At 51.2% G+C, this 138,343-nt stretch overlaps 6 protein-coding genes across 11 annotated transcripts; 5 read left to right on the forward strand and 1 right to left on the reverse strand.

The window, feature by feature from the left end:
- The first annotated feature begins 4,125 nt into the window (after positions 1-4,125).
- Positions 4,126-35,968, forward strand: LOC129346617 (semaphorin-3F-like). 2 transcript variants are annotated; one of them, XM_055003965.1, is made up of 17 exons: positions 4,126-4,358; positions 12,247-12,407; positions 13,449-13,511; positions 13,734-13,853; positions 13,988-14,081; positions 18,195-18,314; positions 19,932-20,071; positions 22,157-22,271; positions 22,602-22,671; positions 22,776-22,920; positions 23,110-23,332; positions 24,953-25,041; positions 25,127-25,168; positions 28,094-28,251; positions 29,627-29,694; positions 33,942-34,075; positions 35,094-35,968. In XM_055003965.1, exons 1-17 carry the CDS (start codon positions 4,256-4,258, stop codon positions 35,544-35,546), a joined length of 2,298 nt encoding a protein of 765 aa, XP_054859940.1. In that variant the 5' UTR covers positions 4,126-4,255; the 3' UTR covers positions 35,547-35,968. The 2 variants fall into 2 exon arrangements, with proteins under 2 accessions (XP_054859940.1, XP_054859939.1); XM_055003964.1 differs by having other exon boundaries at positions 4,165-4,358; positions 33,945-34,075.
- A 2,949-nt stretch (positions 35,969-38,917) lies between these two features.
- Positions 38,918-63,749, reverse strand: KDM5C (lysine demethylase 5C). Of its 3 annotated transcripts, none has more exons than XM_055003208.1 (28): positions 63,247-63,749; positions 60,803-60,880; positions 59,489-59,611; positions 57,966-58,136; positions 57,533-57,667; positions 55,866-55,934; positions 55,316-55,439; positions 55,047-55,228; positions 52,800-52,958; positions 52,505-52,624; positions 52,167-52,325; positions 51,841-52,022; positions 48,723-48,885; positions 48,517-48,636; positions 47,840-48,034; positions 47,274-47,455; positions 45,772-45,896; positions 45,171-45,318; positions 44,782-44,878; positions 44,286-44,644; positions 44,004-44,142; positions 43,745-43,924; positions 43,523-43,663; positions 42,585-43,121; positions 41,509-41,566; positions 41,086-41,285; positions 39,893-40,096; positions 38,918-39,764 (listed from the first exon to the last, which is right to left on the reverse strand). In XM_055003208.1, the coding sequence occupies exons 1-28, from the start codon at positions 63,643-63,645 to the stop codon at positions 39,759-39,761; spliced, it is 4,755 nt and encodes a 1,584-aa protein (XP_054859183.1). In that variant the 5' UTR covers positions 63,646-63,749; the 3' UTR covers positions 38,918-39,758. The 3 variants fall into 3 exon arrangements, with proteins under 3 accessions (XP_054859183.1, XP_054859182.1, XP_054859184.1); XM_055003207.1 differs by having other exon boundaries at positions 44,773-44,878; XM_055003209.1 differs by lacking the exon at positions 55,866-55,934.
- Positions 63,750-77,469: 13,720 nt separating this feature from the next.
- Positions 77,470-87,630, forward strand: FAM3A (FAM3 metabolism regulating signaling molecule A). 3 transcript variants are annotated; one of them, XM_055003344.1, is made up of 9 exons: positions 77,470-77,591; positions 78,129-78,239; positions 79,315-79,338; positions 82,462-82,585; positions 82,771-82,829; positions 82,913-82,963; positions 84,321-84,405; positions 86,578-86,704; positions 86,881-87,630. In XM_055003344.1, exons 1-9 carry the CDS (start codon positions 77,579-77,581, stop codon positions 86,977-86,979), a joined length of 693 nt encoding a protein of 230 aa, XP_054859319.1. In that variant the 5' UTR covers positions 77,470-77,578; the 3' UTR covers positions 86,980-87,630. The 3 variants fall into 3 exon arrangements, with proteins under 3 accessions (XP_054859319.1, XP_054859320.1, XP_054859318.1); XM_055003343.1 differs by lacking the exon at positions 77,470-77,591 and adding an exon at positions 77,639-77,789; XM_055003345.1 differs by lacking the exons at positions 77,470-77,591; positions 86,881-87,630 and adding an exon at positions 77,630-77,789 and having other exon boundaries at positions 84,321-84,409; positions 86,578-86,670.
- A 6,050-nt stretch (positions 87,631-93,680) lies between these two features.
- Positions 93,681-95,893, forward strand: SLC10A3 (solute carrier family 10 member 3). The gene is given in 3 exon segments (XM_055003589.1): positions 93,681-94,042; positions 94,128-94,901; positions 94,903-95,893. Coding segments are annotated over 2 exon segments (1,278 nt in total). The 5' UTR covers positions 93,681-94,042; positions 94,128-94,262; the 3' UTR covers positions 95,542-95,893.
- Positions 95,894-115,977: 20,084 nt separating this feature from the next.
- UBL4A (ubiquitin like 4A) lies at positions 115,978-120,952 on the forward strand. The gene is made up of 4 exons (XM_055003127.1): positions 115,978-116,140; positions 117,141-117,246; positions 118,563-118,768; positions 120,249-120,952. Exons 1-4 carry the CDS (start codon positions 115,988-115,990, stop codon positions 120,357-120,359), a joined length of 576 nt encoding a protein of 191 aa, XP_054859102.1. The 5' UTR covers positions 115,978-115,987; the 3' UTR covers positions 120,360-120,952.
- Positions 120,953-122,885: 1,933 nt separating this feature from the next.
- Positions 122,886-124,734, forward strand: LAGE3 (L antigen family member 3). Its single transcript, XM_055003592.1, has 3 exons — positions 122,886-122,957; positions 123,571-123,699; positions 124,256-124,734. The coding sequence occupies exons 1-3, from the start codon at positions 122,920-122,922 to the stop codon at positions 124,362-124,364; spliced, it is 276 nt and encodes a 91-aa protein (XP_054859567.1). The 5' UTR covers positions 122,886-122,919; the 3' UTR covers positions 124,365-124,734.
- The last annotated feature ends 13,609 nt before the right edge of the window (positions 124,735-138,343 follow it).

Below are 138,343 nucleotides of genomic sequence, written 5' to 3' on the forward strand. Positions count from 1 at the left end.
GAATCTCAGCATCCTGGGCCAGTCGTAGTCACAGAGCCAGCCAAGAGTGGTTGGTGAGCAGAGGGACGGGAGAGTCAGAAGAGAAAGGGGCGGGGGGGGGGTTAATGGTCTGTGGATCAGTTGGTGGAAGTTTAGATCTGTCCGTTTACTGCCCTATAACCATCGGTGGGGGCATGTTCCTGCATGTTCTACAAAGATGGGGCGGCAGCAGGGTCCCTGACTGAGGGGAGGGTGATGGCAGAGAGGGGGGGCTCAGAAGGAAAGCACAAGTAGGTTTGGAGCAGGCAAATCCCGTGGATGTGCTGGGGAGGGGGAAGGAATACCTAGCATTCCACAGCCAGCCCCCCGCCGCCCCCAGGCTGAAATCCACAGCGTGTGATTTACCTTTTCTCCCTTCTGAGCTGCCACGTAATCTGAAGGTCCCTCCACTCCTTACCTTCTTCCAGCCTTTTTGTCCCATTTTTCAAGCGGAGACCATTCTAGTCACACAAGCACCTCCGTCCCTTGTTCTAAGGGCCCAAGCAGAGGCAGCTAAAGGGGTCTGCACATCAGAGTCTGGTACGCAGGTGTCCTGTTTGAGTGATGGTATGCAGGTGTCCGCATTCCAAACTTGGCCCCGGGGGGGGGGGATGTCTCCACAACACACAGCTCCAGCTGATCCAGCCACACATGACATCTAGAAGAGAGGGGAGGCCAGGGCCAGTCCTCTGGCCAAGCCACCGAAGCACGAGGAGGAGGTGCCGAGGCAGAGCGGGGGCTCTCAGCAGCACGGGAGAGGGCTGATCTCCCCCATGTGACTGCTGGGGGGCCTGACTGGCAGCAGTGCAGGCTTAAGAGGGGACGGGTGTGCCTTGCTTGGGGTGACAAAAAGCCTTGAACTGGCCCTGGGAAAGGAACTCTCCCACAGGCTAGAGGTAACCCAACCAGGAGTCTCTTCTCCATTCTCAAGACACCTGCAGAGGGGGGCTGGGAGTGCCAAAGTGCTCAGGCTAGACTGAGGTGAAGAGCAGGTCTGGAATTCTCAGCCCAGCTTTACTGGGATCTAGGCGCCAAACCACAACTGACAGCAGCCCCGTTTCAGAAGCATTTGTGGTTTTTTAAAAAATAGTGCTGTGAGGCCCTGATCCAGAGCACACATGAAGAGCAACAATCCCAGGAGCTCTGTCCCCCCGCCCCCGCATCCTTTCAGGTGTCAAAAAACATCATTCACCCTGCAGAGCTACCTGCCAGATGGCAGCGGAAAGGTGGGCACTGCAAGGCCTACGCTCACATGTCTTCGGAAGCAGAGAGTGGTGGCAGCCAGGATTATTCCGTTGTGTTTTGGGCAAGATCTCCTGGCTCAGGCAATGTGATCCAGGGCCTATACAGCTGTAGGGGGTGTGGGTTCCCCCATTCCTCAACTAGTTTTTCTTGTCCCTTCTGTTTCTGCCCTGTTTGCGCTCCAGAGAATGTTGCTAGGCGCCTCGGTCCCCATGGAACGCCTTCCACAGGCACCTGCTGGCAATGAGAAGAATCACACAGACCCCTCCCCTAATCAGGCTCATTTCTCTCTTGTCTCTATCAACATATCCTCCCCCCTGCAATGCACCCTACACCCCCCTTCCCGGAGCCTGCAGGACCGGGAGCCGTGGGAACCTTCCCTGCTGCGTGTGGCAGACACAGAAGACGAGGGGAGAGGCAGGACTGGCTCCCGCTTGGGCAGCTCAACAATGGGCTGCAGCATGAAAAGAGGCACTTGCAGGCCTCTGAGGAATCTGGGCATGAAATGGGGGAGGGGGACACTGGAGCAGGCATCGAGGAACGAGATTTTCCCACTGGGCAGTACTGCTTTTTCATTTATTTTTAAACTGGAATATTTCAAATAATTTCTCAGCATTCTCTGGTATGTTTTTTAAAAATCTGATTCTCATTCTAGCAGGCTGGGGGTGCCAAACAAAGGACAAAGAAAACACCCCCAAGAGCACATCAAGAATACACATGAGCGCTGTAGGGGGGCCGCCTTCCTGTGCCTCTGAACAGAGGGTCTTCTGGCAATTGAGTCCCTTTGGACAAAACTCCCAGGTAGCCTTTAGGTGTTTTTGCACACCTTTTAATTTGCACAATAAGGGAACCCTGCTGACAGTATTCTGCAACCTGAAACAGAAGGGAACCAACAAGAGCCTCCCTCCGCCTGTCAGTGGACTCTCCGGGGCAGGATCCCATAGATCCGAAATCTGAACCCCTGGTGACCACGATCCTGACGTTCCTTTGAGCCACGAGGCCAATCTCGAAGTCCTTGCCTCGCATCCAGGTCTGATATTTTCAAAAGCTTTGTAATGGTCTGAATAAAAGTGTTTGCTACGCTTGCTTTCGGAGTTTTTCTAACAGACCCCACCCCCACCCCCACCCCCACCCCCGCTACCTGCCCAGCCGCCCTCCTCATAAACAGGCTCCTCTGTCCCTTGGGAATCCACATCCGTTGCCAGGCAGGGCTAGGGAGGGATTGGAGCGAGGTGACCTTCCGTTCCGTTTCGATGAACCAAACCCTCTGGTGCGAATGATATTTCTCTCTCTCCAAACCAGTTCCTGGATTCGCTCCAACGGGCTGTATTTTTACAGGCCTTCCTTACAGGCTTGTATTGCCGGCAACTAAATATTGCAACAGGAGACTTGAGGGGCTTAGAGAAGCAACAGGTTTTTATTTAAGCATCAGTTTATGCCAGAATAAAAACACCTGGTAGCTTTCAGGGAGGGATGAGCCATTTCTGGCTCAAGCGGCTCAGTTCGGAAGCAAACGTGGCTCTTTAACAAAAGAAGGCGAATCCTTTTCAGTGAAGGTGCTTTCGCGGGGCAGGCGGGACCCGAACAGCCAGCACGCGACGCGAGGGGCAGCCAGAGGTTTTTATGGGCACCAAAGGGCTCCGTAAAGAGGCTTTGCCCGACGGGAGGAGAGAGCGCTGAAGGGTCGCGGGCGAGCCAGGGGCGAAAGCGCTCCGGCCGGGCCGCTCCCGGGTCCCGGGCCGCTCGACGGCCTGCCGCGGGAGCTGGCGCGCGAGCAGCCCCGGGCCCTTTGCGCTGGGGCGCGCCTCCGAGGCTCGGGCGCCGCCGCCGCCGCCGCCCCCAGTCCCGCTAACGCGAGCGCAGGAGCAGCGGCCGCCCTTCTCGGGTCCGGCCCCGTCGGCGGACGCCTGACATCCCGCGCAGGGCGGCCCGAGCCGCCAGCCCCGAAGGCGGGCTGCGCCCCCAAGGCAGGGCGGGCGCCGGGCGCGTTTCTCGGCCGCCCCGGCGCAGCGAAGGGGTTCCGCCGTCCCGCGCAGGAGGCCGACGGGCTGGGCGCTGGGGACGGGGCTCCCCTGGCCCGCCCCGCCTGCGGCCGCTCGCCGCCCGCGAAGCGAGCCCGGCCCTGAGCTCCGCGCCGCCCCCTCGGCCGCCCCGAAGTTCGGCGGCGTCGGTCGGCCCCGCCGCGCGCGCCTGGCTTGCTCCCGAGGTAAAGCGCGCGCGGGAAGCGGCGGGAAGGGAAGGGGCTTCGGCGGGGCCGTCGCCTGAGCCGCGGCCCGGGCCCGGGAGGCCGCGCGGAGTCTGCCGGGGCGGGGCGGGCGGGGCGGCCTGGGCCGGCCTTCCCCTCTGCGGCGCCCGCACCTGGCTCAGGTAGAGCGGCGGCAGGTCGCGGCACGTCGCGGCGGGAGGGACGGAGGAAAGCGGCGGGCGGGCGGGGGCTTCTGGCCTCGTCCCCCGGCAGGCAGCACCTGTTCCGCGCGGGGCCGCGGGCGAGATTCCGGCGTTCCGGCCCCGCGCCGAGAGTGATGGCGTCAGGAGGCTCCGGCCGGGCCGGGCCGGGCCGGGCCTGTGCCCAGAGTGGCCGGAGCGCCTCCGCAGAAGGGACGGGCTGCCCGCGACGAAGTGCCTGCCCGGTGCCCGGAGCGCCTGGAGCCCGCGGCGGGGGCGGGGGCGGGCTGCTGGGAACTCCTTCAAAGCGCCGCCTGCCGGGGGAGGGGGGAGCGGCTGGGCGGCTGAGCCTTTGAAGTGGCCGCGCCGCGCCCGCTCGGGTTTCAGCTGCCGGGCCGGGCGCCCAGGGGGCGGGGGAGAGGGGGGAGGGAGGCGCTTTGATCTCTGGGAGCCCCCCCCCGCGTCCCGCGGCACGGCGGCCGGCAGGCTGCACCCCCTGCGCCCGCCATGGCATAAAGGGCGGCCCGCCCGGCCCCGCCAGGCCCGGCCCGGCGCCCCCAGCCCAGAGCTGCCTCTTCTCGCAGGTGCCTCGCTTCGGACCGGCCCCGCCATGGAGCCGCGGCCAGCCCCCCTGGCGCTGTGGCTGCTCGTCCTCGGCTGCCTGGGCCACCGCGGCCCCCCCGGCGCCCCCCGGGTCTACCTGGCCTACAAAGGTAAGGCGGCGCGTCGGCGCGGGGGGCGGGGGGCGGCGCTGCTGTGTGCCCGGAGAGGCTCTGGGCGCCGGGGCAGGAGGCGCGCTTGGGCTGAAATGGAGCCCGCGGAGGCTGCCGGATTGGGCCGCGGCGGAGCAGCCGGGCGGCGACCCCCTGACGCCGGAGCGCCGGGTAGGTGCAGGCGCGGCGCGGCCGAGGGAGCGGCTTGGGTGGTGCTCGTATCTGTGTGCGTGACACCCGCCCGCTGGTCGCAGTAGAAGGTTTTATGCCGGCAAACACTCATAGGCAAATAAAAGTGCACCCCGTCACCTAAAGTGTCACTCAGTTGAAGACATTTTAGTCGATTGTGTTTTTCTTGAATTAATGTGTTAAATAAAGCAATGCTTCTGAATTGTGTCTTTGTTTTTAGAGTATGCGTGTTAGCACATGCCGCTACACCACCTCTGGAAAGGCTTTCTGTATGAAAGAGGAGGAATGCCTCTTTTAATATTGCACATATTTTCCTATAACTAAGTATAAGCTTTATTAATTGTTTTGCAAAACATTAAGGGAAAGTATTGTCGAAGGCTTTCACGGCCGGAGAACGATGGTTGTTGTGGGTTTTCCGGGCTGTATTGCCGTGGTCTTGGCATTGTAGTTCCTGACGTTTCGCCAGCAGCTGTGGCTGGCATCTTCAGAGGTGTAGCACCAAAAGATACTGTGACACTGAGAGATCTCTGTCTTTTGGTGCTACACCTCTGAAGATGCCAGCCACAGCTGCTGGCGAAACGTCAGGAACTACAATGCCAAGACCACGGCAATACAGCCCGGAAAACCCACAACAACCATTAAGGGAAAGGTTTCCCAATTAATTGCGCAGAAGATTTTTGAGGGTTGTTGGTTTTTTATAATTTATTAATGCATTTCCTAACCATTGCAAGCTAATTTAAGTAGTTATTTTGTGGATGAGAGAGAGGTTCATATTTGCACTTGGGATTGTCTAGATTATTTGTACAGTAGCCCAGCTGTTTATTCTGTAACATTCATGTGAGCCAAACACAATTCTTTGAAATAAGATGTAGTTATAACCATTGAGGGACCATTGATGTTTTAACTACATAGTTAATATAGTTACACTGGAAACTTTACCCTGGGGACGGTGGGGCAGATCATGCTGTGGGCAGGGTTATGTTGTGAAGTGGCAACATGAAAAGAGGGTCACCCCTCTTGGTCTTCATGGCAACTTGGCACATGAGGCAAGAGCGTCCAGAGCACAGACAAAAATGTGCCCCTGGGTGTGGTGTGCTGGCTTAAGTGCTTGGCTTGGCCTGGAGAGACTGGGATTAAAGAATGATAATGAAGGATAGGCCTCAGAGGAGGGTCTTGTGCAAGTTGCTCTCCTTCGGCCTCACCCCACTTGACTGGGTGTTTTTGAGGATAAATGTACCCCGTGTATACCAATCTTTGAGGAGGTGCAGGATAGATATTTGCTACCTATATATGGAGGAAGGGATTTAGGGGCCAGTCTGTACAAAGCTCAGAAACCATGAAGGTAGGCTCAAGACTGCTTGCTAAGCATTTCTGTACAAGTATATCAATGAAGTTTGTATTGAATGTGAATCTTCAGGGCAACATGCCCCAGCATCAAGAGGCAGGTGTTCTCGTCTGCACGCATACCTGTCCGATGGGGTTACCCCTTTCAGGACACGCTGGGGGAAGGGCAAGCGAAAGGGTGTGGGGGAGCTGGGTTTGGGCGTGTGCTTTCTGGGGACTGGCAGTTGGAACACAGACGTTTCCGTGTTGGGACCGACCAGGTCAAAGTCTGCTGTGGCTGAGCATGTGTCTCTCAAGAACAAGCGGCCAAAGGCCTTCCGGAGCCTCTAGAGCAGCAGGGGACGGGGCACCCTCTCGTCTCTCCTCACAGAGCAGTTGGAGAGATGCAGTCACAAAATGCAGGGGGGGGGGCATTGGCCTATTTATTTCAGTTAGACTCGACCTTTTTTCCCCAGTGGGGAACCAAAGCAGCCTAGATCATTCTCTCTTCCATGATGTCCTCACAACAACCCTGCAAAGAAGGTTGTCACCCAGAAAACTTGGCAGAACAGGGATTTGAATGGGGCTTTCTCAGGCCCTAGGCTCAGGCATGGTCTATTACACTCCACTTGCTCACTCTGGCTGCTCGTGGCTGCTAGAAGATCCATCTCCCATCTGTTCATTTAATCTTTTGCCCCCCAAGCCAGCGTGTGTCAAGTGGAATGCATCAGGAAGGCACTTTTGACAAGGGAAGGGGGCGGGCAGGGTAGTGAAAAGGGAAATGTTCCATAAAATAACAGTTCCTTTTATAAGAGAAATAAGATGGTGGTTTCAGTGTCTGAGAAATGCAGACAGTCGGGTCTCCCTGTCCGTATATTATTTATTTGAGATATTGTGCAGTTTTTTAGACCTGCAAGATGGGGGTGCAGCCTCCTTTGACCCAGTGCTAATGTGGGGATGCGTTCACGAGCTGCAGCGTGCTAATAAACATAGGAGCCGTTAATTATGAGCGTGTATAAATAGGTCTCCCTCGCCCAGGCAGCGCCCCTAGAGCCAGGCTGCAGCGACTGCTGGGTAAGCCTACACCTTTTGCCACCGTTGCCGTGCCCCCTATAGGAGCTGTGTGGATCTGCTGGCACTGCCAGGGCCGCAGGGGCCACTTGGCTCAGCTGCTCCTGCCCACCGGCAGCCTTCCCAGTAAGTTTGAGGGCGCCTTTGCCACTGAGCACCCATGTCCACCCGACGGTGAAAGCAGTGTTAGATGACGTGGAGGGACGTGTGCTTGAGTGCGTGGTCCTGGCTGTGTATGCAGTCAGTGTGCACAGTGCCAAGTCAATATGTCTGTGGGGGTTTTCTTTCTTTCCTAATTAAGGTCTGTGCAGCCAGTCGTGACCAATTCACAAGCTAATGATATATTTACACTGGGAATGTATATAATCTTTACCATTTTGTGCTGTGGTTCTGGTAAAGGACAGGAAGGCTGTCTAGATTTTGCATTGGCTGTAGGTAGGTAGCTGGCTTCTGTCCAGGTGTGGTGTGTGTGTGTGTTAATTTCAGCAACATGGACTCGTGCCATCCTGCACGTGGGCTCCTGTGCCTCTTCTTTTTCTCTCCCCCACCCCATCTCTTGGTGACCTTGCTGGGTTCCCCCAACGCTTTCTGTTCTCGGGGATTCCAGGATCTGGTTACTTGCCAGCCACAAGGGGAAAGGATTTCCCAGAAGGGCTTAAAATACCCGGGATGCCAGCAGTGAGGGGCAGGAGCACGCTTGGATGGATTCCCCCTTTTGGAGCACATTGAAGGGAAGGGGAAGTGAGAGCATGGTGGGGGGAAGAGAGGAGTCCCTTTAATGGCTGGGGCAACACATGCCACCCCCGGATTATGGACCTGCTCCTGTCATTGTAGCTGCCTCCCCCTCCTTTCCTTGAACTGAGGCTGCTGGGGCTAGCACAGCCCTCAAAGTGTGTGTGTGCGGGGGGTGGGGTGGGGAGTGTGTGTGTTCCTTGGCCAAAGGACAATTCGTTCCTCTTGGCAGCAGCAATCTGGCTATAAAAGGCAAAGCCCTAAACACCACTCTGGCCCCCTCTGTGCATGTTTGTGCGTGCATGCGTGCACATGTGTGCGTTTGCTTATGCTTGCATGAACTTTGCACAAGCATAAGCGACCACATGTAAGGCTCTGCGTAAGATGCAGCCATTGAGGACGTAGCTCCTGACAATTCATGGGGTGGAGGAGCGATTGCGGTCTTGTGTGGAGCAGGGCCAGTGAATGTTTCATACAGGGAGGCGAGTGGGTCGTGTGAGCTCAGTGAGACGGGGCACTAGCATGGCAAGACACAGGTCTTCCCATCGCTGGGTGCGCACTGAAGTCTGGGGCAGGTTTGACTGCATTGTGGGTTTTGTTGGGATGGGCCAGGTATGTGCCTTCCCTGTGGCTTGTCTGCCTGGCTGCCACGTGCCAAGTGAACTGAACGTGTGTGTTTTCTTGGGGCTGGCAATTCTGCTGTTGCCCAGGGGGGGCAAGGGCAGGTGGGGATATTGAAGGAACCCTGGAGCAAGCTGAGCGGAGGGGCCCTGACTCCTGCTGTGGGCATCTCCACTGTGGGCCCCTGGTTCTGTTTCTCCTGGAGACGAGTAGACCTCCAGGGCAGCGGCCCACTGGGAACATTCCCAGTTGTTCCAGGGCCAGTCTGCTCATGAAGGGGGGGGGGAGTTGGTAGTTGGAAGGGGATACATAAGGTGGATAACCCATCCTGTTTCATGGCCTCAGAGCACAAAACTGTCATGTTTAAATAAAATACTCATTGCTACTGGCGTCAATAAAAAGAACTCATGGTGTCCTGGATGTGTGCAAAATTGTATTTGATTGGATGCTTTGTGCTGACAGGAAGCATTTTACCATGAAACAGACGGGAAAAAATTCATAGTATTCATAACAACACTTTGCAGTGTTCCAAACACTTGCTCTTGTCTCCTTGACCCTGAAGGGTTGTAGCATTGTTCCCAAATATATGAGAGTGTGTGTGTGCGCATGCGCGCTGAGGTTGTGACACAGTGACCTGCCAGGAGTCACCACCTGGTTAGTTTGTGGCCAAAGGGAGTTTTGGAGCAGGGCTATTTCCACACAGCTGTCTGGCTCCATCTTTCAGCAGTGCTGTGTTTGGGGGCATCCGCTTGATGTCCCGCTTCTCTGTTTTCCTCCGCTTCTCTGCAACCTGTCCTAGACGTGGTTTGGTACCATCATTTGGAAAGATCTCAGTAAAGGAGCTTTTCGATGCCAAGTAGATGGGAAGGTGGGCATTTTTGCAGGTCTTACCCGTATCAGCACTATTTTCCTTGCTAGAGCACTCTAGTGTTGTAAAATCATAAGAGTCTGTTGCTACAGTCTGCGAGTTTTCATTTTCATTTTTTCAAAAATGAGACTGTAGTGCATTTTGCTGTGGAGATATAATGGCACAGGCTGCATCTTTCCTCTTGTAATTTTGGGGTGAAAAGGACTGTTTTAAGTGAAGCCTAGGAATCCATAGATCACGGCAATAGATTGTCATGTTATTATAACACTACAGTTATCCAGCAATTCCTGGTTTATTTTCTGAAAGCCCTTCAGTGGAGTGGCAGGAGACGGTGGCAGGAATGAGCAGCTGAGGCAAGAAAAGTGCATGGGGAACTTGTGCAAGAAAAGTGCATGGGGAACTTGTGCAAGAAAAGTGCATGGGGAACTTGTGCAAGAAAAATGCATGGGGAACTTGTGCGTGATGCTCTCTTGCCACTGTGAATTCTTCTGTGTGGGCAGCAGCAGCAGCAGCAGCAAGAGCTATCCAGAGAGTCACCTGTTTATGAAAGCAGCCCAGGGATGTCCTCCTGGCTCACAGCTTAGTTCCTCATCTGTTCATTAAAACAGACAGTTCAAATAAGGAAAGGGGGTAGGAAGGGAAAGTAATATTATACTGAGAGGAGGAAAGTGATGGAATCCGTCACAAACACAAGAGCGTTCTCCAGGAACCTTTTCCAAGGCACAGCGGAAGTCACGAGGCCAGCCGATTTTGCAGTGAGGGGTGGCCACGGCAAAGGTTCGCTTGGTTCCCAGGGATTCCCGAATGAGGGACCGTGTCTGGGCACAGAGGGCATTCCAAGGGTACTTCTTGCCGAGGCTTGATCAACCCCTTTAATGTGTTTTGTGACGTTTTGGTGCTTCCCCCTGTGATACGCTGGAGGCATACCAGGAAGTCCCTCTGCGCACCTGAGACACCATGGTGCAAGCGTGCATCTCATGAACGCACCCCTGAGTATTGTTGATGATTGTGGTCTTGTGCATGTTGAGAATCAGTGTGCTGTCATGAGACATGGGGCAGGGTTTCCTAGCATTCCTTGCACAGTTGTGGTGACATACAAAACACAGCCATCTTTAGAGGTGACGGGGGCCACAGAGCCAGGATGCAAGAGATTTGCAGAGGGAGCCTGAGGGCATTTGGGTTCTGGATCTATATCCCTTACTTGGGAAGAGAATCACCATTTTCTGCCCAGGTGGATTCCAGTTTCATATTTCACAGATCCTTCCAAGCCAGCGGTCTCTGGAGATCCAGATAAATGGCCTGAAGGTCGCTGCTGAGATGGTGGTAGCACCTGTGGTGCTCCGCGCCCCCCCCCCCGGGAGTTGTACCTTCACCTGATGCTTAGTAATAAGACTATCTATAAAGGGATACCATTGGCAATACCCAGGAGCATGCGTGGGGCATATTGCCGCTTCTGCAGCACTGACCCTTCCTTCCCCCGTTGTACTGCTCTCAGCAAAAGGCAGAGAAAAACGGCTCTAGAACTTTTCCCTCTTAGGACCGGGTTACCTGTAGAGTAGTAAAGAATGTCTTCAAAGTACAGCCGCTTACAGCTTCCTTTCTGTAATCCCTCCCAGCCCACACACCGAAATTCATGCATTTTGCCATTGGGATAGTGTTTTAACCCCTGCATATGCCATGCACTGTGGTAGGGGACCCCCCCCCCCCGAGTTCCCCCCCCCCCTTTAAAACACTGCTCCAGGAAAGGCTGCGAAGTCGTTCTGGACAGACTCGGCCCTTCCTGATAACAGTTCCTGATGACCGTTTCTCTTCCACAGAGAAAGAAGTTCTTGAGATAGAAAAATACCCAAATGTATAAAAACGTAACAAATGATTAGGGTTTGGATATTTTCAGTTAAAATTCATGAACATTTATGTTAGTTTTCTGACACCTTAGGTTCAAAACGTTGTTGTTGTTTCAAATAACTGGATTTGGCTAGGGATAGAAATGCACTTCAAATGCAATATATGTCACTTCCCGCCTCAGAGGTTAGTTTAAAGTTAATTTGGATATATGTTATCTTCCATTTTGATGGCCAGTTACATGTGAGGTGTGTCCAAATGTGCAAAACCTCTACCATGAATCCTGTGTAGTTGTTTATAACTGCGGATACTCCAGTGTTGCACAGTTGTGTATACATTGCTGAAGGGGATTTAGCAATGTGGGGGCTATGCCTGCCTTCAGTGTTATATAATGACCTAGAGATGCAGGATACGTCCCAACACCGGGCACCCTGCCACAGGCCTGCTCGCCCTGCAGGGCGGGGGCACCCCCCCAGCTGCCATGTGTTACGTCTTGTGGACGTTGCTCAGGTTTCCTTGGTTCAGGACTCTGTTTGGGGGAGGGAGCGCGGAGGGAGTCTGAGGGGAGCCAGCAGAGGAGACACACGCACGGTGCTGCTGAAGGGGCGGTCCGGGGGATGCCTTCCCTCTCTCTTTTTTTTAAAATGGACCTTAATTCCCTGTTCATCCGGACTCATTCCCTTCCCCTGCCTGTCCTCGCTGAGCTCCTCGGAACTCTGCTCTTCTCCGAGGCTTTAGCCCGGTTATCCGGAGGAACGAGGCCAGCTTCTGCCCCTGGTCTCTGAACTCTTGCCCAGGGTTGGCTGCAGAGGTTTGCAGGGATTGCTGCCTCCACCGTGGCGGGCGGCCATCCGCCCTCTGGCTCTGTCCCCAAGGTCGCCGCAGGTGGGGAGGGCACCAGGCCGCTCTCTGATCTGTGCCTGTGGAATGCGGCCAGGGGGATTGCTCGGGATTTAGGCTCTTTGCTGTACCAGCCGTGGAGTGCCCCCCCACCTGCACTGGCTCCGCCTTAGTCGCTTCATGGGACTAAAATACCCCCTGAGCTCAGCTCAGGCCGGCCCAACCCAGACATGAGACATCCCACGGATCAGCTTGCTCCAACTGCTGCCCTTTCGGCCCAGATGGGGCTTTATCCTCCATTCGGGAAAAGGGCAGGAGGTCAGAGGGTCAGTGGCCGTAGGCAGGCCCCTCGGGCAAGCGTTGGGGGCTTCTGGCCTTGACTCCAGGGCGTTCTCTCCTCAGAGCTGCTGGAGACCCGCACCGCACGTCCCTTCAGCTTTGCCTTCAACACAAGCGACTATCGGATCCTGCTGATGGACCAGGACCAAGAGCGACTCTACCTGGGAGCGCGGGACTTCTTGGTGGCCTTGGATCTTCACAACATCAACAAGGAGCCCCTCATTGTAAGCCCGTGGCTGCAGGAATGTGGAGAAGAATCCGGCGGGATGGGGCCAAAGATGAGCGCGTCGCCTGTGGCCAGCTGCAGGTGGCCGGGAGCCCTTGGGTCTGGTTGGGGGACGAGCATCGTAGGGCAAGGCAAAGAGGGCCGTGAGACACAGCGGGCCAGTGTGGGAAGTTGTTGCCTGGGCCTCCTGGCTCTTCGGAAGGGCCAAGGAAAGTGACTGAAATTCTGGGCACTGCCAAAAGGTGCCAAGGGAAACAGCTGGTACATAAATCCCACCATTAAAACCATATACATATCTAAAAACCATAAAACAATACAAAACAACTGGTGCCATGATCAACTCAGGCTATAATAAATACCTAAAAAAAATGTACATAGCCCAGGGCGGCTGCCAGCAGAGCACAACATGTGGCAAACAGGAAGGGGACAATTCGCTGGCTCTCAACCAAAGGCCCAGCAGAACATCTTCGTTTTGCAAGCCCTGTGGAATTGTAACAGGTCCCACAGGGCCTGTCTCTCAATTAAGAGTGTGTTCCACCAGGCCGGAGCCAGCACCGAAAAGGCCCTGGCCCTGGCTGAGGTCGAGGCCAGACGAATGGCCCATGGTCTGAGGACCACTAGAAGCTGCTTATCTGCAGAGTGCAAGGCCCTGCGCGGGACATAGTGGGTGAGGCGGTCCCACAGGTATGCAAGTCCCAGTCTGTAAAGGGCTTTGAACACTAAAACCAACACCTAGAACTGGATCTGGAACTGAACTGGAAGCCAGTGCAGCTGGCACAGCGCAGGGTGGATGTGTGCCCCGAATGGCATCCCCGTAAGAATGCATGCTGCTGTGTTCTGAACCAGTTGTGTAACTTCCAGGTCAAGCCCAAAGGCAGACCAGTGTCAAGCGAGTTACAGTAAGCCAGCCTGGCGGTGGTTTGCTGAGGCCAGGTCCTGGAGCAAGAGAGGGGCCACCAATTGCCAGACCTGCCGAAGATGGGGAAAGGCAGCTCTGGCAACGGATGTGACCGAAGACCCCCCCCCTCTTTCTCCTCAGATCCATTGGCCTGCGCTACCCATACATCAGAATGAATGCCGCTTGGCTGGGAAGGGCCAGCAGGTGAGTGGTGGTTGCTTGAACCTTGCTTGCAAGTGGATTTTCCATGTCCCAGAACTCAGAACTCTTGTGATGGCGAAGTTGATACAAAAGGCTCTTGCCTGTCAAAGTTGGCTTACACATCTGTATTCTTGGGGGTAAAGGGTAGGGTGAGAAAATGGGGTTCTTGGCTGGGAATTTGATGTGCTGAATCTCTTCCTGGGTTCCCCCCTCCCTGCTTTCTAGGCGGAATGTTTCAATTACATACGACTTATGGAACCACTGAACCGCACGCATATCTACGCCTGTGGAACGGGTGCCTACCACCCAGTCTGTGCTCTTGTCAACCGTGGCTGGCGCTCTGAAGTAAGCAGAACCCCTGAAGATGAGGCTGGGACAAGAGGCGGAGCGGGTGGGGCCTGCCCTGGTTGACGGAGCAAGTTGGGGTCTAGATGGCTTGAGCTCTGAGTAGTCTCCAAACTCGTTCCTCATCCCTGCAGGAATACCTCTTCCGAATGGTGCCTCGTTCACTGGAGCCTGGAAAGGGCAAATGCCCGTATGACCCCTGGCAGCGCAGCGTGGCTGTCCTTGTCAGTAAGTGCTCTCGAATGCCCATGTCCCTGTAGGAGAGTCTTCCACTGTGTATAACACTTGAGTATTTTGCACACACCGGGCAGGCCACATTAGTATTTTTATTTAATTATTTACATTATTTGTAGTTGCAGAGGAGTTAGCCGTGTTAGTCTGTGGTAGCAAAATCAAAAAGAGTCCAGTAGCACCTTTAAGACTAACCAATTTTATTGTAGCATAAGCTTTCGAGAATCACAGTTCTCTTCGTCAGATGCATGGAACAGAAACTGGTCAAATATAGAATAGAATATCTTCTTTATTTGACCAGTTTCTGTACCATGCATCTGACAAAGAGAACTTGATTCTCGAAAGCTTATGCTACAATAAAATTGGTTAGTCTTAAAGGTGCTACTGGACTCTTTTTGATTATTTGTAGTCTATCTCTCTCACAGAGACTCAGGGTGGATTACATAGTGTGAGTCAGTACAGTCCGTTTCAAAGACACTTCAATCAACAATGTATTATTATTATTATTATTATTATTATTATTATTATTAACAATAATAATAACAATAATAGATTTATATACCACCCTTCAGGACAACTTAATGCCCACTCAGAGTGGTTTACAAAGTATGCCATTATTATCCCCACAACAAAACACCCTGTGAGGGGGGGGGGGACTGAGAGAGCTCTGAGAGAGCTGTGACTGACCCAAGGTCACCCAGCTGGCTTCAAGCGGAGGAGTGGAGAATCAAACCCGGCTCTCCAGATTAGAGGCCCGCACTCTGTCTTAACCACAACACCAAACTGGCTCTCAAATGCAAATTTGCGAAACTTTAAAACTATCAGCAATCTAGTGATAGAGTTTAAGAAATGCTAAACAGAGCCTAAGCAGTTGACATATTAAACAACATATAAGCTGCCCAGTAAGATCATACGTAGAAGTAAAGCCTGTGGTCCCCGTCCCTTTACTGAGACCACTTCCTTACGGTTCAGCCCTCCTATCTCAGTAAAAAGCCCTCCTGAATAACTCAGCCTTGCATCATTTGCAGAAAGCCAGGAAGGGGGGGGGGGCTCTCCTGACCTCTTCAGATAGGCTCTTCAAGTAGGGTGGGGGGGGCACCTCAGAGAATGGACGTGCAAGACGATTTTGCCCACGTGCAAAGTGGCACCTGTAGGAGGCTGTTCTGTGGTGGCAGAAGAGAGAGAAAGGAGTCCCTTAGATATGCCAGATCAAAACAACACAGAGCTTTATATGTGATAGCCAATACCTTGAACTGAGCCCGGTAACGGATAGGAAGCCAATGGAGTGATTGCAGAATGAGGGTAATATTCATGCGCCTCCTAAGAGTTCTACTACCTTACCAGGGGATTTGGATAGTGGGATATAGAGCTGGGTGTCATCTGCATATTGATGGCATTCCGTTCCGTAGCTACAAGTGAGTTTTCCTAAAGCCTTTACATAGAGAGGTTGAATAACATGGGGGATAAGACTGCGCCCCGTGGAACCCTGCAAGAGAGCTCCCACTTTGGAGACCGCTGGTCTCCAGCAGCAATCCTTTGAACCCGTTTTGTGAGAAATGACTTAAACCAGTCCAGGGCACATCTCTCGATACCCACTTTGGCCTCCAAATGGCTCAGCGAGATGGCCTGGTCTACTTTATCCAAGGCTGCAGATAGATCCAGGAGGAGCAACCAAGAGGCCTGGCCTATGTCTGCATTCTGGTGCACATCATCAGCTAAAGCCACCAGAGCTGTCACTGTCCCATAGCCTGGTCTGAATCCAAACCAAAATGGGACAAAAGCACCAAATTTAACCCAAAAGCCCTGGAATTGGTCAGCTGCTGCTCTCTCAATCACTTTGCCCAGAAAGGGCAGGTTGCAGACCTGGGCAAAAACTGGCCACGTCATTTTTGTCTAGGAATGGTTTTTTAATTAACAGCCTGTTTAAGCAGCCATGGAAAGGAGCCCCGAGTTTGTGATAGATCTCAAGTGTTCCTTTACGTGGTCCTTGCATCATTTTAACAGCTAAGACGGCCGAGGATCCAGCAGGCAAGCGGAGGCCTTCACAGCTGTCAGGATCCTGGCAACATCCATCACTGTAACTGGGTTAAAATGGTCCACCTGTGAGCTGGATAGTGTATAAAGCGGATAGTGTATATTTTGCCTTGCATATATTATAGCTGGCACCTAGAGCAGGACGTGCTATTTTATTGGCAAAGAACTCTGCCAAGGCCTCACAGCTAATTGTCTGTTCTGGAGACTAAACAGGTTCAGATTTAGGAGTTAAAAGATGTCAAGATACCTTGAACAATGGGGTGTTGTGAACTAGCTGGTGCAATGGTTGCAGAGAAATAAAATTTGCTGTTCTCATCGCCACTTTGTAAGCTTTCCAATGGGCTCTGAAGCACGTTCTGTCAATTTTGGTGCAAGTTTTCTGCCAGTGTCTGTCTAGGGGTCTTCCAGCCTTCTTTTGGTCACCCAACTCCATGGTAAACCACGGGGCTGGCTTGCGTCCCAAAGGTCGGAGAGGATGCCAGGCAGCAACATTGTCAATTGCTTCAAGAAGCTTCACATTTCATGCTCCTACAGAGCATCCTCAGTAGAACTTGAGTTTGGAATCCTGAGATTCCTCCGGGGCATTTTGGAACCTAGAAGGATTCATGATGACCCTTTGTGGGCGAACCATTTTAACAGGTGCCCCCTTTTTGCTGGGTGTCAGGGACGTATTCGCTGTTGCCTTCGGTAGATAAATGTTCAGGCTGTATCTCCAACCCTGAAACACGACCTTCCTTCAAAGGCTCAGTGCAAAATATGAAGTCCCAGGTGTGGCCTCTTTCATGTGTCGGGCCTGTCACCATTTGGGTGAGGCCCAGGGGTTGCTAGGGAGGCTTATAAATTCCTGGGCCAGGCCTGATGTGGAGGATTCAAGTCCCCCAGAACAGTCAGTCTAGGTGGTCTCCAATACCACACCTGTGATCACCCCCCTGCCAGTTCCGAAAGGGTGCTGCTTACTGGGTAACTGAGTAGTCAGTAAAGAAGAGGAATCCCTCATCTAGCTCTAGTCCTCAGTGAAAGGGGCATACAGTCAATGCCAGCTATAATTTGTACTGGCAATCTGCGAAAGTTGAAGCATTCACAAAGGATAGGAGCAACCCCTCCTCCTTGGCCATACGTAACAAAAGATACCGTGTAAGCTTTTGAGCTCATCTGAACTCTTCATCAGGCTGGCTGTTACAGGTTTTCCAGGTCAAGGTCTTAAGTCACTGCCTTGTCAACCGTTGGGGTTAGGTGCTTGCCACTGTTTGGTTGCTGTGGTGGTTACATTGCAGCCTTTGCATTCTGGGAAGTAGCAGCACACAGTGAAGGAGCACCCCAGCTTGGTTTCTTTGTGAGGGAACCGTAGCAGAGTGTGAACCCCCCCCCCCTCCCTTGCCGGTGTGTAAATGGTGTCAAACAGGCATGGTGCTGGTGCCGCGGTCGGTGTGAATCTGTAGCCTCTCTTGTCTGTCTTCCCACATCGCTTACATTCAGTGTGTCAGCTGCAAGGCACGTGCATCAGTCACCCTGTATGCTTGTTTTATTTATTTTCTTCTGTGCCCCGCCTTTCCCCCCAATGGGGACTCAAAGCAGCTTACATCATTCTCCTCTCCTCGAGTTTTATCCCCACAACACCCCTGTGAGGCAGGTGTGTGTTAATGGCCCAAGATCGCCCAGCAAGTGTACGTGGCAGAGTGGGGATTTGAACCTGGGGCTGGTTGGGAACAAGGAGCTGCTGAGGGTGCTGCACAACCAGCAGATATTTGACCCGGAGGGCCATGGCAGACGGGCGGAACCCCCCTGCTTGGCCCACGTAAAAACCCGTTTTCAAAACCTGCCCGTAAGGGGCCCTGGAGTACTAGGGTAGGGAGAGCGTCTTGCCTGGAAACGAGAGCGCTGCTGCCCTTCTGAGCCGCCTCAGCCCGGGGTGGGGGGTGGGGGTGGGGGGTCGCTGGCCTGGGGCCCAGAAATGCAAGGCCACTTCCTTTGCGAGAGAACGGTGCCACTCCACTTTGAAAGCCCGCCCGTTCCTGCTGCCCCAGGTCCTTTTCATGCCCGCGTGCGCTTGACTCTCTGTCCCCCTTTCCCCCTCAGATAACACCCTTTACGCTGGAGTGCACGTGGATTTCATGGGCACAGACGCTGCCTTGTTCCGTACCATGGGGCCCCGCCCAGCCGTACGCACCGAGCAGCATGATTCCCGTTGGCTCTATGGTATGACTGCTGACCGCCGGCTCCTCTACCCGGGGCTGAATGGCAGAGATGTTAACGGATGCAGAAGTTCATTAATGTCAGAGTAATAATGGAGGGTTCTGGATTTGTCTGTTTTAAGGTGGGTCTCGGTCTGTAGTAGGAGAGCAGGATCCAGGTCTGGTAGCATCTTAAACACCAACTAGATTTCCAGGGTATGAGCTCTGCCTCTCAAAAGCTCATACCCTGGAAATTTAGTTGGTCTTTAAGGTGCTACCGGACCCCCATCTGTCTATTTTAAGTAATGTTTAACCTTTAAACACTAATAGGTTTATTGTGGTATAAGCATTTGTAGGCTAAAGCCATCAGAAGTGGGCTGCAGTCTTCAAAAGTCAGCACCACAGTAAATGTGATAGTCCTTCACGTGCTACAGGACTCTGTTTCTCTCTCTCTCTTTCTCTCTCTCGCTGCATCCCTCTTGCCAGGGCTACCATTCTGGATTTTCCTTTCTGTAAGTTGACAGCTTTCTTAAAGATGAAGAACAAAAAATAAGTCTATGCCGTAAATAAATGTGAGAGTGGCTAGGGAACACCAAAAGGGGAAGCACACGGTAGACAGGAACTCGAACGGGGCGGGTGGAGGATATCAGTCCGTGGATACCTGTTCAGTGAACATGCGCATGGCCAACCTGCAACACGAGTACCGCAAATGGCACACTGCAGCACACACTTGAATCTGTGCCTAGTCAGGCCCACAGGTCTGGGTGGGAGGCATAAGGTTGCCAATTCTGTTTAGGAAAATTCCTGGATATTTGGGCAGTGGAGCCTGAGGACAGCAGGGTTGGTGAGGGTAGGAACCTCAGGGGAGAATAATGCCATGGAATTCACCCTCCAAAGCAGCCATTTTCTCCAGGGGACCCAATCTCTGTCACCGGGAGATCAGTTGTAATTTCAGGAGATCAACAGTCCTTGCCTGGGGACTGATAACCCTATGACAGCATCTGGGGACTGAGTTAGGGATGCCAACTTTCACGTGCGGCCTGGAGATCTCCCAAATTTACAACTGATCTCCAGACAACAGACCAGTTCCCTTAGAGGAAATGGCTTCTTTGGAGGAGGGACTCTCTGGCATTATCCCCTCCGTCCCCCAAGATTCATCCTCCTCAGGCTGCCTGCACCCACATCTCCAGGTTAGTTCCCAACTTGCCTAGGTAAAACCATCCCAAGACAAAATGGAGGGTGGTGGCTTTGAGCCGCTTGGGATTTCTGCAGGTGGAAGGGGATTTCTGTTCACAGGGCGCAGAGCCTTCCTTGCTTCCCACTGTAAACCCCCAAATACTCCCTCTGATTACTGCTTTGGGGGGCTGGTGGGGGGGGGGGCGGGCAGAGTGCTTACAGGAACTGTGGGGGAGAGGAGTCAGGCAACGGCTGTGGAAAGTGACCCCCCCTTGTCCATGGAAATCTTCCAGTGGATCAGATCCATTGTTGTTAGTAGACGCTCAAGTGGCCACTTGCTGGGCGGGGCGGGGCGGGGCAGGGGGTCCCTGCCACGAAGGATGGCCTGCGGTGCTGGCCTAACATTTTTCTCTATTGCCCGCAAGTGGTGAACCAAGGTAACAACTCCCCCCCCATTTCCTCTCAGATCCTGTTTTCCTCCACGCTCACGTCATTCCTGATAGTTCTGACCACAACGATGACAAGCTGTATTTCTTTTTCCGTGAGAAAGCGCTGGAGGGTGCCGTGGGGCCCGCTGTGCTCGCTCGGGTGGGACGGGTCTGCCTGGTGAGTGACACTGGGAGGGGGGCTGCACGCGTCCTTTCCTGGGGGCTTGCATGGATCTCCAGGCTGAGAGAGATGGCTGCTGGCTGGGGCAACGCCTGTGCGCATTTGGCTGCTGTGTCTACATCTGCTATCTGTGGGAGAGCTGAGACTATGCCAGGAATTCTTACAGACGGCCCAGTGACAATGAGGCCCGCCCAGGGCACCCACACCCATGTGCCAGAGCCCCCCCCCCCCACCTACTTCAAGCACACCAAAGTGCAAGCCAGTGTACTTGCAGGCAGATAGCATGCTCACATGCGTTTGGTATCACATTCATTTCATTTCACTGTCAAAAACTCTCATCCTGTATAGCAGACACAAATGAGATCCTTGGATTGGATTGAATGGAGTGTCTCTACAGATGGCTGCCAGCTTCCAGGTGGTTGCTGGAGATCTCCTGGAATTACAACTAATTTCCAGGCCACAGAGACCAGATCCCCTGGAGAAAATGGCTGCTTTGGTGGGTGGACTCTATGGCATTATACCTCACTGTTGTCCCGTCCCTTCCTAAACATCTCCCTCTCCAGGCTCCATCCCCCAAATCTCCAGGAATGTCCCAACCAGGAGCTGGCAACCCTATTCTGCCTGCTCAGCACAACTCCCCCCCCCATTGCAGCCTCATTGCCCCATAAGAGCCTGAACTCCCATTTGTTTCATTGGGGCCTGGTGGATTGTGCCCTATGGCTACTAGTTCCCTGACAACTAGAAGCATGGCCTTTGCAACCTGTTGCATGCATGGTAAATATTTGTATTTGTGCTTAATTTATTTCATTTATATCCTGCCTATCTCTTCATTGGGAACCCCAAGCAGTTTACACTGTTCTCTTCTCTACATTCTGCCCTCACAACAGCCCTGGGAGGTAGATTAGGCTGTGTGTGTGTGTGTGTGTGTGTGTGACTGGCCTAAAGTCACTGTGGTGGAGGGGCAAAAGTTCTGCCCCTTCTGCAAAACACCCGCCCCCGCGGTCCCCTTGGTGTCTGATCAGAGCAGCCGGCAGCTGGAAGGGCTGGATGGGAGAGGGGAGGAGGAGAGAGCGGTGACCCTGCCTGCCCCCTCAGAGGGGGCTCACGCTCCGAAGTGTTAGTTGGGAGAGAACCTGTCTCAGGAGACTTTGGAAGCCCCAGAGCCTGTTTTTTGTGAACAAGCGGCCCAGCCCTGGGGCTGTGTTGAAGCCCTAATTCCTGAGGGAAAGTAGGGGGAGATTTGTGGCTCCTGGGAGAAGCTCGCATTTACACTGTGAAACCCCCAAGGTTGAGGGAAGGCCCAAGAATACAGACTGGGCTGCTCACTGCTCTCTACGCTCCTGACTTATCATCTGTATAATCTCATACAGGAACATGCCCCGTAAGACTGTAGTATACCTGTAAATAGTTTCTATCATCTGTTCTATCCTCAAGTGTAAATAAAAGTTACTGTTCTTCTTCTGTTTCCCTCATTGGTGCTGAACTTGTTTCACTCAGAAGCCACTCTGGTGAACTCTGTCATGTCGAGGGTTGGGGAAGAGACGGCACGGATCAAGCTTTCCGTAATGCTGCCTTTGCTTCAACACCCTCTTACGACCTGGACTGTCACAGTCATCCAGAAAACTTTTGTAGCAGAGGAATTTGAACCCGAGTCTCCCAGATCTGAGTCTGGCACTCTAACTAATATACCACACTCCCGAACTGTAGGATATACCCTATGGCAGGGAAAGTCCCAGATAACCGTGCTGTGCAGAGGGGACCCTATTTGACTGGTGAAGGCAGGGGAAAGCGAGTGCCGCTTCAGGCAGAGGCTTGGCTGGGATGCTGTAGCTTGGGATCTCCTGCATGGAGCCAGGGGCTGGACTAGATGGCTTCCAAGACACCCTTCTGGCTCTAGAAATCTGTGCCTCTACTTCCCCTGCAATTTAATTTCCATGCTCACAGGAAACGTATCTTTACTGCTCCCCACTCCTGGGCTGGTCTGAAGCCAGAGAACTCAGTTCAGAATAGCGCTTTGCCCCAGAGGCTGCTCTCCTCTCTGCAGGAGAGCTTTTGATCATGAAGTTCTTTGCTTCTTTTCAGAATGATGATGGGGGACAACGTTCCTTGGTGAATAAGTGGACCACGTTCCTGAAAGCGCGGCTGGTCTGCTCGGTGGTTGGAGAAGATGGTGTAGAGACTTTCTTTGATGACCTGCGTGAGGCCCTGTTTGCAGAGGGGGAGGGAGAAGAAATGTTGGCTTGGAGGGCAGGGTGGGGTGGTACGCAGTGGCCTAAGGATGTATTCATGGCCAGAGCAGGGAGACTGAGAAGCCAGGCTAAATTTTGGACTCTGGCTTTGTGGATGTGTTTGTTAAGTGCGGGCGGAAGGGGAGGAATGGAAATCAGGATTTCCATCCCCAGGGCTGGGTAAAGATTTAGGCCAAATGGCTTAAAGCAGGCCGGAGAGGCCTGGGCCTAGGCTGAGTGGGTCATCTCTGTCAACACACTGCAAGATGCTCAGTCTCTGTTTCCCTGCATGCTCCCAGGCGACGTTTTCCTGCTGCCAACTCAGGATGAGAAGCACCCACTGCTCTATGGCGTGTTCTCCATGTTGGGGTGAGTACCTGTAACACTGATGGGATTTTAGCGGCGAGGCACGGCCTGTGCGATCAGCCGCAGACTAAGTCCTCTTCTCCGTGTCTTGGCCTTTCTTCCCCAAGGTCCGTCTTCCGTGGTTCTGCTGTCTGTGTTTATTCCATGGCCGACATACGCACAGTCTTCAATGGGCCTTTTGCCCATAAGGAAGGGCACAACTACCAGTGGGGACCGTACACAGGACGCGTCCCCTACCCTCGTCCTGGAGCTGTGAGTCACTTCTCTTATATTCCAGTCCTGATGCTTTATTTCCTGCTCAGCCCATTTAATTCCCCCCAAATTCTTCAGAAGTGTCCTTAAATGAGCCAGTTCTTTGTTGACTTGGAAGCATTTCCTTTCTTTTGTGGGCATCTCCCAAGTTTTCTAGGCTCTGACCTTCTCCCTGCCTCTGTTTCTCAGTGCCCAGGAGGAACCTTCACCCCAGGGCTTCGCACCACGCGAGAGTTCTCTGATGAGCTGGTGACCTTTGTGCGGAATCATCCTCTTATGTACAACGCTGTTTACCCACTGCAGCGCCGCCCCCTGTTGGTGAGAACCAACGTGCCCTACAGCTTCACGACGTTGGCGGTTGACCTGGTGGACGCAGTGGACGGGCGTTATGAGGTGCTCTTCCTTGGCACAGGTATGCCCAGACTTTTTGCCCCAGGAGGACGCTGTCTGAGAATATAGTGCTGGGGTGCACAAGGCTATTGGGAGAGGCTACTGGGGTGTTCTCCAAAGTGTCAGTCTTCAACTTTTAATCCCACCAGGCATAACTTTATAAGGCATGTCCATGAACAGCTGTCACTCTGAGTGGCCTTCACTGGGGTGTCGTTGAGATCACGTCACTAAAAATGCTACTCACGGAATCTCCGCCTGTGGCTCAGTCCCATTCATCTCTGTCAAAGGGCACCAGTGGCAGAGAATGGAACGAGACCACTACTCACTAAACATGTCCCCCATTTTGCAGATGATCAGGGACAGGGCGGTCAGGTAACTTGAATTTAATTGCAATGGAAAATCAGATGACACGACGTGGCTAGGTGATGTCAGTGAAGTGCGTTGAATTCTTGCAAATTTTATATAAGGTATTCAAATAGCAATGGGAAAAGGCACATCCCGGAGCTGGTGAAGTCCTGCGAAGTTGCCTCCCAGTATCAAGCCCTCCTGTTTTTCCTAAGCTTATTTCTACCACTTTTTAAGGCATCATTTATTTATGAGCAACATTTATGGCTAATTAAAAAGTGAAAGATGCACTTCTCATAAGACTTGAGCAAGAGCCAGTCGAATATATTGGTCACTGCCTGGTGAAGCAAAGAATGGCGCACGCATGCACGCACACCATTCTCCTGCTGCTAATTCACGTGGGGAAGATAATCTGTGTCAGCCTCATTGAAAAAAACAGCAGCTGCACAAGAGCTACGTGGTTTGTGCAGGAGAACTTCCTTGTCAGTTTTGCCCCAGTTCTGCATCTCTCTCTCACTTGGGAGTCCCTTAATGGCATCTTGAGTAGCTGCCTCATAGTAAAGCTGGCCAAAGCTGGCAGATTCTTTGGTTGGCATGTTGAGGTTGTGGGTGCATGAAATATGCACCACCTTCACCATCTCTGGTTGGTGGCTGTCTACCCTCCAGTGGCTTTGTTAGGCTTCTGCACTGAGTGGAGCATCTATAACTTTCACTAGATACACTCATGTACCAGCACTAGGCTTTAAGCCAAGAGGAAAGGCGGAGTTCAGATATTTAAATCAATAAAATGGCTTATGCTTCAAGGCCCCTGTAAGAACATTAGAGGTGCCCCACTGTATCAGACCAGTGGCCCATCTAGTCCTGCATCCTGTTCCACCCCGCAGCCAGCCAGCTGCCCTAGATGGTCAGCAGGCAGCGCTCAGAAGCCACGGCCTGCGCCCGACGTCACCTCCTGGCCCTGGGATTCCCAGAGTGTCCCCCGCCTCTGAATGCAGAGCTTCCATTTATCGCTACGGTTACTAGCCACTGATAGACTTGTTCTCCACGAAGCTGTCTAATCTCCTTTTCAAGCCGTCTCTGCTTTTGGCCATCTCTTCGTCCACAGGTCGACAATCTCGCACTGAAATTAAGCTTTGAGTGAAAAGGGGCTCCCTTTTTTGTGGTTTTATCGTCCATCAATTTAATTCTAGTATTACAGGCTGACTGTGATATCCTAACAAGAAGAGAGGAGGAACGTTTTATTTCCCAGGGCGGAAGGTGCTTTCTGGCTGACGCCGGGTCTCCTCCTCCCTTCCAGACAAAGGCACAGTGCAGAAGGTGGTGGTGCTGCCCAAGGAGCACGGGACCTCGGAAGAGCTGACCTTAGAGGAGGTTGAGGTTTTCAGGGTGAGTGGGAACTCAGGACCCAGACCAGCCTCCCTGTTACTACGGCCCACTTTCTAAAGTGTTGGTTTCTCTTCTTACCCGGCAGACACGTGCGCCGGTGAAAACACTGTGGATCTCGTCTAAACGGGTAGGTTGGTGGTACGTGTTGCCAAGCAGGGAAGAAGAGCTTCCGCTTTCTGGGTTGCTATGAGAGCAGGAGATGTCCTCAGTGGTCTCTTTCCCCATGGTGAAGCAGGAAAACATGTAAAACCTGGCTCTGGCTCTGGCTCCCATAGTAACTGCGCTTACGTACCGCTCTTCTAGACGGATGAGTGCCTCACCCAGAGCAGTGAACAAGTGAGTGTTATTATCACCTCCACAATACAGCTGGGAGGGAGTGGCTTACCCAAGGCCACCTACTGAGCTCATGGCAGTAGTGGGATTTGAACCAGTAGAGTGCTGATTCGCAGCCCAACCACTTAACCACTGGCTACAGCAGCACCATGAGGACACGAGTAAATTATTTACTTACTTATATACTTCATTTAATTGAAAACCCTTTCTTTCTCCCAAATGGGAACCCCAACGTGGCTTACATTATTCTCCTCTCCTCCATTTTATACTTACAATAACCCTGTGAGCCAAGGGAGGCTGACACCGGCCCAAGGCCACCCGGCAGGCTTCCGGGGCAGAGTGGGCATCTGAGCCCGCAACGGACCCCTACCCCATGCTGGCTCCGTAGAGGAACTGTAAAAGAGCAAGTGCTTGCCAGAAATGAATCACCACCATTACTGCAGAAACACTGACTGTAGCTAAACCTTCCAAATCAGAAATGTCCTTGATATTGACTGTACTAATCTCACACGGTGTTGTCCACCTTGAGTCTCAGTGAGAAAGGCGGATTATAAATGACATGTCTGTGTGCTATGTGCCGTCAAGTCACCTCCGACCTATGGCGACCCAATGAATGAAAGGCCTCCAGAGTGTCCTATCATTAACATATGTGCTCAGATCCTGCAAACTGGCTTCCTTTATTGAGTCAAGCCATCTCGTTTTAGGTCTTCCTCTTTTCTTACTGCCTTCCACTTTTCCTAGCATTATTGACTTTTCCACAGAATCTTGTCTTCTCATGATGTGACCAAAGTACGATAGCTTTAGTCTTGTCATTTTAGCTTCTAAGAATTCAGGCTTGATCTGATCCAGTACCCACTTATTTGTCTTTTTGGCTACCCATGGTATTCGCAAAACTCTCCTCCAGCACCACATTTCAAATGAATCAATTTTTTTCCTGTCATCTTTCTTCACTGTCCAACTTTCACATCCATACATAGTAATGGGGAATACCATAGTTTGGATTATTTTATAAAGACATCTTTATCTTTAAGGATCTTATCTAGCTCCCTCAAAGCTGCTCTTCCAAGTCTCAATCTTCTTCTGATTTCTTCATTGCAGTCTCCCTGTTGGTTGATGATTGAGCCAAGGAATAGAAAATCTTGAACAACTTCAATTTCCTCATTGTCAACTTTAAAATTGTGTAGTTCCTCGGTAGTCATTACTTTTGTCTTCTTGATGTTCTGTTGTAATCCTGCTTTGGTGCTTTCCCCTTTAACCTTCATCAGTAGTTGTTTCAAGTCTTCCCTATTTTCTGCTAGTAATGTGGTGTCATCTGCATATCTCAAATGGTTAATGTTCCTCCCACAAATTTTCACTCCACCTTCTTCTAGATTGAATCCAGCTTTCCTTATGATATACTCTGCATAGTGTTTGAACAGGCAGGGAGATAATATGCATCCTTGTCCGACACCCTTGCCAACTGGAAACCATTCTGTTTCCCCATATTCTGTCCTGACAGTAGCCTCAGATGTTGTGGCACCCCCATTTCTTTTAAGACTCTCCATAGCTTTTCATGATCCACACAGTCAAAAGCTTTGCTGTAATCTATAAAACACAGGCTGATTTTCTTCTGAAATTCCCTGGTATGTTCCATTAGCCATCGTAAATGTGCAGTGTCATCTCTGGTGCGCCTCTTCCTTTTCTGAATCCAGCTTGAATATCTGGCATTTCTCGTTCCATATAGGGTAAGAGTCTTTGTTGTAGAATTTTGAGCGTCACTTTGCTTGCATGGGAAATTAGTCCTGGCATCCCCCTTTTTTGGAATTGGAATGTAGACTGAGCGTTTCCAGTCGGTGGGCCATTGTTTTGTTTTCCATATTCGTTGACAGATTCTTGTTAAGATTCTGATGGACTCAATTTCTGTAACTTGAAATAGCTCTATTTTGGTATCCCATCTGCTGCAGGTGCTGTGTTTCTCCCAATTGCTGTGAGTGCAGCTTTTACTTCACTTTCTAGGATTTCTGGTTCTTCATCAAAAGATTCTTCGCTGACAGTATCTGTCATCCTTTCATCTCTTTTTGTATAGTTCTTCATTGTATTGTTTCCATTTTTCCCTTATTTTGTCCTGATCAGGTAACTGTATTTCCATGTTGATCTTTTAGCATCTGAAGCCGTGGTTTGAATTTCCCTTTGATTTCTCGGATCTTTTGGAACAAATCTGTTATTCTTCCTTTTTTGTTGTTCTCGTCTATTTCTTTGCACTGGTTATTATAATAGATTTCTTTGTCTCTGCGTGCAAGTCACTGCAAAGCTGCATTTAGAGTTTTGACCCTATTTCTGTTGCCTTTTGCTTCTGCTTCTCATCTAGTTTTAACAATGTTAATAATAAGTATTTTGAAAAGCACATTTGCTGAATTTTAGAAAAGCAATGCAGGTGGCTGAAGAGCCAGTACCCAGGTATATGAAGGAAAGAGTCATTACCCTCTTGCAATTTGATCCTTCTGTTCTTCCAAAGAACCCTAGGTGGCATACCCTGTTCGCTCCTCTCCTATTTTCCTCACAACAACCCTGCGAAGTAGGTTAGGCTGAATTTGTAAGAATCATGGTCTCCCAGTGAGTTTCACGACACAGCAGGGATTTCTTAATATACAAGCCACCATACCTCACTGGTTCTCCAGCTCGGAATTTGGATTTCTTGGGTTCCCCTTCCGTTCCTCATTTGGCCTGCTCTCTTTTGCAGCAACAGCTGTACGTGTCCTCGGATGTGGGTGTTTCCCAGCTGAGCCTGCATCGGTGCCGTGAATATGGAGAGGCGTGTGCTGACTGCTGTCTGGCTCGAGACCCGTATTGTGCTTGGGATGGGCAACGTTGCGCTCGCTACAGCCACACAGCCAAAAGGTCAGTCTCAGAGACAGCGCTGGCGGACCTTGCTCAGTGGCGAAGGCAAACCTGACTGGGTCTCGCCTAAAGAACCAGCAGGCTGGTTGGCCAACTTCTCTTGCTCGCTGGATGCTTAGAGCCTCAGCACCATCTTACATATTTATACTAATCTATGGATCTGGTCATTTTCATGGAGTTGAAGGTATTTGTGTAAATATGTTCCAAGCTGTGATTAAAAAACACACACCTGTGGTTGAAATATCCACAGATCTCCGCTTGTCTTTCTGGGTGCGATGAGCGGGATCCATGGGATCCATATGGTTTTCCAAACAAATGGTTTTTACTTTACCTTCCAGGGTTTCTGTGTGGGAAGTGTGGGAAGATGGCTTCCCTCTATTCCCTGTCTTTTAATTTGGTACAGTCCTCAGATCAGATTGGGGAAGAAAGGAGACCATGTGAATCCAAAGAAGGGTTAAAACTTAAGAGAAACACTGAAAGAGGAAACGGGAACAGATCATGACTGAAGGGAAGAGGAGGGAACAGAGCAACACAGTCCACAGTGAAAGAGCAGGAACATCTAAGTCCGGGGTCTGCAACTTTTTACAATTAAAATGCCAAACTATGTCAAAATTCAGCAAGCTAGTATAAGAATGCCCGTTTGCATAGCTGAAAATATACTATTTAATATTTCTGATAACTGACATGTTGGTTAATGATCCATAAAGCTTCCACAGGCCAAACACTGGTTGCGGCAAGTCCTTTATTAGGGAAGATCTCACAATAAGTAAAGAAGTAGAACAGGAGCACCCTGCTCGATTGTTTTAGCGGACTGAAATAAATCTCTGCATGGTTTGTACTAGGATATGCGGCAACTGTTCACCTTTCACGTTTTCCTTTCTGTGAAGTATCTCTAGTCTCCATAAAAACCATTACCATCACATCCCGCTTACCCCTCTGATATACCTTAAAATAATTGGTTTTCTTTTTTAACAAGCCACATACGGCTCTAGAGCAGCGAGTAGCAGACACATCTAAATGAACAATCATGTCAAAGAGGAGCCACGGAGAACCGGCTCTGGTGAGACACTCACCAAGGTGAAAGTGAACACATGAAGTGGCTGAAGGTGTACAGAAGTTGATCCGCATCTTTGTGAAAGAGCTAGTCCTTTTGATTCCCCCCAAATAACTCGATGGCTCATTACTGTTTCATGGAGCTCTCAGGGTCTTTGTGTGTTCCTGTTCTTATGTGCATTGCGCTGACTCACACTCACACAGTAAAAATGGGATGATGACCACCAGCACCGACTGGTGCTATTCAAAAAACAACACTTTAAGACTCGGGGAGGGCCCTGTGATGAGAAAGGACTAAGCTTGGTTTCTTGTTCCTGTGCAGGAGGAGTCGGCGGCAGGACATCAAACATGGCGACCCCCTGAGGCAGTGCCGGGGCTTTAATGCCAAGGGTGAGTCTGTCCTGAGAAGAGGTCCCCTGGTTTGCTTGCTTGCCTGTTAATGTTTAATTGCCTCATCGTGCCCAGTCACAGGAAGACGGCCTGGACTGGGAAGTCAGCCTCCTCTAGGGATCAAAAGGTAGAGACAAGCTTTGTTCACGCCCTCCCCAAGTCAGCTCTCTTGAAGGACAAGAACCAAGGCACTGCTTCTGCGAGGAGGGCCAAGTTACAAGAGTTGACACAAAACACAGCGAGATTGGCTGCCAAGAACTGTAATGGTGCCATGGTGCTCAAGCCTATTAAAAGGGGCTTACTCCCAGGAAATTGGAAGAACCTGCAACTCCACTGCTGAAGGTGACTGTCCCAAACTAGATGGGATGGAGGTTGAGTTGCTTTTTCAAATACTAGAGGAATTTGCAAGATAACTTGCAATACTATATACTACATGGAACAAGAATTTCAAAGACAAGACGGTTGGAGCCAGTTTGGTGTAGTGGTTAAGTGCTACAGGACTCTAATCTGCTGAACTGGGTTTGAGTCCCCACTCCTCCACTTGAAGCCAGCTGGGTGACCTTGGGTCAGGCTCTCGGAGCTCTTGTCGTGGGGTGATTGTCGTGGGGGGCAGTAACAGCACACTTTGTAAACCACTCTGAGTGGGCATTCCGTTGTCCTGAAGGGTGGTATATAAGTTGAATGCTGTTGTTGCTATTGTTGTTATTATTGTGTTCAGTGCTCAAGGGCAATAGAGAATGAGCACCAGTCTTGGGCCGGGAGGGGCGGGGGGGAGGCTGAGTTGAATCTATAGTTTAAGGGCTGGGAGGGAGCAGCGTACAGTGAATGAGACAGAAGAGCAGAACAGGGAGAAAGGTGGGAGACAGAAGCCAGGATTCCAGGGGCCCCCAGAGAAAGACGGCAGCCAGCAAAATGGGGAATATATTTCTGTTAAAAAAACCCAGCAGTCCGAAGTGTTTGTGCAGCCAAGCAGTATCATTCAGCGTCTTCCCTCTGGATTCATACCATTATCAACAGGAGGTCTATCATTAGTATTATCAGTTCCTGTAGAACTGTAGAATAGTTCCTGTCCATAGATAACTTATCCTGGCTGCATACAATGGACCTAAAAGATTTCAACTTCCAGATGATTTTGGACTCCATTTGATCTACAGAATAGTTGCATGCAGCTCATCAGGATACTCACGTTATCCTAGTGACCTAGTTACTTCTGTGCTGTCTTCATGCTTCCAGCGCACATCTTAAGGGCCTAGTGGATCCTCAAACTTTGCTCATTTGAAATGATCTGCAATGTCTGAGGAAGACGGCTAACGTGGTCAGTGTTAGAACCTGGACTTTCAGCATGTGCAGCTGAGTTCCAGAGCTGTAGAGGTTTGCAAATTCACGCTTGCTACAATTCCCTCTTTGACTGGACTGGTGAAAGTATAGGTGCCCTTCTACTGACAGGTCGGTGGTGGAAAGTGCCCTCAAGTCCCAGCTGACTTATGACTCCGTGGGGTTTTCAAATTAAGAGATGTCCAGAGATAGTTTGCCGTTTCCTGCTTCTATGTAGTGACCCTGGCCTCCCATTGGTGGTCTCCCATCCAAGTACCAAGCCAGGTGGACCCTGCTTAGCATCTGAGGTCTGATGAGATCAGGCTAGCCAGGGCCATCCAGGTCAGGGAGTTCAAAGGTTACCCATCCCCTGTACAGGGAGACTGTGTGTGGGGGGGGCATTAAGTGCCACTACTGGACCTTTACCTTGTAGCAGGTACAAAGGAAGCTTGGAAATTATTTTCCCTTCACCATCTTTAATAGTCTGCTAGATTTAAATCTGTTCTTTGCATTCTGGATGGGGGTCTCATTTTTCAAAGAAACAAAAGCTTCCACCTACAGAACTCTCAGGATGAACTGCCTGTCGAGAGATCCGCTGGACCTGGCTGAAGGGGGGCACAGTGTGGCGCATCCAGGCATTACCACCCTAAACCACTCAAGCGGCAGCTTGGGGCAGGGCTACGAAGAGGCTGACAGATCAGTGCTCCATCAAGGCTCGGCCTGCTGCGGCCATTAAGCAGCAGTACTGACAGGCATCCCCGCCCCATGCTGGGGAAGCTTTTTGTCAGTTGTGTGGCGAATCTTGCATCTGAAAATGAGACTTGCTTTAAAAGACGTCTGTGTGATGATGATGATTTGATGGGCGACACAAGGCCCAGTTAGTATTTATCTAGATGCTAGTATTTATGTCCTGTATTCCACTTATGTTACAATGCTCTTTGGATTTTCTTTAACTGAGAAATCAAGTATTTGCAGTTACCTAGATAAGTATCCTGAATAAATTAACACATTTTATAGATCTGCATGAAAAAAGGCAAGCAATTAGTGACTGTGCTGAGCAAGGTACTAGAGAGGTGCAGACACACAACAGCCCAGCAGGCTCAAGAACAATGAGCAACTAAACACATTATGTGTGGCACGCACAACTGTGGGAAGCCTGGGAACTGTGGAAACGGCTCATCTTTAACAATCGTCCTAACATTCCAATGGATAGATGGGTTTGGAGAATGCAAAAATATCTGCAAGGAAAGTTTTTCCCTTCTCTAGTCATGCCGTTGCTGGGATAAGGGTGATTTTCTACAGCCTTGTGCAAACGGGGCCAATCCTGTAATCCAGTACCCGTGACTGTGTGGGCTTGTCATGCCTGTGCATCTCACATGTGGCATCTACCATCGCTTCTGTTCACAAGAGTGATCTATGACACATTGTTTTCCAAGAGGGCAGCTATCTGGATGTCGGCCCTTGAGATGACTGAGATCAAAAGAGTTGCATTAATTGCATAAAGGAACATAGTTGGCTTCTCTTTAGAGTCCTCGGACAGCTGCTGGAAATGCCGCTGAGCGTTCCGTAAGGCTTCTTCCTGGGCAGAGGTAGGAGCAGCCTGTAACGAGTTAGGGACCATAGACTTCACCGTAATGTTGCCTTACATATTATCTGTTGCTTTGAATATGCACTCCTCTATACTACCTGTGCTTCATGTCAGCCCTAGAATTTATTATGGTCTGTTTCAGCAATTCTTCAACTCTGTATTGGATCCTTGCTAATGCTCTTTGTAAAATCCTATGACACTGTTTATGGATGTGTCCTTGACGTTGTGCGGAAATGTCCTTAATACTGATTGTACTAATCTCACACTATGTAATCCGCCTTGAGTCTCAGCAAGAAAGGCGGACTATAAATAAATGAGTAAACAAACGAGCAACACAGCATGAGGCCCCAAGGTGAATAGCCCGAGTGCATCGGAGGCTGCAGCGCGGCTGAATCTAAGCCGGTGGAGACAGAGACGTGCCAGACCAGGGAGCAGGACACCAAGGTCCAAATCCCTCCTGCCATAGAAGCTCACTGGATAACCCGGGCCGTTACAGTCTCTCAGCCTAACCCTACCCACTGTAAGGTGGTTGTGAGGGAAAATTCCTCTGAATAACGCGCGCCTAGCGCTCTTGGAAGAGGCAACGCAGCCGGAAGAGGGCTCCTGTGCTGGTAATGGAGAGACGGACGGCTCAAAGATCTGATTAAGGTGCAAATGGCCTCCATCTGTCAGGGAAGAGTCTTGCGTAACGTCTTGGGCTGGAGCCAGTAGGGCTGCCCTGGGAGTCTGTACAGCCAGAGCGCTCGGGCTGTTCCTACAAGACTTGGGTCATGAGTATCCTCCAGAAAGGCAGGGAAATCCTTTTCTCAAGCAGGTGAAGCTACCTGTCCCTAAGGTGGTCAAAAAGCAAGTTCAGCGTGATTGTTTAGACCCCAGGTCAATAAAGGTTCAGTTGTTTCAAGCTGCACTATAAATACTAAATAATTTTTGTAAAAAGGAAAAATATTGTAACATGAATTTCCCACCCAAAGAATCAATGCATTTATTTACTGAGTTCTTTTTTCACTTGTTTTTCCCACACTGAATGGATATCAGGATTTACCGAATTGTACTGTGCTGTAAAGACGCTTAGGAGAAAACTTTGGGGTAGGAATGAGACTGTCCGTATAAGCTGTTGCTCCTGCTACACTAAAGATTGGGTAGCTGGATTTCTTCAGTTATAACTGTGGCTTGCATTGCATCAAGAGATTTGGTGGCCAGATTTCCTGGGCTAAGCAGCAGCTCTGGAAAAAACAAATCCCTGTGGCGTCCAAACTGACAAATGTGTAGTTATATAATTATTCAGAGGGACACTGGACTCAAAAGTATTCTCTCCCCCCCCCGCCCCCAATTTTTTGGATCATAGTAGAACAGCAGTTACCCGAGCAGGTTCAGTATGGCCTAGAAGGTGGGAGCGTGTTTCTGGAGTGTGAACCACGATCTCCTCATGCATCCATCAAGTGGCTTATGCAAACAGATGCTCCTGACAAGCGCAAGGTGGTAAGTCCCTCTTCGTCACTCTGCTCAAAATAAAAGTTTTGTCCGCTGACGCAGAGCTGCCTCCATCTCAAGACCCCTCGCTTAGCTCTCTTAGCTTAGCAAGGGATGTTGAAAGTCAGATGGCAGTGGTGTCAGAGGGAAGACCCAGGAAAAAATAGTTTTTCTGAGGACTTTTCCAACACTTTTCAGTAGAAAAATTGGGACATTTGGGGGAACACTGATGTATGAATGCTCTTTAAGACAAGTTGTTATGGACTCTAAATGTGTACCATAAGCATTTTTATGTAAGACAATCTAGAGCAATAGATAACGGCAATTCCTATATTTACAGCAGATATACAACGTATTTTCAAGGGTGTGCTTATTATTTAAATGTGAATATTTTGGCAACTTACTGTTATAACATGCTTGAAAGTAAGAGTTAAGCGCTTTCACTGTTATAATGCTTAACTTGATATCCAAATATATTGGCAGTCCTACCTATTGTGACTTTGAGAATGTTTGTCACAAAAAAATCATGTTCTTTTCTTTACTACAAAATCTGTTTTCTAAACTGCAGTTTTTATTCTTTCCTATCTGTCAGATAAAAAATTAAGGTAACAGAGTGCATCAGTTTAGAGCACAATCTCAAGTACTGGATAGATGTGCAACTTTGCTTATAAAAAACAAAGACATTTATATTTTGAAAAAATCCTATAAACATGCCAAATAGCACAATTTTATGTAAGTTATAAGTTGTGTTTTGTTTAAGCAGAAAAATAAATTTGGATTTGACAGGAAAGTGACTACTTGCTTATATTTTGATTTCCCCAAAATTTCCAGAAATTTTGCATCTGTATGGCATATTTATAAAAACATGTTTGAGGGAGGCAGTGCTGTAAAGTGGATGGTGGAGCGTCCTGAAGCATTTGGCTTACAAAAGCTGCAGCCACAGTAAAATTCTGCAAGACACCACCGCTTCAGAGGATACCCAAAAGTCAAAAACTGAACTTCTAACGGGGCTCTTTTTCCTCCCCAGCTGCCACGGGACCGCGTGCTCCTGCAAACGCCGCAGGGTGTGCTTTTGGGGCCACTGACGCCCAGTGACGGCGGACTCTACCAATGCACGGGCACCGAGAACCGTTTCCGCCACACACTGAGACGCCTGCGTTTGCATATTTTGCCCCGTGCATTGCTTGAGGGGGCCCTCGCCCAACAGACGCCATCTGCCCTTGGCATTTGTGAGAGCTACCAGCACCAGCTCAACAGAGGCCGGGATCCACACCGTGGGCGCAGTGGCCGTCAATCTCATGCCAGACCAGGTCCTTGGGATGGAGAGCAGCTGGCCAACTGGTATAGAGCTAACCAACACTTGCTAAACTGGACCAGAAGTAGCTCCCAGCACTCCCAAAGCAGCAGCAGCAGCAGCAGCCACCGCCACCACCACCGCTCCAAGCCATGGACACACCACCATTCCCCTCCTCGGAGCTGAGGAGGGGGAGCTTTTAGCCCACCCTCTTGGGTGTTAGAAAATGACATTCCAATGGACTCCTCGCAAGAGATGGGGACGATCTCTCCCCTCCCGCTCCCAGGCCGAAGGATCAATGCTGTTGCTAACAGGGTGTGTTGTGTTGTGTGTACAGGCTAATTCCAGTGGTTTGCAGGACCAGGGCTCACTGGCTTTTTCCATGGATGTAAAGTGACCAGTGCTGATTTCAGGGGCTTTGGCTTAAAGTTGTTTTTTTACAGTGGTAATTTCCGCCCCCCCCCCCCCCTAACATGGCTGAGTTGTTTTTTCCTACCATGGTATGAAAACAGTGGGGCTTTTTTGACATTAATCCTATGATTTAATTAACCTGTGTTGCAGGAACAGATTGCAGAGAATAAAAGTGCCTGTTTATTTTCTAAACAAAATGCAAACAGGAGGGCCATTCTGAACTTTGTGAAATGAAGAAGAAATTAGCAAGCATCAAGAACTTGCATAATGCTTCACAACTAGAGCTACGGTTGTCTGGGCACATCAACTGTCCTCACACTGACCACTGTCCTACCCCCCCCCCTCCCCAAATCCCTGGCTGCTCAGACCAAGAGTTACTGATGCTATTCTAGCGTCCTTTACTGTGGTGACTGCTTTGGATCACGCTGTGTCAGGCTAACTTCTAGCTTGCTCTGTGTGTGTGTGCTCCTGGTGGGGAGAGAGAGTGGCCTTGCTGGTGATGGGCCTGACATTCCTGACCCTGTTCGTTTTTGGAAATCAGTTAAGCAGAACGCTGAAGGTGTGGGGAAGAGCACGTTCCCTACGCCTGCCAGCTGCGATCTGTACTGCTGTTCAGGCACTGCCAGAAGTTAGAATACACCAGCACTCTTTGCAGCAGCACGTGAAAAGCAAGGGGCACGTGTTTGTCCCCATTAATCTGGTTTTCAAAAAAACCAGGCGCTTCTGTGAAGATTTAAGCTTATGCAACTGACAGCCTTGCTTTCCCAGAGTTTGTGTAAACCTTTTAAAAAGCCAATTACATCACACACCCCTCGCCTAGCAGAAAACGTTGTAAGTTAGTTGTGTTATGTAAAGAAGCCCGTTTTACAGCATGAGCTCACTGCCTTGCTTGTCTTCAGTGAGTTTTCTCCCCGAAGGCCCAGATCTCCTACCTTCCTCAGTGCATTCCTTCCAAGTCCCATCAGTGTACAGATGTGAAACCAGAAGCCAGTCTGGCCCACTAAGCAGCAGTTCCCCAACATGAAGGCCTTAGAAGTATCTGCAAAACTTGGTCATTCGTTATTCACTCTTCAAATAACTTTTGAGGAAGTTATCCACAGTCCCAACACAGCTGCTTGAGTAGCTGCCAATATAATTCTTAACCTCCCTTGCTGTTTAAAAACTGGTCACTCTTTATGCCATGATCATATTCTCTTAGGAGGCTGTTTAAAAAGCCTAAAAAATAGCCACATTCAGAATCCAAGGAGACCGCAGCAGAAAGACTCTCCTTCACGGAAGCCATGCTGACTCTTCCTGACCCAGGGTCGGTTTATGTATTGGTATATTAGCATGAATAATGCTTCCACCACTCTTAAGACAGATACTAGACAAGCAGGTCTGTAATTGCCTGCAACCCGCCACCACTCGCATTGCCACGGATCCTTTAAATCCTCCGCTACCGAAGGGTAGGAGTCCTTGTGAGTCACAGAGTGAAACGTCGTATCGACTACTGCACACCTGAGTTAAGAACTCTTGGGTAAATCCAACCTTGCTGCCATGCAGGGAAGTTCTGAAATTTCTTCCTTTGTCATCTTTTTGAATTAGGTTTTAGAGAAATTTATGTCTAGGACCATAAGGTTAACAATTAACCATTTTTCTCCCGGTCTCCCTTTTATGTTTGTCACCTAACAGACCTACCACCACTCTGGAAAGCTTCCTACTTCTGAATTATTCAAAGAAATTTTAAGGAGGTTTGCGTGTGTGGTATGTGCTGTCAAGTTGTCCAGACTTTTGACAGCCCTATTAATTAATGACTTCCAAAATGTCCTATTACTGATAGCCTTAGACAGCTCTGGCAAATGGAAGGCCTTGGCTTCCTTTATTGAACCAATCCACCTCATATTAGGCCTTCCTCTTTTCCTACTACCTCCGACTTTTCCTAGCATTATGGTCTTTTCCAGTGACTCTTGTCTTCTCATGATGTGGCCAAAGTACGATAATCTCAGTATAGTCATTTTAGCTTCTAAGGAGAATTCAGGTTTGGTTTGATCTAGAACCCACTTATGTGTCTTTTTGGTAGTCCATGGTATCCGTACATTCTCCTCCGACACCACATTTCAAATGAATCTTCCTGTCAGCTCTCTGCACTGCTCAATTTCCATATCCACATAAAGTAAAGGGGAATACCAAAGTATTCATTATCTTGATCTTGGTCTCCAGTGACACTTCCTCGTCCTTAAGGATCTTTTCTAGATCCCTCATGGCTGCCCTTCCAAGTTTCAATCTCCCTCTGATTTCTTGGTTGCAGTCTCCCTTTTGATTGATGAGTGAGCCTAGGAACAGAAAATCTTTAAACAATTTCAGTTTCTTCATTGTCAACCTTAAAATTGTATTAGTTCCTCAGTAGTCATTACTTTGGTCTTCTTGATGCCGAGTTTTAATCCTGCTTTGGCACTTTCTCCCTTAACCTTTATCAGTAGTCATTTCACGTCTTCGCTATTTTCTGCCAGTAATGTGGCGACATCTGCATCTCTCAAAATTGTTAATGTTCCTTCCCCCAATTTTCACTCCACCTTCATCTAAATGTAATCAGGCTTTCCTTATATATGATATGATCTGCATATAAATTGAACAGATAAGGAGATAGTATACATCCTTGTCTGAAACCTTTGCCCACTGGAAACCATTCTCGTTCCCCTATTCTGTCCTAGCCGTAGCCTCTTGTCCAGAGCGCAGCTTGTGCATCAGAACCATCCGATGTTGGTGTTTTTGTACCCTTAACAATCGTGCCCCTTAAACTTCTTCCTTGCTATCTTGTCTACAGTTACCCACTGTTTGCTTAGCCAGTATTTTCGTTTAAGCAATCTCTTTTGTTCAAATGGCATGAACTTTGCTGTGGGGAGGAGGGAGTTTGAAAATTCTCCCCAAACAATGGGTGCAGATATGTCTGTTTCAGGCATTTCATTGAAAGCTGTAGAAAACACTTAGAAACTGTGCTAACAGAACTCAAAAGGGTGAAAGCATCACTTTGGATTTCATGCTGCTCCACCGTTACAAGACACGCACACGCAATCCATACATTCTGGTTTCTAACCTCACCTCTGACCGATACGGTTACCTGAACAGTAATCACTCCTTCCCCTCTCCCAAAATCAGAGCAAGTTCCATAACCTCCAAAGTTTAATAATAATAAAAAATCATAATACAATAAAATAACACACCCCACCCTACCCCCAACAGCCCACCCACCCTCTGCTGGAGAAAATAATGGAAAAAAAACACTAAAAAGAGAGACAAAAGACTTTAGTGTCAGAGCCTGAGGCAGCCTGGGGGCCCTGGTTCAGGGGTGGGAAGGTGAGGGTGGAGAAGAGGCTGGAGTGGAACTAGAAGATTCCTTGCCCTTTCCACCAGCCCAAAAAGAACAAAGTGGTTACCCAATTCCTATAAAACCCAACAGGTACCACAGGGATTTGGGGTGTTCGGGGGAGCAGCCCCTCTGTCCAACAGGGGGTGCTGTCCCCATTGCGCCCAGGGAATGCTGGTACAAGAAGCAGGATGCTGCCCTCCCTGAAGAGGGCGCTCAACTCCCTTTATTGCCTGAAGCAAGGAGTTGGGGCTAGTCCCCGCACACACTGCTGGCCACCCATTTCTCGGTCTCTCTCTGCAACGCCATCGTCCTCACAGCAGCAGACCTGGGTACTTTCTACTGTTTCCGCTGACGGAACTGGCAGGCCCTGCATGTTGGTGACCCCTGCAAATGCCTCCCCCTGCTGAGGCATCAACAATACAAAAGGAGGAAAAATAAAATAAAATATTACATTGTCTGAAAAGAGTCTGGTGCAGGGCCAGTGCTGAGTCCCAGGGGGCGACGTTCAGCCCCCAGCTTCTGGGGCTGGGTGCCCCCCCCATGCAGAGTGCTAGTCAAACCGACAGGGTGACGTGGGGCTGCCAGAGTCCCTTGCAGTGCAGTGCAGTCCGGGAAGGGGAAATCCAGGCATCTTCCGACTGTCACAACTACTAGGGAAAAGGCAGGGCAATTACCACCTGTTGTTTGTTTACTTTAAAGGAGGAGCCCCCCCCCCGCCCCCTGGCCAGAAGTGTGCACTGTGCACACCCTCCATTCCTGGCACCCTAACCCTTACCCCAACTCCATTGTGGCTGCAATCTGTGCCTGCTGCAGGGGGAGCCCCACCCTGGGGCGGCGCTGGGTCTTCCCCCCGGCTCTTCTTTGGCTCTAGTTCCTCCTTGGGCAGGGTTGGGTAGTCGCCACGCTCCATCTTGCGCTTCCGACGCCGCTCTGTGTCTCGGCCTCGCCCACGGGTACCACAACGTTCTGCTTGCTCCAGCTGAAAATAAATGAAGAATCAATCCCACTCACCTGCTGCATAATTTGTAGGAAACGTGGGACTGTTAAGAACTTTGGGCCTTTGTGCATATGGTTAAAAAATTGCAAAGTGCGAGTGTCAAGGATGCAGGTAATCTGTATAAAGCTCAAAAAAACCAAGGGGGCCTTTGCTGAGGTTCCTGGGCCTGAATACTTCTCACTGGGGGAACAGCCCCATCCTCACACCGACGCTTTCCTCACCTTTCTCGACAGTCAGCTAAACTTGCGTGGCTCAAGGACTTGCCCAAACATTTCTGTCTATGCCAAGAGTTAAAAGTATGCAAGAAGGTGGGATTCTCTTGGTGTCGCCACTGTCCAAATTTCCAAATTACTGCAGAATGCTCAACGCAGAGTCATCAAGGCTACTTCTAAGGTAAGCCTCACATGAATCAGAATCAGGCCCTCTGCACAGCAGCCGAGCTGCTTCTGCACCGATACCCACATAGGAACGTATAAAGCACGGATCTGTATGATACGCCCCCACCCGGGTGCTGGCCATGCAACTTTTTAGGGCCGTCAATCAATCAATCAATCAGTAGTGTTTCTTTTTTCTTTCTTTTAAAGATCTGCTCTCAACTATAGCGTGGCCAGAAATCACACTGGGAATGAAAAGCAGGTGCTCAGTTTCGGAATTACATCAAACTGTAAACAAAGCCCCCCCCCCCTTCAGGAATCTAGATTTAGCCAATTTTCAGCATCAGCAAAGTTAACAATAAAACTACCAAGTAACTAACACAAGAGATGTTATGGCACAATTTAGGTCTAGTAGCACCTTAAAGACTGATTAGACTTCCAAGATATGGCAGGAAGTCCACCTCTGGCATCTCTGATAGAGAGGGTACTCTAACTGGTTCGTGGAGCCATGCATGGGCAGAAGCACACAAACCAAGCTGTCAGCTGATCATCGGGGTCTGCCGCCCCGCCCCGCCCCGCCCCGCGGCTGCCACTCACATCCAGCAGCTGGCGGAATTTGTCGAGGTGAGGGGCACAGGCGGCCTGCAGCAGGCGCCACATGCTCTGACTCTCATCCAGCGTCACCTCCAGCAGGTCCCCTTCCATGAGCAGCTCCTCCAGGGAGAGACGAGTAGTGTCTGACAGCTCCAGCACGGGGCCCTGCAGCTGCGGCAGGTACGAGCAGAGCATCGCCAGATCTGCACAGGGAGCACAGAGAGAGACCCAAGAGTGAGAAGCAGCTGGAGGTTGGAGGCCCCCACAAGGGAGGGCTCAACTTCCCCAAAGAGCTCCTTATCCGGAGGGGATACAAAGTGGCCTAAAAAATAATTGTCATAGCAACTACTCCCTCCCCCAAATCACTTACGGATGCCTATGATAAACAGGGAAGCCAGAACCACCCAATTTACTTAACAATAATACCTGAGGCACAAGAGCTGCTCTTCTCTGGAGATGTGGAGTCCCCATTCTCCAAGGACACCTAGACGATGAGATGGGAGACGGGAGATGAAAGCTGCTCACAGCCACATCGCCACGCTCCAGCAGCTCTGCAGGTGGGCATGGGGGGGGGGGGGGGCTTCTGTGGTTGCAGGGAGCCCAAAGGTCCAGTCAAGACATGTGGCCAAGCGGGCCTAAACTGCTCAAGTGGATCAGGGAACAAAGCACCTTGCAGTCCAAACTACGCAAAGGGAGGAAAGTTTTCAGGAAAATTGCCTCTCTGTCGGAAGTTTCTGAACACAATAGCTGAAGACCGGGAAGTGAGACTAAGATGCCAGAAAGCTGCGGCTCAGGGAGCCCCAGGACAAAGAGGCTAAAAGAACAGCCCGCAGCGCACAGCAGATCAAGCATCTCGTGGGAGGCCTGAGGGAATGGACGGAGCAGACAGAACTGAGGCAAGCGGGTCAGGGAAAGGGCCTGAGGGCGCTCAGAAGGGAGGAGTGCCGGGGGGACAGACTCAGAAACGAAGGAAGGAAAGAGACAGGCAGGAGAGCATCTCCGCAGCTGAGATCTGGACAAAGACTCTTGGCTTCCAACACTGGAATATGGAGGCGGCAACGAGGAGAACCCCAGCAGCAGCAGCTGACTCTGGAGCTGAGCTGCATATATAGGTCTGAGCTTGCCAACCATTCGTTGGCTGCACACTATAAACTACAAGTAAGACATTTCAAAGACGCGCGTATCAAATTAAGATTTTCACCCCCCACAGGTTTCCTGCATGTTACTATTTATAAACTGTTGCTAGTCAGTTTTGTCCCTCACCACCCCACTGGTCCCTTCCACTAAAAAAGCCCTTCAAGGGCTGCAACTGGAGCCAACCTAAAACAGGTTCAGCTAAAGTGAAACCAGCACAGAATTCGGCAAGTAGGAAGAAGAAAACCCGCCACGAGGTACCAACGCAACCTGCCTCGTGCTACCCGTCCGTTCAGAACAGCCCCCTTGGGACCACCAGGCAGAGGCCAACCAGCCCCAGGAGCAGAGGGGCCCCCCCCCCCGCTCACCTTGGGCCGTGCGCTGCCGCTGCTTTCCTCGAGTGCACCCGCCTCCTCGGCCGGGTCCCCAAGCAGCCGCTGCCGTCGTCCCGCCAGGTGCTCCAAGGCAGCGGCCACTTCTGAGGAGGCGAGGAGCTGGCGGGCCCGGTCCTGCCAGGTCATGGCTCGCTCCGTCAAGCACTGCAAGGCCTCTCCCTCGGGCAGCCGCACGGGCAGCTTCTGCAGAGCCACAAGCAGAGCCAGGATAGTCTCCAAGCGGGGCCGGCGGGAGCGCTGGCACAGGGGGCACAGGAATTTTGCTTCCCATTCCCACCATGCAGGAGAGGGACACGGACTGCCCAGGCGGGGCCAAGCCACACAGGAGGTGTGGAACCAGTCCTGACACAGTTCACACTGCAGCATGGCAGAGCTGGGGGGCTGGGAGCACACACAGTACTGGTCCCCAGGCGGACTGTGGACCGATGGCACGGGCTTCTGAGCGTTGGACTGGCGAAGGCACAGAATCCCTGCTTTCTCCTTCTGCTCACCCTCTTTGAAGGCTAGGATCTGCGGGCACAAGGCAAGGCAGTCGAGAGGACAGGCACAAAGGGAAGACTTCCTCTAAGTTCTATAAAAATCACCCACCATCACACCAGCAATCATCACGACAGCCAGTTAGCGGAACAAACCCAGATGAACTAGCCAACATCGAAAAACCTCAACTGACGGCAAAACCGGCCAAATCGTGCCATGGCAGTCCTCTTCAGAATCACGGCAGTTTTGATCCAAAGGCCACCTGAGTGCAGTTCTCACCCAAATCCGTAACCCAAACTTCTCTGTGTTTTAAGGAAAAGCCTGAACTGAACTTGTCCCATAGCCTCCCTCTGGGCCCCATATGCAGAGCCAGGGGGCTTCGCAGGCCCTGCATCCCCTCCCACCCCCACCCCCGCCCCCGCACAGTCACTCACCACAGAGCCAGGGTCCCTGAGGTCTTGTGCCGAGAGGCCCAGACTCTCCGTGTCAGATTTGTACAGGCCGGGCTCCTTCTCTCGCTGCCATTTGGTGCGTTTGACACTGTCTGAGTCAGCATCAGCACACGGGCACAGCACCTAGACGGAAGGGGCCGAGAAGTCAAGCCAGGTCCTGCCAGGCTCCTGCCCACTCACACAAGCTCCGAAGAGAGCACTAACCTCGAGCAGGGTGTAGCAGGAGCTTTTCTTGAGGAAAGTCTTGGAGGCTTTTTCCCTCCAGGAGTGTGCAGTGGCCACTTGCAGCTCGAGGTGATGCAGCTCTTCCAGGCGCACTGGCAAGTCCCTGCCCACAGCCACAAGCCCCTCCAGGTCATCCAGGCAGGGATAATGGTCCCCGTTCTGTGAGGAGCAGATGGGCACAGGTTGGCGAGGTCTGCAAAATGCTCCGGGAAGCCCAGACCCAGCGACCCCAGCACACCTGGATCTCCTCCACGTCAGCAATCCAAGCCTGGGCTTTAGAAAGTGCCTCCTTGAGGGACTTGATATTGGGCAGATGCACCGGGATGTGTTCAGCCTCTTTGATGATGGCCTCCAGGGTAGCGGGCAAGTGCTTCTGCCTGTGAGTAGCCGGGGGGGGGGGGGAGGGGAGGGAGAGAAGCTGCTATTAGACAGGGAGTTCCATGGGCATGTACCCAATGCTCACCCCCGAAGTGCCACCGAGGGCTCTGGCCACCCAAATGCCACGAGAGACCAGCCTTACCTTGCCTCCAAGCACATCTCGGCCTTCTCCTCCCACCGCTGGGCAATGGTAAGCAGCTCCTGCAGCTCAGCCATGGCCTTGTCCACAGCAGGACTAGGGGCAACCCCGCAGCCAGAAGTGATGAGTGCCTTCATCACGGAGAGGGTGGCTTTGTCCTGGGCCGAACGCAGTGTCTGCTTGACCTCCTCCAGCCAGACAGCCTGCTGCACCTGCCTCTCCAGCAGCTCCATCTCAGGCACGTCCACCCCCAGCCGCGTCCCCTGGGCCAGCAGTTTGTGAAGCTCTGGAGAGTTACTGGGGAGATCCTGTAGGGCCTCCTGAACGTCCGCTTGGAAGGCTTCCACTTTCTCCAGCAGGCCCTAAAAGGGGACAGGTGTCAAGCGGACAAGGCCAGGCGCAGCTCACAGCCAACAGCTGCACCGATTCAGCCCAGTTCAGCGTTCTGACGCAGGCAGGCCTCTGACGTGAAGCAGCAACACATCCTCACTTGGACTACCTGGACTTCCTTGATCTGGTGCATGACGCAGGGCAAATTGCTCATCTGCTCGAGAAATGTGCGCAATTCCTCCACTGTCATATGGACTGACGCTTCCCTGGAAAAGCAAGAGAACAGGTGGGATACATTTTAGTGGCCTAGAAAATGTGACGCTCCCCCCACCCTTCCCAAAGCTATCATACAGACTCTCTTCCTCGGGGCAACAGTTTTGGAGCTTTTTGGATAAGGTTTCCTGCAAGGGAACTGCTTGGGGAGAGGGGGGGGGCGGCGGTGTGTCTCTGCAAAGGGATGTTCCTGCGGCCCACTGAATGGATTAAGCAGGATGAAAGGCAAGGGCCCCGTTTTCAAGAAGAAAGAGGATCGCCACCGGCAGAGCCGTCTCCACTCACCCAGTTTCTTGGCTGCTCAACAGACCCAGAGCCTCCGAGACACACTTCTCAGCTTCACTTAAGCAGCCCTTGAGCCGATGAAGCAGCTCGTTCTCAGGGAACTTCCTCTCTCGCGCCTCCGACTCCAAGGCACGCAACTCCTCCAAGGCTGAAAGACCAGATCCTCAGTGGGCTTCAGCACCAATCCCACCTTCCCAGCCATACCTACCACCACCACCAGGAAACAGAACTAAGGGGAAGGCCCCGGCTCTGATGCACGGCTACAACAGGTTTTGGGACTTGCTCCTCGCCAGCATGGAAAGAAGTCACTAATCTCCCCAACTGCTCCACCACTGCTCCCATGCCCTGTGATTCAGAAACCCTGACTGGTCCCAGCACCACTTCCGTTCCTCACTGCCTCTCCCATTAACCTTCCCTGAAAGGTCATGTGCTGTTTTGTAAAAGAAGAGCCCAGTGGCACTTTCCGCTTACACTTGTGCATCTTGACACAGAGCCAGAAAACGGAGGGCCTTGAGGGAGCAGATGGTCTTCTCACCCAGGCCAAACCAAAGACCTCACCCAGTGTCCAACGCCTCGGAAGTAACGAGCGCAGGCAACTTACTCCTCTTGCGTCCATCTTCTACTTCCAGAGCCATCCGAACCTTGTTTGCCCAGGTATCGAAGCACTCTGCTCGAACCTTCAGCTTGTGCAACATGGCTGGGAGCTCATCCAGGGTGTATCGATACCTGCATGTTGGGGATTGGGGCAAAACGGAGTTAACTGGTCTCCCAAGCTCATGGAAGCTCACCTGCTCAATGCCAGCATCCACTCTGACCACGTTGGACCTGAATCAGGGTCTCCCACAAGGCTGTGCCAGATCTTCTGAAAAGCAGCCACAGCTGCCAACAGAGGCACTTCCAAATCCTTTTGCAATTTATTCGATGTGGGAAAAATCCCTAACTACAGGCTCAGCTAAAGCAGGTACTGGAGATCTGTAATGATCTTTTTCTTTATAAACATCTGGAAGGGTCCTGACAAGAGATGAACTCTTCAACACTGCCACGCCCGCCCACCCCTCGCTTGCCAGAAAGGCACCAACCGTCAATGTGACAGATTCATGGAAGAGAGGGATCTACCAGAGGCACCAGCCGCGGTGACTAAAGGAAACCTCCCCGTTCAGAGGCAGTCAACCCGTTCTGCTACAAGGCAACACCAGGCAAAGGGCCTCGGTCTCTGGGCCCTGTTTGTTTGCTGCCGCTCTGTGAAACAGACGGATGAATCACCGGCCTGATCCAGCAGGACTCTGTAGGTGGCTATTGGCCCAAGGAAACACTTCAAAGCTAACAGCCGCTGGGAAGGAGCGGGGGGAGGCACTTCTATCTAGGAAACAGCTGGGGAAGGAGCGAAGAGTTTAACACTCCCTGTGCCCCAGCGGTGATGCAGACCCACCTACAAAATTACCCCCCCCCAATGTATCTGATCACAGATCTCCAGCATCTTGATCAGCTGAGCCTGGTAATGATCACAGATCCAAAATGGCTGGTACTTCCCACTTCTAATCCACAAACCTGAAAAGCTTTGCTTGCTATATTCCGTTTCAACAACCCTTCCATAAACACAGGATTTGAATCCAGTGACACCTTACGAGACCAACCAGATTTTTCAGGATACAAGATTTCTCTTAAAAGCTTCTATTTCGAAAAATGTTGGGTCTCCCAAGGTGCCGCTGGGCTCAAATCCTGCTGTTCTACCGCAGACCAACATGACGACCTTCCATAACATGACCTGAAACTACCTTCCATAACAAAAGGAAGATATCACCTCTACGTATAAAGATGGCCTGTGCAACAGGCAAAAGGATTCCGGTCATGTCTGCAAATGTTACAGGCACCACAAGCTCATCAAGATAAAAACCTGGGCCAAGTAACATTTCAGAGGTTAAAGTTACCCAACAGTAAAAAGCACCTACTATATTGCAGTGCTTTTGGGTTCCCTTCTGGACCTCAGTCCAGCATCAACGATCTAAGTGAGCACAGCTGTTTTCACGGACCGTACGGGTGGGCGAGGGAGAGGGTTCCACCCCCGCTCCGGAGTGGGACGTGACGCGGCTCCTTCCTGCCCACCTGAGGTACTGTCTGCTGCTGGGGCACTTGCACAGGTCGTTGATGTGGTAGAGACAGACGAGGCAATCCGGACAGTCGTAGCAAGCCAGTGCCGAGAGGAAGCAGGTAGTCTTGCACTTGTCACACTGGCGCTCATCGTCCGGGAGCAGCTCAAAAGCCTCCCGTTCTGCCTCCGTGATACCCTGTGATGGGAGGGAGGAGGAGACAGGGATGAACTACTTGGGCCATCTGCAGAAAGCCCCAAGGTGGCCCATGCCCTGCTGAGTGGCCGGACGGGGCCTCCCTGACACTTGAACAGCCAGGCATTCCACTCAGGGTTGTTCAGGAGACTACAGGGAGACGGATGACTTCTGCCCACTTCCAGAGGATTCAGGAGCAGAACCTCTCAGACTACGTGGACAGTCAGCCACACAACTGGAGGCTGGCAAAATAAGAGAGGCGTTAGTGCACGCTTTCCTTTTCTAACTCACTCTTGAATGAGTTAATGGTTTTAGAATAGAGGCTGATGACTTTGCAAAGTAAAATAAATACTGTGGTGCCCACTCATCCGTCCCTACATCCCCTACCTTATCAAGGAGAGCCTTGCGCAGTTTGCGTTCCTCTTGCACCAAGATAAACATCTCCTTGTGTACAGCAGCTGCCAAGTTCAGGTCCAGCTTCTCAGGGCAGGCGGCCATTTTGCAGATAAGCTCCTCATGCGAGAAGACACAGTAGCGGCGGAGGCGCCGATAGTGTTCGATGCACTGGCGACCAGCTGGCAACTGAGGAGGGGGACAACAAGCAGTGTCACTGAAGGACTCTGGCTCCCGAGGAGGCCAGGCTCACGTCACCATGGAACCACACACTGCAATGCCACAATCAGGGCCGGTGCCACCACTGAGGTGGGCGCCGCAGGGCTGGAGGGGGCGCCGGAGGCGCACGCCACGGAGCTGGCATGCCTGGCCCACACCGCCACCACCTGCCCCCGGCCGGGTGCAGCAGCCGTGGGCCAGGCACGGCAGGCGGCCGAGGCGGCGTGCGGAGCTTGGGCAGCCTCCTCACGCTGCCCCAGCCACCCGCCGCAGCCAATGGCCCCGGCTTTGCTGCGTGATGATATCCGGGGGCACTGCGCACGCGCGCACATAGGAGTGGCTGCAGGCGCCAGAAACCCTGGCGCCGGCAGCGGCCACAATCTGTAGCCAAGGCTGCCCTTCCCCTGTTGTCTTGAACCAAGGATAGAACCGACACAAATCTCCATACTCACCCAGTCAGCAGTGCAGAAGTTGACTGCTTCAGCAAAGTTATAGCCCTGGTTGAAACCACTGTGATAGGCTCTAGGGAAGGTAATGACAAACTCTCCAGCACACTGATTGGTCCGGACCACCTGCAGATGTAAGAGAAGAGAAACGATAGGACTAGGCCAGGCCCATGAGACATGGAGGGCGGGGCAGGGCAGGGCAGACTACTCACTGGGACACCGTGAGCCATGAGGGTGTTGGGGTTCATGAGCGTCACCAGCTGGTGCAACAGGTCTGGCTGGCTCTCAAACAATTCTGGAGTTAGTTTCTTCATGACTTCTTCCAGATGTTCAGCTGCAAAGGATGGGACCCCATACCAGGTCTTGGGCTCACCCCTAGAAAGCAGACCCACAAGACAGATTTAAAAATACCAGTGGGGCCCACAACAAAACGTTGCAGATGGTGAAGGCAGTCGTCTCCACAGTTGTCCAAAGCCAGCCATGCCTCTTGGTGCCCCACCTTCCCACCCATCCAACCTTTCCTGTTGGTTCCTCCCAGCACCCTTCAATGTGACCCTTCCACCTGCCTCCTAGACACCCTTTACGCTGTACCTCCCTCCCATTTGGTGGAAAGCCCCTCCCCCCCGCTTTGAAACACCATTATTGTTTTGCCCCCTCCCTGCTAGACACTGGTCCCGGGGATGTTGGTGACACTGGGGGAGAAGAGAAGTTGTGGAGAGGGAGACTCTCGTTCCCCTGCCTTCGCTTCCACCCTTCTTAAATACCAGTTCCAGTTCCTTCCCCTTTCCAACAGATCCTTTCCCGTTTCTGCTGCCCAAAGATCCTTCCCGGTTTCTGTACCTTCTCCTGTGACACACCACTTCTTACACACTCACAAGCCCAGGTAAGTGGGTGGCGGCCACAGGCTTTGACCGACAGCCTCCTTCCGTGGGGACTTTGTACACGAGGTGGGAGAGTGGGTACTCACGGTGGTGGGCCATGAGTGCACTGGGGGACGTAGCAGGAAGCCTGGGAGAACTCTGCACTCGCTCAAGGGAAGAAGGGCAAAGCCCAGAATGTCTGACTACCTAACAAAAACCACCCAAGTCCCCTTGCAGGTGATCTGCCCCTGGAGTTCCAGCTCAGTAAGGAGTGGGGGAGCATTGACAGGTAAGGAGGAGCTGGGGTGATGGCTAAGCCAGCTCGCTGGTCTGTGCCAGCCGCCCCCCTCACCTGAACTCACCTGACTGCCAGCCTGTTCAGGTGAGGCTCAGCGAGGGAGGGGGCAGTGGCAGAAGCCCCTGTCTGCCACAGAGGCAGTTGCCCAGAAAACTACTCATGACACAGCCAATGGGGGGGGGTGGCTACCCATGTGGGTGCTCCGCTCAGATTCCCTCAGCTGGGGCCCCTCCCAGCAGAGAAGGAAGTGCAGCCACTGGCCGGGCTGACTGGGTGTTCACAACACCCTGTTGCTGGAGTCACGGGCAACACGTGTGCCCGTTCCCTTGCAGGCAGCTTGCCACTCGTCTGGGAGACCAAGGAGCATAGCTGTCTGAGCCCCCCCCCCCCCCGGGAATAAGCCTCCGCGAGTGCCATTCAGGTCCTGCCCAGGGAGCTGTTTTCCAAGGCGGCCTGCAGCTCGGCCACATTGGCAGGAGATACTTCCAGGGAACCTCTGCGCCTTTTCTAGAGTTTGATAAAATACGTGCTGAAAAACAAGGAACTGCTGCCTGCTCCCCTGATGTTGGCAGTAGCTGCCGCAGCCCCCTGCGCCCCCCCCCCATCAGGATGTCTCCTCAGGCATCCCTGCACAGTTTCCCTGGCCTGGGGTGATCCCCGCTGCCAGGAGGAGCAGGGGGTCAAAGGGCGCCCTCCCTGCCCAGCCCCCCTGCCCCCTCCCCTCCCCTCCATGTAAGTTCAGGCAGTGGGGTAGGAACGGAAGTGTGGCCCGTGGCTGCTGGAGTCTGATGAGCCAGGCAGAGGGGAAGGCAGAAGTCACCGCAGGGAGGTGGGGGACGTGGAGCAACATCTTAGGAACTCCTGGGCTCCTCCTCCGGGAGGATGGACCACCCTCCATTTTGCTGTCTGCAGAAGCAGGGATGGACTTGGGAAATCTGGCATGGGGAGGGGGTGAGTGGCGCCCCCCTGAAGCAGTTTCTCAGCTCCTGCGGGCTTTCAGTCCACGGGGGGGGGGGGGGGGAAGAGTTGTCACCCCCTGGACGGGGGCGTGGCTCTCAAGGTCCAACCTGCATTCTCACATTGTTGTGATGCAGTGATGTGTTCAAATGGCGCCACTGCAAGTCTGTGGGCACTTTGCACTCCCTTCTGGCCTTTCGTGTGGTCTCCAATGGGCATTCCTGTCACTCATTGAAGACACCGCCCCGCCCCGCCCCCCCCCCCCACCTGCCTCTCTGGATCCTGAGGACTTGCTCCCAAGCGCCGCAGGCTTTCTGGTCCTACTTTTCAGGGAGGGGGAGCCTGTTTCTCACGGTAGTGGCAGCGGCGGATGGGGGGGGGGATTTGCAGGCATGCCAAGCTGTGGCCATCAGGCTGGCCCTTATCGGAAATGGGGGCTGGACAGGCAAGAGTGTGGGTGTTCGAAGTAGACCTTCACTTTCACCTCTGCCCCCCCTCCCCAGCAGGGACGCCTGCTCCCTGATGGGGAGGGGGGCTGTTGGTGGGCAGCGGGGGGGTCATGGCGTCCCCACTAGCTGCGCTGTCGTTTGCCCCTCGCCTGCCTGTCAGGGAAGAGGTGTGGCCATTGGCTGGTGTGAGCAAGGCTGTCAGGGGAGCGGCGGACGGGTGCTCCTGGTGGCGGCCATGCCTCGCTTTGCTGTGCTCAGGTGCTGGCGGGACTCTGCTGCGCAAGTCCACACGGAGCGGCCGAGCGGCCACGTTTACGTCGACGCACAAGTGGAGGCGTTGACTCAGGGCTCAGGACTGAGCTGCCCGAAACGTTACTTAAAATAAAAAAATCATGGCTTCATGTACATATTCTTAAAATCACAACTTCCTTTATATGATTAGCATATGATTATATGTTGAACTTCTATTCAACATACTACAAAAAGCGATTTTTTTTTTTAATGTTCTGGTTCTATTTTGATTTAACAAAATATTTTTTTAAAACCAATTTAATTTATTATATTTATATCCCGCCCCCGCCCCCCGCCCCGCTTTTGCAGGCTCAGGGCGGATATCTGTTTACAAAATCAGACCCTAACCCCTTCCTGGTTTCAGCATGGCTAGTCTCTCCTGGAAGAGCTTCAAGTACCTGAAAGGCCTGCGAAGCTCAGCCCCACAGGGCAGCCCTGCTCCCCCCTCCCTGCCGGCTGCTCCCACATGGCTCACCAATGGAGGTAGTTAATCGAGTAGCTCCAATGATCTTCAATGTGCCAGCAAAAAGCAGAGAACACCATGCCGACATAGAGCCAGGGAACCTTCATGCCTGAAATATCAGCGTTGATGTGGCACAACACAGACTGCTTCAGCACCGGCATCACGTTGAGGTTCCAGCCACTGGCCGCATATTCCTGCAAGCACAGGTATTGGACTAAGAAAGTGGGCACAGCTAGGGGATACAGACTGGGCCAGAAGTGGACAAGTGCTGGAGGGGAGAGTCAAAATGTTTTTGGAAGGAGGGGGTTTGCCATCAGCAAGGACATGGGCAGACACACCTCCTCCTCAGGGGAGAGCTGCCGTTTGCCATCATTTATGGGGAAGCCACTTCCAAATTCCTTGGAATGGATGTCAGCCCCGTACTCCACTGTCACATCCTCTTCAATGCTGTTCACTAAACGCCAGAACTCCTTTTCCACAAATTCTGTTGGCACCATCTGGGGAATGTGGCAAAAGAAAGAGTCAAGATTACAGATAAACACACAGAAATCTCAAAACAACTGGCAGCTGAAGGGCAACGACTAGAATCTACTACAGAAGAGAATGCAAGTGCTCCTTGGCTTTCAGCACCTAGAAATGCTCAAAACCGGCTCAGAATATGGATACCAGAGCTCACATGTACAGGCATGTTGAAGTAGTCAGCCTTGAAGGAATCAGCCATCTCTCCAAAACTCTGCAGCGTGTATTCACGAGTGGCCTGCTCAAAGCCAAAAGCCTCTGGAGGGCGCTTGCATTCCTGTGAGGAATGGATAAGGGAAAGAAAGTGGAAGAATTCAGGAACAAACAGTTACCTAACAGTAAAATTCAAGCATCTGTGACAATTCTTAGGTATCTAAAGATCGCTGTATGTAACCACAGGCCTAGCCAGGCAAAGAATGCCAACTCACTGCCAGAGGCAGGGACCCCCTTACCGCCATGACGCATTTGGGGCACCTCCAGACGCCTTTGGGGATCTCGGGCAAGGGTGGCAACAGGCAGAAGATGTGGTAGTTGTCATCACAGCCGTCACAAAGCAACAGTTTGTCATCCTCATCCCCCCGGGCACAGATCCGGCAAACGTAAGACTCAATCTGGAAGACAAGCACCAAACCTGAGAAACTCTGCCATCCAACAACGAAGGTGGCCCGAGACGTCTACGGCCAGTGCTGCTTCCCAGACAGCAGCCGGCTCTGGATATTCAAAGGGGAGAGCGAACCTTGGAGCCACTAGGACCCACTGGCCACTTTTCACCCCAGCAGGCAGAGGAGCTGCAGGCACCACGAGCTTCGCATCTGCTAGCAATTTCCCAGTATCATTTATTTTATTTTTATTTTATCGTATTTGTATTCTGCCCTCCCCGCGAGCAGGCTCAGGGCGGATAACAGCATTAAGAACATTTAAAACATTTAAAAGCATCATACAAAAATATCATAAAAAATAGCAGCACTCTTTTTCCTGATGGCAGCAATACAGTTAACAACAAATAATGCAACAGTACAATTGAATATAGCAGCAGCTTAAGAACAGTGGTGGGCAGCTCTCATAGGGAGGGGGATAGATGTTGTATCCTCCAGCCAGTGGAGGCCCAGCCTCAGCCATAAGCCTGGCGGAACAACTCTGTCTTACAGGCCTGGTGGAAAGATAGTAGATCCTGTCGGGCCCTGGTCTCAGTAGACAGAGCGTTCCACCAGGTAGGAGCCAGGACTGAGAAAGCTCTGGCTCTAGTCGAGGTCAGGCGGGTCCTCCTTGGAGCCAGGGACTGATAACAATTGCTTTCCTCCCGATCAGAAGGTCCTCTGGGGAATATACAGGGAGAGACGGTCCCTCAGGTACGCTGGCCCCAGTCTGCACAGGGACTTATAGGTCAAGACCAAGACCTTGAACCTGATCCGATACTCCACTGGCAACCAATACAGCTCGTGCAATACTGGTGTAATATGCACCCTATCTGGTGCTTTCACAATGATGCACGCTGCTGCATTCTGCACCAGCTGTAATCTTTGGGACAGGCTCAAGGGTAGGCCCGCATAGAGTGAGTTACAGTAATCTAACCTAGAAATGACCGTTGCCTGGATCACTGTAGTTAAGTCACAGGTAGACAGGTAACCATCCGAGGAACCATCACCACTTCATATCTCTCTTGCCGCAAGAGAGCGCAGGTCTAGCCATTGTCCAGGACGGGAGAGATATGAAGTGGTGATGGTTCCTCGGAGGGGGAGTGTGACACGCTCCTGAAGAAGGTGGCACGAAATCTGTGTTCGTAGCCGGCCCCAGATTGAGCGTGGCGGTCCTTCTTTCCCCTTTACATTGAGAACGGTATCACCTACCTGGAAGAACCTGGGATTGAAATAACAGCATGAGAAGAATGAACAAACTAACTAAAGGAAGTATTTGAAGGACTGGAGCTGGACTGAGTTTCTACCAAACCTAAGTCCATTTGTATACTGCGCCGTCTTTGGATTATTGTATGTTTAGGAATTGTAGTTATGAATGGATTTGTAACACTGTTTGAAGAAGCAAGAGGCACGTGCACTTTGTAAATCAAATATTCATTATTATTATAAGAGAGATTTTGCACATTGAGTGTTGTTGCTTCCTGCAGGGAATTTTCCCTTCTTCTTTCCATCCATTTTCAGGGAGGCATCTAGGATCACCCCCAGGCTCTTAACCCTCGGAACTGGCACAAGCTGTGCCCCATCGAGGGTCGGGAGCCGGAGTCCCGAATCCAGTCCTCCGTGGCTCAAGTACAGGACCTCTGTCTTTGTTGGGTTCAGTTTCAGTCGACTCTGTTTCAACCAATCAGTCACGGCTGCAAACCCATGTTCCAGGACATCTGGGGCTGAGCCGGGCCGGCCGGCCATCATCAGATACAGCTGGGTGTCATCTGCATATTGATGGCACCCAAACCCAAAACTTCGCACCAGCTGGGCAAGGGGGCGCGTATAGATGTTAAACAGTAAAGGGGAAGAGTACTGCCCCCTGCGGGACCCCACACACCAATGGATGACGGGGTGACGATTAGCTAACTTGGAAGTATCACCGGTATAAAAAAAGGAATCTTGAGACTTTCTTCTCAAGTTTCAGTTCAGCCCCTGCTCAAGAGATTAGCTTGCTAAGGCAGAACAGAAGAGGACAGATGGAAAAGACCCACCTAACCAAAGAGGGGGGATTTCACTTACAAACTGAGTGTTGTGGTTGCGCCGCAGACGCATTGTCATCTTGGTGCAGGGTTCTGGACTGTGCCTCAGTTCTTCTTTCACATTTGCATAGCCACGGGGAGATGGGGGCTCCAGCTTGCTCTCGGGAACAGGGGCCTCCTCTTTCACTATCACTGTAGGAGGACAGTCGAGCATCTCTTTGTCTGCAATGGGAATGATGGAGCTCAGAGCAGCAAGGGCTCTTTCTCTCCTGCCTGGTTTCCTATAGGGCTGGGCTGCCACGTTCTTACCTTTTTTACGCATGTTCTTGTCTTTGGCCACGAGCCCCAAGCCCATCATTTTGGGACCAGCACCGTAGATCTGCAGTTTCTTCAGTTCCGGGTTCTTCTCAATGTCTTCTTCTGTTGGCTCTGGCTGCAAGGAAGACAAAGTCAGATAACTGATAGGAAGAGCCCGTCAGCCCTGAAGTGTGTGGCAGAGACCCAACAGAAAGCAGGCAGCAAAGGAAAGTAACTGCAACTATATGGTTGGGGAGAGGAGGAGGAGGAGGAGAGGAAACTATTTGCAAAGACAGACGTGAATAATGCTTTTAGAACAGTGTCAAATCACTTCTGGGGGAAGAAAATTCATCTTGTTGTGAAGTAGAGTTCCTAGCTAGATTCACGTCACCGGTGAGACTGCCGACTGAAGCAAAGTGAAGCGGGGTAAGTTGGGACATTTAGTTGCCTCAAGCCACGTCTCCCTTTTCATGTGGCCCACGAACTTCCAGCCATGAAGCAGGGTGAGCAAACAGAGCAAGAGAGACAGAGGCGGAAGGAAGGGACAGAACAGGAACAGTACCCATGCTTGAGGCGCCTGCTCAGGGAACAGAGCTGGGGTGCTGACAGATTCAGGGCACGACTCGGATTCCTGTAGGAGGACGACAAAATTCATGGGGAGCAGGGGTCAGCAGCTGGACTCCCAGAACTGTAGCCAGGGTATCAAAAGACACAGGCGTGTGTGTATGGTTGGGTCACACTGAAGGACACAGGACTGTGCCACTAATCCTTTCAACTGAACATCTAGAAATGAAAGCCACCCAAGAGCCAACACACGAGAAATCTGTAACCAGGAAGAAGTGAGCTTTTGTTTATGTAGGAACTGAACATCTTGCATGAGGGGAGAGAGGGCCCAAAACAATTTCTTAACTCCCAATTTACAAAGAGAACAGAAATTAAAGGTTAACAGCACACTCTTAAACTATACTATCACCCCCCATCAGCAAGTGTAACAAAAGGGAAAGTTGGAATTTATTCCTTCTTCAATAGTAAATATATGCAGGCAAGTGGATTCCAATCCACTGCTGCTTATTAAATCCAGAGAGAGTAATCGCTCTAGACTGATTCATGTCGAAGACGCAACCTTACAGCTGTGGCATATCTCTACATACTAGTGAGCAGCAACATTTCCCTTCACTGAAGGTGCACACCTGGCTCCCTGCTTGCCTAAATAATCTGTGAGAAGAGAGCAACTGTCCAGATCATGCTGTTTAGAAGGGAAAATTGGGGGGGGGGGATTAAAGGAGAAGGAGCTCCTAAAAGCCCTCTCTCTCTCCAGAGCAAGCATGACCAAAATGGAGATGGTGGTGGGACCTCTGGAACGGAAAGATTAGAACAGATTTTCTACATCTAGTGGCTTCTTCTGTTACAGACCTAGGAAAAGAACCCAGAATATTAAGCTCTTACTGCATACTCTGAGCCATCAGAGACAGACAGACAGACAGACAGACAGACAGAGACAGAGCATAGATGGTGTAGTATAGTGTCGGACTAGGCTCTGCTCTGCCACAGAAGCTGGCTGGAAGTCCTTGGGCTAGTCACACATACTCAGAGTAGTGAGGAGGAAATAAAGGAGAAAAGAACGATGCAACTCACTCTGAGTCCCCACTGGGGAGAAAGGCAGGAGATACATGAAGGGAATAAACAGATGAATTACTCCTACACAAAAGAACTGACGGCCCATCCTCCTAGTTTTTGAACAAATGTAAACACTGGATGCAGCATTTCCTAACTTACGCAAGACAGATAGTCAGAGTCTTCTTTCCTTTCCTAACCACAACCACACACGAAACTCCAACCCTAACAAACTTTTGGAAGATCAAAGCTGACCAACAAGATGTTCAAATAAGTTGTTAAGCCATAAAGATGAAGAAAAAAGGGGAGGCAACATCCATGTGACAGACAAGGTAGAAGACCCACAATTCTAGATTCTCATCCATCTTTGTCCAATAATTTCCATAGCTATAGGGTGCTTTGTCCAAAAGTGGACAGGGAAAAGGCTGAAATAATTCTGGCCTGCCCTAATGAGGACAAGATGACTTTGTGTGAAAGGGATGTACTAAAGCAGAGCTGGGAAGGCTTTCTGCAGAGTCAGGGAGAGGAGTGTGTGCCACAGCTCTGGCAGTCAGGGGCTCGCCCAACCCGGAACAAAAGCAGTAATTATGGTAAGACAGTCCATGCTATACTTACCTCCTGCTGCAGACGCTTGGCCCGGCGCCCGTAACTGTTGAACTTCGATGGCTGTACTGACTGGCGCAAAGGGATGCTGTGAGGCTTATACTCCTTGTCCTTCTCCTCGCTATCAAATGGGTGAGTGTTGCATTGCTGAGGGAGAGAGCAGCATTAAAGCCAAGCGAACATTCTCAGTACACTCGCCATGAGCAGACATCAGAAAGCGAGGGGCTAGGTCCGGCCCCCTGCCAGGGGAGCAACAGGACGACGACAAGGGGAGGCCTGGCCTCTTTCTGCAACTCAAGACCTTATCCCACCCCCTATAGCAAAAAACTGCCTTCCCAGAATGTGAACCAAAAAAAAGGGGATCCGGTGCATGAAATGGAAGGCAAAATGTAATAAAAGAGAAATATTATCTAACAGAACACCTACATAAGGGGCTGCTGCTTACCACAAGATTGGCACCCGACTGATACATTTCGTAAGGGTAAATTATGCGCTCATAGTGGGAGCGAAGAAGAGAGCCAATATTCTTTCCTGATGGATAGGAAAGGCGCTGGGCCACTCGTGCCCACCGGCGATCCTTGCAGATGGCTTCGTATCCACCTTCCTCCATCACAATCTGAAACACAAAACAAAGACTTAACAAGGGAACGCTGTGGAAATAGTCTATCTTGATGATTTCAGCAAGGCTTCTGATAAGGTCCCACAGGATATTCGGGTTGACAAGCTGGTAAAATGTAGCTTGGATACTACTACTGTTAGTTGGATTTGAGAACCGATCCCACCCAGAGAGGTTTTCTAAATAGTTCCTCATCCTCTTGGGCTCGGTGTTGTTTAATATCTTTATAAATGACTTGGATGAAGGAATACAGGGGATGTTCATTAAGTCTGCAGACAATTCTAAATGGAGATGAGTAACTAATACTGTGGAGGACAGAATCAACATTCGGGATTATCTTTGCAGGTTGGAAAACTGGGCTAAATCTAACAAAATGAATTTCAACAGAGATAAATGTAAAGTTCTGCATTCAGATAGAAAAACGGAATGCATAACTATAGGACAGGTGAGATTTGTCTTGTATATGTGAAAAGGACTGGGGGGGGGGGCGGGTCTTAGCAGACCACATACTGAACATGCTTCAGCCGTGTGTTGCAGCAGCTAAAAAGGAGAGTGCCGTTTTGGGCAGCATCAGCAGAGGTATAATGTTCAGATCCTATGAAGTGATGGCATCACTTTGCCATCATTAGGTCAAATCTCACTTGGATACTAAGTTCACTGCAGTGTATGAGGGAAGTGGACAAGCTGGAACAGAGGCAAAGGAGGGCAACAAAGACGATGAGGGATCTGGAGAACAAATCCTGTGAGGAGAGACGGAAGGCGTTGGGGATGTTTACCTTGGAGAGGAGATGACAGAGAGGTGAGATTATAGCCACCTTCAAATATTTAAAGGGCTGCCATGTACAGGATAGAGCTGAGCTGTTTTCTGTTGCTCCAGAGGGTCAGATTAGAGCTATCGTGTTAAAATTAAACCAAAGGAGTTTTTGGCTAGCATTAGGAAGTACTTCCTGACGGTAAGAGCAGTTCCTCAGTGAGACAGGCTTCCTTGCTAGGTGATGGGCTCTCTTTTTAAGCTGAGGCTAAATGGTCATTTGTCAGCAATGCTGATTCTCTGATGCACTATGCAGATTATGAGAAAGAAGGTAGGAAGGGATGAGCCAGTGATCAGTTCTTGTAGCCCTTTCTTATGTGCCCAGGTTAATGCTGATCTCCCCTTTAGGGTCAGGAAGGAAGTTTCTTTCAGGCCAGATTGGCTGAGGATCCTAGAGGTTTTGTGCTTTCCTTTGAGCACTGTGCAGGGGTCACAGGGAAACTAAGGGTGCAGCTGTGAATTTCCTGCACTGTACAGAGGGCTGGACTAGATGACTTATGGGGTGCCTTCCAGCTTTATGATTCTATAAATTCCAACTTACTTTGCTCAGGCTGTACAAATCAAGGATTCGTCTCTCTACATTGGGAATTTTCAATGAGGAACCTTGGATCTCCCAAAACTTGGCAATCTGGTCCAAATAGTTCAATTTCACTCTGGTCTGTGCCTGGCAAGGTTAATATGATGAACTGTGGTCAGTAATCTCTCAAGTCAATGCCTTATATAACCGCGCTTCTCATAGGAACAGCATCTTTCATCCACCAACTGTTGCCTTTCAGTTTGCTTACATGGTGTCAAGATGCCACCAGCTTTGATAGAAGATTGCATACACAAACTGATATGGGCTGGTGCTTGCCATGGGGTCCTGCCTGCGCATCTGCAGCAAGGAAGAAGAGAGGTCTGTACTCCCATCCACCCCCACCCTGAGACAAGAGGGCTCCAACCTGGTTTAAGAACCAGAATTGTGAATGAAAGCTTCATCAGTGATGCTGCCAAATCTCCAGCAGGCTACTGGGGGAAACCAGCCTTCGTGGCCAAAGAGAAAGGATTAAATGTTTTATCTTTTTTCAGACTCACAGCCAAGACTAGAGCCTTGTAATTACTTCCTTTTAAAAGCAGGACTTTACTGCCCCAGCTTCTTTCTCACCTTCACAACTAGAACACCACTCTTCTTAGCCTTAGATAAGTTCACACACTTCACTAGTGCAACTAGAGTCCCCTACATTACCCATAAAAACAAATCCCTAGTATACCCCAAATATTAGAAAATTCAAAAGACGGTACAAGATCCCCCAAATTGTAAACTGAAAAAGATGAAGGTGAACCCGCGCAATAAAATTATAGATAGATCAATATATTGTCACATCATATATAACAGCAGCTAAAAAATATTCTGTCCTCCACCCACAGTAGTTTGTTTTCACAAGCCCGAATCAGGCTGTCACTAATTAATCAAGACTATCATAACCCTACACCACCCTGTGGTTAATGAACTGGTTTCCAAAAACAGCAGCTTGTCATCATTTTTGGAGCTAATGCTACCAACAGCTTAATACCATTTGGAGTTCAATTAATTAACTACAGCTTAATACACTTTTATGAGCGCCCAGTTCATTGCTGACAATTTAAAAAGTTAAACTAATTGTGGAAAATTACTATACATTTTTGGAAGTTTGAGACTTGTGCTTAATTGTTTTTGAATATTCTAGGCCTGCTTGCTCGATATTGAATATGTGTGATTTGCTGTTCCTCTCCTTTTCTTGCTTTGAACCCCCCCCCCCCGCCCCATTTCTGGCTTGAGTAGCCCTTTAAGTCCTACAGGGATATACCTGATAACTCTACAACTACAAAAACTCACCTCCAATTCATTGAGCCTCTGTATCCGTGGGGTAAACCGGAAATTATCCACTTCCACAGCAAAGGGGGGCTGCCAGTCCTGGGAAATAGGCAGAGGGTGGTATGATTAGGATCCCAACGTTCTGTGCACACACACATAAAGTCTATTACTAACTGTACCCTGCAAGAATATCAAACACCCTTGGCCCTATCACCTACATGCTCCAACACACACTCCTGGGCCCAAGGATAAAAACCAAGCATTGCCTCCCTAGCACAGAAGCATAACTTCATAGGATCCCAATTCAAATTTCCAGCCACAACGACATACAAATAAAGAGATTAGACAGACTAAAATACAAAACCTTGAGGAACAGGAAAGACCCCTAATTTACACGAAACAACCCTCCATAACACAGAAGCCAAGACAGAGCTGACATTTGAAACAGACCTCGATTTACACATAGATGCACACTAGTGAATCAAATACTTCACTAGTGTTTGATCCTAACAAAAGCTTCTTAGAGGTGAGTCAAATTGGTTAAACATGTAGGTTGAAAAAGCTCTCATGATCTCTCTCCTTCTCATAAGGCACATGCACATAACCCTTTCTTATATATGTAAAAGCAGTGAGATTAAGAGGAATATTGAGGGGGAAAGGCAGGTTAAGCTGGAAAATTCTTAATTTCTCTAACCAAAGCACCTTACCTATCACATTGTTGATTTTTATGCATTAGAGCCTCCGACTGAGAAGACAAGAGAAATTCACAATGCCTTAAGTTCTGCTAAATGCATGCTGCAAAATGTAGCTGGCAAATCTTAAATGAGAAGGGACTTACAAAATAGTATCTCCCAACCATCCCAAAATATGCAGATTGGACAAAGAAATGAACCGCTCCAGGAAGGCGGGTCTAAGGCATCACTGTCCAGAATCACAGCGCCAGAAAGGCATGTTCCCAACCTCCCGGAAGCCAGCCTTTAGTTGTGATGGCTTCAGCTAAAGGGTACTGACGATCAAGAACAGCAGACTGGACCAAAGTTTACAGTCTTGCAGATACATACAGGGGAAACACTTTCAACAAAACCTTCCCCTTCCCTCACGCAATGCTGTTCACTGGATACACTGACACACTGCTGCTTCAAGAAAATCACAAGGGCTGCTCATTGAGGACAGGGGAGAGGAGGAGGAGGATGGGCAAGCACAACTCTGTCCCAAGCACTTCTGTGGGAGCAAAAAGCAAGAGATACTATAGAAGAACTGGTGTTTGAAAGGTTCCCCCCTGCTGGAAACATCAAACTTAATCTGTTTCAGCATCACCTGCAGTCTGACCCCACAGGAGCATCACCCCTTGTCTTATGCCGTGCAAAATGCAAATTCTGTTAGGAAAATAAGGTTGCTTTACTACTTCTAAGCTTCCCCTCCCCCCTCCACTGCTTCCCAGACAAAGGCTCTGCCACTGGCAGCCATGATGGCCATGTCACTGTTATTAAGAACACACAGATTACAGGTGTAGCTTTGGAACTGCTTTGATAGTTTGGAGGTTTCCTACATTAAAATAATTCAGCAAGAAAAGAATAAGTAGCACACCAACAAACAGAAAGCAGGAATACAGTCTTAAACCCATCCATGTGAGATGATACACGGAAGGTGCAGAGGCTGCTCTTGTGTACTTTACAGGTGAGGTCTAGCTGCAAAAAACTGGGAGGTAGAAAAAGTATCTTGAATAGGCTGAGGCAATGGAAGTGAGTGACCCAGCCAACAACTCAGCAATAGAGCAGGCTCCTCGGAACAGCAGCTACAGGTATGGCCAACCCATGTGCTCCATGTAAGCAATGTGAACCTCTTCGGGTCTTGACACGCAAACCAGAAACTCGGACTTCTTCTCAGTCCACTCCTACAGCACCTCTAGTACCAACCCATGCGGCAAGTTGTCAAGGAATCATTATTCCCTGTCCATTTTAGCATCACACCCAACTACATCACAACGTATCACTGGTTATGCCACAAGTTAAGACACGACGGAATGCCCCTGACAGCGGTGTGTTGGGATTCAGCGCCTCCAATACTTCTCTCCATCCCTTCAGTTACCACTACCGACACCAGCATCCCTGCCACCTGGTAGATCTCGGTGCCTCCTACCACACAGGCCTCTCCAAGCCACACGGCTCCCACCACCTACTCGACACTTCCCATGAGTCACGACTGCCCTCAGCAATTTCCTTCCGGTATTGCAAGTGTCCCACGCCACACACCACCCAAGAGGCAGCACCCCTACCCTGCCCACCACCTGTCTCGCCCAGCATCACCTCCACAGGCATGGACAGCCGCTCGGTCGCCCCCCACCCCCATGGAAGGCGGACACACGTCCCGGGCCGAGGCCCCTGCAAGCAGCAGCAGCAGCAGCACGGATCGCCGCACCTGTGGCAGCCCCCCCCGCGCCCCCTCCCCAGCCCCCGCGTACTCACGGCGGGGGGCCGGATCTTGCAGATGCCGCTTTTTTCGGCGATGGGCCGGATTTTGGCGATGTAGCCGAGGGGGTCGCTGAACTCGGCCCAGCTGGGCTCAAAGACGGGGCACTCCGGCGGCGGCAGGAAGTCCTCGGGGGGCAAGGGCGGGTCGGGCTCGGCGGCCCAGGGCGGCCCCCGCTCCACCCACTCGCCCGGCTCCGCGCCCCGCAGGCCCCCCCGCTCGCCCCTGGCGGCCCTGAGCCCCCCCCGCTCGCCGCCCTCGCCCGGCTCGCCCCGGGCGGCCCGCGGGCCCCGCTGCTCGCCCCGGCCTGCCCAGTCGCCCGGCTCGGCCCGCTCCGCCCAGGGCCCCTGCTCGCCCGCCTCGCCCCGCTCCCCCGGCTCCTCCCGGGGCTCCATGCCCCCGCCCCGCCGCCGCCTCCCCCGGGGCCCCTCAGGGGGCCATGCCCGGCCCCTCCCCTCACGCGAGTCGCAGGCCTGGCGGGCCGGCAGGGCAAGGCCGGGCCCCTGAGCCGTGCAAGGCCCTCCGCGCCCCCGCTCGCCCGCGCCTCCCGCCCCGCGCCCGCGCCCTCCCGGGACCCGCGCCGCGCCTGCCCGCCCGCCGGCCGCTCCGCTCCCGCTCCGCACTCAGGGCCTGCCGGGTCCCCTCGGCCTGGCCGCCGCCGCCGCCGCCATCTTGGACTTTCTCAACACCCTCCGCAGCCGCCCAGGACCACAACAAAGCGTCTCCCTCCGCCTGCTACCCCGGCTACAAAAGACGCCGGCACCGGGCGGCGCCCCCCGCCTCTAGGAAGCCCCCTTCGAGCCAGCGGCCCTGCGCAGAAGCACGACCGAAGGAGCCCGGCCGCCTGGCCAGCCGCGGGGGCCTCAGAGAGCAGCGGAAAGTCCCCGGCCGAGGCGGAAAGATCCAAGCAGCAGGGGGATGTGGCTGCCGGAACTTCTTGCGCACGTTTAAAGGACCACACTGCGCCTGCGCCAAAGGACAGAAAACAGGAAGAGGGGGAGGGCGGGGAGGGCGTGGCCCCAAGTGGCCCCGCCTACCCTTGCCCCCGCCCCTCTCGAGCCCCGCCGCGGTCGCTGAGACGCTTCGGCGGCGCTGCTGCGGCTGCTTGTGCGGGCGCTCCCGTCGCCGCTTCGGGGCTTTTCTTGGTGTTGGTGCCGCAGCTGTGAACGAAGCCCCGTCTCGCCGTGAAGGTCTGCTCGCCTGGAGACCATTGTTCGGCGTGTCTTTACGCCAACTGCAGTCCTTCTCCCAGGCATATCAGCAGGAGATTTCTGCAGCAGGCGTTCGGCAACGGGCTCTTTTTCTCTGCTCTAGACCAGAGATTCATGTTAGAGGACAATTTAAGTGGGTGGTCAGTCACGGCTCACGAGCAGACCCCTAGGTGGCTGATCTAGAAAAAGGTAGAAGGTGCTTTCCTCCGATAATAACCCCAGTAGTCGACTCAGCAGCATACAGGCGGTTCTTTTGTTTATTTATTTAAAAACTTATACCCCGCCTGTCCACCCAAATACAGTCCTCAAGCTGGCAAACATTAAAAACATCTAAAATGTTAAAGCAACATTTACAGTGTATACATGCATATTTAACAATGCAGTAAACAGTTCCTTAAGCCTCACAGGTTTTAAACATCAACGGCAGCACCTGGATTTGAGCCAGAAGCAAACTGGGAACCGGTGTAGATGGAACAAGGCCGGAATCTGCCCTCCCCCCCCCCCCCCGTCAGTGTTCTAGCAGCAGCAGCAGCCGCTTCTGGGCAGTCTTCAGGGGCAACCCCACGTAGAGCGCATTGCAGTAATCGGATCTGGGCTCTTCCGTGCTTCTCATGTAATAATAAGAGGACACCTTCAGTCTGTGCTATGCTATTGAGATCCCTGCTGCTTGCTCCATTTTTGCCCGTTTCTTTGTTTCTTTTGCCTGTTTATTTTAAAGTACCTGCAAGATTACTGCTGGTGAGAACTCTCTACCTATTTGGTACCAAAATAAAACACTGTGCAATTCAGGCTCTCAGAAACTGCTATAAAAATGAAAACAAAATGAAGATGTGTTAGCTCTCTAAATCAGCATATAAGAATACTCCAGACTAAATGCTGGCAAGAGAGCTAAGGCTTTCTGACAAGACAATAGAATAAAGGATGGGGGTGTGGGCTCAGCTGAGACATGATGCCAAAGGAAGCTTAATTATAGTTCATTATAAAGTGTTAACTGCCAAACCATGGTTTGTGAAGCCACCCAACATTTTGTGGATTAAGACCGGAAGACGTTTCTAGCCTTTTCCAAGCCACACCTCTCTGAGTTTACAAAACTCACTTATACGTTGCTTACAGTTCTTTTTTTTAAGTTTTATTACAACAATACAACATTAACATAAAATACAAATATAAAGAGGGAAGGGGAACGAGGAAGACATACCAATTAATACACTTTTTACAAGCTTGTCAAATTCGTTACTTAGTCGATAATTCTTTCGTATTACCCTTATCTTTACTAAATATGTAAATTCAATCTTTATACGCATGTATCCCCATTACTTCTCCCTGCTTCAGCATAATATTTATTGCCTACCATAGAATTCTAATTTTCAAATCCACAGACCACTAACTTTGACTTCTCTTTCACATACAGAAAGTCCATGAAAGGTTTCCAGCCCTTCGTAAACTTGGCTGTTGTTTTATCTCTTAACAACCCCGTTAATTTTGCCATTTCCACAATCTCCAACATCTTAACTAACCACTCATCTATTGTTGGGAGCTTATCCGATTTCTAATATTGTGCATAAACTATTCTTGCTGCTGTTGTCATATATCTAATTAGAATTCCAAATTCACTTTCTAGTGAAGTTTCCACTAAACTCGGTAGGCATGTCTCTGGCTTTAGTTGTAGATTAATCTTTAGTACTTTTTTATTGTTAAATGTATTTGTTTCCAATACTTTTTAGCAACAGGACAGGTCCACCACATATGATAGAAGGAACCCTCGTTCTTTTGGCATTTCCAACGTTTAGCTGAGACCCCTTTAAACATTTTAGCTAATTTTCCTGAAGTTATACCATCTATATATCATTTTATAGAAATTCTCTTTCAAATTATAACACCGTGTAAATTTTAAGCCATATTTCCACATTTTCTCCCATTATTCCATATGGATGGCATAGCCAAAAATTTTAGCCCATTTAACCATACAATCCTTCACCTGTTCTTCTTCCGATTCTATTTTTAATACGAATGTATACATTTTGGATATTAGATGGCCCTCATTTGTACATAGTTCTTTTTCAAATGTACTCATAGTTTCCTCCATACCATACAATTTAAGGTCAATTTTAAATCTTTCTGATAATTGCATATATGCAAACCATTGGCAATCAAAACATTTCTCTCTTAATTCTCCTCCTGTACATATTTTTCTCTCTCCTTGTGAGAGGTTACACAAATCATAAGTTAACCACTTATCTTTGTGTAGTATTTCTCTTCTAAATAAAGTTTCGTGTGGTGAGATCCACAATGGTATTTTTGTTGTTATCCTTGTTTTAAACTATGTTGCTTACAGTTCTGTTCTGGGCACTACAAACTCTATTCAGTTATTTTTCAATAAACACCTCCTTTTGAAAAGCCAGGGGGTATATGTTCTTTTGAATAATGATAGACCTTAAAAACTACAACTGCTGAAAAGGCCTTTTTCTGTGGAGCTCAAGGATTCACCAGGTTCCTGTGCAGTGGCCCATCTAAACTCACCTCACAAATGAGTAGCTTCGCTGTTGACTACCAGTGCCTCTCTAAGTGGGTCTACTCAGAATCCTGTCTAGGTTTGTTGAATGGGGCTTACTCTTAGAAAGACTTCTGAGGATTTCACTGTATATCATGTACCTTTGGGGTGCATTTCTCAGCAACTGCAGGTTTTAAAAATGACAGATTGTGCACTCCATGATGCCTTAGTGTTCATGTCCATGTATTTAAAAAACACGTGCACGAGAGAGGCATCCTTCGCCATCCCACTTGAAGATTTTGCTTGTAGATGACCATTGAAGGACAGTTTTAGCACTCAAGTGTTAGACTAACAGCATTTTTAAAAGGAATCCGCCAAGAAGCAAGAACAAGGATGGCGATTCACCACGGGCAGGTACCAGAAAGAGGGATGGTTTCTAGTGAGCAAGGATGGTCGGACCGTACGGTTTGTGACTGCGTGGCAACCAGAATCAGAAGTCACAGCTTGGAGCGAGTTGACAAATCATGATTTATGCTAACTGCAATTTGGCAAGGAAGTCTGAAGAGGTAAACTCTGGCTGCCATCCTAAGAGCACTTTCCTAGGAGTCAGCCCAACTGAATGAAGTGGGGGTTACTTCTGAGTAGTCCTGCTCAGAATTGCTCTCTAAACCTGCAAGCCACTGTTCCGCCTTCAGGAGCTCCTGCAACATAGAAATCAGAGGGCTGAGGAAATGGAAAAGCAGACAAGCTGCTCTCTGCCAGGGTTTGCTCTGTAGATAGAAAACGAATGCAAACAGCCCTAAATCGAAATTTGTATGCCTGTATGTTTGGAAGCTTATACAGTGGGCTGGGTTCTAAACTATGGTTAACACAAACATGGTTTGGAAAGGTGTCTTGATGGAGGCAGCTGGGGTTTTTTCATTCATAATTTCTCAGACCCAGAAATTTTCATACTGTGGTAAAAGTCAGTGTTCATGCCGTGGGTTGCAGGCAGCCCTGCCCCTAGCTGGGAGTAAGAAACAGGTATGGTTTGTAGGGGTGTAAGGTTCAGGACTTCCCATGGGAAAAACTGGTGACATTGATTGATGTAGTGGTTAAGAGCGGCGAGACTCTAATCTGGAGAGCCCGGTTTGATTCCCCACTCCTCCACTTGAAGCCAGCTGAGTGACCTTGGGTCAGTCACAGCTCTCTCAGAGCTCTCTCAGCCCCACCCACCTCACAGGGTGATTATTGTTGCGGGGATAAAAATAACATACTTTGTAAACCACTCTGAGTGTGTGTTAAGTTGTTCTGAAGCGCGGTATATAAATCTAATGTTATTATTTCTCTTAAGACAGGACTGAAGAACGAATTGGGCATTCTGATCCTTTACTGCCTGGCTAGTTCCTTACTGGGCACCCTATCTGACCCAACAGGATTCGTGCTAGAGATGCTCAGTTTGATTGCTCTGGGTGATTTCCACATTCATGGAGACAATTTGATGTCCTCATCGACTACCATGGGCCTATCTCAAGCCCTATGCATAACAAAGGTCATACTTTATGGATAAACCTATTGTTTTTGCTCTGAATCAGCGGATAAAAAGCTACTCTGGGGACTGGAGATCCATCATATACCATGGTCTGACCACTGACTCCTCAAGGTACAAGTGAATGAGGCACCAGCACACAGTAGGTCAGGATCAAGGGGCTCGTGGAAATGGTCTGCCCACAGAGACGGATGCATCTGACCAGCATGTCACCTTGGGTGACTTTAAGATTCCCACTGATGGCCCTGTTGAGACCCCAATGGATACCTGGAACGAGAACCTCCTGAAAGCTGGTGACATAGTGCCCCCCCTGTTGACCTCGCCAACCCTTGAGATGGAATCTGGTACCTTAATTTACTACATAACTCAGTGATTTGAAGATGGTAGAGAGTCGTCTCAAATGCCATTGGTAGAAAGTGGCATTGACTCTAACAGGCTATGTTTTAGAGCTCATTGGAAGACCTTGACAGTGGAAAAGAAATCCTACTTTCACATAACTTGCCCCTCGTTGACTTTAGAATCTGAGCCTTTAAACTCCCCGTAACTGACAAATAGCTATGACACTTTTGCAAAGTTCTTTGCTGAGAAAATCAAATACACTCAGGTGTGAATGCTGGCTATAATACAACTGAGACTCTAGAAATCCCTAATACAACAACATCTGTTCTCTTTATGGATCACCTTGAGTGGGTTACTGTGATGGATGCTGACAGGATCCTGGGATCTGTGAATGCCATTACTTGTTGTGACTTAAACTCTTGCCCACCCTTGGCACTTAAAGCATGCACGTTTCACCTCAATGAGTCCCTAATTATAAATCAATTGCTGACCCAGGACATCTTTTTGTGTGCCATACAAATGGCCATCCACCCATTACTTTCACTATGTGGCCAACTATCACAGAGTTTCTAATTTGTCCTTCCTGGGCAAAACGATATAAAAAGCACTTGTGGAGTAACTCCAGGCTTTCTAGGATAAATAACTTTTCAGTCTGATTTCAGGCCCGGAGATGGTCCTATTATGGTCCTAACCCTATCCGCCCTGAGCCTGCGAAAGCGGGGAGGGCGGAATATAAATACAATAAATTAAATTAAATTAAATTAAAATTATTAAGTACTGCCGGTCTAAATGTAAGCAAGGGCTGTGCTTCTCTGCTGCCTTTGCTAGATTTGTCAGCACGCTCTTTGACACAGGGGACTATGCCATCCTGTTGAGGTGTTTGGAGAGAGATCCCAGTAGGGATTAAGGGGTGTGATTTGTACTGGTTACAATAGTTCCTTATGGACACAGCTCAAAAAGTTGCTGTATGGGACAAATTTTGCCTGGATGTGGTCAGAGGAATGAACCTTTTGTGGCAGAGCTAAAAGGTTCTTGGCCCATGACATGGAATGAACTAGGACAGCAAATCTAGGACCAGTTTTTTCCTCCTGTTTGTTTCAATAGTATTGTGTAAGTCACTTTGCCCTCGCTGAAGAGAAAAAGTGGGACAGAAATACTTAAACGAACCATCATACAAAAGATCCCTGCTGAATCAGCACCTCTGAGGCCAACCTGGAACAAAGAAGGACAGATTTCTTGGCCTCAAGATCTCTGATAAATTTGCAATATCAAAAATACGCAGGAAAAATGGGAGGAAATCTGGTCATCTTCAATATTCACATCAAAAGTAATTTCTATAAGACTGCAAACGTTTAAAATTATTCACAGGTGGCGCTTGACGCCTAAAAGATTGTCTTCAATGTCATCCTCTTGCTCTCCCGTGTTGGAAGGGTTGCAATGAGGTAGGTTCCTTCTCTCATTGTTGGTGGGGTTGTCCATGGATAGCCACATTTTGGAAAGAAATATTGGAAGTAATAAAACAGATTATGAGTTACGATATTCCATTATCGCCTTCGATTATATTTCTGGACCAATGGAACATTCCACAGATCCCAAAAGCTATCAGGAATCTTATAGCAATATTTAGGTTGCAGCGAAATCAGCGATAGCTTCAGTCTTGAAACTAAAGAAAGTGCCTGCTAAAGAGATGTGGCTCTCTAAGATATGGGAACATTTCATCCTGGATAAGATTAATGATAATATCTTCAATGCTGAGCGCTTTCCTTCCAGGTCTAATTTCTATGAGAAATGGTTCCCTTTTCTTGAATTTATAGACATGCATGATTTACATCCAAAAATAAGAATTGCTCAAACGTTGTCTCAGTTTTCTGATATTTGGTAATATTATGTATGCTTTGTTTAAAAGTTATTGTAATGTTAATATTCTTCAAAATTTGTAAACTATTGTTGGTTAGTTGTTGTGTTACAGTTGATGTTCATTGTTGGTTTCTATTTGTTGTGTTATAAAGCTTAATAAAAAAAATTGAAAATAAAAAAGATCCCTGATAAATCCAGGTAGGATATCCCACCTCAACGCCCACATTCAACTTGACACAGTAGTTTCCAGAGTTAACCAGAACAAAACGAAATTTTAATTTTGAAGGGCAGCCTGCAATTACAGTCACTTGAGACCCTGCTGGGGGAAAGCCTGAGTGTGAATATCGGACTCGTGGGTGCAGAGGTCCCACATGCCGGCTGTAGGGGTTGTGGGCTGTTGGTGATTACATTGCTATATTATGGTCAGGTAACTGAGAGGCTGTCTAAGCAATTATTTCTTTTCGTCTGTCAGGAGGTCAAGTGGGTGATAATTAGGCTGCTCAGGAGCTAGAACATGGATCTCTTTTGGAAGGAGAAGGAAGGCTTTTTAAAAATGTGCAACCAGACAAAAATACGTAGTTCCAAAAGAATTCCTGTGTCATTAAAAAAATGCAGGTCATATTAATGTTGTACTTTGTTAGATCTTCATATGCTTAAGCTTCTGCCTGTGTCTTCTCTTTCGTGTGATGTGTGGAGTATATGGTAGAAGGTTCAGAGGAGTTAGCCGTGTTAGTCTGTAGTAGCAAAATCAAAAAGAGTCCAGTAGCACCTTTAAGACTAACCAATTTTATTGTAGCATAAGCTTTCGAGAATCAAGTTCTCTTCGTCAGATGCATGATACAAACCATCATGCATCTGACGAAGAGAACTTGATTCTCGAAAGCTTATGCTACAATAAAATTGGTTAGTCTTAAAGGTGCTACTGGACTCTTTTTGATTATGGTAGAAGGATTACTGTTGCTTTGAGAGTTGGTTTCCTGGTTGGCCCTAAGACAGTGTGCGCATTATCATCAAGCGTGTGAGCTGAGGCCTGCTGCAGTTTGTGAATCTGGCCTTCCTCCTTAATTTATTTGTACATTTCTCACTCCAAATAAAGTTTTGTTGATGCCTCTTGAGTGAAGCTTGAACAGAGAACACTATTCTGGATCAGTGTTGTCAAATTCCCCTTTCTGAGGACTTTCTCCCACTCTGTGCAGGCTTCTAAATACCATGGAAAGTATGCTCGCAAAAAGAAGGAAAATGCCAAGGTATGTTGTAAGCAGCCTGTACTTTGCACACAAATTACAATTATATGTTACTTTGCAATTTCCTTTCTTAAAAGCCCTGAGCGATTCAAGGCCTAACTGCACATTATGTTTCCCTGAGTTATCCTACAAAGAGCCAGTTTGGTGTAGTGGTTAAGAGCGGCGAGACTCTAATCTGGAGAGCCAGGTTTGATTCCCCACTCTTCCACTTGAAGCCAGCTGGGTGACCTTGGATCAGTCACAGCTCTCTCAGAGCTCTCTCAGCCCCACCCACCTCACATGGTGTTTTGTTGCCGGGATAATGACATACTTTGTAAACCACTCTGAGTGGGCATCAAGTTGTCCTGAAGGGCGGTATATAAATCGAATGTTATTATTATTATTCTTGAGTTAACAGCTTAAAAGTAGGGTGCCCCTAGAACAAATCAATAAGCAGAAAAAAACCTTGGGGTCACCCCAAATCACAGAGACTGTCCCCTACAAGAAGATATGTGCTGGTGCTGATCCAAACAATGGTTCTGGTGCTAAGAGCTCCTATTTGGCTTCTCCGGCTTCTGCTTCCAATTATGTAATCTGTTTGGTTCTCATATTGGTCACCCGGTGATTCCCATGTCTACAGTCGTCTTTTGGGTTGCCTGAAGCCTGGATTAGCAACGAACGGGTTGCGGCCTTCACAGCATCCTATGAGTTGCTCTCCTGCTTCATTTCGTGATTTGGCCGGATCCAAATACGGTTTGGGGGCGCAGAGGCCTTTTATCCTTCTCAGGTCCATATTCACAGTCTGAAGGGGAGCGGTCCCTTCCGCCCCCCGCCCCGCTTCCCAGGCCTCCCTCCCTCCCCGACCCTCTGAGGCGCCCACGGCCGAGGCTGCCGGGCGCCCTAAAGGCCGGGCCGTGCTGGGGCGGTCGCCGCCGAGCCTAGGCGCAGAGGGGGGCCCCTCCGTCCTCGGCGAGGCCGCGCACGAGTTCGGCAGGCCTCCCTCCCGGTGGCAGCGGCGTCGGCGTCGCCCTTCTGTTTTCCGCCCTCGTCCTTCGCGGGAACAAGCGCGCCTCCGCCTCTTCTCCCCGCCGCCCGAGGGGCGAGAAGCGCCGGCCAACGCCGAGGGGCCTCCGCCGGGCCGCTGCGGAGCGGGAATGGGCCGCCCGGCCGGCGAGGAACGAGGCCCGCAGGCCGCCGCGCGGGGACCCGCAGGAGCCGGCCGGGGGAACCTCTCCGGACGCGCCGAGGGGAGTCGGGAGGAGCTCGCAGGCGGCCGGGCCCGCCCTGCCCGGTCCTCCCCGCTCCCCGCTCCCCGCCCCGCGCGCCCTTCCCTCGGAGCCTGGGCGGAGCCGCCGCCAGAAGATCCTGCTGGGGCCGGAGCTGCGGGAGCCGCCGTGGGCTGCAGGCCGCGAGGGGCTTCGGCGCTGCGGGGAAGAAGGGCAGGCGGCCGGGCAGGCAGGCAAGCAGGCCCGGCGGAGCTGGGAGGCCGCGAAGGCGCGGCGCGGCCTGGTCCGGGCGGGCAGCGGAGGGGGCCGCCGGTGCGGTGCGGCGGGCGGGCGGAGACCCCTCTTTCCGCGGGGCGGGCGCGGCCCTCTCTAGCGCTCTCGGGCGCCAGGGAGGCCGCGGGCGGGTCGCGGTTCCTGCGGCTGTCGCGAGGCTCGGCAGGCGCTCCGGGCAGCGCTCGGGCCGGGCAGGCGCCTCTTGCTGGCGCGGCTCGCTTGCGGGTCTCTCCCCAGCCCTGGGGCGGCGGGAGCTGGTGGCGGCCGGCCCTGGTCTACGCGCGAGTTGCGCCGGCCCGGGGGGAGGCGGGAGGGCCGAAGGCGGCGGGCGGGGGGCCTGCCTGGGCGCTCGGCAGCGGGGCGAGCCCCTCCCCGGCCCAGGCCCCCGGCCCAGCCCTCCCCGCAAGCCGGGAACGGGTGCGAGCGGCTGGGCTCCTGGCGAAGGGCCCTTCCCCGGGGCCCCAGAAAGTGTTCGCAGTCGTGCTTGCCGCTTACAGTTTGGATTAGGAACGGGGAATCGAGCCGTTGGCGGGAATTGGTTTGCCAAAGGACGCTGGAAGAGGGCATTTAAATCCTGGCTCAAGAAGGCTGCCCCTAACTCGGGCGCTGCCCTGGTTTTGATCCGCAGCCCGTTCAGCGCCGCCTCACGGGCTTAGGGTGGTACCGATGCGGGGTGGCTCGTGGCATAATTCTGCAGGGACGTGCGTTGTTTTCTAAACTTTAAACATGAAAAATTATGCGCGCACAGAGTGCAGCTGCCTCAGTGGCCCTGGCTGGGGAGAAAGGTGGGGTGTAAATGTAAATACTGACTAGATGTGACACCGGTCCTTTCCAGCCGCCATGTTTTGCCGGAGAATGCGCTGCCGGCCGCCCTCCAGCTGTGTACAATTGCTGTTCTGTCTGAAAGGGGCAGGGTGCGTATGTTCAGCTTCAGTGGAAGCAGGTGAGAACCCCGGCAAATCAAGGTGCCCCGGGATGCCTCTGTAGGGAGGCCGAAGATATGCACTGCCCCTTCCGGACGAAATGGTGGTCACATGTATCAGGCACATCGTCTGACGCGTTCTCCCCAAATGTGAGGTAAAACATAGTGTGTGAAAAGGGCTATAGGAAATCTGTGATCAGGGTTCTTCCTCCTACTTTTTTAAAAAAAGTTAAAAACAGTCAGGACAGGGATCCACACTGAGTAGAGTGTCCTTTCTAAAAAACTATTTCCCTAAATTTTACTCCTGATTCTAATGGTGCAGGGGGAAGAGTAAAACCTCCTCAGAATCACAGACTCGGGTCTGATCCCCCGGGCGGCGGCTGCTGCTGCTGCAGCTGCTCTTAACTTTAGAAAAAACCTACAGGAGATCCTATTGATGGATCTCCTGCGTCAGGTCCTGTCTAACCTGTATTCATGTCCATGAAAAAAGCTAGCCCTTGTGGTAACCTCAAGGTAATATTACTGCCATGTTCTCTGTTTGGAGCTGCCTTTGAAAAAGTGTCCAGAAGCTTACAGTTAATCCAGAATGAGTGGCAAGACTCCTATAATTAGCAAATTACAGAACCGCATCATTTCTGTCTTGAAATGTAACACAGATAAAAATCAGATTTCGAGAACTAGCACTGTCTTCATCACCAGAGGTTCAGTGCGCGCACTGGAGTGTGTCACAGTTCTCCGCACAGCCTCCGTGTAGAACTGTTTTGACCCCCTACTGAGACTGTGGTATGCCTTCCTCTCTGTGCAGCAAAACTGCGAGGATCCCCCACTTGGCTGCCTTTCTTAGAGAGCGGAAAAAATTGATTACTGGTTGAAACTGCACAGATCCAGCTTCTGCATTCTCCCGGACTTAAATCTCTCCCGACAATAACTGCAGTTATTATGAATAATATTGCTTTAGGGGATCAGGAGGTCTGTGCAGATTGGCCAAGTTTTCACCGGCTGGGGTGCTTCTAGAATGATTTTTACAGTTAGTCCCCAGGAGCATGTGGGAGCCACATTCATCCACAGGCACCGAATGATGGGAAGAAAATCCCTAACGGAACAATCTGTGTTTACCATGGAACTTTTTTGAGATCCCATTTGGTTTTCTGTTATGTTTCTGGTGCCAAGCATATCTGCAAAAACTCCCTTGACTTCTTTACTTCATTTGGCTTCCACTTAAATGTGTTAATCCCTGCTGTCTTTTGACTGGTAGAGGCTTTGTTCCCTGGACAGTTGTGTTCTTGTTTCTTCCCAGTACTGTTGGAATTAAAGGCAATGAGCTGGCTGCCGGGATGGCAGCCTTAGTCAGGTCCAGAGTACATTATGAAGGTAGGGATGAGAGACTGCCTAGGAACTCCCCTTTAAGCGCTGTGATGGAAGAAAGGCAGGATAGGAATGCAATGAACCAACTTGGAATTATAGAACCATAGAGTTGGAAGGATCTCCAGAGTCGAACCCTGTACACTATGCAGGAACGATGGTTGTTGGGGGTTTTCCGGGCTGTATTGCCGTGGTCTTGGCATTGTAGTTCCTGACGTTTCGCCAGCAGCTGTGGCTGGCATCTTCAGAGGTGTAGCACCAAAAGACAGAGATCTCTCAGTGTCACAGTGTGGAAAAGATGTAGGTCATTTGTATCTGCTCAGGAGGGGTGGGGTTGAGCTGAGTCATTCTGTAAGAGTTTCCCAGGGTGTGGAATGCTAATGGCGGGAGGCTTCACTGTATCCTGAGGAGGTTCTTTTGCATATGGATTGGTGCTTGATGTGCTAATCTTCTCTGCAGGGCTATTGTCGGGTGTGGAGTGCAGGAACTTCGCAAGTACCACCCCCACCCCCCAGTGACCCCTGCTCCATGCCCAGAAGATGGCAAAACACCATCAGGGTCCCTAGCCAAACTGGCCTGGGGAAAATTGCTTCCTGACCCCAAGGTGGCAATTGGCCTTACCCTGGGCGTGTAAGAAGGGGCTATGAGAACTAAGCACTGATGCAACCCTTCCTGCCCTCCCTCTCATGATCTGCCCAGGTTCACAGGATCAGCATCGCTGTCCGATGGCCATCTAGCCTCAGCTTAAAAACCTCCAAAAACCTCTCCAAAGGAGGAGAGCCCGCCACCTCCCGAGGAAGCCTATTCCACTGAGGGACCACTCTAACTTGCATGAGACGTGCTAGAGCTATGCTTAGTAATGTTGGACTAGCATCTTGGAGGCCCAGGTTCAAATCCCTGCTCTGCTATGGAGGCTCACTGGGAGTCTCAGCCTAACCTACCTCATAGGACTGTTGTGAGGATAAATTGGAGGAGGGGAGGAGGAGGATGTCACCTGCTCTGAGTCCCCATTGGGGGGAAAAGTGGGATATATAAATGACATAAATTTAAAGTAATTAATTGGTCGTAATCAAGGGGCTGTTGCATTTTAAGTAACTCAGATTTTATGTTAATGCTTAAATGTCATAATTTTGTTGTATTTTATAGACTTAAAAAAAATTATTGTGAGTTGCCAGGAGAACCTGCTCTGGTGCTTAGGCAGCATACACGGGGTTTTTTTCTGGGGAAAGAGGTGGTGGAACTCAGTGGGTTGCCCTCGGAGAAAATGGTCACATGGCCGGTGGCCCCGCCCCCTGATCTCCAGACAGAGGGGAGCTGAGCGGCGCGGAGGGCAATCGCAACTCCCCTCTGTCTGGAGGTCAGGGGGCGGGGCCACCGGCCATGTGACTATTTTCAAGAGGTTCCGGAACTCCGTTCCACTGCGTTCCAGCTGAAGAAAAGCCCTGAGCATACACAATTTAAAATATGACCAGAATGATGTATATAACCACAATTTAAAATATAACCAGAAGGCCAGGATTGGTTGTGACTCTCTGTTGGGGGGAAAGACCAGATTCTTGCTGTCTAATGTGTGTAATGGAAACAGTACTAGACTGTTCTCTTTTGACTGACGCAATCCGGATGTTATGAGGATTGGGTATTTGGATTTGTGTTAATGTTTTCACGGAAGACCTGGCTGATCTTCTCTGAGTCCTTGAGATGATGCAGGCTATACTACACTACAAAAAAGAGGACTGTTTTTAAAAGGTCTTTGGGATGATTCGGGCTGTCCTTTCTCATTTCTGCAGCTTGAAAAGGACATGTAACTAACCCATGGCAGAATCCGTCCAAAGTCTGGGCGGTTGAGGCGAGTAGAAACATTGGATTCTCGCTGGTTCCAGAAACCCTCAGAGGGCCATGAGACTAGCAGGTGCGTTCTTGTTGGGAGAGCTAGGATCTGACTACGTGTTACGTTTCCCCCAGGGACATCCCCAGGTCAGGTGGAGAGGTATGTTCAAAGTTCTCCCATTTCCCAGACGTGCATGGGCTCCGTTTGGATTGAGAGCACATGGAGAAAGGGGGTTTAGGCCTTCCCCTTCAACATTTTCCTGCCCGGAAGCAACCCCAGGCAAGTGCTATTTGCCCTACTATGGAAATTGAATGTAATCAGGACACATGCTTTCCCCATACGTTGGTCCCAATCCATTCCCAGGTCCTGGGGAAATGAGTTCCCAACAGCTGCAGTGTGACTGAGGGCAATGAAAGTTGGGTCAGGGAAAAATTTCATTGCAACTTGTCAAAAAATGTAACTACTTGTTTGGCATCAAGACAGCTCTCAAACTCCAGGAGCAGCGAGGGGGGGGGGGTCTCGTGGGCAGGACTGGATGACAGCAGCACTTATTTTCTGTACTTCGCAACTTCATCGGTCTTGATGCTGACCTGACCTTCTCCTTCTCCACTGCTGCAGGCCCTCTTCGTGTCATTGTTATCATCTTGACAGCGGGACTGACCTGGATCCTTGTTAGCATCTTGTTGGGTACCCAGAGTGGCTTCTCCCGCCTGCAGCAGCTCCTCAACAGTAAGTACCAGGGCAGCAAAATTTTGGAAGAGAGAAATAGGAAAGCCTATGTGAATCTGTCTATCAGCACCTATTAACCACAATAGTTAAAGGAAACTTCCAAGTTCAGAGGTAGCATAATTGTGAATACCAGATATTGGGAGGGGGTCACATGAAAGAGAAAGGTTGGATCCCTCCCCAACTTGCTTGTGAACTTTCAGAGGCATCTGGCTGGCAGCTGTGGAAACAGAAGGCTGAATTTGGGCTGACTTGGGTGGGAACCAGCAAAACATTCCTTAAGTTTAAGTTTGTTTCAGGCGCTGTATGCTGAGCTAGGCAGGAAGCTGCGCGTTGCTTTGGCCTCCTTGTGAGGGCTTAGTACCATATGGGGTTATGCCATCCCAAGAAGGAACCAGGCGGCAGACACTCAGCTGCAATGTGCATCTGGTTTCTGCTTTCATCCGTTGGAAGAACCGCCAGAGGGAGACTGGAGGCTCCAACACAGCAAATCCTGTATAGTTTACTGAGTGCCTTTCACTCTGTCCTGAGAACAGTTCCTAGCCATTAGTCACCCAGCAGGAAGAATACTGGTTCCTGAAGACCGTGTCAGGTCAGCAAAATGGTGCTGTGTGTGCACGTGTGTGTCTGAAGCCAGTCTCCTTGTGCACCACAGTCCTGATCCACATCAAAAACCGCGCCCCCCCCCCTCCCCATTCACACATAGACGCACGTGGGGCTGGAAATTAGGTTCTTAAGGCAGAACCTGTATCTGACCGAGAGTAGTTGTGAACCTAGGGAGGACATGAGGATAAAGTAATGTATAGGTAGGAATTTGGGGGTAGTTTTGAAAAACTGGTGGCTCGGACTACTGGCCTGATAGAACAGGGAATTATGCTTTAAGCTGGAAGGCTGAGGCAAGTCTGTTTGGCCTTGCCTTTTGAATATCTTCTCCAAATCTGATTAAACCAAATCCTTCAAGTAATAGATTTTTGGATGATTAAGTTCACTTTGGTTTTGGGTTCCCAGGGAGTGAGGTGGTGAGGCAGGGCAGGTGCCGTGGCTCTTGCTGATGTAACCCTTTCTCTGCTTCCTGCAGATCCTGAGAGCCCTCCCAGTGCAGGTAGGTGACTGGGTTCCTTCTCCAGGGATTTCCCCCTCCTCCCCCTCCTCCACTTTTGGAAATCTTTAAGCCTTTTCTGCTCTTGTTAAGAACCGCCTGGTAGGGGAGCTTCAAGTTGCAGAGAGCTCCCTCCTATGCTGGGCGCCCCTTTTAGCTTGTTTCATGGTGTCTGTAGTCTCCTTGGGTCTTGAGGAAGGGAGGGAAGGGGAGGGGCTGTGATGTGGCATAAAGTCTGCAAGGAATTATGATGGGGGAAAGTTGTTTACAAATGGCGGGTATCAATTAATAAACCCATTGTTCGATCATGTGGCAACACAAGCTGAGGGACAGATTGTCACATAAGCATCAGTTGCAAAGATCTCTTGAGGTTATATAAACCACATTTCACATGGGCAGTGTGGTTGATTGCCCATCTTGCTCCAAGAAAGCATGTGCTTGAGGTGGCCAGAGAGCAGTTCGGACAAAGTGAGTTCCTAGGGGATTGCTCAGGTTAGTGGGAGACGATTCTGCATAATGTGTTTGGTGTGTTTCTGTTCCGACTGTGTGTCTGTTTTGCCTTCCTTACAACTGATGGGTGAATCCTTTGCTCCATCCTTGCTCTTCTCCCTCCATTGTCAGGTTGGAACAGGATATATGCTCCGCTCACAGTGTCAGCTGTCTGGACATCGCAGTGGGTTCAGATGATCTGAAAGGGGTGGGAGTGGAGGGTTGCACAGCAGGCACTGGGAAGGTGCGGCTCCACCTTCATTCCACATTCAGGGGAACATTCTGGGCTGCCCGTGACAAGAGCAGTCTCATTCCCATTTTTCCCCCTAATCTAGACCTTACTAGGGAAAGGGCCGTAGGTCATTGGTAGAGCACATGCCTTGCATGTTTATATGCCTTTAAATGCTGATGCCCCCACCTTGCAGGTCTGAGACACGTTGGTCTTTAACTCTAGCACTGGTGTCAGAAAATGCCCTTCAGGAATCTCGGTCCCAGGTAAATGGGCCAAGGGATCACACAGTGACTGCAGCTCACTCAGCGCTTTGTAGTTTAATTGTGTTCTCCGGACAAAACTGGCATCCTGACCAGAGGAGTGGTGGAAGGCTTGGCCTTTTGCAGTGCAGAAGGAAGCGTTGCAGTTCTGGGAGCCCTGGCAGACCTCCAGTAAAGACTTACACAAAGGGATTGTGGTGTAATTTAAGTAACTGCAAACAGAGAACAAATATTTGCTGATGGTTAAGTCCGGGGTGAAAGATCTTTGTGTGCTGATTGGTTGATATGGGTGCTGTAACTGGAGAAAGCTTTGCATCTCAGAAGAGTCGATGACTCTGCTTAGGCAGAGAGGCCCACGGAGGCTCCGTGAGCAGAGAGTGCTTGGGTGGCTTTCTCCCAGAAAAGGTTCATTCTTAGGGCAGAAGGTGCTTCTGGGCATTAAGGCCAGCTAAAGAGGAGTCCCAGTGGCAGCGTCCAGGAGGACCAGGCTGCTTCATGTTGGAAACTGAGAAGCCGGAGCGCAGGTGCGGTTCTGGGGAGCTGCTGCAACAAGGCACGTCACCTGGTGCCCTCCGTATCCTTTCCCACCCAGCCTTTGTACAGGCACAGAGCAAATACATGACTTCAAAACGTTGTCCGTATTTAATTGTGCACCCACTTCTGGTCAAGTAGTGCCAGGCCCAGTCTAAGCTGCCAGAATCAGTAAAAAGCTACACGGCCATCTTTGCTGTATGATAGTATAATGTCAGACTAGGGTCTGGGAGACCCGGGTTCAAATCCCGCTCTGCCATGGAAGCCTGCTGGGTGCCCTTGGGCCAGTCACACCCTCTCAGCCTCACTTGCCCCTCAGGCTTGTTATGAAGGGAAAATGGAGGGGAGGGGGAGGATGGGAGCTGCTTTGGGTCCCCACCGGGGAGAATGATGGGGTATAAAGGAACTGAAATAAAAGGGAAAATAAAATATATAAAATTATATGATTTAAAAAACCAATTGTGCTTTACAAAGTATACCAATGTAACTAAATGCCTATGTAGCCGCAGTACGCTTTGATACCTTATGCAGAATGAAACCCTGACCCTTGCTTGTTTGGTAGGCAGCTGGCGCTTGGGAGCCTGGCCAGGGAGCGGGCTCCTGGGGGAACGCGTGTTGCCAAGAGCTGCCAGAATCAGGTCACCCGGCCCTGCTGCCGCCGCCGCTTTGAGTCTCATGTCTGACAGAGATCAGAGGCAGCCTGGACTGGATCCTTAACGCCCGGGGAAGAGTTACTTTGGGGGGTGGGGGGACATTTTCCCAAGTGGTAGCTGTTCCACTTTGGTATCTGAGGCCAACAGCAAGAACCTGGGCAGGGGGTAGTTGGAGCTGCTGTCCCTCCTTGCCCTGCGGGTGCCTCCCCGTTGCTAAGCATCATGGCTGAGTATGGCCAGTCATCCACGAATTAGCAGCCCCCCACTAGACCAATGGAAAAGAAGTCAGCTGAACCCCTCGGCCGGCTGCTGCCAGTCCCAGTAGCCCGTTCTGGGCTCGATGGGTTCTTCATCTGTCTCAGTCGAAGGTCCTTGGCTGACTGCTGCCTGTTCCTCGTGGCATCACCGCTTCTTCAGCTGACTGTCACCTGGCTCTTTCGGCCCTTTCAGTAGGAAGGGTTAGGGAAGTGGCCAGGTGCCACCATAGAGAGGAGGTAAGCCACAAGAGCCCCGTGGCGCAGAGTGGTAAGCGGCAGTACTGCAGTCTAAGCTCTGCTCACGACCTGAGTTCGATCCTGGCAGAAGCCGGGTTCCCGTAGCCGGCTCAAGGTTGACTCAGCCTTCCATCCTTCCGAGGTTGGTAAAATGAGTACCCAGGTTCCTGGGGGGTAAAGTGTAGATGACTGGGGAAGGCAATGGCAAGCCACCCCGTAACAAAAAGTCTGCCAAGAAGACGTCGGGATGCGACGTCCCCCCCCCATGGGTCAGTAATGAGTCGGTGCTTGCACAGGGGACTACCTTTACCTGCCTTTTGAGCCCCATGTCTGGGGAGGCTCCCTGGCCAAGGCTCTGCAGTGGCCGCTCTCCTGCTACTAACAAAAGAAACCTTTGAGGCGTGAGGCATTTGGGCTTTCCTGGTCCTCTTCTCACGGTTTCCCCGTCCTCCGCGCTGCCTTTTCAGAGCCCAGGCCCAAGAAGTACAAGTGCGGGCTGCCTCAGGCCTGTCCGGATCAGACCTTGGCTTTCAAGATCACCAGCGGTGCGGCAAATGTCATCGGGCCCAAGATTTGTCTGGAAGATAAAATGTGAGTGGGGGGGGGGCCAGGGACGGCGAGATCCACTTGTTGCTGAAGCACGCCCTGGCTGGGTTTGGCATCGCAGCCTGTGAATGGTGCCCACTTGCCCGTGGGCAGCCTTGATCCAGGGGGAAGGCCTCGCTAGGAGGCCTGCGGGCGGGCACCGCGCCTGACTTGCGCTGTTCCTCTTCCAGGCTGATGAGCAGCGTGAAGAACAACGTGGGCCGGGGCCTGAACATTGCGCTCGTGAACGGTGAGGTGGGATTATGAGAGGGGAATGAGACTGCCGGAGGGTGACGTGCCGCTGTGGCTAACGTGCTTCTGCTCTGCTTGCAGGAGTGAATGGAGAGCTGATCGACGCCAAGTTCTTTGATATGTGGGCAGGAGGTGAGTGGTCGGGATTTGGTATCTGGTGAGGTGAGTCTTACCTGAGGAAACGGTCTTGTGAGGAGGATGGTTGAGGTCACTTGGGAAAGTTCCAGTAGGACTGTGGAGCATGCGGAGTCTCTTTGGATTTGTGTGGCAGTAATTCATAATAATTATAATAGTAATAACCTTTGAATTCTATACTGTCCTTCAGGACAACTTAACACCCATTCAGAGCGGTTTACAAAGTGTGTTGTTATTATCCCCGCAACAATAATTACCCTGTGAGGTGGGTGGGGCTGAGAGAGCTCTGAGAGAGCTGTGACTGACCCAAGGTCACCCAGCTGGCTTCAGGTGGAGGAGTGGCGAATCAAACCCGGCTCTCCAGATTAGAGTCCTGCCACTTTTAACCACTACACCAAACTGGCTCCCAGCTTCCAGAGGCCTGTTCCATATTTCCTCTGAAAGTGAGGAGAAGGACAAAGGTGTCGCCGGAAAGGTTGCCATTTTGACTGACTAGCTGCAGGTTGGGAAATGTGAGGGAAGAGGCTGCAGGGTTGCTGTGGTTCCCCTGATAGCCAAAAGTGCTGGGTGCTGGGTGGAAACACTTGCAGGGTTGTGTTTGTGAACTAGCTGGCTTAAGGCAATGCAAGCGACTTGGAGGGGGGGAGGGGGGAGCTGAAAGACAGGCACTACAGCTACAGCTAGGAGGCTTCTTAGTGCCGGTGACGTGTCACGTGTTCTGTACGACCGGGACACGGAGTAGATCCTGGCGCAAGCAGAATGTGCCGTGGATTGTTCAGAGAGTGCTTACGATTGCAGGAATGGAAGAAGGCATCCAGTTTTTACGGTGTGGCATGCCTTTGAGGAGGAAGGAACTGTGGAGGCCATGGGCAGGGTTGTATGTGCTTAACAAAAGATCTGTGCCAATCAGTCCGTGTTCTGTGCCCAAAATAAACACTCTTGAAGACAATATACCTTGTATAAAGGGGGAACATTTGCATATTTTCTTGGACATCTTATCCGTCTGTTTTAATGGCTGTGTATTAATGGCTGTGTATTGTTCTGGTCGTGGCTAAGAGTAAGGAGCCTCCCCGCCCCCTTAGCATCATACTTGACAACCCCCTCAGATTTCAGCCAGTGTTTCTCACGTACATTTTCAAGTATATCTTTGCAGTCACCAAAACTTGCTTTTAAAAACAGAGAAAACTGAGAATCTCAGAAGACTGAATTCTTTGCTCAATGCTGTATTTTATTGCTTTTCTCTGTTTCTGCGAAACTGTAGCATACTAACAGTCTGCCAGAAATTAGAAGAACACGTGGAGAGACCTCCTTCTTCTCTAATCATTCTGTCTCTCTTTCTCTCTGTCCGCTTCAGATGTGAGTGAGTTGCTAAAATTCATCCGGCCACTGCATGAGGGGACACTGGTATTTGTGGCCTCGTATGATGACCCTGCCACAAAGTGAGTGAGTACGACTGACGGCCGCCTGTGCCGATGAGATGCCGGGTGTCGTTGTGCCATTGCTTGCATGCGGCACCGAGGCAGCGCTGCTGCTTACACGAAACCCATCTGAGGTTGCTGGAAGCTTCGGACTTGGCACCTGCCTTCCAAGCTTCAGGCTGTTGCCCTGCCAGCATTGGTTTATTGTGTTTGATGGTTTAGGTAGCCCCACCCCCTCTTTTGTAAGCTGACTCCTGTTGTTGTATGCCCTGTTGATTTCTTTGTTTTATTTATTTACTTGCTTCATTTGTAGTCTGCCTTTCTCACTGACGTTAGAAAACGTTATAACGTTAGAAAAATAAAAGTAATATATGTCCAGTAAACAGTGCCTAAAACTGTCTGAAATATGTCGAATTGTAATTTAAGTATTTTATTTTGAAATCTGTTTCAAAAGCCTGCACTGAGAAGGAGAAGGGGCAAAAATACTTTTAATAAGTATACACCTCCTCTTTTATATTCCCCAAGCTTACGTGAGCGTCGTGATTGAGTGAGGGAAGACCCCAAATGCCTCTGCTTATTGATCACTATCAGTCATGATTGTTTCTGAGGGGCCAAGAGGGAAGCCTGCCCCTGTTTCTTGCACTTTGCCCCTTGGGAGCTCCTTCACACATGCATGTCCCTCGTGAGATTGCTTGATAACAGATGACTGTGAAGTGAACTCTGTTGAAGAGCACTTATGGCTGAAATGATGCCAAAGTTTTGTCCGAATCTCCAAGTTGCTGATGGGTGCAGTCGCTGGATAATGACAACACGTGTGTGTTAGTTCATCTCGGTTCTCAGCTCTGCAAAAGGAGTTGAGTACCGAGCTGTGGCTCCTGCTAGTGTCTGGGGTCAGTGTTGGGCTGCCAGCTCCAGCACACAGCAGGTCTTTTATGCCTGCAGTAGTGGCACAGAAGAGAGGACTGCTGGGTGCGTGATTCCTCCCATGCAGACAGGAGAAGGAATTCCAGGTGAAATTTTCTATTGAAGTTCTCATTGTAGACCACATGAAGAGGCCTGGAGCTTGAATCTCTTGAGACAGGAGCTCCTAACCTTGTGGAATCTGTGGGAATTTTGAGAACATTGAACGGGCAGCTCTGTAAAAGGGCAGCCAGGGGAGCTGAGGCCGGTCACAGAATGTTAGAAGGTTGGAAGCCAAATATGATGCAGCCAGCCATTTCCAAACAGGTGTTTCTTAAGAACCCAAAGAGCCTCCTGGGCTCTGAAGCACCTCCTGCTCTAGTGACGTGGAGGGAAAGCCAGGACAGACGCTGGCAAGCAGCATGGTGTGCAGGGTGCCACAGTGGGGATGGCTGTATGCGCCCAGGACATCACCCTTGGGCTGTTCCTCATCATTTCGCAAACATGTTGCCCGCTGCTTTATGTTTGTGTAGAGTTGGCCCTCTGTGATGCTTGTTCAAGATGTGGGGCTGCCTGTGAGGGCCCCGTTGTCCGCTTTAAATGGAGCCCCTCGTGGCCAGCAGATCTGCTCAGTTCCAAGTGAGGGACTATCGGCTGCTGAAGGGGCTGTGGTCCGTGCCACAGGGGGAGGGCTTCATTTCAGGCAGGAGACCTCCAGTCAGCTAATCTGATGCTGCAAAACATTTGTTCAGGCCTCATGTGGAACATCCCAAGGAAATTTAGTCCTTTTTGAGAAGGACCTGCTTTCCCCACAACCAGCCAACCTGCATCAGAAGCGCTGAAGAGGGACTCCACTGGTGCAAATAAACAATTGCTCCTTCCAGGGTATATTCTGATAAACAAGCTAGCGAAAACAGAACAGCACGTAATCCAGCTCTGGTGGAGCAAAAGTTGGGTTGTGTGTAGTGCCTGGGAGTGTCTGACTGAGATGTGGGGAACCTGGGTTTGACTCCGCACTCTGCCACGCGAGTCACCGTGGGTGACCTTGGGCCAATCACACACACACACGCCACCGAGCCTCCTTTGCAGAGTTGTTGGGAGGATAAAACGGAGGAGGGGAGAACGATAAAAGCTGCTTTGGATCCTAACTGTGTGGAGAAATAAAAAACTTTATTTAATTCAGCTCTGGTGGTCCAGAAGTAGGGCTGTGTGCTCAGGGAAGAGTGCCTGAAAGTGTCGGAGGGAGGGGGTAAGCAGTAGTGGCTTGTTTGCTCACGGTTGTCCCTTCTCCAGAATGAACGAAGAGACTCGCAGAATCTTCACTGAACTGGGCAGCAGCATTGCTAAGGACCTGGCCTTTCGGGACAGCTGGGTCTTCGTTGGTGCCAAAGGGGTGCAGGACAAGAGCCCCTTTGAGCAGGTATGGTGGTGCCCTTCTCTTTCCCCCCAGGGTCTGTGATGCCTCCCCGAAAGGCTGATTGGAGCGGGGAGGGGGACAGAGCGTAGAGATAACGGACCTCAAAGCTCTTAGATGGCCCCCAGGAGAAGAGGTGGTGCCCACCACCCTCAGCAACTCTCATCTTGCTCCCTCCACAGCATGTCAAGAACAGCAAGAGCTCCAACAAGTATGAAGGCTGGCCCGAAGCGCTCGAGATGGAGGGCTGCATCCCTCAGCGAACTGCTGAGGTCCAGTGAGGGCGTGCCGCCGCCACATGATGTGGGGGGAAGGTGTCTGCCTGTCCGCCCTGCTATCTTTCCAAATGGTTTCAGCTGTCCACGCTCCTCCTCTGGGCTGGCCTCTTCCAGCAACCAAGTTTTCCTTTTTAAAGGGCGTTTCTGGACCAGACCATGGGAAGGGGAATATTATCAAACCACCTCTGGACCAGCCCCCAAGCCTCTTCTAGTGCCTTATTTCTCCCCTGGTGGAGGAGTTAATCCAATTTGACCTTTTCCCTGCTGTTGCGAATTCCAGGAGGAAACGCGTGCCGTCTGTTGGCCGCTGGGACACTGCTCAGGGACGTGTGCATCTTTGTGGAGCTGTCCTCCTTTTCCTGCAGTTTGCTAAAGGGACCGGTCGTTCCTGTCATAGCCTAGTGGGTTTAAGTGAATAACCTCTCTTGCCAGAAACTTCCTGTTTTAAAGACAGCTCCTTTATTATTTTGGTACTTTTGACAGATGCCTTGTTGCTGTTCCTAACCAAGGCCATGTTATGCTTTGGTTATGATAAGAAGGGAAAAGAGAGCTCTGTGTTCATGTTCATAGTAGAGGGAATCACAGTTGGGAATTCCCATTTTTAAAACTGAAACTTGTTGCTAAATAGCTTCTCTCAATAAACAGGTGACAATGGCCTTTTCTGCTTACTGTTTTTATAGGTGCCCATAACTGCAGGCACAACTTGTTCACTAGGTGGGAGTCACACGGTGTCTAAGAGTAACCCTAACGCTGCTCCCAACTGCTTCCATTCCTGCTATACACTTCCATTGTAGCCACTGTTTTGACGGGTGTGTTCCAGTGCAAAGCAGGTCTCCAGCCTACAGGCTAGGGAGAACCCTGGCCCCCTTTCCTATCTGCCTCCCCTCCCCTCTGTGGCCTTCCATTGGGGATTCTGAAAGAATAGGTGCGTTGGCTGCCCATATGCCACCCGCGTGCATAAAAACGAGACCCCTGTGCAGTTCCTCCCCCACCCCAGGGCAGAAAGGCAGTTGGATGCACGTGTGGAGGAGTGCACGTTCTTGGGAGGGGAGGAGGAGGAAGAGGATGGATGTCAGCAGTGGCCAGAGTATGAACTAGGGGCCTCTGCGGTAAGGCTTCTTTGTCGAAAGCTCCATGCGACACGATCCTGTTAGCGCTGCCTGTCTTCGGAAATGAATAGTATCCACCGGTCTTACCAAATGGAAGTGCGAAGACACATCAGTTGCGTGAGTCATAAAACCAGGTAATTTTGTCTCTAAAACCAGGACCCATGGAGCCCTGTGAATGTACTGAGCGGCTCAACAAGGAGGGCAAGAGCAAACTGGTTTTGTGTTATATCAAATTTGGGGGGTGTTACGGTTAGGAAAGGGGGAAAGTGCTGCAAACAACCTTAGACCAAAGCTTCCCTGGAAAACACTCGGATACTCGCCTGCCAGATGTTCCAAAGTGGGGACAAAGAAAAGTCCAAAGCTCCTAGATATTTACGGGCAATGGAGTCTGACCTAACACAGCCTCCTCTATGAGATTGATTAACAGATCTAACCAATCTCAAGCAAAGCTCTTATCTCTGAGGTCAGAGTCTGTTTCCACCAATCAGAGAATTATTACAGGAGGGTCTCGTCATTTTAATGGTTCTGCACTAACATGACAAAACGGGAATCAGGCCCAAACCCTTCGTCAAAAAAGGATTAAGTTGGCCGGTAGCCCTAATGTGGAATGGGGTGTAAGGGGTTATTCTCACGCAAGCTCCAGGGGTCCAAGAACCTCGACGCTCTAGGTGGCCCTCTTGAGCCATAATGAATCTTGGGGTTCTGTCACGGGGGGAGTGTGTGTTCCGGTTGTCCAGCGTTGCAAAGGACGCTACTTAACCTACTGAACCTCCAGTGCCCTTTTGTAGAGGTACGGGGCTCGTGCTGGGTTCTTCGATCTTCCTTTGCATTGGGGCACCTACTTCCTGCTGAGAAGGAACTTGCAAGCTGAGACAAGGTGCCTTCGGCTCAGAGCATCTGCCTTCTACTTACCTCTCTGAGTGTGTGTGACTCACCCGAGGTCACTCAATGAGTTTCAGGGCAAACGGAGAATTTAAAGCCGGGGACGTCTGCCTGCCAGGTGTGTGTGTGCCACAGCCCGTTCCCAGTGCTACGGGAGTGGAGTGCTGGCTGCCAGCACCTCAATATAAAATACCTCTCCTGAGCACCCCAAAGTCATTTCTTCTTTGAGAACCAACATCTCATCCAAGGAGGGCTCTTGGTCAGTGCTCATCAATGACCAAGTCTCCTTTAAAGCATATCCTCTGTGTTCTAGTTCAGAATACTTCTGTAACAGGTTCATGTTATCAGAAGCTTCTTCCTGAATGAAGTTTTGCTTTCACTCTGGGCTTATTTTAGCCCCCAAAATAACTGTCCTCACAATATTTGACAGGTTGGCAAAACACATTTTTTTCATCCCAGGCCTTGAGGCGTAACCAGTAATAACAAGCTCTTTAGAAAATGGCTTATGTGACGCTGCGGAAGAAGTCATCGTCACAGAGAAAAGCTCACACCTGATAAGCCAGAGCCTTGCCACTGCTAGCGTTTAATCACGGGGGACCAGTTAATAGGACTTCCGCGTTCATTGCAATTTACCTCCATATACCAAGTGATGGGAGAGGTGCTGCTATCATATCTTGTGGTGGGGCAGCTACAGGGTTTCCTGAATGATTCTTCATTGACCCACCGCCTTGCCGATGTGGGGATACGAGCGACTGCCTTACAGTGGCTCGTCTGTTTCTCTCCACGGTCAGTCGGGGACAGAGGGTGGCGCTTGGGGAGAATTGTCATCCCGCCACCCATTGGTGTGCAGTGTCCCTCAGGGGGCGATACTCTCCCCACTATTGTTTAATGTTTATATCCACTCCCTCACCCAGTTGGTGCAGAGTTTTGGACTTGGGTGTCATCAATATGCCGATGACACCCAATTATATCTGATGATGGACGGCCAGCCCGACTCTGCCCCGGCTGTCTTGGAGCGTGCCTTCGAAGCTGTGACTGGGTGGTTGAAGCAGAGTCGGTTGAAACTAAATCCCACAAAGACGGAGGTCCTGCATGTGGGTCTGGGGTCCATGGGTACAGGACTCCAGCTCCCCACTCCTGATGGAGCACCGCTTACGCCGCTGGCGAGAGTGAAGAGCCTGGGGGTGATCTTGGATGCCTCCTTGGCTATGGAGGCACAGATCGCAGCAGTTGTCCGGTCTTCATTCTTCCATCTGACACAAGCCCGGCAGCTTGTCCCCTGCCTGTCGACCCGCGACCTAACAGCAGTGATCCAAGCAACAGTCACCTCTAGATTAGACTACTGCAACTCGCCCTACGCTGAGCTTCCCTTGGGCTTGATCCGGAGATTACAGCTGGTTCAAAACGCAGCTGCACGGGTGATTGCAAGAGTCCTGACAGGGGAACATAAAACACCTATATTACGCCAGCTGCATTGTCTACCAGTTGAGTACCGGGTCCGGTTCAAGGTTTTGGTGCTGACCTATAAAGCCCTGCGCAGACTGGGTCCAGCATATCTGCGGAACCGCCTCTCCTTATATATACCCCGGAGGACACTTCGTTCTACACACAAAAAACTTTTGGTGGTCCCCAGTCCTAGGGAGGCTCACCTGGCCTCGACCAGAGCCAGGGCCTTTTCGGTTCTGGCACCGGCCTGGTGGAACTCTCTGTCTGATGAAACCAGGGCCCGGCAGGATTTATCCTTCCGCCGGGCCTGCAAGACAGAGATGTTCCGCCAGGCATGTGGCGGAGGCTAGGCTGGGCCCCCACCGGCCATACTTGACTTGAAAAAATCTGTCTACCACCCTATATATATATATCTATAGATATGGATATATGGGCCATGTCTGAAATGAAGTAACTCTTCCATTGCCATCTGAGAAGTTTTTATTGTATGTAGTGTTTTAAATTTTATTGTCATTTTTTCCCTGCTTTTGTGTTTTTATGTAAATTAAAATGTTGTGCTCCGCCCTGAGCCTGCTTGGCGGGGAGAGTGGACTCAAAATCTAATATAATAAATAAAATAATAATATCTAGCTTATGAGCTTCATAAAGACATTGGGGTGCCTACAATTGCTGGATAGTTTTATTCTGTTTTAAGGTCGTTGATGTGCCATAAATGACTATCTTGCTGTTGGCAGGGAAATTTATTTATTTACCTCATTTATATCCCACCTTTCCCCCCAAAGTGGTTTCCATTACTCTTCCTTCCAGCATTTAGCCTAAGCTAAGAGGGTGTAACTGGCCATCTTGGTCTCCCGAGATCCTGGCCTGAGACTGTAACCACTATGCCACACTGCACCATTCCTGTTCCTGCACCTTGGGGAATGAGGTGTGCGGAGAACGGCCGTTGCAGAGGAGCGTTGGCAGTTCGTGGGCTTTTGGAAGCAGCCGTGGGGCAGCTCGATGGACTCTGTAAGTCGGATTTTTCTGGATTTATCTGAAGTTGTAGACCTTTCCGGCAGGGTGGCCTAGTTTCTTCAGCAAGCAGCGGGGGGGGGGGGGGTGTCTGGGCCACTTGTGTGCGCAGGAACGGGGAGATGCTGCTTGGGAAGGGAAGTGCAAACGGAGGGGGGGGAGGCTGTGTTGGGTAGTGAGTGGGACGGGAAGCTGAGCCTTTGGCTTGAAGAGAGAAGTGACTCGGCTTTTCTCAGGGTCCTCCACCAGCAGGCCATCTCTCAAAGAGATTTCGTCCACCCTGTTGTCATGGCTGTACCCCACCCCTGGCATTATTCCCAGCTGACAAGTCAAGAGCGGCAAGAAAAACGAAATTGATCACAGATAGCCAAATACAGAAATTCATGTAATTTACAAAGTTGTACAAAATCCTCAAAACATTTCACAATGCAAATATACTTTTTCATAAATAATGTACAACTATACAAGTAGTAATATATTCTAATAGCTATCTCCCTGTATATACAACAATAACAGAATATGTTCCATAAAGCATGAGTCCCACACCAGGAGGCCCCGGGAGCGTAAAGGTGTAAGTATCAAGAAATGTTCCTATAGTTCATGCAACTGATGTCCTCTTCTTTTTTCTCTTTAGCAGGTGTTACATGGAGAAGGTCAGTATCCAGCGAAATGCCCAGAACTGGGGCCGGCAGATTTCCGCGCAGCTTTTCGTCTAAGGAGACTTCATCAGGGGCATTAGACCTAGCTCTCCGCAGCTATTCACTTTTAAGCATATTCCTTTTACAGCACCCGAGAGCGACGCGGAACAAGTCCAACGTTCCCAGCTGAGCCGTCACTAAGAACCATTGTTAATGCTGTACCTTGATGTCACATTGCCAGTGTCATATCTGCTTTGCTTTCACAGGCCTGATGAAGCTGCAGGTGCCTGATCTCATTCCTTGGAAGCTCCCAGGGCTTCTGACCTTGTCACCGTTCATTCTCATGACTTGCTGTGTTTCAACTTTAATCTTGTACTTGCCAGGTGTCTAGACTTGATATGTAAAATATGCGAGGAGTTCCCAGGGCAGTCTCGTACCCAAAGTTTACGTGGGGGGGCGGGGGGGGGGAGTGTAATTGTGCTCGATAACAGAATGATCGGGACGCGCGCCTACAACTCCCGGCATGCCCTGGACGCGTGGGTGGGCGGGGCGAGTCGGGCGGGGGCGGTGGGTCGGTCCGGCATGGGCGGGGCCGTGATTGTGACGCGCCCTCCGGGGCGGAGTCGAACGGAGGAGGAAGCGGAGCGGAAGGCGGCCGAGGCGAGCGCCGGGACGGGCGGCGGCGGCGGCGGGTGAGCGGCTGCGCCGGGCGCGCCGAGGGGAGGCCCGGCCCCTCCAGCCCGTCTCCGCAGCGGGGGGGCCTCGGAGGCGGCTGCGGGGCGGGCTGGCCCGGGGCGGGGCTCTGGAGGGGCGGCGGCTTCGTTCCCCGCAGGTGCCGGCGGCTTTCCGGGCTCAGCTGACCGGGAGGCGGCCCCTGCCCCTCTGCCGCTGCTGCCTCCGCGGCCGGGGGTCTCCCGCCTCGGGCTGAGCCGCCCCGTCCCTCCCCCCCGGGGACCTGCCCTGGCGGAGGGGGGATGAGGCGGCATTTGGGGGGGGGCGGGGGGCGGCGCCGGTGCTGCCGGGAAGGGCCGCGGAGCTGGAAAACTTGGAGCTCTTTGGGGGCCGGGGGGGGGGGATGGACCGGCCTCTCTGCCCTCCTGCGCGGCTCCCCCCCCCCCGCCTCGGGGGCTCCTTGGCTGCGGCGGACGGCCGTCTCTTGCCATGGGCTGCCCCCCCCCCCCCCGAGCTGCTCCGGCGACCCCAGGAAGAGCCGCCCGGGACGCTCTTGGGGCTGCCTCGCGGTTCTCCCTCCAGCCTCTGCCGGCGCTCGGCCCCGTGGCGGGCAGTGCAGAGGGGGCGCCGCCTGGCCGGGGGGGGGGGCTCCCCTCCCCTCCCCTCTGCCCGGCCGCCCCCGGGCCGCTTGGGTTTGTGTTCGCGGCTGAGGGTTGTGGGCCGGGCCGCCGCCTCTCCCCCTCCCTCTCCGAGGCGCCTGGCCCCTCCCGCGGCCCTGGGGACCCTCGGCCTGGTCCCCGTCCCCGAGGGGGCGCCCGGCGGCATCTCTCGCCGCCAGGTAAGGCCGGGGGGGGGGCTTGCCTGCCTGCAGCCCAGAGACTTCCTCGCTGCTGCCCTGAGGTTGCCGCGGAAGGCGCCGCTGCCGCTTCCCCCCCACCCCCCGGGTCGGCTTTTCTCCTGTTGCCTGCCCTGCCAGGCTCTGCTGCTGCAGGTGCTCAGGTGCGGAGGCCTTCTGCTCCAGCAGAGGAGGCCGGGCAGCCAGCGGGACTCGGGAGCCGAGGGGACTCTCTGGCCCCAGAAAAGTTCTGGGTTCGAGACTGCGGCAGCTCAGCTTTGGGAGGCGGGAAGGAATGGCCTGCCCTGGGGAGGTTTGGTCCCCGCCTGCCTTGGCCCACGGGAATTGTCCCACGGCGGCGTTTACACTCTACTTTTTTCCACTAGGGGGACTCCGATATTGTTCTCAATTCCTCCATTTTATCCTCAGGACAACTCGGTCCCTGAGAGCGTCTGACTGGTCCAGGTCACCCAGTGAGCTTTTAGGGCAGAGCGGGCATCTGAACTGGGTCTCCCAAATCCAAGCCCGGTGCTCTAATCGCTTCTCCACTTCATTTAGGTTGCAAAGGATGCGGCTGAGCCCTGAAGGAGGCTAATCCCCGGCCAGCAAATCCGTGTTCTGTGGGTGCCAGAGGGGAAAACCGAACGCGGTGTGGAATGAACCATCGGTGTGCCTTTGCCATCCGTTTGCACCATGCCCAGGGCAATCTCCGCCCTCCTCCTCTTTCTGGTGGTCAGCTGGGCTGGAGGACCGATTGCAGGTGGCTCCTACCTTAGTGTGGGGGATGGCAAGACGGCGGAGTTCGACTTCCCTGAAAACAGCCGTGGCGTCTTTGTGGTGTCCTGTTGCTATCCGGGGCCGGGCGCATGGCTGAGCGTGGCCTCTTTGGAGCCGACAGTCTTAGTCGCTGAGAACGTCAGTGCCTCCTGGGGAGGGGGCTTTGTGGTTGAAATCCAGTCCAGCCTGGCTGGTTTGGCTCCACTTCAGCTACGACTGTTGGAGGACAGCCGCCTCATAGAAGAACGAGTGGATTTCCGGATTCGAGTCTCCGCTAGAGGCTCAGAGCCCACCCCATGGTCTGGGTTGGGCCATTTCTCAGAGAACCCGGTCCTTTATGTCCTCCTGCCGCTCATCTTCCTCAACAAGTGTGCATTTGGTTGCAAGGTCGAAGTAGAGGCTCTGCGAGGCCTGGTGCGGCAGCCCCATCCTGTGGTGCTGGGCATTCTGGGCCAGTTTGTGGTCATGCCCGTTTATGGCTACCTCATGTCTGTGGCCTTCTCTTTGCCCAAGCCCCTTGCCTTGGGGTTGGTCATTGCGTGCTCCTCGCCTGGTGGGGGGGGGCGGCTACCTGTACAGCCTGCTGCTGGGGGGGGACGTGACCGTCGCCATCTCAATGACCCTGCTGTCCACGGTGGCCGCCACAGGGCTCATGCCACTGTCCTCGGCCTTCTATGGCCGGCTCCTCGGTGCTCACGAGACTCTTCACGTGCCCTTCCTCAAGATACTCATCACCCTGCTCTTCATCGCTGTGCCCATCTCGGCTGGCATGCTGGTCAAGTGGAAGCTGCCTCGCCTCTCCCGCCTGCTGCTGCTCCTCATCAGGCCTTTCAGCTTCACCCTCATCGTGGGGGGGCTCTTCATGGCGTACCACATGGGAGCCTTCATCTTGGCCAGCGTGCAGCTGCCCACGGTGCTGGCCGGCCTCACTGTGCCCGCCTTCGGCCTTCTCCTGGGCTACCTGCTGGCTTGGTGCCTAGGACTGCCTGGGCCTCAACGTCGGACGGTTAGCATCGAGGTCGGGGTGCAGAACAGCTTGCTGGCTTTGGCGGTGCTGCAGCTGTCCTTTCAGCGGGCCCAGGCAGACTTTGCCTCACAAGCCCCTTTCATTGTGGCCCTGAGCAGCACTTCGGAGATGTTGCTGCTGGTTTTGGGGCACTTGATGTACAAGAGGCTCTGCTCTGCTGGCTCCTGAGTGCCTCCTGGGAAGGGGAGGCGGATACCAAAGAGAGCGAGTGTGGGATGTGGCCCGCAGGGGGAGCGACTGATACCGAAGGCCTCGGGAGGTGGGCCCTGGGCACTCGCTGCAGGGAGCCTCAGGCGTCCCCAGTAGGGTGGCCCAGATGCAGGGGTCCTTTAACCTTACAGGAATCCCAGTGGCGGCTGTATCTTGGTCTGGCCTTTTAAAAAAACGACCCACCTCTTCCCCTTCTTCTTCAATCCATTTGTCTTTCTAACCGATGACAGGTTGCTGTGAAGCTTGGAGCCACAACTGTGTGTGGACTGGGAGGCGTACAATGGGAATACAGGGTTTGAATAAAAGGAGACAAAAGGCTTTGCATTCTTTGTGTCTGGATCTTCCCATTTTTTAATCTTATTTCAGGACTTGGAGACTTGGGGGACGTTGAAATAATAGGATGTTCAGATATGGTAGGAACAGTAACAAATCTTTTAAAAATCTCCAGTCACGTTCATATGAATTTGGAGGCAGGAAATATATTTCCTTTCCCCTTCAGAGTGTCGAAGGTTGTATGAGAGAGGCGCCACAGCCGTGGGTGTGTGTGCTGGTTCTTGTTTTAAGAAAAACGGTTGTGTCAGAGGCGATCATGAGAAAGGTGTACTCTTTGCAAGTGACAGTCCTGCGCCGATACAAAACAAACTGTTGATGGGTTTGGATCTCACAGAACATTCCCCCTTGGTGGGTCAGGTTTTCTATCCGTAGAACTCACCCTTGGTGCTGCAGCCCCCAGAGCTGCCTGAAATGCTGTTCCTGGGGGGCAGGGGATCCCCAGGGTCAGCGTGGGGGGGTGGGGGGGAGATACCACTCTGTTTCTGAAAATCCAACCCTCAATAGCCTCCCCCCCCCCCGCCAGGTGAGACCATCCTGGCTGGGTGTTGTCTCAGGCAGCTCTTTCTCCTGCCTATAGTATTATACCATGAGACAACTGAGGAGAAGCTGGAGGGATTAGGGCATGTTTGGAGAGCTGCTGTAGCATGGTGGTTAAGTGGCTGGGGCTGTGAATCTGCACTCTGCTGGTTCGAATCCCACTCCTGCCATGTGCGCTCAGTAGGTGGCCTTGGGTGAGCTGCTCCTCTCAGCCTCCGTGCCCCAGCTGCATTGTGGGGGAAATAATAACACTAACTTGTTCACCACTCTGAGTGAGGCACTAATCTGTCTAGAAGGGCAGTATAGAAGTGCATTTATTATTATGATGTTGTTGTTGTTGTTGTGTCTGAAGTCTGTGGTGCTGAGAACTTTTCAACCCAGTTTAGCGGGCTAGTACTTGTTTATAGTAGTGTAACAGGTCTTCTGGCTTAGTGCCTGAGGCCTGAGAGAAATGGTGAATTTGCTGCCGGCCCAGCTTCTTCTTCCTTGTTACCTTGAAGCCTCAGCTGCTTCCTCAACAACAGCCACAACTCCTTGTTGTAAATCCCTTTGGTCTGTTTTTCAAGCCTTTCAAACTATTCCCTTCATACCTTTCCCATCCCATTTTAGTCTCCTTCCGATCAGGGATTGGCTGTGTAATAGGATTTCAGTTTCCTGTATTTACTCAAAAGGAAGAGGGCCCTGATGGTACGATGATCTCTGTAAGAAAATGATTATACACACACAGGCTTTTTATGACTGTGCATAACTCTACTTGTACACAAATTTAAGATGAACTCCTCTTTCTCTTAGTAACACACTTGTGGGGGGAACTAGTCTTTTTAGGAAAATAGTTTCAGGCGGGTAGCCGTGTGGGTCTGCAGTAGAAGAGCAAGATTCAAGTCCAGTAGCAGCTTAGAGGCCGGCAAGAGTGTCCAGGAGCGGGGCTTCCAGGAGTCAAAGTGCCCTTTTGTCAAATACAGGTTGGGACGGAGATGCCTGAACCTCCTCTCCCAGTCAGGAGGTGGAAGAAGTGTAGCCCAGGAGGGAGTTTAACCAAGCTGCACTGGTCCTCTGCATCCTGACTCCCTTCTTCGCTACACCCCTCCGTCCTCCTGAGTGGGATCTGAGGGCTTGGGGTCTCCATTCCTCCTCCTAGCTGACGAAGGGAGCGTTGACTCTCGGAACCGTCTTACCCTGAAAATCTGGTTGGTCTTTAAGATGCCACTGGGCCCTGTTCTGAGGCCCTTGCAAGCTAAACATTGGCAGTGAGGGAGGGGGAGAAAATGGGGTAATGAGGGGTTAATGCAATCAAATGCAGTTTGGTTTCCCTTACGGGAGCAGGGGCTGAGATGGTGGGAGCCTGAGCACAAGGCGCTCAGCGAGACTTCAGCCAGGACCCCTGCGGGTTGTGATTCGCCTCTCCCCGTGTGGCAGCCATTTTGGGCTTGGCCGTACCTGCTGTAGCAGCCTTGTGAGGGCACCTTACTATTCTTCCTAAACAATTCTGAAGAGCCTACAGGCTGGCAAGTCTTAGGAGCCTCTGCTTTTAGGGTACTGAGGGCTGGGAGATGAAGGAGAGACCAGAGCTGTGAGGGCATTTCACCGTTCTGGGAGGGAGATCCGGGCAGGAAGGGGGTTTGTCGGGTCAGGAGGACCTTCAAAGGGGGCCCTGAAGGGCCGCCGTCAGTTAGCAGCTGTTAATTAGAACAAGAAGGAGCCCCTGTGTTCCGTATCGTTCAATCCATTACTGGACATCACCCATTTCATTGGCTTGGCTGTTTCCATTACTCGGGTGTGTATCTGTTGGAGAAAGATTACTTTCCATTCTCAAAATAACTTAGTAGTGGACCGGTGTCATGTTTGCTTTCCGACTTGGGGTATCCCATGTCAGCCCAGCTCTACTGCCCTTCAAGCAAGCACGGGTGGGGTGGGGGGGCATGTACAGTTCCCAAACTCTTAAGTAGCAGACATGTCCACATTTCAGCTTTACTGCTTCCTGTTGCAGCCCTGGGTTGTGATAGGGTTCGTGGTTCCACATGAGTGGTTTGGGGATCCATTTTTATTTGGTTATTGCCATGCATCCCGGCAAGAGTTCTAAGTGCACCCGAAGAATAGATACCAAGGGGAAAGCAGGAACTGGGGGCTGCTGCTTCTGTTCTCCAGTTGTTTTTATGACTCGGATTGTCACCAGGCCTTCAGACAGAGACAATCTATGCGAGGAGGTTAATCTTGGGGGGGGGGGGGGAAGCAGACCTTGGGGGAACAGCATTGCATTCCACAGTGAGGAGCCCCTGAGCCTGGCAGTGACCCAGAGACTGGGGTGGGGTCGGAGCCCTAAGCCACCATCCAGGCACCTTCCCATCCGAGACAGGTGATGTAAAGGGGAGCCCTCAGCCGAGGAACCCGCTAGGCTCGGCCCCTGAGCCATGGAACCCCCAGGCAGCTGTTGCGGGGGGGGGCAAGGTTAACGTCCAATGTGGGGGAATCTGGATCTTCAGTCCCCAAGGTGTGGTGAGGGGTAGCCCAGCAGGGGGAGGTTGACCTTTATGAAGGACAATTGATCCACCGGGGCTGGGTCCAAGCATGAGCGGCGGGCACAGAGCAGGTCTTCCAGGTGGGACAATAGCCACTTTCTGTGGACACGGGGGGGGGGGGGGAGGAGAGGAAGTTCATGGCCACAGATGTCAAGTCTGGCCAGATGGCAGCTTTGCGTGCCCAGTACTCCAGGGAATTAGAGGGGGGGGGCTCGGCAAGGTGCTCTCGCACCATCACCTCCACTGAGTCCTCCGCAAAGGCACCTGTGGACTCTCCGATGCTGCCAACCCCCAGCACACCACCGAGGACCTGTAGTGGGAGGGCCTTGTTGGGTGGGCTCTGCCTCCTCCACTGCAGCTGCCGCTCCTCTTCCATACCCTCTTCCCTCTGTGCACCTCTCTGTGGAGGTCCTGTGTCCATAGCTAGAGCTCAGCATTGCGCATGGCGATGCTGCCCTTTATATGGGGGTTGCAGATGCAAGTCAGTCTGTACACACCCTCTTGGCAGACGGGATGCAAGCGGGCGGCATGCAACTTCCTCACCAAGTCCCTGACCCTGGGGAGAAGGGCTCCCCTCTGCTCTCGTTCTCTGGCTGGTGCCTGTTCCAGCCTGCGGATCAGGGGGATGGCTGGCCCCGGGCTGGCCGTGCAGCAGCCGAGGAGATTGGTGGTGTCCTAAAAGGGCTTCAGGACAGGGACCATTTGGGAGAGGGCCAGCCAGTCTGTGGAGCAAATGCTGGGTGCCTCTCTCCCCTGCAAAACGGGCACGGAGGACAGGATATCCTGCACCACTTTTCTTTGCTCCACCAGATGAGCGATCATTGCGTAGGTGGAGTTCCAGTGGGTGGGCATGTCTTCGAAGAGCTGGTGCTCGGGATTCCCCTCCTCCCCCTGTCTCTTGTGCAGCTGCTGGGAAGAATGAATGCTGCTGGAAAAGTGGGCAGCCAGACGCCGGCAGCTGTCCAACAAGGCACGCATGTCCAATGTTCCCTGGTCCCAGCCCAAGAGCATCCCTCACAACCAGGTGCAGCTTGTGCGCCAAGCAGTCAGTGCCCTCAAGGGATGTGACATTTGTGGCTGGCACCATGTTTCTACTGGTGTACGTGGCCACGTAGCCACAGACATCATCATCCACGGGTACCCACTCCCTCAGTCCAGCCTTGATCGTGGTGGCAACGCTCCTCCCTGTGCAGTCCTCATCCATCCCCCACGCCACTCTGTAGCCTGGCAGCAGGGCTGTCCCCTCCTCCTGGGGCCCTGATTTTACCCTGGGAGTCCAGAGGTCTTCCAGTTGCCGCCAGTGGGCAGTGAAGGTGAGGTAGCTGTGCTGACGGATGCTCCACAGGTCTGCCGTGAAGTACACGGCGCCAACCGTGCACTTGCAAATGAGCCCTTGTTACGAGAATAAAATGGGGGAGAGGAAAAGGATATCAGCCACTCTGAGTCCCCGTTGGGGAGAAAGGCAACGGATAAAAGAATAAAATTCTTGCTTCTGGTCTTTGAGATGTAAATTTCTACAGGGACTGTCTTTTATACTTTTTATTTATGTAACTTATATACTCCCTCTTTGCCATGTTTAGTGCTCAAGGTGGTTTACGGCATACATAGAAAATACACTATTAAATTAATATAAATGCAAACATTAAAACCCGTGCACCTCAAAGAACAGCGCTGTCACTAAATTCTTTGTTTGTAATAAATCAATTATATGGAGTCACACTGATAAAAATATCAGAATCAGCCACCAAATGCCACAGGAAACATCTGTTTTGCAGGCCCTCCAGAATTTCACCAAATCCTGGCGGGAGCGAGTCTCCCCTGTCAGTGCGTTCTGGAGCGGGGAGCCACAACCGTAAAAGCCCCTCCCTCTGGTTGAAGAGAGATGAACTGGAAGATGCAGTCCTGCAGGCATGAGGGTCCCAGACTGCTGAAGGTGTTAAAGGTTACTAGTGTGTTTTCTGAGCTAGGAGATGTGCTGGTTGTGCTCTAACATCAGCAGAGTATTTCACTTGTAAGTTCTGCCCCATAATACACAATGCAATTGTAAGCAGAGTTACATGCTCCTAAATCCATTGAAGTCAATTTATTTATTTATATTCCGCCCTCCCCCAGGGCCAGATCTAGGGTTGCCAGAGCCCAGGGCGACTGTAGTTAGGCTCTACGCGCGCATAGCGCACGTGTGCTCCCGGTGCTGCATGATGACGTCACTCCTGTGACATCATCACGCTGGGGCGCCCCCACCCCTGTGGCAAGCTGGCTGTCCTGGTGTGCCGTGGAGCTGGTGGCAGCGCAAGTCGCTGGGAGGCTGCCCGCGCCGTTCACCTGCCCCGCAGGACAAGGGGTGGCCGGCTTGCTGTGCGCCCCTTGTCCTGGGGAAAGGTGAATGGCACGGGCGGCCTCCCAGCCACCCGCGCTGCCTTTTGCCTTTCCCCAGGACAAGGGGCGGCCGGCTTGCCACCCCAGCCACCTGCACTGCCTTTTGCCTTTCCCGCAAGCCGGCTGCCCCTTGTCCTGGGGAAAGGCAAAAGACAGCGGGGGTGGCTGGGAGGCTGCCCGCGCCGTTCGCCTTTCCCCAGGTGCGCTCCCGGGGCTGGCAGCTCGCTCCTGGGGCTGCCAACTGCACCCGGCGCCCCCTCTTTGGCAGCGCCGGGGGCAGACTACCCCCCCTGCCCCCCCGCCGGCCCTGCCCTCCCCACACCAGCAGGCTCAAGGCAGATTACAACCATATACAGTTAAAACACATTAAATAATTGATACCAGTTAAAACCATAAAACAGTCAAAGTTACACAGTTAAAAATACATATATATACATAATCATAATGGCACAGCAACCAACTGACCGACCTTCACCCATCTCTAGAGCATCATACTGAGGGCTGTTTGCTAGATGGAGGTAGTGCTAGTAGGGAGGGCATATTCTGCAATCTACCGGCCAGGGGGCTCTGCCTAGCACCGCCCATACGCCTGGCAGAACAGCTCCGTCTTGCAGGCCCAGCGAAAGGATAACAAATCCTGCCCTGGTCTCATTAGACAGAGTGTTCCACCAGGCTGGGGCCAGGACCGAGAAGGCCCTGGCCCTGGTCGATGCCCTGGGGCCAGGGACTCTTAGCAGATGTTTATCACTAGAGTGAAGAGCCCTCTGGGGTTCATATAAAGCCCTAAACGTACTGGGACCGGCATACCTAAGGGACCATCTCTCCCTGTATGTGCCCCAGAGAGCACTTAGTTCAACCGGAAAACATCTACTGGTGGTCCCTGGCCCTATAGTCGTCTGGAAACTTTTCTACCGTCTCATAATTCCCATTCTGGAGAAACTGACTGTGCCTTTTATTTTCGCCTTTGTTCGGATGGGTGTTGGCAGACTGCTGCCACAGGCCAAGTGCTGAAGAGTGGGCCTGCCCCCTTGCCTGCCCTGCTCCTCTCCTGGTCCCTTTGCCTACCATTTGTAGGCCTTTGTCTGAGCCCCATCCATGCCAATCTGAATGGTCCTTCTGTGCTGAACCACGGCATCCTGCTGTGACTCAGTGTCATTTTACCAGTGTCATAACTATTTCTCTCACAGACTTCCACAGGTGTTTATCTGATGGACTGTAACAGCGTCCAGTGTTTATGACCTTGTGCTCTCAGCCTTTGCCATGTCTTGCTTCTTGGTGACTCACTTTGATATTACGAATACATGGAACGTTCTCACACCAGGAGAGCGCCAAAAACTTGTTTATAATTGGGAGGGGGGAAAGGAGCAGGCTTGAATGTTAAAAGAGAAGTCTCTCGTGCATGGTGTCATTCCTATCAACTTCTACTCTTGCTGCTCAGATGCTTATCTTGCTTCTGAGTAGTCCTACAGACATATATATGGAAATGATCTGATTTCTGAATAAAAACCATTTAACCAAGAACCTGTGTCTTGCTGCAATGGTCCAGGGATCTGTCTGCCATACCCCGTCATCTATAGCCTGACTCCATTTCCTACAGTGATGGAGCTTGTTTTGCCCTGGAACAGGCAGGGAGCAAGAGGGTGGAAGACCAGATCAGGGAAACTCTTAAGGCGGCTGGACTCTCAAGGGTGTCCCCACTCCGCACGTGCAGCTAGGCAACAACCCTGCTTTTAGACTGATGGGGATCCTCAAACTATCTTTCTTGGTTTTCAATAAGAGATATTAGTTCTTCTTTGCAAAAGGGCTCCACCATCTGAAAAGCGACACAAAACTGAGGGTATAAGTAACGTGTGAAAGGGCCACTGGAGAAGCGCACTCACTGCATTTTGTGCAGAACTACAAACTTTGCTCAAGAGCGAGCTCAGGAAAAACCAGTCACAAAAGCCAGCCGTGCACAGGGCTGACTGGCTTTCCCTGCCGCCCAGAACAAAGTTTTGGCATTTGAACAATTTATTTTCCCTGTTTTAAATAAGGGTAGATGAGCAGGCATTTTAATTGTATGAACGGAGAACATTGTGCTTTAAGACAGAAGCAGAAAGGGAAACACAAGATTCATGTGCAAAGAGTTGGGCAGCAATCTGCCCAATACGTTGCCTAGGGAGGGAAAGCCTGGATCACCCTAAGAAAGGAAAAACGCACTGAATTCTGTATTTATTTATTTTGTACATTTTAATCCCACCCCACTCCACTCCAGTGTGAGCTCAAATCAGTGTCTGTAATTCTGCCTTCCTCCATTTTATCCTTATAATAGTTCTGTGAAGTCGGTTACTTGAGAGAGAAAATGCGAACCCTCTAAAGTTCATGACCAGCTGGGATTTGAGCCTGGCACAGTCCAATGCTAGTAAACCGTTCTGCCTGAGTAATATGTGATAGAATATGTATATCTGTGAACACCCCAAGCAACAAATCAATAATTGTGTGTTAGAGATGACCTATATATTTGGAAAATGTCCATGGTACAGTTTAATTTCAGATTGTGGGTGTTGGTTGCTTTTTGAATCTCCACCCACTTCTTTAAGAAAAAATCACTGCAGGCGAGTAGGATGGCAGGAACAGAGTTCGGCGTTCTGGCTGACAGGCTAGTGCCGAGACTTCCTTCTGTGTGTGGAGAGGGGGCGGGGGGGGGGGTCAAAACGCAGTGCTGCAATTGAAGTCCGTAATTATATAGAACCAGAAAAGTTGTGCTATAAGATTTCTCTGTATATTTTGATCAGCACTAATGTCTCGTCGCGGTGTCAGCCACGGACCCTGCACATATTCTTCCCACAAATGCTCACTGGGTCAGTTGGAGGCAAACCGTTCAAATTAACTGTGTTATGGCTTCCAGTTGTGGACAATGGCTTTTGTAGCCATTTTGTTTTGTCCTGAGCAGCCCAGTCAAAAGGGCTGGCATGGTGTCAGCACCCCCATATGCTGTTGTAACAACGGTGCCCCCTCAGAGGGGAGGGTGGGGTAGCCCTGCCCCCGGCAGAGGGATTGGCCAGTTGCCATGTCCCTCCATGGGAGACAGTGCGGGAGGTGCGGTCTAGTGTGAGGTGAGGCCAGCAAGGTGCCTCCTCGGCAGGGCGTATCCCAGTAGCCCCAGCAACGCCAGGAGGACTTGCCCATCAGAGGTGGCCATAGGTGCTGGTGCTGCGACTGGCTGGGACAGGTGTGGCCTTGCTGTATCCTGGCCAGTGCATCTGACCCCAGCTTCCAGCCCCTCCACCCTGGGGGAGCAGGCACACCATGTCAGAGGCCCCCTGTGATTGGGCATACCTGACTGCATCAGAGGTGCCTGCTGTGGGCTAGGTGAACCAAAGCTGCTGGCTCGTCCCCTCCCCCCCCCGGTTGCCAAGGTGCCTGTTTGATGAGGCTGCGGCTGGAGGTGGAGACATATCTCCCTGGGAAAGCCCCCGCAAGCCACCAGCCCGGGGCCCCCTGCCTGGACACCTAGACTGGAATGCCGTCCAGTCCTGCCACAGGTCATACCCCCCCCCCCCCCAGGGCTGGGGTGGGACAGAGTACCCATCCCCCAGCAAATCCTACAGGGCAGCCCCCCAAGGTAGTGATGGGGGATGGCCCTTGTCCGCAGGCGAGGAAACACACAAGGAGCCATTGGGTGTCCATAACAAACTTTACTGATCAGTAGGTAGCGCACAGGTGTCCTGGACAGTCAGCCGGGACCAGAGACGGGGATGTTTGCACAGTGGCCCGAGGCATGGGACCTGTTCCATGTGGCACGTGGCGAAACATGGGCGGGCCATGCAGTGGCGCAGCGCAGCGGCAGCCTCCCCTGGGAATGGGTTGGGGGCCCCAGCTTATCAGGCCCTGAGCTTAATGGTGTTGAGGCCTCCTGGTCCCACAGGTGCATCGTTGGGGTGGAAGGGGTCTGGAGGGGCTGACCGAGCTGCAGCCATGAGCTCTCCAAGCAGGCCCTCCAGGTGGGCCTAATTCTCATGCAGATCCCAGAGGTGGGGGGGGGGGGTCGCAGACATTGTTGCCACTGCAGGTTGTGGCTCCAGGCTGCACCTTCACACCAATCCTGGTGTGTCTCCAACTGGTCCCTCTTGATTGCCACCCACATGGAGGCCAAGGCGGTGGGAATGCACCGCACCGGGTGCGGACCACGTGCTCAGCCCCCCAGGACAGGACCCCCATCCTCCCTGTTGCCCCTGACCCCAAGGGCTCCCCCTCCTGCACCTCCCATCCCGGCAGTCCACCTCCTCTGCAGTTATCGATTGCACTGGGCCCTGTTTATTGGATGAGGAACTCATAATCTGAGTCTGTGAATCCCATAGCACAGCTACGCAATGAACTCTTCTTGTAACAGGAACTAATGGATTACCATGCAGAAAAATCCCAAATCTGAAAGACTTTGGTATCAAGAGGGCAAGCCTGAAAGATTTAAGAGGCCAGGAAGGGTTTGACAGTATTGAACTAAGAAACTGTAATTGCACCATCTCTAGTTCTGACATTTCTTTTTGCCTTTGGGTATTTATTCAGCAGGCTGACTCCACACTTTATTCAGCAGCTGCCCCAAGCATGCCAGCAAACAACGTCTCCACAAACACCCTGCTGCTGCTGCTATCTTCATCTCCCTCCAGGATAGCCTGGAGTCAGGTGGAGAGACTGGGAGGTGGTGGATGCGTTCGCAAGCAAGGTGAATCTAACTTGACAAGGCAGATGCCATGTAGCCCTCGCTGGCACTCCTGCGTACTCACACCTTGGCAGGCACCACAGAGGGAGAAGTTTCCATGAGATAAGATCATACTGAGTAATTGCCTCTCTTTACAAAAGTAACAACACCTTCCACCTGAGCAACTTGAGAGAGAGAGATGTTTTAGTTACCACACTGGAAGATGATTCCATGCTGCAAACATTACAATCTACGTGAAGGGTAGAATACAATGAGACTTGCAAAAGCCCCCTTGGTTTTCTCTCTGAAGTAATAAACAAACAGTGTCTTAAACACTATGGGCATTTCCTAACAGATGTCGTATTTATTTACAAAATAGTAGTAATAACAATGACTCTACAGGCATGCGCGCACACAGCATTTATATAAGATTTTCATCATTCAAAGTACTTTGTATGTATAATACCACATCTGCGGTATTAAATTCCAGGGATAGTGCTTGCCTGGCCTAGTTTCCTTTAGAGAAGAGACATCACTATGGTGTTTTTGTAATATTTGCTTTATTTATGAATATACAGGTATAGGCAAGGAGACACTCTGCAGAGCAGCGGGTCCTCCTTCCCAGACCAGATCCCCAGCAAGAAAGAGACTGCTTCAGAGAACTTAGCGGATAGCTTCGTATCTTGTGCTCTTTCTAGTGTCAGACAGTGGCTTACTAAAAGTTGCAATCCAGCCTATCTCTTGCAATTAGACATGAGTCCATTGGTTTCAAAAGATTTTACTGAATATAAGCAACCATTATAGTCCACTGACCAAGATGCAATATCTTGGCTGGTACATGGGTATTGTTACGAATGACAGGCAAAAGTTAATGTACAGAATAGCAAAGCCCAGCGATTCCCATCCTCCCCCCACAGTTCTCAAAACAAGCGGCTTGAAGCTGAGAGAGTGAAACTTTCCCAAGGCTGGAAAGGTTGTAGTCATAACATTCCTCTTCTTTGAGATAACTGTTACTGGACTGCTTGTCACCTGCCAAAGAAGTACTTAAAACACTGACAGGATTAAAATGGAGTCTCTTTGGTTAGATCACACAAGAAACATAGTCAGTCCTGACATCTAGTTCATGTTGTGCTTTTAAGACAACAAAACTTGGTCTGGATGGGAAGTAACAATTTTTCATTAGTCAGACTTGGAAGTAACTCTCATTAAAGAAAAAGATTGGTGACACCCCTACCTCCTCTCTTCAGCTGGATGGGGAGGTCACTTCCGCCAAGTCCTGATGGGTTTTTGGCCAGAGCCATTTCCTAACCCTTAAGACCCATTGAGGAGAGAGACCCTACAATCATGAAGAGACTTTGCAGTTTCTGTTGTCATGAGCTCTCTGGTACCCCTAAACCCTTCAATTGTAGGTTAGAACTTGGACTGCCAACTACAGCATGAGAAATTCCTGAGGGCAGTGCATACGAAGGCAGAAGTTTGGGGAGGGATTTCTCCCAGGATCTATCGTATGCCGTACAGTTTGCCATCTGAAGCTTGTTTTCTCCAGAGGACCTGATCTCTATAGTCCAGAGATCAGTTGTAATCCTGGGAGAACTCCAAGCCCCACCCTAGTTAGGACCACTCAGTGTAAATTCACAAAATTATTGAAAGTCCAATGCAAAAATAAGCTACATTATCATCTCAAGGAGAATCTTGCCCTCCTAAGTCCACTGGGCTTCTAAGTCAATGGGCTTAGAAGAATATAACTGTTTAGGATGACACTGTTAGTGATTCAATCCCTTTCCATTGCTAAGATTTAAAACTAGTATTAAGTCTTTATTGTCTTATAATGTATTGGGTTTAATTTACTGGAGAACCAGCATGATATAGTGGTAAAACAGTAAAATTTGGTTCCAGTAGCACCTTAAAGTCCAACTAGATTACCAGGTATGAGGTTTTGAGAGGCAGAGCTCCCTTCTTCAGATATATTTGGAAACAGTGCATCTGACTAGGAACTGGGAGACCTAGGTTTGAATCTCCACTCAACCATGGAAGATTCCTAGGTGATGTTGTTCCAGTCACACATTGTGACTCTAACCAACCTCATTGGGGAGAGGGGAATGATGCAAGCCACTTTGGGTCCCCATTGGTGTGAAAAGTGGAGCACAAATGAAGTAAACAGATAAATAGAATATTAAATATTTAATCATAGAAATGTTAAAATATCAGATGGAACACACACACCACACAAACACACAAACACACTGTCTATTTATCCGTGTAGCTTAAATATAAATAAGCACAACAGGGGTATACATAACGGGGGGAAATGAGCCAAAATACACAAAGAAATTGCTAATTTGGCTCATTAAAGCAGCTTCTGGAACGGTGAACCAAATCTGGAATCTAAATTGTAATGAGTCCCTCCCACCAAAAAGTTTGTGCATTTTGTTTCGTACCTTCCAACAGGAGGCAGGCAGCAGCTTGATTTCCAGAACAATATTAACCAGTCAAAACCCAAGGGGCGAGAGATCTTACAATGTTAATTAATTCTCTTGGCGGGAAGGAGGAATGAGACCAACGTGCAAGACTGCAGCTCCCCTGTCCCATCGCTACCCAGGAAGTGGCATTCTCTCCCTCCCTGCCAATCAGGTCCTCGCAAGGGGACACCCCTCCCCTCCTATCAGCTTTGGAAATGTTTTGAAGGGAGACTTCAATCGTGGCCTGTAATTCAAAAGACACTTCCCTGGGAGTAAGCACTACTGAATAATATGGGGCTTACATTTGAGTAGACCTGTTTAGGATTGCTTCCATAGTCTTGCAAGGCTCTGTCTTTCTCTGAGTCAAATGGCAAACATGTACCTACTCTATTCTTTCAAAAACAGTCCTGCCTGCTCCCACGGCAAAAGGAAAAGCACAGGTTTGCTTGCGCTGGGAGGGGGGAGGAATTCAGACAACTGTTCTGCCCGTCTGCCCTTAGGCAATGAAGATGAGCAGCGGGAATGCCCCGTTTTGCAGCGGAAGGCTGGGCATCACAAGGAAGGATTTGAATCCGCCTCTCTGTGAGAACAAAACTACAAAGCACAAGGAACAGCAGCAGCCACAGGAAACAGCAGAACGCAAAGGAAAGAGTTATTGGCACTACAGGAAAAGAACAAAAGTGAACATGAAGCAGGATTGTTTTTAATGTTGCTGCACTGCACCGGTTGAAGCGCTGTCCTGCTTAGGAGTGCCCTGCCCACCGACGCTCACTTTCTATGGTTCCGCTGTTGTGTGTGTGTGTGTTATTGTGCTTGAGGAAAACCTCAGTGGCTCACTGGTTTAGACTGGGGAGGGGGCGCGCTCATTGTAGATGCAGTTTTTGGTTAAGCATAAAAACGGCTGCCCCAGAGCCTTGTTTCCCCACCCCACCCCTTGAAAAGAACAGTGTGCTTCTGTGCACATGCAGCCAGTGCGCGCGCAATGGGCTGAAACACATGAAAATGAAAAAAACCAAACGGATCAGTTCCAGACCAGCACCAGCTCACCCGGGACGAACTCGTAATGGAACAGAATTATTCCAGAATCCCCAGAACTGAAAATGAAATGGAAATTGTCTTGATGCCCTAATGACACCCCTAATGCACAGTACCCATTTGTTAATGGTGAAGCCATTTCGAGGACTAAAGGCGGCCAATGAAATTGACATCAGATCAGATTGTGTGTTCCAGGGTAAAATGTCATTTGTTTCTGCACCTGTCACACTTCACCTATTCCACAGAGACCTTTTTGAAGTATTATTTGTTTCCTGGCAGACATCTGTCAAAGTATCCTAATAGTGTGTAAATAACATAGCAGCTGATCTTGTTCCATTCTTGTCTCCACCTTGTTGTTCAATCCGTGTATTAACCCATACGTTTCTGTGGATGATGCAGATTAGGACTGGTGAGCTTCGAGTTTAAAATTCCATCCCGCTGTGAAGCTTGCTGGGTGGCCAGGACAAGCACTGCTACAAGGCAGCCAACAGGCTCCCACTCCGTCGCAGGATGTGGATGCCAACTGCATTGGCCTGCAGGAGCAGCTGGCTTAGAGCAGAGCCACACAATATGACAGGAGTTTATGCAGGTACAGTTGGACTCATGTTTGCCAGCTTCCTCCCAAGCACTACACGTGTCCTGCAATTGCAGTTTCTCACATGAACGTGTAGCCACGTCTGTAAGAGTGTCTGTCCACAAAACCACGGCGACAGCAGCGTGCAGAGTCCTTTCGTTTGCATTTCTGCCTATCCCAGACAGCTTGTTTCCTTGTTATTAAACCCAGAGCAGACAGGTGGCGCTGTTTCATTTTCTACAAATGGCAAAACATGTTTAAAGCCTGTTGCAAAACGTTTTTTATTTCAATAAATTCTGCGTGTGCGTTGTTTTTTCCTAATGATATGCATTACAATGTCGCCCGAAGGCGGCTGGGCCAGACAGCCAATGCCTTCCTGCTTCAAACCACAAGAAGAGAGACCGAGACTTCAAGCGGTACAAGCTGCTGCTTTATTAAAGTACACGGGCCCGTGGGTGCCAATGAGGAACCCAGAGGCTTCCTGAACACACATTTTTATAGACTTCAAATCACTACTGATAATTGACAGATTCTAAGCATCCTATCCCCGTCCGCAGTTTCCCTCTCCCTTTCCCCATAGGCTGAGGTACTTGGGAGTTACACCTTTCCGGTTTTCGCCTAAAACTCCGCCTTAGTTTACATCTCCCACTCCCCTGATTGCGAAACCCCTTACTCATATTTGCCTTTTACCATACATAGGCTGTCACACATTAGCACACACACACATCTCTGCTAGCTTAACCACAGAGAGACCCTAGTTTTCGCTTTACTTCCTCTACTATATGTCTGCATATATCTATTTTTAAATGATTGAAACCACCAGTTTCCTTCTAAAAGCTAGCTAGTGGTTGCATATATATATCTTTGGTTAAGATACTGGTAGGTTCTGAGACAGAAGAGAACAATATAATCTTTTTGTTTTCTGGTCCTGGGCTACAACAACACTCTATAATGTAAACGATTCTAAACGCTTCACAAAGAACCGAGATGAAATGTGATGGGAGGTTACACTAAAAGAACATGAGCAGAGCTGTGGGATTTGATGAGTGACGAGAGAACCACCAGAATCCTGCCACACACGCGACCCTTCAGAGGGGGGTGGCAACAGCCATCACCCGCTGCCGCACTGCCCAGACGGCATGCAACCAGATGTGCAACCAGATGTGCAACCAGATGAGGGAGGCCATCCCTGAGGTTGCAGATGTGCCAGAGGCTGCTGCAGAGGCAGAAGTGACTCGGGACCTCAGGTGATCCCAGCGCACCAACAGACGAGTTCCAGCCAAGAGACTGGCCAATCTTGCAAGGCTGTCGCTACCACAAGAACCACCATTATAGGCTGAAGTAAAGCGAATGCCTGAACCAGGTGCAAACGAGCAGCACAAGAAGAAATGGATGCTCTGCACAAGAACAGGGCATGGACTCTCACTAAACCACCAAGGGTAAGAATGGTATTGGATGAAAACGGTTTTTTAAAGCTAAAAATAAGGAAAATGATGAAGTTGAGAGATGCAAAGATAGATTAGCAGTCAAAGGATATTCTCAGATTTATGGAACAGATGACGACCAAACATTTGCACCAGTTGTAAAATATTCCACAATTAGGATGCTTTTAAGCATAGCAGCTTTCAGAAACATACAAGCAGAACATCTGGATATAAAGACTGCATTTTTACATAGGGAAATAGAAGAGGAATTATACATGCAACCACCAGGATTTATAGATGAAAAGAATAAACACTTTTTAAATTTTTTTACTAAATTTATATTCTGCTCTCCCTGTAAGTGGGCTCAGAGTGGATCATAGGCAGTAATAAATACAATAAAAACAGATTGCACAAATGAGATTAAAATGTATCAGTCAGCACGATAAAGTCTAAAACCGACAGTTGTGCCCATATAGCACATCCCCTAAGCATTAAGACACATCCGTGGGGCAGGGTGGCCAGCCACTAGACGACAACAGTCTGGGGCAGGGGTGGTGGTAACCAGTAGGGTTAGGGTTTTTCGGGGGGGGGGCGCCTCAACTCCTATATATAAACTTCAAAAGGGATTGTAGGGACTTCAAAATTGTGGAATGATAAACTAAGCAAAATGTTACTTGATCTAGGCCTTAAACGAGGCAAAGGTGACCTTTGTCTTTATAGGAGACACAAAAATGGGAGATGGGACGTTTATTTTGACTTCTGTTGATGACCTGATTGTTTGACATGAAAATCAAGATGATTGTGCTGAAATTATATCTCATTTAAATAAGGAAGTGGAAGTGAAACGTCTGGGCAACGCTGAGTTTTACTTAGGAATTCAAATGAAATGAGAAACAGGTAACAGTTATCTTCTTAGTCAAAAAGAGAAGATTCTGGAACTTCTAGAAAGTTTTGGCCTAGAGCGTGCTAACCCAATGCCTGGAAATATATTTTTTTCCTCAAAGAAAAGGAACCAAGTGAACCTCCACTAGACAACCACAGGCACGAACTGCAGGGTGGCGGTTGACAGTGCTGTGAGTGGCAGGGGAAGGCACAGCCACTCTGCAGGCTGAGGCGTGTCTGCCACCACCAGTTCCCAATGCTACTTGCCTGCCCTTCAGGCAGTAGATGCACAGGGCAGAAAAAAACCCCATGATCAGGCTGGCTGCACCCCAACAGAAGCCCCTGCCCCGAGAGGAGCCCCTGCCCTGCCCTGCGAGGGAGTTACACTGCAAGTGCAGACAGGGTGGCCGTCCACCCACTTGCCCAACCCCCATTTCTGACAAGGGCCAGGCTGGCAGTTGAAGCGCCGCTTGCTTACAAACCACCCCCCTGGCTGCCCTGCCACTCCAAGGAACACGAATCCCCTACCCGAAAAGTAAGACCAGAAAGGCTGCAAGACTTAGCTAGCACTCAGGTTCAACCCACCCCTCCCCGGTCTTGGAAAGGCAGCTCCTTAGAGACAAGTGCGGGGAGGGGCCTGAAACAAACGAATGCCCATTAGAAATGACGGAAGAGTCTGGAAGGCCCAGTGGGTATGATGGGAGGCACGAATGCCCATTGACTGGCAGTGATTCCATTGAAACACGTTAGTGCATCGAAAAAGTGCAAGGAAAATGCAGGGTGGACCTAGAAAGTTGTGCTCCAGTGCTGAGATGACAGCCTCAGGGACCAGAGAAACTGCTCTGGGGGCCATCATCCCACCCCAGAGCAAGATTACTGAAGCCGGCCCCTGCCTCTGAAGCAGCAAAAAGGAGAGTGGTCTGTCCCTGTGGCAGAGGGGCAGAAATCCCTGGACGTCACTCCACATCTCCCCCCCCCCTCCTGGCATCAACCTTGACCTCTTCCTCCGCAGCAGCAGTCTTCTGCCCGGCTTATTAGACATTAGCAGCGCTGTCAGAGAATGAGAATCCTCCATGGCACCCCCTGCCGCCAGACACAGGCAGGCAACACTCCAAGTCTTACCCTTTCTGGACTGCAGGAAGCTGTTTTCTAGGAGGGGACCAATCAGAGTCTATATTGTGGGCAAATATGCTGACGTGGGGGCTCATTGGCTTCCTAAACACTTTTGCAGCCTCCACATAAGGACTGGGCTGTAAGAGAGGCTTTTAATGTTACTTGAGGATTTTGGCATTGCAGAACCTATTCCAGTTAAAATGCTAGACGATAACCAGTCATATAGCTCTCTCTCTTTTAGAGAGGCACATTGGAATCCGATAACATGCAGGGACAAAGAGTTGTCAAGCTGCACTACTGTCCTACTGAGGAAATGACAGCGGACGTCCTCACCAAGCTGCAAAACAACCTGCGCATTGTGAATGTTGATGGCACACAGAGTCGAGAGGGAGTGATGGAATAGGTAACTCAGCATGCCTTGGACACAGGAGGGCACTGCATATCTCTGTATTTGTTACTCTCTTGATAAGTCAGCTGCTTCTCTTTGACTGAGCTGGGAAAGCCTCCTCCCTCCTCCCCTCTCTCTGTTTCCTTTGGGAGATGATTCTTCTTTCCTTCCAAAGGAGACGGATGCATTTCTCAGAGCTCAGACCCATGAAGGTCTGATCCACACACCTACATCCAGCCTCGAGGCTGCGAGGTGGCTGTGGCAATAGGGAAAGCAATTCTTTAGACTGGACTCTTTCTTTCTACTCTAAGATATCACCATGAATGGAACTGATTTCAAGAAACTGTCATTTCTATCTCTTCTGCAGTTTGATTGCCTGAGGATTAATTTTTGCACATTGGAGAAAATGCTTCTGACTGGGTAACTCTGCCACCAAATGAAATAGATCTATTTCTAACACACCCCTAGTCCAAAGCCATGAATAGCTTGCTAGATCAAAACCAGCCATTTGAATTATGCCTGGAAACAAACTGGAAGCGAGTGATCTTTTAGTATTAGCCAAAAATCAGGGCCAGCCCGCTCATTGAGGCCAGCCCGGCAGCCACCTCAGGGTGCAAGGTGCCAGAGGGGGCGCTGGGCCGGGGCGCACGCCACCGAGTTGCCACCGGTGCCGTTGGCCAAGAGCATGTGCTGGTGGCGGCAGCAGTGTGGGGCAGCTGAGTGGGCAGCCTCCCGTTCAGTTGCTCTGTGGGCCAGGCACAGCTGGCGGCCAGGGTGGCCGGGTGCACCTGGCCTGCAAGGCAACTGAATGGGAGGGCTGGAAGTCCCCCCCCCTCCAGCGCACAACAGCCCTGCATGATGATGTCACATGCAGCGATGTCACCATGCAGCCTGGTGTGTGCGCGCGCACGCATGTGCAGAGGCAGCCGTTAAGCTGCCTCAGGTGCCAGCAACGCTGGAGCCGGCCCTGCCAAAAATGTTTAGACCAGGGAGACGCAGTTAGTGTTAGCCTAAACCACGGAAAGGCATGGGCTTCCAAAGTAAGGCCTGGATCTTGCAGCAACCTGAAGTTGCGAAGCTGTGGAGCAAAACGATCCCAAACTGGCTGAACACCATCTCTTAAACCGCCTTCCAACAGGATAAGGGTTTGATTTTCTCTGTTTATAAAGGAGAGCTGCAAAGAATAAGTGTTTTGGAAACTCAATGCTCTAGTGACTTCTCTATCCCAGTAATGCTATCCATCTTGGAGAATTAAAGCGACATTACATTTCACTCCTTCTTCAGATTACATGATTTGTGTGAGCAATGGAAACAGACATCGTAATTAGAACTGGACTGGACAGGAGGGAGAGTGTTCTTGGCCCGAAAACGGATGTTCAAGAGACGTGATACCTTCAAGCTACGGGGAGGAGGGTGTCTCGGAGGGGCTCCCTGAAGGCAGCACGCTGAAAGCAGGGGAAGGTTTCCAGGCTGCCCAACAGGTGCAGCCTCCCCCACGGCTGAGCTCCACCGGGCGAGCGGACAGGCGGCGCCTCGTTTCTGCCTTCAGGCGCGGCGGGCGGGGGGGCTCTGCCGTCTCCCTCCAACCCGCTTCTCTGGCAGAGGCACAAGACGAAGGTTGCCAACCGGTCTGGAGAAAAACGTCCTGCCCTTTCAAGGCGCGGGGACGGGCCTCGGGGGCGCCTCCGGGCACAGGGCGAGCAGGTCCGCGGGCCGCCGGGCGGTGAAGGCGCCGTGGAAGGGGCGGTCCGGCCCTCGCCAGGCCCCGGTTTCTCTTCCACCGCGGGCGGGCGGGCGGGCGGACGCGCTCCGCTGCCAGAAGCTCCGCCTGTGGGGCGTCTGCCTGCGAAGGGAAGGGGAAACGGGAGCCCGCCCCTGCCCGCCGTTCTGGGCCCTCCGGCGCCTCCCGGGCCCCCGAGAGCCCGCCGGGAAGCGCTCCAGCCCGGCCGCTCGCCCTCCGCCTCTATGGTCGCAGGGGCCGCTCCGGCGCGCCGCTCGTCTCTCCGGGCAGTCACGTGACGCGAGAGGCGCGGTTTCCGGCGCGACGCGTCCCCCTGTTCCGCTTCCGGCCGCTCTCGCCCCGCTCTCTATGGCCGACGGAGGCGCTCCCCGCCGAGGCGAGCCGCGGCCGGCCCGGGGCTCCCCCCGCCTCCCCGCAGGGCCCGCTCGGCCGGCAGGGCCGCGGGGCCCCGAGATGCGGCTGACGGTGAAGGCGCTCCAGGGCCGCGAGTGCAGCCTGCAGGTAGCCCCGGGCGGGGAGCGGCAGGGCCGGCGGCGGGGCGCGAATCCGGCCTGGGCCCGGCGGGGGCGGGGCGGGGGCGCCTCCGCCCTTCGCCTTCCCCGCAACAGCCCTGCGAGGAAGGCCGCGGGCGGGTGTGGGACTGGCGTGGGCAGAAAGGGGGTCCCGGCCCGGCCCCCTCACCGCCCCCATGAAGGCAGGGGCCGCGGCCCGGAGGCGGAGCCCTGGCAGGCGGGAGGCCCGGGTGGCGCTTGGGTGACCTGGGCGACCCCTGCCCGTCGGAGCTGATGAGGCGGTGCTTGCGGATCGAGGGCCTGACTCGGTCGGAGGCGGCTTTCGGTGGGACCCGGGATGCAGCTCCTTCTCGAACGAGGTGGAGCTCCAGCCCGCCTTGTTTTGGAGCTGCTCCGGGTGGTTGGTCTCGTGGTCCCGCTGGGTGGCCCAGGCATTTCCTGCAGGTGACCACGACAAAGCGCGGGGCGGGGGGGGGGCGGCTTTCTTGGACCACTCCCGGTGCTGAGACCGGCTGGCATGTCCCGGATGGAGGCGGGGGGGGGGGGGCGACTGAAATGTCAGCTTCTGCTTTCCAGCGCCCCCTCTTTACAGCTAAGTTGGACTTGTTCTTGCCTGAGCCTCTGTCTGGACAAATGTTCCGAGACAGGCACGTTTCCATCCTGAGAAAAGCTGGACGGTGTCCATTTCTGCCTTTCATGCAGCTGTTAAAGGCACAAGAACTCTGTCAGAAAAGGTGGCAGCTATAAAAACCAGAAGAAAATGGAGAACTCGTGTGTGTTGGGGGTGGGGGAAGGAATCTTTTTCTTAAAAAGGTGGGGATTCTTTAGGTGCCTCCTCAGAAAAAAATATGGGCCCAGTTTTTCCTACTGAACCTTTCTGATAACAGTCTGTATGCTGGCTCGGGGCTGACTTCCTCAGGGCTATAAGCCCCCTCTTCCTCCTCCCCACCAGCCTAGCCCCCCCACCTCATCACACGTTTTCTTCCCAGGTTTCCCCAGATGAGCGCATCTCCTCTCTCAAAGCTCTGGTCTCAGAGAAACTGGATGTTCCTGTGTCCCAGCAGCGGCTGCTTTTTAAAGGCAAAGCCCTGGCAGGTGGGTGATTTTGAAGGGGCGGGGTAGCGGCCAGCTCATATGTATTAGGGTGAAGTAGCATTCATTCAGAAGCCCACCGAGGGCTTCTTTCAAAGGAGAAATATGATGCCAATTCCTGTCATATGCGCCTAAAGAGCTCAGGAAAGAGGTATTTAAAAAGACCTTTCTGTGTCTGATAGCCGTGGCCTGTCAGAGGGCAGAATATTGCAGTGGATGGACCAATTGACTAAGCTGGAATAAAATTTTCAAAGTCACTGCCACCTTCTGGCACGCTCAGAAAATTACACATGATGAATACAGCATGTGAGGAGGGGAAGGACTGCTCTGCCCCCACCCATGCATCTTTGCGCAAATGAGCCGTATGTGCACAGGGAGGAAGTATGTTTCTTCTTATGGGGTGCAGCTGTATGGAGGCTTTCTGCTTCCAAGCCCTGTATGTCAACATGCTCTGTGTACAGGGCTTATGTATGGCTTGCAGTGGCTGTGTTCGTAGGACTCTTGATTTCCAAATCTGCGCTTTCTGCGTATTGGCTGTGTATCCAGTGGTATGAGAGCAGAGGCATCTGGGATTGTTTTGGGGAACAGGAAATATACAAAGATTTGCAGTCGGGCAGGGGGCATGTCGATTGAGTTGGGAGCAACAGGGTGGAATTGGTTGTGTGGATCTGTGTGTGAGAGAGAGAGCATTGGCAAGTGTTGTAGCTATGTTTGTTTGTCATTAAAGCTTTTATCTACTTGGTCAAGCGGGCTATTTTGTTCTGCGTGCAACTCTAGTAAATTTGCTAAATACAGATGGAACTTGATCGTTCCTGAATGTCCCAGTGGAGAGTTCTGATGGTGCGCAGTTTAGGTCATTTGTGCATATGATCCTCGAGCACCTTTGATAGTTACATCCGTTGGTTCACCAATATGCCCACAGACCGCTATCTAGTCCTGTAGTGATGCTATATGTTTTGGTGTAGCATAAGATAAACAGCTTTTCTTGAGCTGAAACAAAAAATGGAGGAGAGAAGAATGATATGGTAAGCTGCTTTGGGTCCCCATTTGGGAAAAAAGCAGGGTAAAAATATCTAGATAAATAAAAAATAATTGTCATAGATATGAAGTGACTGGCTGCTTTGCTTTTGGCAAACACGTTCGTGTTTTCTGCTGCATAAAAGAGCAGATGACTTTGAATCCCTTGAGAATCCATGGCAGAAAGGAAGGTGGAGCTTTGTGAAGGTTTTGACAAGACGGCTGCCGAGCTGCAGCTCTGCCTGTCCTCTGTTGCCCCTCATGAATGTGTGGCCCTGAGCAGCCTCAGCTTTCCTTCCCAGATGAACACCGTCTCTCCGATTACTGCATTGGGCCAGAGTCCAAGCTCAACCTAGTGATCAAGCCACCAGAGAAGGCCTCCCCTGAGGAGCCCGGCCACAGAGTTGCTGCCCCACAGAATCCTGCAATTTGGCACGTGTTGGCGCAAGTCTTGGGCAGGCATTACAGCACAGCTGATGCTGAGAAAGTGCTGGAGCAGCTGCAGAAGGTATCTCTCTTAGGGAGGGGTGGGGGTGGGACCCTTGGGCTTGCCTCGTATTGCTTTCTGTGGTGCTTGTGCGGCCGGATGTGAAGTACCTTCAGCTAGAAGTGAGCCCCAGAACATTCAGGGAGGGTTATTCTGTGGCAATTAGCTTAGTTGAGAGGTTTTTGTCTCTAGAAGAGGGTTCCCCCCCCCCCCCCGAGAGTTAACTGTGTTAGTCTCCTGTGGCCAAAATAATGGTGTCTCCTGGCCCCTTGCAAGTGGATGATGATGGCGTAAATGTTCACGAATGCCCCGGCCACAACAGATCGGGAAAGATCCCGTGAGACTCTTTGGGATCAAACATTAGAATGTGATTCCAAGTTTGTGGCTCTTCAAAACAGCCTTATGAGGAAGAGTTTCAAGTATTTAGCAGGTGAGAGAACTGAGAAGCAGAACAGGCCTGGTTCACACATGCCTGTGTGCCAGGGTTGTGCTGCGCTGGCAGCCTGAGGCGTGCAAGGGGTCTGACTGAACATCATGGAGCTGGAATTAAAGTTCTGTCGCAGCCCTGAAGTGGTAAACACATGGGTGCGAACCAAGGCATTGTGACTCGCCCAACGCCCCTGACTGAGCAGAAGGGAGGGTTGAGTATCGCCCAGAACGAAGTCCCATCACTGCTGTGTTGGCCCTCCTTGTCCAGATTCCCTCCCGTATCCTGTACCGTTTGGGTGATTCAGCAGCTGATTGTGTATGACCTTGATAGGCTGGGAAAGCGGGGCTGAAACTAAACAAAATGAAATTCCGTGGAAGCAAATGCCAAGGTCGGCACTTAAGCAAAACTAGGCTTGGCAAGCAGTCCCTGCAGACAGGCTCTTGGAACTGCGGTTGAGCAGGCGGTGAATGCGAGTCGTCATTTTAGGCGGCATCAAGACTGTAGTACACGGGATGCAATATTCCCACTCTACTCCACACTACTCGGGCCTTGTCTGGCGTTCTGAGTCCAGTTCTGGCTTTTAAAAGAGATGCAGACAGACTGAAAGACAACACAGATGGTTAGGAATCTGGAAAACACGTTCTTTGGGGAATGTTTAAAAGGAACTGAGTATGTTTTGCCTGGAGAAAAGAAGACCAAGGGGAGAAACAACTGCACTTTTCAGCGACCTGAAAGTCTGTTGCACAGAAAAGGGCAAAGAATCACTCTCCGCCTCTCCAGAGGGCAAAACTAGAGTTTGGTTGAACATGCAAATACGCTTCCTAATGGCTGGACAATGGAACTGATTACCTAGCAGGAGTGGGGAGCTCGTCCCTTGCTGGAGGTCTTCAGGCGGAGGCTGGGCAGCCGTCTGTCGGGTATGCTCGAGCTCTGGATTCTGTACTATGAGATGGGGGGTTGGACTAGATGGCCCATGAGGTACCTTCTGTCTCTAGAACATGCTGATTGTGCCACAAAGGCAGTTTTGCTTCTGGGCACCATTTAATTTTCTCTCCCCCACCTCTTTCTCAGGATTACGAGCGGAGCCTGCGATTGCTGAGCTTGGATGACATTGAGCGTTTGGCCACGCGACTGCTTCATCCCGAGGTGGTGGAAGCCATAGAAATGGGCTTTCTGGACTAGCTGCTGGACTGGAGACTGAGCCCCATCAGCCCCTTTGGACACAGAGTCCCCCTGGGCAGGGCCCAATCGGAGGGCTGACTGGGCAAGATCCCTCTGGACTGCTATTAAAGGGGGGGATTAGAGCATTGGTGACCACTCCCCATCCATTAAAGGTGCCAGAGGGTGAGCCTGGGCTGCTCTGAGCTGGTGTATTCAGCTGAAATGGGGGGTAACATTGAAGTGTGGGAGGGGAATCGCTTGCCCAGTCTCAAGAGATGCAGCAGCCTCAGAGCTTGAGGGTCATTGTGTGGATTTTTCCCCTTTATCTCCAAAATCCCATTGCATCTCCTTGGTTCATATTTATTGTTTAAGCCAAAGAACTGTTTCCATGACAGCGTTCACCAGAAATTAACACGCAAGAAAAATCAAACTAGAAATCAATAGAACTTTTTAATACACATTTTGAAAACCGTAGTAACAGTTCCCTCCAGTGCCACTCTGTAAACTTGAAGAATAGAATAAAGGTAATCTAGGTCCCAGTGCAGTCTGTAGCTTTAGATGAGGCAGGTTGAATGTTTTAAGTTGCATTAAATAATATTTTTCCTTATAGTTTACATACACATTTTGCAAAAATTGAGTGGACTGAACCAGAAACATCTCCGAGAGCTATGCCAGTCTTCAAATTAGAGAGTCCTTAAATCATCACTGAAAAAATATTTAGTGCACTAGAATTTCTGTCTAATTTTCAATGCAGCAGCGGTGAAAGAGGCTGCTCTGTAAATTAGCTAAAGAATGACTAGTACCTTCTAGGAGGAAGCAAAACGTATTGGTCAGCAATTTGTCTTGCTTAGAATCCAAGGAATCAGGGGTCCTAGAACTGCGAGAGACCCAGACCCAGCGCTGTCATGTGTTTTCACAAGCCTTCCAGCAGCGCTCTTCCCAAACAAATGGCGGTTGGGGGCGGAATTCAGTTAGTTGGGAGCGTCGAGTTTGCCAGACCTCTGTTTGCTCAAGCCTTCCTCTCCACTCTCTTGCTCTGCACGCAGTGTGTCTGAAAGCTTCCTGGTTTGTGAATCAGATTCCAATACGGAGTTATAGCAGGCTAGAAATTGTTTCCTCCTTCTAAACTCGAATTAGAGAATTAGAGTTTAGAACTTGGACTTGGGGACTGAGCCCCCAAGTCCAAGTTTTAAACTTGAATTCTCTAAAAACTCTTAACAACTTCAATTTAATCCTGGTTCGGGGAGAGCAAGCAAACCACTTGCCTGGGTGCTTGCATTCAAACATCGCACCCGACTGGGACTTGATTCAAAGCTGTCCAGCCCAGGATACCTTTGGGTGAGGGAGAAGGCAGCAGATCATGAGAACAAATGGAGTTTGCATCAGTTATAGACTGAAGTTTGTTGTGGCCCATAAAGAGTTCACCGTTTCAATGACACGAATTCTGGAGTGTGTCAACCTTCCACCCACCCAATTTGATTAGTCTCTCAGACACGGAGCAGCCTGTCCTGTGTCGGGTTATTAATTACAGTGGTTTCCAGTGGATTCATAAAAACTGGAGATTGAGATTACTTTTTGCAGGCACAGGCAGATATTTATGTATTTGAAACATTTATTATTGCAGGAACTCAAGGTGGCTTATGAATAATAGTAAAAATAAACGATGCCTCCGTAATTTAAAAGCACAGTTTGAGATTGCCACTAGCTAGAAAAAGCTAGGCTAATTAAAACCAGTCCTGAATAACACTGTCCTCAGCTAAAGAGAGACAAGAGTGTGTGTGTGTGGGGGGGGGGGGGGTTACACTCTCTGGGGGGATTGTTCCGTGATTTGGGGGCTGCCACTGTAAAGGTCCTCTCTTGTGCACCCACCAAATGAGCTTCTTTAGTAAACGGAGCCAGTGGATGGTGGGCCTGTGACCCTGTGACCTTCCTGCCTGGACAGGAACGTAGGGGGGGAAGACCCTGGTCCCGGGCCAGCCGGAGTTTTGCAGGACAAAACCGGCACCTTGAAACAGGCCCAGGAATGGGTGGGTGGCCGTCGTCGCTCCCAGCGGCGGGTCCCGGCCAGCAGTCCAGCTGCGGCATTCTGCGCTAGCTGCAGCTCCCGAGGCCCGTCTCAAGCACAGCGCCCTGCAGTCATTCAGGCAAGGGGCGGAGCCACGGCAGGGGCCGCTGCGGCTAGATGGGCCTTGCCCAGGAATGGCTGCGGCCGGGGCACCCGCCAAAGACGGGCAGGCCCGCTGCGGATCGCCTCCGCCGCCTTGTTGTCGAGCCCAGCGGCGAGCCTGGCTTTCCCAAGGGGCTGGGCTGGGCTGGGACCCCCCCCCCCCCGGCCTGCCTTCCTCCTGACACGGAACCTCCGCCTCGCGGGGATGCCGTGCGCGCGTGCCCGCTCTCGCGGCCCCGGGGCCCTGCGCGCCACATGCAATGCGGGCCCCTCAGGCGCCGCCCCCCCCCCCGCCTTCAGGCGCGCCAAGGCTGCGCGGGGGGGGGGGGTGTCCACGCCGCCGCCTCCCCCCCGCCTCTGCCGGCGGCGCCGCCCTCCGCTGCGCTCCTCCCCTCCGCGGGCGGCGCCAGAGCCATGGCGAGCGGAGGGGCCGCCGGGCCGGGGCTGGCCTTGTATCCCTGCAGGCGGACCGGGGCGGGGGGGGGGGGGGCGCCGGGGCACGAGGGAAGGAAGGGGGGGCGGCGGCGGCGGCGGGGCGCAGCCTGGCGCCAAAGGGCCGGGGACTCCCCTGCGCCCCGCGGGCCGCGCTTCCCTCCCCGCAAGGCCTGGCCGGGCGGGCGGGCCAGCGGTGGCGAGGCTGCCCGGCGCGGCTCCCGGCCGGCTCGCCGCGCTGCAGCCCGAGTGCCCGGCCGGCTGCCCGTTTCCTCTGCGGAGGCGGCGGGGCGTTGCGGGGCCCGGAGCGCGGCTCGGGAGGGCCCGTCGCCCGCGGCTGCTGTGTGGCGGCGGAGCACGCAGCTTGTTCGAGACCCAACCGCGCGGCCTTGCCCAGGGCGGGCTTTCCGGGCGCGGTTGCTGCGGGGTAAGGTGGCCGTCTTCCTGGGGCTGCTTTGGGTGGCCCGGGCGTTGCAGCTGTGGCCACGACTGGCGCTCCGTGCTTGTGCGTGTGGGGAGATGGGGGGGGGGGAGGGCGCCCTTGGTTAGTCAAGCCCTGCCCCCAAAGGGAGGGGCGGGGGGGCTCTCTCGTACTTGTTGTGTTCCTTAAGGACCCCCCCCCCCCAACATCAGTGAGCTCAGCGTCCCTTTCCCAACGTCGCTGCTAGCCTGGACGGCTCTGGGCTCGCTGGGGCCGGATCCTGAACCCCGCAAAGGAGGGATCCTCAAGGAACTGGACGTGACCGAGAACGTTTTGCACGCGTGAGTACTGAAGCCGGGCGAGGGGGCTGCTGGCCGGACCTGAAGCTTCTGCGCCGCCTTCTGGGGCACAAGCGCCATTCGACTGTCACGTGGGCCCTGAGCCGGGAGGGCTCCCTTGAAATCCCTGCTCAGCTACGAAGCCCGCTGAGAAGTCCGCGGCCACTCAGCCGCCTTTGGCTTACTCTGCCTCACAGGGTCGGGAGAGGCACCTGTGATCAGTGTGGTACCCTGAAAGGAGCCACATGAGGGCACCCTGCACCTGTGCAGCACCTCTTTGCTTCAGTGGGGGGGGTGGGGGGTGGATGTGCTTAATGCTAATTACTGAGGGGATGGGGGGAAGGTGCCCTTTGGAATTTTCTGTGGAAATGAATAAAAATGGCTGTAAACCAGCTTTGCTCTCCAGCTTCCCACGCTGGTCAGAGAGGAGTTGGGCGCTCACATTGAGGATAACAAAATGGGCCCAGTGACTCAAGCGTGTGGTGTTGGCGGACGTCCCATCATGAGGTGGGAGACTTCGGTGCACAGGTTTTGACACTAGCCGTTTCATTTCTTTAAGGCGATGGAGAGCAGACGAGGCCCGTATCCTGCGTGTTTCCATTAGTTCCTTTTTGGATCATCTCTCCTTGGTGGTGGAGACGATGGACCTCTTCGGACCTGTGGCATGAAAAGCTGCCGTACCTAGGCACCAGGAAGTGATGAAATTCCAAATGGTCTTGCTCGGACAGAGAACTACCCTGGAGGTTGCAGGTTTCAAAAGAAAGCCTTAGACTGTCTCTCCTTGAAGCAGCAGGTATGTCCTTGGATGCTCAAGAACATTGGTGCACCTGGGGAGCAGGCACGCCAGGCCCTGCCTGAATAGAAGTTAAAGCGCAGTCTGGAGTGGTCAGTACATTATCCAACACACTTTGAGGTCTGCATGTGTTCAGGGTAAATTTGAATGGGTTTAAGCCAAATGATGGTTTTGATTAATGAATTAAATGTACATAGTTATTTCTAAGTAAAGCCTTAATAAAGATTATTTTTGAGCTTCCTGGATTAGCGCGTAACAGTACTAAAAAACCCCCAAGTGCTGCTCAGAAAAGGGACTGCTGCCTATTGTCTGTAGATAGGAAACAGGAAAACTTATTTTCATCCTCGTCATGCTTAAGGCCGTGCTCTGCAGCTTGTTTTTAACAGACGACTTTCAAGATAAATTAAGCTGACAGACCTACAATCCAGCCTGGTTTGAAATGCTCAAGAGGAACTTGTTACCCGATACATTTTTCTATATCTAAGCAATAGATTCAGAAGATTCAGAACCGGGTTCAAAATTTATTACGTATGTTATGCTTTTTCCATTCCTTTTTTGTTTGTATGTAGATAGTGGTTTGGTTCAGTATCACACTACAATATGAAAGTTTAAGTGGGTAAACGTGTGCAACCTAATCTTGCTCATGGTTACTTAGAAGTAAGCCCACTGTATTCAGTGGTGCAAATTCCTACCTTTCCACCCAAATAAGGTCCCCAAGGCAGCAGAGCAGCATGGTATTTGTAGTCTTAAAGTTGTGCATACAGTGCCATTTTGCTGAAACCGAGTAAATGTGAATTAAAGGAAACTGAGAAAGAAGTTTTTTAAAAATGAGATGATTCATATCTATCAGAAGCCACATATCCTTGCTGGTTCTGAGGTGGACCAGAAATGAAATGGTGAATGTAGTATTGAAAGGGGCACATGGCCAGTATATACAAGGAGCAGTTCCAGGTGGGCATATCCAGGTGGGCTCTGCAGTAGAAGAACAAGATTTGGGTCAAGCAGCACCTTAAGGACCAAGAAGGTTTCCAGGGTTTGAGCTTTTGAGAGTCAGAGCTCCCTCTTTTTCAGAACTTTTGTCTAACAAAGGAGCAAATACTCCCAAGGTGAGTGACAAAATCAATGGTGTGATGATCAGATAAAATTACACTCAGGTGTTTGTGTGTACTTCCTTGGTGATCTTCCATTCAGGGCTTATTTTGAGGAGAAACGCACAGGAATGCAGTTCTGGTAGTTCCCCAAAGAGGTCACATATCAGGTGGCCCTGCCCACCTGACTCTCAGCCATTTTGGGCCCGTTTCGGCCTGCATTGGGGCCGAAATGGCCCGGATCGGGCCTCTTGACGGGTGGTGAATCACTCTCCTGCTCAGTAGCAGCCTGATCCTGACTGTTTTGGGCCCCTTTTTGGCCATTTTCAGCCCCTTTTTGCCATTTTGGGCCCAATTTCGGCCCTGAATGGCCAGGATTGGGTCCAAAACAGCCAGGATAGGTGATGTCAGGGGTGTGTGGCATATGCAAATAAGTTATGCTAATGACACATTTCCGGTGATGTCAAGAGGTGTGGCATACGCTAATGAGTTCCTCCAGCTCTTTTTCTACGAAATGACCCCTGCTCCCATCCAAGTACTAACCAAAGCAGATACGGCTTAGTTCCTGAGATCTGGTGAGATCTGGCTAGCCTGGCCATCCAGGTGAGGGCACACACGGGTGTACTGCACAGTCATCATAATTACATGATCTCCAGAGCAGTGAACCACAAGTGCTTGCCCAAGACTTGCTTGGCAAACTGGCGGTTTGAGTGGGTTGATACCAGGTTTTTCCGGAAGAGCAAGGTGATCTCCAGAGAGGGAAGAGTATCCACTGAGCATCCTTTCACATTAAGTCGTCTTGCAACAAAAGGCACTGGACACCCCCCCCCCCCCATGTATCTGCTCTAGGTGGCTTCTGGGCGCTTGGCCGCAATCTGTGATCTAGTTGACAAGGAGCATAAATTGAACCGATGTCTCCAGCCCCAGGTCAAAGCAGGGTACTTCCCCACTAAAACTTGTGTGTTGGAATGAGAGTGACTCATTAAATTTGCTGATGATACCAAATTGGGAGGAGTAGCAAACAGGAAGATTAGAGTTAAAATTCAACAAGACCTGAATACTCTGGAGAAGTGGGCGGTTGTGAACATGATGCAATTCAACATAGATAAATGCACAGTATTACATCTGGGCCACAAAAATGTTAAGCACAAATACTGGATGGGGGATACACTTCTGGGTAACAGTGTATGCGAAAGAGATCTTGGGGTAAGAGAGGACTGTAAATTAAATACGAGCAATCAGTGTGATGCGGTGGCAAAAAAGGCAGACTCAAGTCTTGGGTTGTATCAGAAGGGGAATCGCATCGAAATCGCAGGCGATCATAGTCCCTCTTTATAATGCCTTGGTCAGGCTGCAGCTGGAGTACTATATGTGCAGTTCTGGAACTCCCCTGGATCAAGCCTCCATGGTGGCACTGGAATATCCAGATGTGGATGAGGAGCAGTTCACCATGGGAGGACCATCCAGCACCCCACTGCCTTCCCCCCTGCAACACAGACCCCCCCCCATTGGCATGGCAGCCTTCTCTGTGTGGCCCTCCACGTACATGTCTTCCCTCCATGTAGGTCACCACCTGGCTGGGGCACTCTGGAACATGGCTGAGTCACTCCCCAGCATCCCATCATGACTGCCTCTCCAGCCTGGTGCCAGGAGCAGACCCCCAGCCAGCCCTTGGCTACACTTTGGACCCCAGACACGTGCACTGGGCAAGACCTCCCTGGCTCCATCCACGGCGCGAGCAGCCGCAGTCGTCATCCCATGCAAGCTTGCAAGACAGCTGCCCCACTCTTGGCAGCTCCATAAAGTCTGCGTAGAACAAGAACTCTTTCCCTGTCTGCTCGCTCGCCAGCGGCTGACAGTAGCCCCCTCCCACCCCTCATCCCCCCAGGAGGCAGCCCTGCAGCACACATCCCTGGGGATGGTCTCCGGCTCTGAGCTGTGCTGGGAGGGCGCGTTGGTAGTGATGAATGACTGATTCAGCTGTGTAGTAATACTAACGGTAACACTTAGCATTTAGGCAGGTAATGTTGCGTTTAAAGGGCGAATGACAAGCCGAAATCTAACTCGTCCATCTTGCCCTCGTTTCTTTTCTGGGCAATACTTCCCTTGTTGAATTGCGGTTTGCCCACTCTGCATGTGAAACTAGAATTCTACATGTGTTAAAGTAATGCATTAATATTTAATTGCATTAAAACAGCTCTCACAACTTCAAGGCAACCTTGAGCTGTAAATTCATGTGTGGCAAGAATCTGCAGTCTGTTGGCTGCAGCAGGAATGGAGAAGGCACACCTGACCACACCTGGTAGCTCTATACTGATGCCTGTTCCTGGACAAACTTGAGTCTTTAAAACAAGAGGCACGTAGGCCACTTCACACACGCATTTTAAGGGCATGCACCTGAAAAACTCAGTGTACCACAAACAGATTTACAGATGTGCGTTATCATGCGCACGTGTGACTGATGGTAACTTTCCATGGCACTCTGGCTGGAAGCTGCCCAGGTTCTCTCTCAAGAGGCCCACAGTTCTGAAATGAAAGAACTCTAAATAGCGGAGCACTTTAAGAACGGCTTGTGAGGGGATGCTGCTGTCTGCCCCCCAAAGCAGCATCCACACAGACGGAAGCCCTGTCCGTCAGAATGAGCCCCGAGGCGGAGTTCTGCTGTGGAAAGCATGCGGCTTTGTGGCTGGGAGACTGTCCTCCTGGGTCTGCTTCCTTGCTGCTTCCCCCACCCCAAACACACTTTCGCCCATTCCTAAAAAGGTCCTAAGTAGGAATCTCAGAATACCAGCCTTGTGAATCATCCCACACTGGATTCTTCAGTGGCGCCAGTTATAGCCTGCTGAAAATGTTTTGCACGCCAACGAGAGATTTCCCCTTATTTTCACAGGTTCTGGCATTGTTACACATGCAACCCAAAGCGTGCACGCATTTTCCCTTCATCTCTTTTGTATCTTCCTTCATTATGCATTCCTAGCTGCCATTTCTGGTGGCAGGGTTCCAGGGCTTCTGGCTTCTCTCTGTTCTTGGAATATTGGGGGGGGGAGGCGGGGGGAGGAGGACCTGGGTGTTTAGATCATCCTTACTTTAAAAGGAATGTATTGGGGAGGACACTTGGAGGAGGGAGGCTTGATATGTCCACAGCAACAAATGAAAGGGGATGCCTTTGGTGGGGGGCAGCAAATGCTACAAAATGCTCCAAAGCTTTGCTGAAAAAAAATTTCAGCCACCAGATGGCGCCCTCCCCCACTGCACAGATGATGCTGGCTGCTGTGGCCCAACGCTTCCAACTTTTTGATGGGGAAGAATCCTGGAAGCCTTGAAACTTTTCCAAACACAAACTCTTCTGCAAATGGGACTTGTGCCCTCTTCATATGTACTCCTGATTGCTGCTTTTGAGTGGATTTCTTCTTTCTCCAGAAGCTATCAACAGACACACACACACACACACACACCCAACCTCTACACAGCTATGGAAGTCCTTGTGTACCCTCTGAGGAGCCCTCGGTGTTTTGCTCTTTGTAATGGCTAGCTAGCCTTTCTGCCTTAAGGGGGGGGGAGGGGGAGTTCAGTCACATCTGGGCTCTGGAAAACGTCACTCTGAGTGGCTCTTTGTTACCCCCTGGGGACCAGGGCAGATGGCCAGGGAGCACATGGCTGTGGAAGCAGGCAAAGGGCTGCCCAGAAGCTCTTCCAGACACCCATTTCCTGAGGCCTGAGCCCTCTCCTGCTTCCTGCTTGTGAAGTGGGGGGAAAGGAACTTGGGCCAAGCAGGAACCCCAGCTGGTGCGTGTAAGACGGAGAAAAGCACAGTGCTCAGGTACGAGTGTGTGACTAAGATCAGGGGAAAGTTGGGCTTGAATGCCTGCTCTGCCTCGGACGCTTGCTGGGTGACTTGGGGCCTGTCACACTCAGCCTAACCTACCTCACAGGGTTGTTGCTGTTGTGAGAATAACGGAGCAGGGTAGAATGCCATATGATGCTAGAGAGAAATGTGAGGTATAAATAGGTAAATAAATAAATCTTGTTATTGAAGGCTGCTCCTCACTCATATTTGCCCACCCATAAGAAATGTTATGGAGAAATAACAGGTTGCTGGCTTAATCCTGAGACCCTCTCAGGACCTCTGGTCTGGGAAGAAAAAAGTGCTATTAGATTGATTTTAAAATCTGGATTTGTTTTGGAGGAGCTGTGTGGGTGGATGTGTCTGTATACCATTCTTTGCTTGGTAGAAAGAGGTTATAGGTAAGTGAAGCAAAATCCAACAACAAAATCCATGCAGTATCTTTTGTTAAGATTTAATATAAAAAAAGTATTACGTGGCTTTTGTTTCTGCTACTGCCATGCCCATCAGGTCTGGCTGCCATCTCTTGCCCGCCAAACCAATGATACCTCTGAAAAGGACCCAGGTGTTCTGGTGCTGGACCCTCACCCCACCCATTCCCTTTCTAGAGCTGAGGATTGGGCCAACGCATCCAGGGAACCCCCCCCCCCCTTTCTGTCTTTCCCAGCTAAAAATGCGTTGGCATAGAATGCGAGTTCCATCCTCGATTAATGTGCTAAAAGCCCCTTGATTGTAATTAATCTTTATGAGGCTGCTCTAAACTTCCATCCAATTCACATTATAATCTCCCTCTCTACCCAGAGGCAGCGAGGGTGTCAGGGCAGAAGATTTACAAGAAGAAGGAGGCTGGCTGGGTGGGGCATGGCTGCCAGAGGCCTAGTTCTTGAATGGTTTTAAATTAGAAGTATCCAGTGTGTTCCCTGAGGGACACACCCAGAGCAGGTTGAGGAAGGTAAGGAGGTGCTGCTCTTCTGGTGGGGGGCATTCAGAGACACACACATACCCGCTTACAACTTTATCTGTTTTTGACCAGCTAGTACTTGATCTACATGTAAAAAAGGAACAAATTGATTTAGAGTTTGAGATTGCTGCTTCAGACTGCACAAGGAGGATCCCTGTGGGGGGAAACTCCACTGCCGGTAGAAAACGAGCGCAAGAATCTTTAGCTATATAGACAATACAGTGAATCATTAAAACAGGGCTTCCCAGCCCTGCATCCTGAAATGGCACAACTTACTCTTCCATCTCAGGGTTGGATCACCTTATTTTGCTTTCTGCACAGACCTCAGGAGGTGCCTGGGTTGCAAAACTAAGGTGGTCAACGTTATTATTATTGCATTAGGTACTTCCCAGATGCCTGCCAGTGGAGAGCAATCTCCTGGGAGTTTGCCCCATTGCCTGCCAATTGCTGCCAACTGGTGGGACTTGGCAAGCCCCCCCCCCCCGGGTATTGCCCATCACCCACAGGCAACCAGGGAAAGCACACGCTAGCTGTACTTCTAGTGGGGCGCAGGCATGCTCCTGTGCCTCACTGCAGCCAATTTTGGGCCCAAATAGGGTGAACTGATCCCATGCAAAGTGTGAGAGTACACCTGTGGCCAGAGTTGCATTGCAACAGTGCTGGAAGCATGCACATTTCACGCGTGTGAGGAGAACATTCCCGGGAAGTATTGGGTAAGTGCCAGTCAGGTCCACCCTCCTGCTGGGAGGTATAGGGACCAGGCAACCGTATTTATACCCCACTTTCCAACGGGGACCCAAAGTACTTATATTAAAGCGTCAGTGAAGCCACCTGCTTCTGGGCAGAGCCAACTTTGCCTTCACTGGAGCCTGGCGTGCACTCTGGTTGTCAGGGTTTGACCCTGCAGAGAGAGAGAGAGAGAGAGCAAGAAAGACTGCTCTAAGCGCTTGCAAGGTTTTTCACTGTGGAGTACTTGCAGCCAGCCCCCACCCAGGGCTGTATTATTCATAAGGCTGACTAGGCTGTAGCCTAGGGGCCCCACAGGGACTAGGGGCCCATCAATGTGGGGTGCACCCCCACATAAATTACAATTAATTGATTCTTTTATATAACTTCTATTAATAAGAAAATTAACTGCTTCTCTACTGAAATGAAACAAATTGTCTCATATGAAAACAATTATCCATAAATTATCTATTTAAATTAATATAAAAATTTTTATTCACTTCAAAATATTACAGTATTGAACACTTGTACCCCCCAAATGTGCTTCCCTGAAGAGTTCTACTCACACAATTAAATTTTTAAAATTGTGACTAGAATTCTTCAGGAGACCCTCAAAATGGATATGGGGCCACGTACGGTGGTCTAGTACCCACACCAGGGTCAGGCTGTCAGCTGTTGTGGGGTGGAAGATTGCTCGAGGGGGCCCGAAATACCTGGAAGCCTAGGGGGCCGGCCATGGGCTAATATGGCTCTGCCCCCACCCCCATTTGAGATTAAGGGGCAAGATTTGGTAGAAATCAGCCTCTCTGAGAAGGCTATTCCATCATGTCCTACGCTCCCGACGTTTCACAGCTTTAAAACAGAAACATGCCTGTTTCCAAACTCCCGTCTTTACTGCAAGGATAGCTGCCCTCACCCCTTCCCTCAAACACCATCACGCCGAAGTCTCTTCTCTGCCTCTTTACCAGGGGTCATTTCGTAGAAAAACAGCTGGAGGAACTCATTAGCATAGCTCATTAGCATATACCACGCCCCTTGCCATTACTGGAAGTGTGTCATTGGCATAACTGATTTGCATGTGCCACACCCCCTGACATCACCTATCCTGGCTGTTTTGGACCCAATCCTGGCCATTCAGTGCTGAAATTGGGGCCAAAAAGGGGTGCAAAATGGTCAGGATCGGGCCGCTGCGGAGTGGGAGAGTGATCCACCACCCGTCAGAGGCCCAATCTGGGCCATTTCGGTCCCAATCCAGGCTGAAACAGTCCCAAAATGGCCAAGAGTCAGGTGGGCGGGGCCATCAGTCATGTGACCTCTTTGGGGAACTACCGGAACTGTGATCCTGCGCGTTCCCCCTCGAAATGAGCCCTGCTCTTTACCAATGTGATTTGGAAAAGAAAAAGAGTAAGGATGTTAACCCTCACAGCAGGATATGAACGACATGCAACTCCATTCATCAATCTTCTATAATAATGGTCAAGTGGCCCTGATCTGTGGCTGCTTAAATCTGGAGACTGGAGCCATGAATGGACAAAACGGATCTTCCTACACACCTGAGAAATGTCCCAGGTTTGCAGAAAAATATGGAGTCTCAAAAAAATTACATTGCTGGGGTTAAAAAAACTCATAAAAGGAGAGCTTGTAGCTTTAAGAATTAGATGCCCTCAGTGGCTGTTGCTAGGCAACCATAACAGTATTTCAGGCTTGGTTTCTGTCAGGAAAAGAAAGGGGAGGGGCAGGCCCTTTCCAGGACTGTTTGGGCCTTTGAGGGGGCCCAGCCCAGAAGCAACCGGCAGAGGACTTGATGCCAAATGACTCGCACGACTAACCCAGGCCTGGCTGCTAGCTATTGCTCGCCAGCAGCCCCTCCTAAAGCCAGTGTTGAGCAGTGTTTAGGGATCAGAGTAGGATGTGGGAGACCCAGGTTCGAATCTCCGCTCTGCCACGTGATTTTGATCCAGTCATACACTCTCAGCCTAACCTACCTCCGAGGGTTGTTGTGAGTATAATATGGTGGCAAGGAGAATGATGTAAGCTGTGTTGGGTCCCCATTGTGGAGAAAGTAAATTAAATGGAGTAAATTAAGAAATATAGGTGAAGACGGGTAGGGAGATAAAAGTTAAGTTGTTTAGTGGGTTTGAAGGAAAGAAGGACAGAGGGATAGGTGAGCATATGGAAGCTGACAGGAGGAGGGAAAGAGGAAGTAGTGTGGGGAAGGGGCTACATGCAGCCATGCAACTGGGCCTGACTCAGCGGGCATCATGCAATTGGGCCATAGGGGGGACGCTGCCTGGATGGAAGGGGGAAAGGTGAAAACATGGGGACAGCCAAAGGGGAGCGGGAAGGAAAGAAGGAAGCAGGAAAGGGGGGGGCAGGGAAGGGAAAGAGGACATGGTAGGGGAGGGGAACATGAGATGCCCCTCACAAGTCGTTGAGGGTCCCCCGCTTGTAGGTTACTATTTGTATAGGCAGAGGGGAGGAGAGGGGAGGTATCTCTCATTTCACTCCAACATCTTGAGGTTTAATTTCTACAGTCCCAATTTTTTCCCCAAAGGACAGTTATGAATAATGTTTTTCCAGAGAGCTGCCTCATTCTGCTTCTAGCACTTTGACTATCAAGGTCAGTCTTGTTTATTCTGACAGGGATTCTCCAAGGTCTCAGATCCAGAGGAGTTAGCCGTGTTAGTCTGCAGTAGCAAATTAACCAAGAGTCCAGTAGCACCTTTAAGACCAACCAGCTTTATTGTAGCATAAGAGAGCCACAGCTCTCTTCGTCAGATGCATGGAGGGTATGAAGAAACTGACCGGAGATATATAGGTGGGGAGAGGAAGAGGGAGAGGGTGCAGGGAGTGAGGGTCATGTAAATGTAAGCAAGTTCACAAAAAGAGGAGGCATGCACAATCCAGGCTGGGTGTGACCCCTCCCCTCCACTGAATGGTTATCTCATTATCAAAAGTAACTGCCTTCGGGCACTCTATTCAGATTCTGCCATGGAAGGGAGGGGAGGGGTCACACCCAGCCTGGATTGTGCATGCCACCTCTTTTGTGAACTTACTTACATTTACATGACCCTCACTCCTTGCACCCCCTCCCCACCTATATATCTGTGGCCAGTTTCTTCATACCCTCCATGCATCTGACGAAGAGAGCTGTGGCTCTTGAAAGTTTATGCTACAATAAAGCTGGTTAGTCTTAAAGGTGCTACTGGACTCTTTGCTATTTTCCAAGGTCTCAGGCAGAGGTCTTTCACATCAGCAGCAATCTGTTTTTTTTAAAAATGGCATCAGAACATCCATCCTGTTTTGTGCCAAGGGCCTTGGCTGTACTTTTACTAGATTTGGGGGGTGCTTACGCTGCTAGTGACACTGAGGAACTTCCCCTGTCAGTATGATATGCTGAACTTCTTTTCCTCCATCCGCTTTCCATCAACCCTCTGTTGCCTTTGCTCCTTGGAAATGGTTTATGTGGGCAGTGGGGTAGTGGAGAGGAAACCCCACCTCAGCCTCCACCCATAAACCTTGTGCCTGCTGCTTGCCCACAAAGGGGGATAAATAATTAATAATCAGCGGCAGGGCCAGAGGAGGAGGATGTGGCTCACTCCTTGCTCCCGTCTGCTGGGGCCAGGTGGCAGCAGCCAAGAGTGGGACGAGGGGAGATACAAGAGACTGAACATGCTTGCGCTGAGCCCAAGAATCCAGCATTCTTTGGATGGAAAAGCTAAATGGGATAAGGGGGGGGCGGCTGGATGGGGCGCATGGCTTGGGCTTGAAACATCTGCAAGATTCAGAGGAAAGGCTTGGGGAGGGCCAGATCCAAAGGGGCAAAACATCAGGGCCCTGATGAAAAGCAATGCACTTTTCAAACAGCACTGCTTTTTCTGGTGTCAGAAGTGTCCACCTCATCTCCTCTGAACCAACACATTTAAAATAAAAGGCAGTCTCTACCTCCTTCCTTGCTGAAATATAAAGAAAAAAAGCATATCTCTGTAACAGAATGGACTAGAGACATACTTAAAAAAATGAAAGTAGGGAATTCAGAGAATCTAGTGGATGTATTTTTACAATGATAGATCAGTATAACACTATGAATAGGAAGGAAGAAAGGAAGGAAGGAAGGAAGGAAGGAAGGAAGGAAGGAAAGAAAGAAAGAAAGAAAGAAAGAAAGAAAGAAAGAAAGAAAGAAAGAAAGAAAGAAAGAAAGAAAGAAAGAAAGAAAGAAAGAAAGAAAGAAAGAAAGAAAGAAAGAAAGAAAGAAAGAAAGAAAAGAAAAACCAGGGGAGGGGGGAATGGAAGGTGGGTGGGAAGAGTTGTTCAATGAGGATGAACGTCCAATCATCAAAAAGTGGGTTAGAGGTGGGTGGGAGTAGGTGGGACAAACAAAACTGAAACAAACGTTACACGCAAGGAAAAAAATCTACTCAAAATCGGCTTTCAGAAAAAGCAGTCTCAAAAGAACCAGAAAAAAAAATCAGGGGAGGGACAAACAAAACTGAAGCAAAAACTAAAGGCCAAAAAAGTGTTCAAGGAAATCTGGAAAAACTGAAGCAGTATGGGGCCAGAACCAATGAAAAAAACCTGTGTGGGAAACTGCACATTGTGGGGCATACCTAGACCATCTCTAGACAAATTAAAAGTCATTACTCCAACAAAGAAAGGTGCTCTACTCACTAGGAGGGTAGTATTGCCTCCTTGCCCGTTTTACTGTGTTTCTTCTCTTTTTAGAGCTTGGGGGCCTCTGCACACTCAGCCATACCCTTGGCAAATGTGAGATAACTGAGGAGGGGAGCAAGAACTCTCTGCTACGACTGTATTTGCATTAGGTGTACTAAGATTTAGGAATACACTGGAACGCTGCAGACACATACCTTACTCCTACCTTGCAACATGCATTGGTAATGCATGTGTCCGATCTGAGAGGTATTAAAACTGCAGTGGCTACAGGTACAGTGGGAACATAGGATTGAAGACCTCAGAGAAAAGATTAGAGATTCTTTCTCCATGAACCGGCCAGTGTTCCAAATAGCACTTTCCCTAATACCACTGCATGGCGCGCCACACACACCCACCCACCCACCCTGATCCCTAGTAAGTGGGGGTTGGGGTGGTTTTGCTATACGCTTTTGCATTTCCAGAACTGCCACAGCATGTGATTCATGCCATTGCCAGCCGCTGGTGTCCATTAGCGGCTGGCAGCGCCACATAACATTTTATCAAAAAGTGGGGGGGAGCATCAATCCCACTCGGGGCTTGTCACAACCACACTCCCCCCTCCCAAGTTAGTGATTTCATCCGCCAGCCGCTGCTAATGGCCTCATAAATGAAATTTTATTGTTTCTGTCTCAAAAAGCTGAGAGAGAAAAAAGAAGCCAAGACATAAATTCTGAGAAGGGGGAGGAGACCACCGTGATCTCAGCACGACTCTTTGGGGGAAGGGGGAGAAGGAAAGGAGGGTGCTGGCTCTCCTCACCCGCTCACTGGAGGGGAGGGGGTGAAGGCCTCTCTCCCCCAGTTCAGGAAGGAGACTGGTCCCATTTCTTGCAGAGGAGTGGCTTAAAAGGGGCCACCGCTGAACCCCCATCCAACATTGCCGGCGTTTCTCTCTCTTGGAGGAATGCATACAAGCCTCCTCAAAACGGACCCCAAGTGGAAAACAAGGTTTCCGTTTTTGTCCTGCAAGTAATAATTCAAATCTCAAAGAGGCTCAGATTACCACAACCGCGGCTCAGCGCTCCAGTTCTGAGACCCAGATCTGAGCCAGCAAGGAGCTTGGTTGCTGCTGGAGAGACCCCCGCCTGGAACGACCAAATGCGGTGCTGCAGCGAGATGGATAAAATGAAGACGACACTCTCTTGCCCGAGGCAAAAAAATTGGTGACAATATATCAAAAAGGAGCACTCTGGAAGGGAAGAAGTCATATGGAAGCAGTTATTGTGGGGCATCCAGAGTGGCAGGACTGCTGACCCATTTGTTTGTTTTAATCCCTTTAATTGCTGCTTTTCAACTGGGGGGAAAAAGCTGTCTCAGGGACTTACAAATGGAAGCACGTGTTAATATTAGTTCATATTATGATTCTTTAATGGCCGGCCCCTGTGCCCGGGGCTGTTACAAAGGGCCAGGAGGCCACGCCTTCTGCTTGGAAGCACCTGCAATCTCTGTCTCTGATGGCAGCCGTATGAAAAAGGGGGCACGGCCGGCTTTCTGTTCCTGTACGCCCCTGGCAACTCTGTCCTCTCTGGATCTGCCCCCTGTATTCCCCTGGTGGCTTCTTTTCCAGTTCATGCTGGTTTTGAACACACCACAGGGAGAGGGGAGGGGGCCATGACTGGGGTTGCCAACCTCCGGATGGGGGCCAGACTTCTCCTGGAGTTAGAATTCCTCTCCAGGCTACAGAGATCAGTTGCCCTGGAGGAAAGGGCAGCCTTTTAGGGTGGCTTCTATGGCATCACATCTCGGTGGAGCTGCCTCCCCTCCCCAGGCTTCACCTCCCTCCCCCAGCTGGCAGCCCCAGAGCTCCTGCTCAGCACGCAGAAGGTCCCGGGTTCAATCACAGCATCTCCCTTTAAAAGACGTCAGGGAGTCAGTGATTTATATTTCATGATCTTTTCTCTCAAAACTTGTCTCTGTGAAACGGCATAACTTTAGAAAAGGAATTTTGTAAAGGGAGAGATGCTGGGCCTCCAGCTAGCTTTTAGAAAGAAAACTCTAATGCCAAAGCTCTGGCATTTGTTTCCCAGTTATTGTGAGCTCTCTGTGGTTGCACAACTGAGGGTGTTGTTCTCTCCAGCTAGCCTCCAGCTAACAGAGAAATGTAATGCAATCCAATAGGAAATGGCAGGGTCAGGGTTCCAAGGCCCATCCTGGCTTCTGGAATGCTTGCAGGAGTGTTAGCCTCAGCCAAAACGGGACGCCGGAGTTGATTCTGGCCTTCCAGCTGAGGAAGTGGCCTAGTCCAACAAACCTAGCTGGAGGGCCAAACCACCTGGGCCTGTACATATGCCCCTTCCAGGCCGGGAAATTCATGGCGAGCTGGGAGCGGAGCCTGGGAAAGCTGGGTCTGGGGAAGGGAGGCAGCTTGGTGGGGTGGAATGAGCAGCCGTTTTCTGCAGGGGGAACTGAACACCATAGTCTGGAGATCGGTTGTAATTCCTGGACATCTCCAGGTCGCACCTGGAAATTGGCAAGCCTGTCTTGCACTCCCAGCTGGCCCGTGTCACCCCCTGGAGGTTGGAAACCAC

This window comes from Eublepharis macularius, chromosome 19, assembly GCF_028583425.1.
Source record: "Eublepharis macularius isolate TG4126 chromosome 19, MPM_Emac_v1.0, whole genome shotgun sequence".
Taxonomy (NCBI): Eukaryota; Metazoa; Chordata; class Lepidosauria; order Squamata; family Eublepharidae; genus Eublepharis; species Eublepharis macularius.

Bases quoted from the DNA above. Each gene is read 5' to 3' on its own strand.
- LOC129346617 (XM_055003965.1), top strand. From the start codon at position 4,256: ATGGAGCCGCGGCCAGCCCCCCTGGCGCTGTGGCTGCTCGTCCTCGGC. The intron at 14,082-18,194 runs GTAAGTGCTCTC...TTTCCCCCTCAG, and splicing joins CAGCGTGGCTGTCCTTGTCA to ATAACACCCTTTACGCTGGA. The intron at 22,272-22,601 runs GTGAGGCCCTGT...GCATGCTCCCAG, and splicing joins GACTTTCTTTGATGACCTGC to GCGACGTTTTCCTGCTGCCA.
- KDM5C (XM_055003207.1), bottom strand. From the start codon at position 63,645: ATGGAGCCCCGGGAGGAGCCGGGGGAGCGGGGCGAGGCGGGCGAGCAG. The intron at 48,886-51,840 runs GTGAGCCATGTG...TCTGCTTTCTAG, and splicing joins TCGATTAACTACCTCCATTG to GGGTGAGCCCAAGACCTGGT. The intron at 45,319-45,771 runs GTAAGTTGCCTG...CTGGTCTTTCAG, and splicing joins AGAAGATGGACGCAAGAGGA to CCTTGGAGGAGTTGCGTGCC.
- FAM3A (XM_055003343.1), top strand. From the start codon at position 77,672: ATGTTCAAAGTTCTCCCATTTCCCAGACGTGCATGGGCTCCGTTTGGA. The intron at 82,586-82,770 runs GTGAGTGGGGGG...TTCCTCTTCCAG, and splicing joins ATTTGTCTGGAAGATAAAAT to GCTGATGAGCAGCGTGAAGA. The intron at 84,406-86,577 runs GTGAGTGAGTAC...TCCCTTCTCCAG, and splicing joins TATGATGACCCTGCCACAAA to AATGAACGAAGAGACTCGCA.
- UBL4A (XM_055003127.1), top strand. From the start codon at position 115,988: ATGGCCGACGGAGGCGCTCCCCGCCGAGGCGAGCCGCGGCCGGCCCGG. The intron at 116,141-117,140 runs GTAGCCCCGGGC...TTTTCTTCCCAG, and splicing joins GCCGCGAGTGCAGCCTGCAG to GTTTCCCCAGATGAGCGCAT. The intron at 118,769-120,248 runs GTATCTCTCTTA...CCTCTTTCTCAG, and splicing joins TGCTGGAGCAGCTGCAGAAG to GATTACGAGCGGAGCCTGCG.
- LAGE3 (XM_055003592.1), top strand. From the start codon at position 122,920: ATGGCGAGCGGAGGGGCCGCCGGGCCGGGGCTGGCCTT. The intron at 122,958-123,570 runs GTATCCCTGCAG...CCCCAACATCAG, and splicing joins GCCGGGCCGGGGCTGGCCTT to TGAGCTCAGCGTCCCTTTCC. The intron at 123,700-124,255 runs GTGAGTACTGAA...CATTTCTTTAAG, and splicing joins ACCGAGAACGTTTTGCACGC to GCGATGGAGAGCAGACGAGG.